This window comes from Oculina patagonica, chromosome 2 (assembly GCF_052425735.1).
Source record: "Oculina patagonica isolate OP01 chromosome 2, crgOcupat, whole genome shotgun sequence".
Classification (NCBI taxonomy): domain Eukaryota; kingdom Metazoa; phylum Cnidaria; class Anthozoa; order Scleractinia; family Oculinidae; genus Oculina; species Oculina patagonica.
Window position 1 is genome coordinate 3,215,190 of NC_135759.1, and position 141,167 is coordinate 3,356,356.

Sequence of the window (141,167 nt, forward strand, 5' to 3'; positions counted from 1 at the left end):
TTCAACAACTATAACGTGACATTCCGTTGCGAATTTTCAGAAGTGGAGAACCCCCTTCCCCCAAAACCAGTGTTGCAAAATAGACGGAAACTGAAGGCTTTGTTTTTTCAAGGTACACAACATTGTAATTGGGCAGGGGGTAATTGTTGATTTTTTTTTTGGCCTGTTTCAACTGTAAAAAACGGCAAGTGTCCCAAGAATTGTGGCGTGGATTGTAGCTCGTTCCAGACGTTCCGGCTGGAGTTAGTTCGGAGTAACGCAAATACGGGATATTAAGTGTGATCACAGGCGACAGGAAAAAGGTGCCAAGGAGTTTGGGGGATGGAGGCACTGCATCTCACGTTTGTCTTTTCTTTTCTTTTTCTTTCTTTTTTTTTTTTTTTTTCAACTCAACGTTCCTCAACTGCCGCCAAGCACTTGGCGGGAACACGACACGCCGTGGTCAAAATGATCGCCGTGTATCCTGGGTAAAGCACGACCGCTATAGCTCAGCGGTTTTTCGCTAAAGATTAGAATATCCATCATGGCGGACAACGAGACGCGCACGATTGAGAACAAAAATCTCATTTCTTGTTGCAAATGTACCCTGGATTACGTTAGCGTTGCGTGCAATAGGACGCCTTTGTGTGTGGACTGGGGAAGGAATGGCTGGGTAGCTTACGGCGCTTGTTATTCTGTTGCTTTGTATCGTCCAAAGGTAGGTTCGAAAGTTGTCAACTCCGATTCGAATTCGAGCTTATTTTTTCCACGTGTAAATCAAAAGATCGGCTAATTCTGTTAGTATTTGAAAACAATTATTTACTTTTTGGTTAAATTGAAGTGTAGCAGCTTACGAATGCTTTCAATCACGGAGTGCGTTGACATTTAAATTGTGCTAAAAAAATCCGCCATTTTGTACATTTGCGTACAAGCTTACTTAAGCTTTAATACTGTATGAAAAAAGCAGTTAAATTTTTTGTAGAATTTGATTTCTAAACAGTTAAAGTCTGTAAAATCGAGCAAATGTGGAAGAAGTTTTTCCCAGGATAATGTTATTTACAATGCATAAGAATAAATTTTTAGCCAGACCGAGTTTCTGTGTTTATTTTTTTTAGAGAACTAAATGTGGCTCATTTGGGAGTGTAGAGCTTATTTTAAATGGACACAAAGATAGAGTGAATTGTGTTAAATGGATTCCTCGGCCAGAGTTTGGTAAGTGTGCACATGGATAAGAATTACTAGAAAACATTAAGGATGTTATTGAACAGAAATTGCTACATGTATACAATCAATCAATCAACCAACCAGTCAATCAATCAATCGATTGATCAATCAATCAATCAATCAAGAATAATAATGCAGTTACAGTTTTTTCTTTATTTCAGAGGAGGAAAATGAATTAGTTTCAGGTTCAACTGATAAATCAGTAATTGTTTGGCAGAAGAAAGCTGGTCAAGAATGTAGAGTAAGCTACACATATTTTACAATAAACTTAATTAACAATTCTTGAACGAGGTTGAGCAAAATATTGTAATTTTATAGGCCGTTATTTGCAGATCATGTGGTGGGCTCTCAGTCTTTGAAAAAGAAGAAAAAATGCATTAAAATATAATGATAATGAGTAATATTTGGTACAGTGATGTACTGGCTATTCCCGATCTAACTGGCTCATCTCACCAACACTACTGCGCCACTCTAGCCAGTTTCTTGAGTGTAAACGATTACATGTAGGGGTGTTGCTTGTCTATCAAATGCTGCTCATTGCAATTAACTTGAGCTTGTACCAATTTTCCCACATGAGTGAAGAGCACCATAATTTGTAAGAGTGATGTGGGTCGCCCTGTAAATATGCAATACAAGGACAAATAAAGAAAAGGCCTACAAATTCAAGTATTTATTTAGCCAATAATTATTGGCAAGACATTGAGCTTACAAGTACCTTATTACATGAAATTTTCGCGACACTTTAATTTCGCGAATTTCGCGATTCCAAAAAAAATCACGAAATTAAAGTGACGCGAATAATAAGTGTCACGAACATAAGATGATGCGAAAATTAAGTGACTCATATAATAAGTTTAGTGCCATTGAAGGAAGAAATTATCAATCTAAATGGATGTTGTCGTCAATTGACTCAAGAACAATAACTCATGCACTTACAAGCATAACCTCCTCGTAAACATTAACTGCTCTGTTGTATCTATTGCGCGCCATAGTTTTTATTTTATAGGTGCCTCGATTTTTAATTCTTTACCTTTGAATTTAAGAAACATTAATTCTAGACTTTTATTTAGGAAAGCGTTGGACGATTTTTACTTGTAATATTTTATTGTTGTTTTTTAAGGTTTTTAACTTAGTGCATGATCCGCTTTTTACACAATTTTCATTGTATATTATATAATTAGTAATTTTAGTAATTTTTAATTTTTAATCAGCAGGACCCCGTTTATAACCGTACGCATGTACTGAAGGGCTATCCTGGATAAACATTCAATTGTTATTATTATTATTATTATTGCTGAGATTTAGTCTCAACCTTGCTTTTTTGTTAATTTTGACGTTATTTTTTCATCAATGAAGTCATTTTTAAAGGGAATGTAAATTGTGTCTTACTCAAAAACGCGAAATTAAAGTGATTCAAAATAAAAATTTTTTCGCAAAATCACGAAATTTAAGTGTCGCGAAATATGCGCACCTCAAAATCGCGAAATTAACGTGTCGCGAAAATTTCATGTAATAAGGTAGTACATGTCTAGATATTTTGTTTCAAAAATCCATGTAGTACTCAGGCACTACATCCAGTAAACCAAGCTTTGTTACATAAAATTTATATGTTTTGCACTTCTAGTGGGAAGTTTCCTCTATCCTTGAGGGTCACCAGGAAGCAGTGAATTCTGTGGCTGCTGTTACCATCCCAGTATCCAATGATGGAAGAACAAGAACAGTCATAGTCTCTGCATCTGCAGATTCAACAGTCAGGATATGGGACCGTAGAGGACCAGAAGGTAAGATCTAACAGATGGCATACATTCATTCATGCTAGGGATTAGGGAGCAGGGGGAGACAGGGGGTAGGAACCTGGGAGAGAAGGGCTAGAACTCTATCGGAGGTTATAGAATTAGTATTATGCGACACTACAGGAAAGTTTTTATTTGATATTTACAACTGCTTTGCGAGCGATTATACGCTTCTATCCTTGATCCGGTTTTGCTCTTTTTCGGCGATCTATTAAATAAACAGTCTGTTCCAGGCATTCGGTTAGCTGGCGAAAAACGGCAAGCGAATAATAAGACTCGGGCGTTTTATAATCGGATCGAGAGGCGCGCGGTATCCCTCGCTTTTTAAAGTCCTTCGAAACCATTGTACCGCTTATGTGCAATTTATGCGCAATAACATATTCTCTCCTGTCTTTTATACGGATGCTTTTACTTTTCAAACTACACTGTTTATTTTACTTGTATTAATTTCTGTAAATAGGGGGCTCATTTACTTAGAGAAGACGCTCTCGAGCCTTACTCACGTACGGTTCGTTTGTTACCCGCGCGTGAGGGAACTTTTATGTGATTAATGGTGGATTTCCACTGACGCGTAATTTTTTACGTGCGTAAAAAAATTAGAGACAATGTATGAACGGCTTGCGTACACGTTTACGCAGGCCGTTCATACATTGTCTCTAATTTTTTTCACGCACGTAAAAATTTACGCGTCAGTGGAAATCCACCATAACTCGTGAAATTATCGTAATATTTCTGTAACCGAGATTTTAAAAATCTAGATGTATATAGAGTAGCTCCGTGTTTTTATTTTGCGAGAGAATGCTGTAAGGAATTAAGCCGCTCTGTATAACTATAATAATGATAAATGGCACTTAAATAGGTGTTGCATGTCAAAAAATTACTTGTCTTTTGTGGATATACATTATTTTGTATTTCAAAACATTGTCATTGCTATATTGCTCACAGCGTGTGGTAAAATTTACTTTTTAAAACTAGAATATAAAAAGGAAGAAAGAAATTTAATTTTCTTCCACGGATACAAGTTCATAATAATTATTTCTTCAGCTCGGCAAGACGGTCCGGCAATATATAGGATTGGAAAGGAAGGCTAAATGAATTGAGTTAACGTGAAATGTGCATGATTAATTAGGCATTTAAGTTGGAACGACGATTAAAAACATAAATCGGACTCAAAATGCGTTCACTTTCTATTTCTGAACGAATAAATGCTTTCCGCATTGTTGTAGTTATTCGAAGACAAGGCCATTATTTAAATCATGGAGACATTTAAAAACATGTGCTCGAAACAATATGGCCGTCATCATATTAACAGGTACAATATTACATAAAATATAATTGTTCTTTTGATTCGTTATTCGCCACATTACGGCCATTTCGTTATGAATTATTTTCTCTCACTTAAATATAGCTAGACGTGTTTGTTTTAACACATTTTTATTGCACTATTAAAGCAATTAGCAAGTAAACATAACGCCAGAAAAAGGTAATTTTCTTTAAAAGCTCATTTATACATCTCACGAAAATTTGCGTTTTTATTATTCTGCGCTGAGGTCACAAGGGTTCCAATTACACGTAAAGGGAATGTTTATAAACAAAAGCGCTCATGTACAAAGTTCTTAACATCGACATGAGAGCTTTAGCTAGTGGGAGAACAAAAAACTTTAATTTTAAAGGTGCATAACTATTGACAATAACGAGAATAAACACTAGGATGTTTCAAATAAAGAGAATATTGTTATTTAATAGTTCCCCCGTGACTATATCCTGAGTTGCTAGACAATGGAAAACTTGCGCGTAAAAATGTGGCATAGAAATGGGGTAAAGAGAGATAATGTGTCTATAGCCTCGTCAACGCCAAACGCGTTTAACTCTTTCACACGCATCGCGCTAAATATCGCACGTCTTTACAAGTTATTACACGGTGAACATGCAACCCGGCGAAAGATCTCCTCCTTTGAAATCAGTCGGCGACAACTTAACAACGTGTCCTTGTAACGCCTGTTTTCAAAGAAAAGATTTAAACAACGAGGCTATGTTAACGCAACATAGAGAGTTTTACAACCAGAACCGCCTTATCGGATTTGGCCCTCAGATGACCATGTTGCCTTTTGCACCGATTCCAAGTTCGCCAGCCGGCCTATATGCGACTCACAGCCTACAAAGACCGAGCTATCCCAGAGAGATGTTCGCCTCAGCCGCAGAAGGCCGATTCAGTTTGGGTCACGGCGTACAAGACATGCCCAAGCGAAGTGCGCTTCATGAGGGACATTTAGTTCAAAGCCAAGTTTTACAGCGGAGCCCTGACCCACCCGGGAGATTCTGGCAACAACAGCCCAGCCGTAAGTAATTAACAGTAACTTATAAATTCGTTTAATTCCTCGCGAGTTAGAGCAGGGAAACCTTTATTCACTCGTTTGGGAGATTTGAAGTGGTTGAAGTGAAAGTTTTGCATTTGCTACCAGCGCGCTCAATAAAAACGTTGGTATTAATAAAAACCTGTTTGCAATAATTTATCTCTAGGTTGTTTTTTGCCTTCCAACTCAAGAGTGTATCTTTTTTCTTAAATGCGCCACAAAAATGGCCATTAAGATACCCATTAAGCTTCTGCAGCCTGTTTAAAGCTATTTAAGATTAAACTCCTGTCGTGTACAAGTAATAATTGGATCTCTTAGACAGAACTTCAGCACCCCTAATTGCCTAATCACCATTCATCATTTTATAGTCACGAGATCTAGAAAAGTTCAAATAGAAAATTTCTAGCGTGCATAAGTTTTCAACATTTGAAAACAATATAAACAATTGAAAACAAGATTTAGCTGTACATTTTTCAATATTTCAAGGCAAATTCTGAAGCCTTGAACACCAAAATGTTTATTTTGATTTTAATTATTTCTGTCAAACGCAGAATTGGCAGTCTAAACGACGTACAAATGAATACCAATTTGTTTTGTCGTTTGTCAATTAGGAACCTAAAATTGTGACGTTTCAAAAGGTTTATGGACATAAGCTCTTTTTGTTAAGCTTTTCCGCTACGGAAGACATAATTTTGTTGTTTCAGAGCTTATGTATTCCCATAAAACTTGTTTTGTTTGTGTTTTTGAAAAGAAGAAGAGTTCAGTCTCATTCCTGCAAGAAATAATGGTTACCGGGGTCTTTGCGCCTAAATTTTCATTATAGCTGATTAAAAGTCTTCGTTCATAAATGATGAAAACACAATTCTAAAAGTAGAGTCTGCGAGGGTATACTTAAAGACATGTATAGCTTAGTAGAAACAAACCTTCGCTTCTATTCTCAATTTTCCCCGTAGGGTTAGTATTAAAATCCATTTACATTATTCTTTCTCCGTTGGAAGAATCGAGTTCAATTGCAGTATATGCTTCTTCAACTGCTGAATTTAGTTTGAATGTTTTAATTTACCTAAATAGGAATTAGTATAGCCTTCTACTTCTTCCTCGATACATATCAATCATCCTGACTCTAATTACTGATTAGTGGGCATCCTTAAAGCGAGAGAACAGGAGATTTCAAGTGTTCAAATTGATGAAACGCGCACTTTCGGTTCACTGTCTGCTCCTATATGCGTTTTCATCGACTCTCGTACACCGTTCATAGAATTTGAACCTGTTCTTTTGTTTTGCGTGTGTACGAGACACTTTATACAAACATTCGCTGGCAATGGTAGGAAACTGAAACCTGATACATGTATACTCTCAGCTTGTTTAACCACAACCTTATAAAACTGAGGAAGTACTCTCTTCTGTTCGCTTCCGCCGCCTTGCTAACGATACAATCATACACGTTCATGTCATGGCGACTTGAGAGCAAAAGCGAGACCAAGCGAAACAGCTTGGACGAGGAGGGCGGAGATGTTTAAGGTGTATGTACCACGGTCTGTTAAAAGAAGACGATTCCAACTCCCAATCGATCCCTGAAAATCATCAAATTGTTAACCGTCCTACAGTTAAGGATAGATATTCAGAGTTTCGTTTTGATCCGTGAAAATCGAAGGTGCAAACTTTTAATATAACTTGCGTGACTCGCATGTATACCATTTCTCTTCTCGTTGGTCATTTATTCATTGGCCCTTCTTGTTACCTTAATAATAATTAAATCATCATTCTCGTGTTTAATTTTTAGGTAGTGAAGTTATGCTTTTTATTTTGAACACATTACATTATTATTAGATCAAACAAAACCTGAATTTTAATCGATTCATTAAGTTGCGGGAAGCCCTGGTTTGGGTTAGTCGAAAATAAACAATCACTCCGAGTCGCAGATCGAGAAATAGGTGGCCAGAATAAATTAACGCTCTCATCGCCAACCAACATCCGTTGCCACCGACTTACTTCGCGCCTTCTCGTCCCTTGTCAGATCTGCTTTAGTTTTCTTGACAGCCGAGTTTTCGCTCGCTTGGAAGGCATAAAAATTCAACTCTTAGCTCGTTTAACGGCACGCAATTTTATGATGAAACATGCGATGGCTTTAATATTATGTCAAAGACAAAGGCATCGGGCGGTCTTCGGAAGGCGTTCGGAGATGATCATTGTTGACGTTGCAACAACACTCGAAAATATCGGAAGTCTTCGGGCGATCTTCGGCAGTCTTCGGATCATCTCCAGAAACCTTGCGTTATAAGTCTTTTGGTTTACTTTAGGATCTTTCGTAGAAATTTAAGTTGCCCTTGACGAACACAAAAAATAAATGAAAGCTGCTCTTTGCCTTACCCAACAGAATAAAATTATTTTGCCTTCTATTGTGATCAGAAATAAATAAAATAATAGCTAATTTAAATTCATTTTAATTTTAGGTGCAGGTCCACACGAAAAACCACGCCGCATGCGCACTGTGTTCTCTCCTCAGCAGCTCGAGAGACTGGAGCGACACTTTAAGAGTCAGCAGTATGTTGGCAGTGCTCAGCGGATTTACATCGCATCACAGCTTGGCCTCTCAGAGACACAAGTCAAAGTTTGGTTTCAGAATCGGAGAATTAGATGGAGAAAGCAAGTACTTGGCAATACAGCGGCGAAACCTCAGGAAGAGTCATAAACTGAATTAAATGAATAACATCTTTTTTGATAGTTAGCAGGCCAAGCAGACTATCAATGGATATGACTTAAACAGTTAAGATATATAAATCAAATGATGAGAGAAAGCAAGCTAACTTATTTTACTAGAGGGAAAGAAAATTGCAAAGCCGTTTTGAACTAGCTAAAAATTAACATAAACCACGGCTTTTTACGGTTATTTCTGAGATGGATACTCTGAAATATGGCTGGACACCTTGTCACTTTTATATGTAAAACATAATGCAATTCTACACTCGGCAGTTATCTAGAATATTTTAAGCTACAGTTAACCAATGATTCAAGAATTTGTAAGCATTCAGTGACTGGTTGGAATACACTATTGGCTATTTACCTCTAAAATTTCCGTTTTAAGCAGCTAGTCCCCTCGATGGTGTAGTTTTTACGCAATTTGCTCATGACGCCTGAGGAATTTATAACTTAGTAGAATTTATTGGAGACAAAAAGTGTTTGATCAAATTGTGGGTACCTATATAGCTATTCTGGTAAAAACCCATTTTTCTCTCTAATATGCCTTGTGAGTGCACTCATCTTCAAGTCAACGATGTGAAAAAAAATTCAAAAGTACGTTTTATTCAGAGATCTTTATTCTAAATATAGTGCTCTATAAGCCTGGGACAAATTGAAGAAAAGTGCAGTGAAAGTATTTTAAGTTGCCGTGAAATTTCAAGGTTAAAACTTTAATGAAACGCACGTTTTTTTATAAAATAGTTTTAAGATAATATGAAGAATTAATTCCTATTTAAGTGAAAGTACTAAAGTACTCTTTTTAAGTGGTGCGAAATATGTTTAGGTAGACTCAAAGAGTCCGAAAGACATAGTTGTTATATTTATTCATCAGCACTCCGTTGAATATTTTTGCATTTTGCTTAGCAATATGAAGTGTATTAAAACTAGACAACCAACGCAGGTTGATTTTAACTTTTGACATTGAAAAGGAGGAAAGGGTTTCGATTAAGTCGTCTTTATGACGTAATATGTACTTAATATAATATATAACATTTTAACTTTTTTTTTCTCTAACGCTTTCTAACATTGTCTATTTTTGACAATTACAGCCGCCAGCTTCTTATGGTAACAGTTGTTGGTGTCACTAAAAACGTTAATTTCTTTTTTCTTAGAGCAGTTTTCAATTGAGTGTCGTAAAACCAAAACCAAAGTAATTACTCTGGCCAATCACAAACGACACAGAAAATCCCAGTGAGCCAATAAAAACTCGAAGAAAATACATGTAACTGGCACGAAGCGCGGGAAAACGTGCGCGAGCGAGTCACGATTGGTTTTGGTTTTAGTTCTGATTGGCTGAGAAAGTGGCGCGAGATTTTTAAGCCAATCACTAAGCGTAGTAATGCAAAACCAAAGCAAACGCAATTTACATTCGACACTCAAGCGAAAACCGCTCTAGATAGCCTGAACTTCATACGTCTTCCTCTAGGCGCGCGATTGCGAGAAGCGACTCTCTCCCTAGAAGTCTCTTCTTGGGAGCATGCAACCAGATCTAGAGGAAGATGTCTGAAATTTAGGGTATTTCTTAGGGTGAAAAGTTTAATTGAAAGATTGAACTTTTATATGCTGAGTTACGACTTTATATCGGCTTTGAATAAACCTCATTCATAAGGGTGCATTTCTAATTTCAGTATACTAGAGTTCACTTAATTTGATTTGAAGCTCTCTTTTGGGAGCTCTCTTAGCTCTGAAACGAGTTTAAAACTCGTAAAAGAGAAATTACCAGCCAAAAATATGCTTTATTCAATCAGTGAAAAGCTGTTGTCTTCCCAGGCAACTTTATTTGGTTCACGCGAATTGGGCCCTTGCTTGTCACTGGTTTGAGTTTTGATGGATTCCGTGTGCTATTTTTTGACGTAGCGAATAGCTTTGAGATAACGTTATTTTAATGACAGTCAGTTGATGACAGTTAAGATATTAAATTGACTGAATAAATAATAAATAAATGAGGTGAAACAGTTTGTTTAAAATAACAAACACTATAAAGTACCTTTGTTATAATTTACTTACAAATGAGCATTAATAAATTGCTTTGTACTTGTAAAACGTCGCACTTCAGATTTGTTCTGGGTGGCTTATAATATATGCGTTTCCTCTATAACTTTTTTCCGTAAGGCTTTTTATTGATACAGCAGGACGCAGTTGGACGACTATGAATAAAGACTCCCTATCTTAGCTCCTCCTGCTCCTTCCCCTTCCTTTTCCCTTACATTTTTTCTTCGCTTACTGGAAGATAGAGATTAGTCGAGCAACGTGGTCAGTGCTGGGAACTAAACAGAGGCACAACAATGGGCGGTGCCCCCAGGCTCAAGCAACGAGAGTTTAAAGTTCAAATATAACAGCATGCCGGACAATGATGGTAAAACGACAAATATATGTCAAGCCTGAGGGAGAATGTGTTTGCAGACGGACTCGACCGCCCACTGTATTTTGTGAATAGCGCGTCTTGGCAACGCAGGCTACGGCGTTAACTTGGGGATGTGTAACTGTGCCTGGAGACGTCGTGTGTCTGTTGCACGTAAAGCAGCAAATTAATAGATGGACAAATCCAGAAGGCGCCTAGCAAAGCAGGTTTCTTACATTCACCATGTCATTTTAATAATTTAAAGGAGAACGCATTAGAAGTGAAAACTCGGGATGTTTTGAAGGCTATAGCTAGCTGAAAGCCTCCACTGTACCATGGCCATGCGACACAATTTAGCTGGCGAGGTCCTAAATGAAGGCGCGTCCCAAGTGCAGGAGATAAATATAGGATTTGACTAGGCTTTTAATAAGAAGGGCTAGCGAGCTAAGGCTGACCTTCAAGATAAAATCCTCTACAACTGACCTTACCCTAGCAATCCGTGCCATAATTCCTTTGGACACTCATTTCAACAACTATAACGTGACATTCCGTTGCGAATTTTCAGAAGTGGAGAACCCCCTTCCCCCAAAACCAGTTTTGCAAAATAGACGGAAACTGAAGGCTTTGTTTTTTCAAGGTACACAACATTGTAATTGGGCAGGGGGTAATTGTTGATTTTTTTTTTTTTGGCCTGTTTCAACTGTAAAAAACGGCAAGTGTCCCAAGAATTGTGGCGTGGATTGTAGCTCGTTCCAGACGTTCCGGCTCACTCGGAGTTAGTTCGGAGTAACGCAAATACGGGATATTAAGTGTGATCACAGGCGACAGGAAAAAGGTGCCAAGGAGTTTGGGGGATGGAGGCACTGCATCTCACGTTTGTCTTTTCTTTTCTTTTTTCTTTCTTTTTTTTTTTTTTTCAACTCAACGTTCCTCAACTGCCGCCAAGCACTTGGCGGGAACACGACACGCCGTGGTCAAAATGATCGCCGTGTATCCTGGGTAAAGCACGACCGCTATAGCTCAGCGGTTTTTCGCTAAAGATTAGAATATCCATCATGGCGGACAACGAGACGCGCACGATTGAGAACAAAAATCTCATTTCTTGTTGCAAATGTACCCTGGATTACGTTAGCGTTGCGTGCAATAGGACGCCTTTGTGTGTGGACTGGGGAAGGAATGGCTGGGTAGCTTACGGCGCTTGTTATTCTGTTGCTTTGTATCGTCCAAAGGTAGGTTCGAAAGTTGTCAACTCCGATTCGAATTCGAGCTTATTTTTTCCACGTGTAAATCAAAAGATCGGCTAATTCTGTTAGTATTTGAAAACAATTATTTACTTGTTGGTTAAATTGAAGTGTAGCAGCTTACGAATGCTTTCAAACACGGAGTGCGTTGACATTTAAATTGTGCTAAAAAAATCCGCCATTTTGTACATTTGCGTACAAGCTTACTTAAGCTTACTGTATGAAAAAAGCAGTTAAATTTTTTGTAGAATTTGATTTCTAAACAGTTAAAGTCTGTAAAATCGAGCAAATGTGGAAGAAGTTTTTCCCAGGATAATGTTATTTACAATGCATAAGAATAAATTTTTAGCCAGACCGAGTTTCTGTGTTTATTTTTTTTAGAGAACTAAATGTGGCTCATTTGGGAGTGTAGAGCTTATTTTAAATGGACACAAAGATAGAGTGAATTGTGTTAAATGGATTCGTCGGCCAGAGTTTGGTAAGTGTGCGCATGGATAAGAATTACTAGAAAACATTAAGGATGTTATTGAACAGAAATTGCTACATGTATACAATCAATCAATCAACCAACCAGTCAATCAATCAATCGATTGATCAATCAATCAATCAATCAAGAATAATAATGCAGTTACAGTTTATTTTTCTTTATTTCAGAGGAGGAAAATGAATTAGTTTCAGGTTCAACTGATAAATCAGTAATTGTTTGGCAGAAGAAAGCTGGTCAAGAATGTAGAGTAAGCTACACATATTTTACAATAAACTTAATTAACAATTCTTGAACGAGGTTGAGCAAAATATTGTAATTTTATAGGCCGTTATTTGCAGATCATGTGGTGGGCTCTCAGTCTTTGAAAAAGAAGAAAAAAATGCATTAAAATATAATGATAATGAGTAATATTTGGTACAGTGATGTACTGGCTATTCCCGATCTAACTGGCTCATCTCACCAACACTACTGCGCCACTCTAGCCAGTTTCTTGAGTGTAAACGATTACATGTAGGGGTGTTGCTTGTCTATCAAATGCTGCTCATTGCAATTAACTTGAGCTTGTACCAATTTTCCCACATGAGTGAAGAGCACCATAATTTGTAAGAGTGATGTGGGTCGCCCTGTAAATATGCAATACAAGGACAAATAAAGAAAAGGCCTACAAATTCAAGTATTTATTTAGCCAATAATTATTGGCAAGACATTGAGCTTACAAGTACCTTATTACATGAAATTTTCGCGACACTTTAATTTCGCGAATTTCGCGATTCCAAAAAAAATCACGAAATTAAAGTGACGCGAATAATAAGTGTCGCGAACATAAGATGACGCGAAAATTAAGTGACTCATATAATAAGTTTAGTGCCACTGAAGGAAGAAATTATCAATCTAAATGGATGTTGTTGTCAATTGACTCAAGAACAATAACTCATGCACTTACAAGCATAACCTCCTCGTAAACATTAACTGCTCTGTTGTATCTATTGCGCGCCATAGTTTTTATTTTATAGGTGCCTCGATTTTTAATTCTTTACCTTTGAATTTAAGAAACATTAATTCTAGACTTTTATTTAGGAAAGCGTTGGACGATTTGTACTTGTAATATTTTATTGTTGTTTTTTAAGGTTTTTAACTTAGTGCATGATCCGCTTTTTACACAATTTTCATTGTATATTATATAATTAGTAATTTTAGTAATTTTTAATTTTTAATCAGCAGGACCCCGTTGATAACCGTACGCATGTACTGAAGGGCTATCCTGGATAAACATTCAATTGTTATTATTATTATTATTATTATTATTATTATTATTATTATTATTATAATTATTATTGCTGAGATTTAGTCTCAACCTTGCTTTTTTGTTAATTTTGACGTTATTTTTTCATCAATGAAGTCGTTTTTAAAGGGAATGTAAATTGTGTCTTACTCAAAAACGCGAAATTAAAGTGATTCAAAATAAAAAATTTTCGCAAAATCGCGAAATTTAAGTGTCGCGAAATATGCGCACCTCAAAATCGCGAAATTAACGTGTCGCGAAAATTTCATGTAATAAGGTAGTACATGTCTAGATATTTTGTTTCAAAAATCCATGTAGTACTCAGGCACTACATCCAGTAAACCAAGCTTTGTTACATAAAATTTATATGTTTTGCACTTCTAGTGGGAAGTTTCCTCTATCCTTGAGGGTCACCAGGAAGCAGTGAATTCTGTGGCTGCTGTTACCATCCCAGTATCCAATGATGGAAGAACAAGAACAGTCATAGTCTCTGCATCTGCAGATTCAACAGTCAGGATATGGGACCGTAGAGGACCTGACGGTAAGATCTAACAGATGGCATACATTCATTCATGCTAGGGATTAGGGAGCAGGGGGAGACAGGGGGGTAGGAACCTGGGAGTGAAGGGCTAGAACTCTATCGGAGGTTATAGAATTACCTTATTATAGGAATATAACGAGGCATTTTAACAACGCGAACAAAATTGACACGTAATAAAATTAACGCGAATTTAAGAGAAGTTCTGGTTAAATCCTTATAGTAAACGTGTTTATATTCTATAAAATTAACGCGAATTTTTGAAATTCACGTTAATAACATGTATCGTTAATTTCCTATAATAAGGTAAGAAGAGAGTGGGGAGGAAGGATTTTTAATGTGTCAGGAACCAGGAGAGTTACATGTATATATGTATATTTTATTTTTACAGGCAAAAAGTTTGCTACCTTGTGTAATAATTTGCAATAAAAAATACTGTAAAGAGGGGTTGAAACTGGAGTAAAATTTGCACAAAGTAGGTCCATTATGTTCCCCGTGGATGTACAGTACTAGCTAGTGAATTGATTTTTGTTTCCATATCTTACAGATACCTTTACCTGTTTACAAACTGTGACATTTGGAAAGGGCTTCATTTTAGCTGTGGCAATCTCTGTTCTTCCTGGAACATCAGGTAATTAGAATAAACAAAATTAAGACTTGCCATGATTGTGTAATACTTTAATGATGTGTAAATTGTACTTCATGACTATTTTGAAGGAGAACATTACAACTCATCTTCTAAACTACTTAAGGACGTTCATGCCAAAATTTTCTACTCGATAAATTTCTTTAATTTTTTTGCTGCGGTTAGATAATGAGGTACCGGGTACTTGTGTCAGAAATGTTAAAAAAGTTGGGGTCACCAACTTCGTTTCAGAGAAAAAGCATGTGGAAAACTACCCTGATTTTGAAAAATTGGTGCACGTAATTCAGCGTGATTTACAGGGTTTATAGTTAAAAATATCGACGATCAGTAAACGGAGGATAACGATCATAGTCTCATTTTGTAGAAGTGCATCTGTTGCGTAAATAATTCCTAGTTTTGCAATCTTTTTTGCAAAACTTAACCCTGGAAAAACGCATTTGAAACTGTCGTAAGGCAAAAAGGAAAGCTCAAAAAGTGGAATTCAAACTGTCAGTGTGACAAAAAAATCAAACTTCCACTCGATAGATTTTTTTTCATTTTCTCACAAAACGTACAGTACCGCTCAAATGTAAGTTGACAGTCTCGACTCGATCCTCGAGACTCGATCCTCGAGACTCGAGACTCGATCCTCGAGACTCGAAACTCGAAATGTTCGAGTTTCGAGTCTCGAGGATCGAGTCTCGAGTCTCGAGGATCGAGTCTCGAGGATCGAGAAACAAGGCGGTCTCGAATATTCATAACTCGAAAGGCTTTCGAGGAAACGATTTATTTCTCGAGGAAAGAATAAAAGCCGCTCGCACCTCATGTACAGTGTTTCGCGTCCACCTTCAGCGCATGAAATATAAACCTTCCCCGACATGTAACATTCGACAGTACGATATATTCGCGCCGATCATAATTCCGTTTACTTACCTAAAAGTACTGACACAAACTCGTCCTTGAAAGCAGTGGTCGCCGAATTAAATTTAGAAAAGGACGTGAAAAGAACCTGTAGTTCAAACTTGTGCTCTCCCTTGTCAACCCGCCGTATTAAAGTGCATGTTTTCAACCACGAAGATATTTCAGTTATTGGTTTACAAGTTCATCCTAAGTTTTCGCAAATAAAACTACAAATTTATTTTCTTTCACAAAATGTTCTGTAATTCAGCAGCATCTAAACCATTCGATGCGAAACGATGTAAATGCCACGAATCTTGTAAGCTGAGCCGTAGAATAGCACCGACAAAATCGCGCAAGCAAGTTTCAGAAGCCTGAATTTCAGACGTCTCTTTCTGGTCGCTACTGAAATTCAGACAAAAGTTTCCGTAAATAAAACCGGTTCTTAAATTTGAGTTGTAAAAATTCTGTAGACGGCAAACGAAACATTCCACGTGAAAAACATCGAAGCCGTGAAGCCTTCCGTAAATAAATGGCAAGACAGACTTATGTCGCGCCATCGCGTCTAGCTTGAAATGAGCGTGTTTTATTTTTTGTGAATTTGGCATAAAATTCTTAAAACCTAAATTCTTCTTGAATGAAACTTGCTTTCATTTATAACACAGATATCGGCGTTAATTATTATTACAGCTTTAGAGAAGTTATACAATTTTTTCTTTTTTAAAGCGGCGCAGTTATAAAAGTTGGCAAAATTTGCATATGTCAAAAGTAATTTGAAACCTTTGGAATAAACTCCAGCGTAAATAAATGTAACACAACCCCGCACGCAAGTATCCGATTTAGATTCTTTCATACACACGTAACTGCGTTTTTCAAAAGAAAACTAAATGACAGAGTGAACTTTAAGGTTTAATATTTGTATCCTAAATCATAACACAAACAATCGTATGCGTGACATTGCACACGTGCTTCATGTTTGTCCTAAGATCGCCTGAACGCAGGTTGTATTTGTCCATGTTGATTCGGCGGGACCGCGCTAACTCCAACTCGGTTACTTCTGGTTCGATTTGCCCTCAATTCATTCACTATCGACGGTTTCGAGCTCCTATTTCGAACTTTTTGGAACGGTTCGAAATATTGAACGACCAAGCGCGCGTTGCTACAGCAGAGATTGTCAGCCGGCACGCTGGCTTCGACCATAGTACAACTTTCGAGAGTGCGGCCCGCTTGAGCAATTTTATTCTCGAGGAATCATTCAAGCGACAAGCTCATTATTTTTCTCGACTCGAGACTCGATCCTCGAGACTCGAGACTCGATCCTCGAGCCTCGAGACTCGAAACTCGAAATTTTCGAGTTTCGAGGATCGAGTCTCGAGGCTCGAGGATCGAGTCTCGAGTCTCGAGGATCGAGGCTCGAGGGACTGTCAACTTACATTTGAGCGGTACTGTAGATATTAGTTAACAAAAGTGATCCGTTAAGAAAAAAGTAGGGGTCACCGACCATTTAAAAGGGCAAATTGCAGGCGAAGCTAGCGGAAAGGCAACTCGCCCTATATGTTCTTAGAAGTTTTACTCAGCGCGCACGCTCAAAGTATGACGTGGCATGGCGTTGCGACATGAATTACGTGCGTAGTAGGGATGCGCATAAACAATAAACGCGGACGTCCTTAACTAAAGGCTATGTTATGTCCAACTTTAGTTCCTGTAATTTCATGTGGAGGAGAAGACAGCAAAGTGCATTTATTCACAGAGAAAGATGATAAGGTGATAATACATACTTAAGCTTTACTGATGTACAGTCTAATAGACATGTCTTTTTGGTCTCATGTTGGAAATTTCCTTCAGTCTATTTGTTGTGAGAAAAATTAACAACACATGCATTGCAGTATAACATTCATTTTTGTGCACTAAAAGAGTAATAATTCTTATTCTTGGACATATGCATGTACATAAATATATGTAAAAAAAAAATGTGTACATTGTACGTATGGTATATAATTAATTAAATTTAAAACTAATGTAAAATGAATATGTTCTATGTTTTTGTAGTTTGTTAAAGTGCAGAATTTATTGGGCCATGAAGACTGGATACGAGGTGTTGAATTTGCATTGGAAGGTTAATTTCTTTGTTTGAATTTGCTTTTATTTTTAAAAAAAATAATGTTCTTTTAATCATTAAAAATCATGTGAACATTATTGCCTATTTATTAAAAGAACAGTGTAGGGAGGTGGTGGTGGGGGCGGAGGGGGGGGAAGGGTTATCCCACAAAACACACCAATATTACATCATTGTATAACCAACTAAAGATTCCTTTGTTTTACACAGATGGTGGTGATCTTCTCCTGGCTAGTTGTTCCCAGGATACCTTCATAAGGATCTGGAGAGTTTCACTTGGAAACAGAATTCAAGAATCCAACACTGTACAAGATGAGTTAGAAGAACTGAAACTTACCTCCAATGTTTTTAGCGTCACTGATAAAGGTACAAATATGTTTGAATTACGTGTAATGAAACAGTGCATTTATCATCATGATAATTTAATAATGCAAAAGTACCAGCCCAAGTTTTATATGAATTTGTATGAATTAAATATAAATATGTTATTTTTGCACAGGTGTAGATAAAGAGTTTTCAGTTGTATTGGAATCAGTGCTGACAGGGCATGAAGGCTGGATTTATGGTGTTCATTGGCATCCTGCCATTAGGAAAGGTAAGTGGATTGGATTTTTTTGGTCTTGGGTGCCCTGTTGGTAGTTAATTAATTAAACAAACAAACAGTTCATATTCAATATTGCAGATAAACATGCATGAATATTAAATATTCGAGTCCTTTTGTGAGACTTTTAATGTGCTACTTCCCTCAAAAGCCATCCTGACCTTCACAAATTCCATCCACTTCCCTGAAAAGTAATCGTCTTCTATACATCCTTAATCTTATAAGCGGCCTCCTACTCTTCCATCCTCGTCCTCCTTATCATTTCCTTGCCTTTTTTTAAAAAAAATATTTGAATCTCTAGCTCATCTCCCCTAGCTCTTAATTGACCTTCCACAATACACTACACAAGTACATGTACATGTCCTTGGTTATGAGAATTAAAAAAATCCTTGTTGTTTATACCACAGGTGATGGAACCTTTACCCAGCCCATGTCACTGCTGTCATCTTCAATGGACAAGACCTTAATGATTTGGACACCAGATCAGGACTCGGGTGTTTGGTTGGAAAAAGTAAGAACTGCAGATATTTTTTCTTGTGACATAAAATACTAGTGGCTCTTTGTTAGGACAATACAATTAGTTTTAGTTGTAAAGTCATTGATTGGAATAATGAATAAACAACAGTTCTTGTTATGGTTGCAGTTTATTGCAGTACATGTACCACTAATTTTGTCAACCCTTTACCCAGGTCCGTGTTGGTGAAGTTGGTGGGACCACTCTTGGTTTTTATGGAGGAGTGTTTAGTCCTGATGGTCAATCTATCCTTGGACATGGATATCAAGGGGCATTTCATCTGTGGAACAACATAGCAGCTGAGGTTTCTCATTAAGTTTTTAGAGTCTTTTTTGACTTATTATAACTTCTACATCTACATCTACATTTAATTAGGTCGATAAAAATCTAAAGATATCACACCAACCGTTAAAAACTAAAATGTTAAAAATGTTAAAAACTAAATATACCTTCTAAGACTGAATTTTATTATGTGTGCCAAAATAATCAAGGTTAGGCATTCAAATGAAAAAAAAAGGTATCTTTCTTTTATTTACAGAACCCATTTAGGAATACTGTAACAGTTTTGAGAGAACATTTTAACAGATGAGTAGCAGAAGATGTGTCGATAACGAAGACCCAAAAACGAAGACCGAAGACCCACTGGTCTAAAACGAAGACCAAGTAGTCTAAAACGAAGACCCAGTAGTCTAAAACGAAGACCCACTGGTCTAAAACGAAGACCCACTGGTCTAAAACGAAGACCCACTAATCTAAAACGAAGACCCACTAGTCTAAAACGAAGACCCACTAGTCTAAAACGAAGACCCACTGGTCTAAAACGAAGACCCACTAGTCTAAAACGAAGACCCACCGGTCTAAAAATCTCGGTTACTTCTGATTAACAGGGTGATGAGAGATGGGAGCCTGGTGTGACAGTCAGTGGACACTTTGGTCCTGTTGAGGTGAGGCCCCACCAATACTCCTAACAATTTGTAGTCATGTTACATGGACTTGGAAGGATTATTTCCCAATTCTGTGGAAAAAATCGAATATTAAAACATCCTCTTCACTTTCAGTCCGAGATGGGTTATACAATTTTTAACTCTTTATTCTGAGATGGGCTAGCAAATTTAATTTTTTTTTTCGGTCTGGGATGGGGAAGGATTCCTATACCCCAGGGAAGCACCCCACCTAAACTTTACTAAGTACATGTATCCCCCACTGGGATTTTCCATAGTACGTACGTTAATTGCTGGCTTTAAATTTGTAAGGACGATTAGTTGCCTGTCTCAAATGGATAATCAACTTCAGTAACAATGTCATTTTTTCTCTTACTGTTGCCTACTACAGGATATTGACTGGGATCCTGTCGATGGACAGTTTCTTATGAGTGTCAGCAGTGATCAAACGACAAGATTACATGCTCCCTGGAAACAAAATGAAGCGCAGGTTAGTACAAAGCATAATAATGTGCGCTGTTTCATAGATACTAATTGAGAGAATTCACGCGTGCTTATTGATCGAACGTTATGGTCGGTTTAGACCGTGGAAATGACGTAACCTGAAATGCAACGTAAAGCAAATTTCGGGAAACTTGGGAAATTTACTTAAGTTGGAACATTTTATGACGTAATTTTTATTGTCTAACTTAGTGTACATGTAAACCATGGAAAATTGTGGTTGTTGTTAAGGGGTTAGACATACACGATGTACCAGACATATAGCAAGAAACTCGTTTCTGGAAAATGTTGAACTGAGAGACAATACCCAAAGCTTCATTTATACATTGATCTCCTTCAAACACTGGAACAGAAGATCTTCCTACAAACATTACAGACAGATAAGTCCAAAAGAACTAAAACAGTCACTAGTCTGGCTACATGTAAAACTGATGACAAAGATGTAACGATTTTGATGAGACGGTGGTTGTGATTCAAATGAAAAATAATTGTTTGATCGACACGCAAACTGTACTAACTATGGTCTGCTGAAAATGCAAAACCAGCACGGGCCTATGAATCCCTTGAAAGTATTATCTTGCTTGTCAGTTTTCCTATTATTTACTCAGATTTTTGTCGTATTTTTCCCAGCAGTCCGTGTGGTGTGAAATAGCTCGTCCCCAGGTTCATGGCTATGACATGCAGTGTTTGAGCATGCTCAGCAGATACAGGCTGGCATCTGGAGCAGACGAAAAGGTAACAGTGCTTTTTATTATTACGCAAACTGCATTTATCCTTGGCAGAGTGAGACATTTTCAAATTTCGAGACGTTTAGTTTAGGTTGATCACGTTGTCAGTAAAGAGAAGTGTTACGGGTTCTTTAATAGGCAAGAGCACTGCTCCATTTGAGTATGATAGTTAAGAATGGGAAGGGAACGATTCTCTCAGCCATTTTAAACAGTTTTGCTATTGATCAAAAGGTACATAAACGGTGAGAAAAAAAGCAATTACATTGCGACAAATCAGAGGTGTCTTTCTTTCTTACTTGAAACTGGCAGTAAATAAAATAAATCAACGTTGTTTTACGAGGGTTGCACGTAACAGTCTTCGACTGACAAACCTGTGGCCCTCGGATTCCCGATCGAATTGGAATTTAGAAGTGTTGGTTTTTGTGGAGGGAGGAAAACCGGAGAACCCGGAGAAAAACCCTCGGAGCAAGGACGAGAACCAACAACAAACTCAACCCACATATGGTACCTGGCCGGAATCGAACCCGGACCACATTGGTGGGAGGCGAGCGCTCTCACCACTGCGCCATAAGTAAACAATGATAAAAAAAACATGTACACGTCATTTCAGGTCTTAAGAATATTCAGTGCTCCTCGTCAGTTCATGGAGACGTTTCAAGGACTATGTAAAGTGGAAGAAAGCGAAAAGGTAAGAACCTGGAGTCTTTGCTTCTGTTTTGAACGCGAACAGCACATGTAGACTGTTAACTACTCAGCTCGTTTTGTTTATTTGTAATCTGGGTAGCTTTTTTGCCTATGATATAAGTGAATTTATTTTATGCTCTTATATTCTATTTGTTTTTGGCAAACGAAAATGGTTGTTGTTGTTGTTGTTGTTGTTGAACCCTTTTTTTACTAATATACACGTGGTCCCTTTTTCGCGACTTAACGCGACGGCTACTTTAGCAGCTTTGCGTTACAACCCAAAGAACGCCTATATTTGTAAACGTGCAACATAAGGACTACCACCGGTACATCTAACTATTTAATGGCTACCCATGAATTGTGTTTAGATGCGTGACAGTTTGCCTGTTGGAGCAAGTGTCCCTGCTCTTGGACTTTCGAATAAAGCTGTTTTTGAAGGTGAGAAGCTAAATGCTAACTTTTTTTTCAAGACTTAACTGTTCCTTTATACAGCCTTGTTCAAAGTCGTGATTGTGAAGTATTGAACACACGCGTCGCAAATGTTAATACACTCAGGAGGTTGCTTTCATTGTTTTTCGTACTTTGAATAATAGCAAGAAATGTTGTACGCGCAATTGAGGTAATAATTAAAACAAATATAATATAGTTACTTATAAAATATTAAAATTCGATGGTATAAATTAAAATATATATCAGGAAACATTCATTATATTAATTAAAATCCCATTATTTAGACCGTGCATTAAGAGCAAATGCAGACTGCAATAAAAGAGAGCTGTTTTCCTTGGCCTAATTAATCTTTCTATTTATCGAATTTAATTTGCTACAAAACCTTAAGTGTTTTTGAGGCCTCATTTGCCACGTAGCACGAGTTTGAGTAACGTAGACTTGTCAGAACCAAGAGAAACGTTTTTTTTTTTCAATGTATTGCAGTTTTTATGTGTTGGACGGTCTCTTGTAGTGTATCTTTGTTTACCTTTTTGACGCTTGTGTTGGCAGGTGACATAGACAGCCTGAGAAGGGACCTGGAAGATCCAGCGAGGCCCATGAAGTCATCAGCTTTTGCTAGCGAGGAGCCGGCGCCATTCACACCAGTTTCATTAAAAGGTTTCTCACTTGCGGTCCTAGTTGTATTCCCTAAAGCTACTTTTGCAGGAATTATGTAGTCACTGAGACAGTCTCTTCGACCGCAATGTATGAATCAATTAAAAATCGAAGCAAACCTAACAAGTGAAAAGCTTAGAATAGCGAGCGCAGTGCAGTGAAGTGCAGTGCAGTGTAGTGTAATTTAGTGTAGTGAAAGACGCATTTCCGCCAATGTGTTTCGGATGGAAAGGCTAAGCTTTACTTCGTACATTTACATTTAAATTACCTATAAAGCAGCTCAGCTCGGGTTCTTCCTTGGTTCTTTTTTTGCTTTTTCAGTCTGTTTCATTATCTGAAGTTTTTGCATTTTAACTACTCTTTATTTAGAGCCTCCAACAGAAGATATCTTACACCAAAACACACTATGGCCTGAAGTACAAAAACTGTGAGTAAAATGTTGTTCACGTCTCATTTCACGTCATACGAATTCGAATCAATTTTAGCTAGCGTCGACCAGTTGAGCACCTATAATCTACATGTATCTCCATTTTTTACTAGCCTGCGTAGCCGGCGTTCAAGGGGAAGGAGAAATGGAGTTCCCCTTCTCCTTCTCCTTTGAACGCCACGCAGGCTATTTTTCTTTTACCAGTAAATTACTCCTTATACCCTAGAATTCTAAAGAATTGTTTGGAAGCGCGATATTCTATTCGCGAAGCGAATACCATCCACGTTCCAGGCACTTACAAGAATTTGGGTAGTCCCTAGAGAGGTTCTTGAGTTCCTAATAGCATTTCATTAACATTTGGACGCCGTTTCGCATTATTCCTGACGAAGGTTATAGTATTTGAACCTCATAATATTTATAGTATTTCACCAAATTATTTTTAATATGACGTTCACTTGTTTTTTTTTTCTTTTTAGATACGGTCATGGTTACGAAATATTCTGTGTGGCTTCAAGTCCTGATGGATCATTGTTGGCCTCGGCGTGTAAGGTTTGTATGTCTTGTTCTGTAACTTACATATGTATTGTACCGGCAAATAGACTGGCACATAGCCTGAGGAATTTTGCTAACAGGCAACCCTTACTACAGTTCCACCATTCAAATGTTTAACTTGGCTGTAACAAGTGCTCTTGTTACCTTTTTAGGCCTCAAAACCAGAACACGCAGCTTTAATATTATGGGATACTGCCACTTGGAGACAGATCTGCTCGCTACCCTCACATGCACTCACGGTGACACAGATGGCCTTCGATCATAGTGGCCAGCGGCTTCTCTCCGTGTCACGTGACCGCTGTTGGTCGGTCTTTAAAAGAAAAATGGAAGGCGAAGAAGGTAGGACTTCTAGAAACAGCTATAAATCCTCGTGAAATAATCTAGCCCTTTAAGGTTAAAGTCCTCCCACCTTCAATACCAACTGAACCAAAAAAAAGGCTTGTTGCAAGTGGGATGATTTTAGAAGAGTATATAACATGTGAAACTGTTTTTGTACTAGGGCCGCTCTTTAGACTTGTAGCACGGAGTGACAAAAAGAATCAACACGCCAGAATTATTTGGTCGTGTGCTTGGACTGAAGATGATAAGTACTTTGCTACAGCCTCGAGAGACAAAAAGGTAAATTCGATTCAATACGGGTGTTGGAACTTTATCCCCCTCCCCCTCCCCCGCCGCGAGCGCTCCGCCTCGTCTTTTCGGTCTTTCTCCCCTTCTAAACCCCCCTCCCCCCCCCCCGCCCCTCAACCCTCAACCCTAACCTCTTCTTTTACAGTGCGTGTTTTGTTGTTGTAGTTGATGATTATAATGACTTTTAATGGCCTACTATTCACTGTAGGTTATTATGTGGGGCAACAAAGATCCTACTAAGGACGACTGGCAAGCGGCTTCCAGTCCATTAGATGTTGGTGAACCGGCGACGGCTGTCGATATTGCGCCAGTTCTGACAAATAATTCCAGGTGAGGATCCAGATTAAGACTTGTACCCTGTTCGTGTAGGTCAAATGGTATTATTGTTTGGATGATAAACAAAGAATGAAAAGTACTTTGCTTTTGGCTTGTCAAAGTTCATAAAGACTGTAGTTCTTCTCAGAAAGATACAGTGAGTCAACTTTCTATGGGACGGAGAGATTAGTTGCAGTAAAATGACTGAAAATCATTAATGACCCCCTTGGGAAACGTCATCGCTTCTGCATGCAATGCGTTCCGTTTAGAGCTCTCTTCGAATCAGATGTTTTGCAAAATATGGTGTTTAATATTAGTTAACGGTAAATGACAAAATAGAGATTGACAGACCTTTGAATACCAGTATAATACATATATGTTTACATGTTTAACACAAAATTTTCACGGCCGATAAAACAAAAACTGCAAAAATACGACATTCTTCATAGTTAAACAATGTAATAAAAGGATTTTTATTACTTAAAATATCTTCAACAAAGAGCACACTTTACTAAGCTGACGATACTCTATGATCAGCTCCCCAGAGACCAAAAGCCTCGAGCTGCTTGATCAAAATAAATGGGTATAAGGATTATAATTGAGAGCTGAGTAATTTGTGTGAAATAAAGAAGGCGCAAGAATGAGTGCTGGTTATATGAAACAAAAATAGAGATGAAGATGAATTTTTTCAACAATGACACGAGCATGCCGGGGAAAAAGAAAAATTATGATTCCCCGACGGGAATCCAAGCCATGGCCTCCCAGATACCGGTTGGGGGCTCTACGAGAGACTCGTGGTGAGCAGTGAATTTTTCTTTGTCCCGTGCTCGTATCATTGTTGAAAAATTCGTCTTCATTATTAATACCGAGCTTAAAAATTACCACTCATCTTTATTATTTACTACACACTTGATGATTTTGACATTACTGATCCTAGCAGTATGCAGGACGCGTGTCACATATCAACCAAGTAAATGGCCCAGCTCATCACGAATCTCTCGTAGCTCAGTTGGTTAGAGCGCCCAACCGGTATCTGGGAGGCTATGGGTTCGATTCCCGTCGGGGGCTCAGAATTTTTTTGGCCCATGCTCGTGTCATTGTTGAAAAAATTCATCTTCATTATTTATCACCGAGCTTAAAATTTACCATCGTAATTATTTACTAAAATAATATTTAATATTTACTCCATATTTACTTGTGGAGGAAACAGGATCATGACCTTTCTTACATGTAATCGGATTTAAACACTAAAACAAACACTACAGCAACTTTTTTTTAATTAGTGCAACGGACAGATCACGTATTTGAGAGTCATTTTCCGATCTTATGAGTCATACATACATTCACAGTACTGTATTATCATAAGATACATAATCGTGTTACAATTTCTGACGAGATAAGTCTAATTTGTATTGTACTGTGTACTGTAGTGTCTGAAGGGTCGAAAAATCAGAAAAACTATCAATATATTAACATGGAATATTCAATCGACCCCGGTAACTCGAACCCCAGCTAACTCGAACTGTTTTTCGTTTCCCTTCAGAGTTCAAGTTACAATACTGAATCGAACTGAACCTAAAATAAAAAAACGCACTTGTATAGCACCAAATTTCTTCTGGCCAGTTTCCCTTTACACGATTTTAGTTAGCGTCCTCATAAAGAGTGATAAAGTCCTTGTTTTACTGAGTGTAAGCAGCCATCAACAAAGGTCACGGTCAATTCTTGAAGCTCTCTTTGTCCCCCTAACGTAAACAACACGCAGGACCGCAGGCTGAAGGAATTGCTCGATAGCTTACTTGGGCAAGACAAACAAATATTGTCGGGAAGAAATAACAGAGTGTCTGCCTTAGCATCAACTTCTTTTGTACCATTGGCCCAAAACTCCTTGTCCCATTTGCAATCGGAGACAACACTTAGCTGAAGATTCTTGTCCAAGGTTTTCTCGACGCCAATAAAATCCTCGTCTGATTTTGAAAGGTGCAGGCCATTTTGCAGTGCTGTACTTGAAGACCACATTTCATCTTGGGTGTTCAACTTTTTCTCTCGGATTGTCCCAAACCGACGAAGTTGTTTCGATTCATCGTAAGCAACAATCACACTACAGCGAAATTCTCCTCGCATCAGGAACATTTCAGCAGCAAATGGACGTACATCCTGGTCTCTTAGGACATGCGTTCTTGTCCAGACACCTCCGCCGTTGGAATGTAAAACAGCCCTTGCATCTCTGTGAGCTGGATGGCAAACTCCTTGATCATCAGTGTCTTGCTTGAGAACTTCCCATGGGCCTTCTTGTCCAGGGCGTGAGATTTCCTCGCCATCTTCGTTTTGAAATCGAATTTGATGTTTGATTATGGTTTTGGCTTCGTCGAGAGCTTCAAACAATCGAGAACCATGAAACTTGTCTCTAACTTGGCGTGTGTCAGCATTCCAGAACGTCCACGAACCGGACCAGTGGTGAACAACGTTGGAACAGAAGAAATCCCATTGAGTGTCAGCGATACTGGCCATGGCGATTGATCAGTGAATACGCCCGAAAAACACAGATTAACCGCACCGTAGACGAAATTGTCACGCAATCGGTCGAAGCCGTCAGGCAAACCCGGGGGCCTGGTAATCGGTATATTGGGTTGAATGATCACACAGACCCTCGGATGCAAAGCTTCGATGATAAGTCCTTATTGTCTGATTGAAATTCTGACCAGAAATATATATTACTCATGTAAAGTACGATTTTTATGCACGAGTTGAGTAGTATCAGAAAACGAATGAGTGGGTTTTCTGATCGCCATGCTGTTTGAAATGAGCCCATCAAAACCGATGCATACCGGTGTTGGTTTCATGCTTGTGGACTGTGATTGGCGGATTTCCATCCGTCTTGTTTTTTTAGCAGTCGAATAATAGATGTCGATAGAAGGCCGCTATGCGCGTAACACTAAAAGCAGGTGTAAGCGAGTTAATGCAGGAGAAAATGTATCAGCTTTTTTTTGGGACAAGCAAAACTGTCCGTAATATTAAAGCGGATGTCCGTATTAAGCGGGGTTCCACTGTAATTAGTCTTTGTCAGTACATTCTAACAGTGTCATGTCTGGCTAATGTTGTCTTCTTTTTACCTGTTCATTAGATACATTCTTGCTGTTGGTACTGAATCAGGTTGCATTTTTCTATATTCCTGGGGTGTAAATGGAAACACGAGTACAAGCAACCAATGGAATCTTCTTCATGCTTTGGACCAATCGTATCCTTTTCGCTTTTTAAAAAATAGTTTAATTGAAATCCACTTGTTTGTTTTTGAAAACTATTCTGCATCCTTAGCCTATGTCTCTTATGTCTCTCCCCCCCCCCCCCCTCATTTAACATACTTAGATTCATCGATTTAGGCTTAAGGCAGAGGCTTGAGGGGAAGATAATATTTAGTTGCACTTTAATATTTTCAAAAACTGCTTTTCCTTCAATGGAGTTTTTCCTTACATCACATGATTTACACGTGCAGGATCTGTCACGTGCTCACCGTGCGACGGTTGCGATGGAGACGGACAAGAGACCCTTACAACAGTACTTGTTTGCAATTAGCAAGCTGTGCATTGGATCATAGCGTTAGAATATTTAACGTGGCTGTTACAACGTGACGAATTGTGCTACTGCCACGCAGTCCTCTACCAGTCTACAATCTGTGCGACAAGGCTGGATCCCAGTCTGCCCGCATTGCTAAGGACGTCACGAAGACGCCGTAGATTTTGTGGAGGAAGACACAGCCCGCATGTACATGTACCACATAACGAAGTGTCTCCTCGTTTTCGCTGGACGAGAGCATGACTTATTTAAACAATAGAACAAAAAACAGAGGACAATGACGATATTTCAAATAATATAAATTGCGACTTCTTTCGTAGAAATAAAGCAATTCAATTTTAATCTGAGTTAGCACGAAGTTTTTTTTATTTTCAAGTTTTCGGTTGCTAACATGATCCCTGTGTCATTGGCGTGACACAGGGACCGAAGACGTATTTCCGGCGGTCGTTCGTAGGCTACACAAAGGTGTTCACTGCCTAATCTCTCCTAACAGTTTTATTGTTCTTTGAAACTGAGAGGTGATGAGAATATGTAGTCAACTGACGAATGGTGTCTTGATGTACGGTATACTGCCATGTATTTCTTTGAAGGCTAGTCTGTGAAAATGGTGGTTCGTCGAGACGCTTGACCGTTTTAATGGTACTGTAAGTAACAAGGATCAGTGAAAGCAAGGATAGCTCAGTCGCCTTCCATTGATGTGGTCCGAACTCGATTCCGGCTGGGAGCCATTTATGTGCTGAGTTTCTCACCTTGCACGCAGGGTTTTTCTACAGGTTCACTTCCCTACCAATCTCAAGAACTAACATTTCTTAATCTAATTCGATCCGTTGGGCTAATTTGTTTAAAATTGACCATTCCTGGATTAATTAAATTGGTTTCGTAAAAAGCGATTGCAGGCTATAGAAACCTGTCTGTGATTTTTCTTGGTTCTTTTTGCAAACCGGTAGCTTCCAAATAAAGGCCGTGTGCGTGATAACTTTCGATACAGTCCCCTTAAAACGGACAGCTTTGGGACATTCCCGTCCGTGTGATAACAGTTTTGTAGGAGGTTATAATGCTCTCATAAATGAATCGTAGAGCTTGCTTTTCCCTCAAAACGCTACTAACACCCCATTCACACAAAAGGAAACCTTTTCGGGTTCGTGACGAATCAAGAATGCTTTGATGGCGGATCAGTTAATTTTGTTGTCTGAGTTCACCCAAATCGAAACATGAATGAGGATTATAAACGTTCGCCTTATGCCATCAATCCGCACATTTTTATAATCGGACTTTAAATTAAAAATTCTGTACAAATACTACGAGGAGGGAACATTTTGATGATAAACGTGGTTTTATTGAATGCGAATATTTCTTCGGTGGAATGACACAGGTCGTGCACAAAATGTTCTGTTAACGTACGCGTTGTGAAAGACACAAAACCAGATTAGACGCTTGGTTCTTTTTATACGAAGTGTATTATACAGAGTCAGCCCCAACTGTTTTTGACTAACCCTTCTGCAGAACCCTCCCTGGTTAAAACGTTACGATAGCTTAAACAACATTGTTACCACAACTTTGTTTCAACGCAACATGAAGTAACTCGGGCGCAACAATGTTCGTTAAAAATCGTCACGTGTGTAGTAGCATAAACTTCAACGTCAGCTTTGGTTGTTGTCCACGTACGGGATAAAAGGGAGGCAGCGAGGAGTCGCGCGCTGATGAACAGATGATTCGCGCGTGGCGAGTTACCTCACGCCCGCTATAGCGGATTTCACTGTCATTTCAAACAGAAAAGTTTGCCATAAGAAGCGGGCAGTCCAACAGAGGGTAATCATAATCATAAAACAAAGTCACTTGCTCAGGGTCGTCTGGAGGCAAAGTGCCAAGAAATCCAAAATCCTTCAATTTCATACTAGACTCCATTTCCTGGTTTTCTCTCTCTTTTGATTGATAAATTCTTATGTTTAAGGTACACGGTCCCAGTTCTCGCTTCACAATCAGCGTTATTCCATATATGGAGATGTTCGAGGGGACCTGGACATCAATGTGTCCAGAAATTGTAGTGACGTCCTGGAAGCAGATACTGCGCAAGCTCAGCAGAATGTACCTGAAAACGAGGCAACGAATCTTGTTAGATCTTAAGGTCGCGGGGGATATATACAGCATGAATAAATTCATGAAGCGAAATTTTGCTTGACCTGCATCTTTTAAAACGCTTATTCCTCGGCTGTTATGAATGCGATTAAGCTCAAATTTTACAGAGACATAAAGAAATGTTAAAAGATTATGTATGTCATCTTTTATTTGGTAGATTGTACCTACGGCGATGTTATAGCCACGATACTGCCAAATTGGGAAGAACTTGATTTCGTGGCAGAGTTTGTAGAACGAGTAGGAGACAGCACACTGTGATCTTGTCAAAAACTAATCAGTCAATATCTCTAGAGTGTCATAACAGAAGCGGATTTTTTAATTTAAAGTTTTCCAGCAAGTTATGGCGGTTTAAATGCGCAAATTTTAATTGAATGCCTTCTACCTCTTTCTAAAAGCGCTCTTTTAAAATTCCGCCTCTGTTATGACACACTACAGTATTCCTAGTTTACCTCTCTGCAGTGGCAGCTCATGAAGTTCTATATCCGCGCTAAATTCTCTGCCACAAAATTGTCGGAAAAGTCCAAACTTTGAGATTTCCGAAGATGTCCCGATCAAAAAACGGTTTCAAAATGGTAATTATGGTAATTATATTCCACGCTTTTATGATGAGAACAATGCGTTTTCAAAGAGACAAACAATTCCAGACGCAAACACATCAAATCACGCGCGCGTGCTCGTATTTTTTATGCAAATATCTCGTCGTAAAGTTCTCGATGTCAGTCGTTGAACTTCGTGCATACGCTTTAAATAAATGCATAATGATGAGCCTAAGGTGTCCCCCGCGACCTTAAGGTCGCGGGGGATACCTACAGCATGAATAAATTCATGAAGGGAAATTTTGCTTGACCTGCATCTTTTAAAACGTTTATTTCTCAGCTGTTATGGGTGCGATTAAGCTCAAATTTTACAGAGACATAAAGAAATGATAAAAGATTGTGAATGTTATCTTTTATTTGGTAGGTTGCATTTAACGGCGATGTTATAGCCTCGTTAGTGCCAAATTGGGAAAAACATGATTTTGTGGCAGAGTTTGCGGAACGATTAGGAGACAGCACATCGTGATCTTGTCAAAAGCTAATCAGTCAATACCTCTAGAGTGTCATAACAGAAGCGGATTTTTTAATTTAAAGTTTGCCAGCAAGTTATGGCGGTTTAAGTGCGCAAATTTGAATTTAATGTCTTCTACCTCTTTCTAAAAGCACTCTTTTAAAATTCCGCTTCTGTTATGACACACTACAGTATTCATAGTTTACCTATATGCAGTGGCAAGCCATGAAGTTCTGTATCCGTGCTGTATTCTCTGCCACAAAATTGTCGGAAAAGTCCAAACTTTGAGATTTCCGAAGGTGTCCCGACCTAAATACGATCATTTTGCCAAGGAGAGATGTAATTATGGTAATTATATTCCACGCTTTTATGGTGAAAACAATGCGTTTTTAAAAAGGACACGATTGTTTATGCCGAATATTTTTGTAATTACTCTGAGTTGGAGAAAAGACTTACTACAATCTATATGAACGTATATCGCCAAGTGTTGTTTTAAATTGGTTAAAATAATTTATTAAAGAAACAGGGATTTTTTTCAAATCACGCGCACGCGCCCATATTTTTGTCCAGTCATAAATATCTCGTAAAGTTGTCGATGTCAGTCGTTGTACTTCGTGCATACACTTTAAATGAATGCATAATGATGAGCCTAAGGTGTCCCCCGCGGCCTTAAGGTCGCGCAGGACCCTTGCTTGTTAATATATTCATTAGCCAAATTTCTCGACGGGTTGCTATCTTGTAAAGCTTTAATTCGCTACATTTTAAACATCGATTTCTCTAAAATTTATCAAAGATATTAGGGTATGATGGAATTACATCATGATTGTCCTTTTACTGAGAGATGACCGTTAACTGTGATGTTACAAGCTCTTAAATGTTTAACTACAGATAATGCGATTTTGTGTCCAAGTTTTCAGCTAGAACAGCGCACCGAATTTAATAATTAGTGATAAATCATAACCTCTTTTGTACGTATGTGCTATGACAAGAACGAAATTTTCGATTTCAAAAACTGCTAGAAGTTAATATAATGGCTAGTAAGAGAATAAAAATGTGAATAAAAATGTCATTTTGAGAAGGACGCTTAAAAATTTCGCTCTTGTCATAGCACAAAAGAGTACACCAAGTTTGTTCCGCGCGAATTATTTCCTGAAATTCTTTATCGGCGGAGAAAACTTGGACACAAAATTGCAGGTTTTGAGGCTTCCGAAGACCTTCCTTCCTTGTTCTCAAGATAAAAAGTACATATCTTAAATTACAAAAAAATATATACATAACGATAAGATGTTTACAACAATGTGTGCTATATTCAAGTTAGTTAGGTTTTGCCAAAGATCTGAGGTTTGTAAAAGTTAAGGAAAGTTCAATTAAGGCTACGAAAATGTGTTATTTTAACTTCTCCCAGGTCTACGCTAAGGTAGAGTTTTAGCCCGGTATGATTTTCTCTCCGCACTGGTAATTGGTAAACCACTTAGTCGTTCCTTTTTGTTCTTCATCGAAAGAAAATAAATTCTACGGACCCCCTCCCCTTACTTAAATTTAACCAGTTGTCTGAACTATATATTCTTACCCCGAAATATCTTCAACGACAGGTTCCCACAGTCCCACGTTGCAGTTGGGGCAGGGCAGCAGTTGAGCAATTGGTTCTTCGTAGTCTACGAGGTCAGCGGCTTTCTTGATGGGCTCCTTCAGTTTATACCGATGGCGAAGTTTTTTAAACTCGCGGTAATCGATTTCTTTGTCTCCGTCTGAGTCTAGGGCCATGGCCATAAGAATAATTTCCACTTGAGTAGCAGGAGCTCCTTCAAAAGGTTATTTAGATACGGTTTAGTACAAGATAGGTCGAATTGGAGGGGCATTAACGGGAGTTCCTGGCTCTTGGCAATCGCGCGCAAACTGGTAACAAGCGCGAGAGTCGCGCGAGACAGGCGCGAAGAGGATGCGCCTGCTACCCAAAGGGTCGCGCTTTCTACTGCGAGCTCGACCTCGTCGCGTCTGCCATCTTGAATTTCAACGCCTGAAAATTCCTAAGCACGAAGTTGCTGCGAGCTCCATAACACGGCTTATCCTTCTCTTGAAGAACATATTGCGCAATCAAAGGAAAATCTTATGTAAATAGGACGAAGACAAATTTGAAGGGAAAAGCGCCCTGGGAACGAGGTTGCGATTTTTTTTCTTAAAACACAAAAGTAAACGTTTATATACGTTTAAAATTCCTGCCTCTATCATAAATTTTGTTATTAGTTGATGTTGAATTAAAATAATTGGGTAAAACTGGGCACGATCACCGGTTGCTTGATTCCAATACATTTCTTTCCTTGATGCCCCTAAAATTCAAGGGTTTTTATTTGCCTTGTAGCCAAGCAACCTTTGTGATACCATCTTCGTCAGAAGAAAATAAATAAATAAAAAATGTGGAACAAAAACTCGCAAACTACTTTGCATTTAAAAAAAAATTAAAGTTTGATCTCAAAGGATCTGGGTGTTTTACTTCCCTTTTGAGGGATTTGATTCCATTTTATCACTCTTGTTTACCATGACTTATGTTAAAAACATTTTCTTATTCATGCACTGTATTTAAAGATCAAATAACGAAGAAATGTAAGAAATGAAAGAGTCTGAAACAATTATGTAAAAACAGAAGAGTAGATTCTTCCGATATATATTCAAAATTTAGTCGGGTTGTATTTATGATAACTCAATAATATTAAAACACAAATAACGACCACAAATAATATCGACAATTTCGTGCTGAAAGAATGATTTGTTTATGTTATTTTCAAAGAGGAACAATCGGAAAATTTTGTTGCTATGCAATTAGTTTTCGATTAGTGTAATGCGTTGATAGGTTGTAGAAATACTTAAAATCCGTTTAAATTCTACAGTTAAGTTTGTTTTTGAATTAACCCATTCAAATTCGATTTTATATCGACAAGTTTATATCGGCATTAAACTGGCTTACCTAAATCTCTCATGCCATCAGCAAACTCTTCGTATGAAAGCTTGCCACTGTTGTCCGAGTCAAATCGCCGAAACAAATCGAGTATTCGCCCATAGTTCTCGTTCATCCAATGGATCATACGCTCTTGAAAGTCGCGATATGTCTTTTTGGAGGAGACCAAACTGCTAACTTCCGATCGGGCAATTTCCTGTTTGTAGACGAGGCAAGAAAAAAGAGATTAAAGGATGAAGCATTTGCATTGGTTGATCACCCAAATCGGCGATAATTACATCCGAAACTCGCTTTCGAAAAAGTGCGAAGTGTAGTTTTCGCGGTTAAGTAGAAATATTTTTACTCTATCTTTACTACTTGAAATATTTTGGATACAGAATAACCCAGATTAAAGATACGTTGCCAGTGAGAGAACTAGAATTCGTTGTAATCTAAAAAGATAAACAATATGGTATTTGACGTATATTTTTTTAAGCTCAATGGTCGTGTTTTTATCTCCGGCGCTAGGATCATTGAGTATGATTTTCAAAACTTTTTAAGACACCTATCGCGGAAAAGTACGGTAGGGCAAGATAAAGCTGTGAAATAACGTTAAAAGATATATATGAAATTTTGATAAAGAATAAAGATAAAATATTCAAGGTGAAAGCTAGGATATTACCTTTTCCGCCATAGTATAATTTAGGCCGAGCAGTTTCGATTTTATCAGCAAAAACGCGTTAATCACTCGCGTTTGAGGTGTTTCTTTGCTTATAACGCAAACAATTACCCTCATTAAATACAATGGCGGGGTTACTACACGAAAAAGAGTTCTAATTATTGTGGTTTTCCTACCCCCTTGCCATATTTTGATGATTAAAAGATAACACTTTTCATCTGCTAATGAACCAAGGAAACCTCTTTGCCGTAATTAGTTTGAAGTGCAAGATTTGAGTGGACGAGTTGTTTTGTGTTATTGAAGTATATTTTCGGAACACCTGCGGGATCTTTTCAGCCCTCCTGAAGAAACATCAAATTTTCTGTTATTATTTGCTGTGGTTTTATTGCTCTAATAGCTTCTAATTTTCATTGGAGCAGCGAACGTCATTCTAATTTACCCTGCTTCTTGCTAATAATCTCACCACAATAACATAAAACATGGAGAAGTATTTAAATGTTTGTGGTTCTTTAGAGGTTTTTGTGTTTTGCTGCAGCCGCAATGGCTGCAAGCAAAACACATTGAGAGCTGAAGTTTGTGCCGTAAGGTACGTAAGGTGTAAGTGCCGTAACAGAGGAGAAATCTGAACTACCGATGTCAATCAAATCCATGAACAAACAAAATCGAAACCAATGAACCGTAGCGCTGATCGCATTCGAAGTTACGGGCCAAAGTATTCGAACGCAAACCACGTTGGACACGTTGGAAAACAGAAAACCGATTTAAAAGTATATCGCATTGGGAAAGAAAACAAACTGTGGCGCGACCACTCCAGTTTTATGAGAAAATTATTCTGCAGTTTTCATCATTTACGAAAAGAGCGAAGACTTGGAACCTCGCCGAAGGTCATAAATATTTTCTCCAAAGGACCGGTTAGTGCACAGTTTGTAAACTTTCGCTTTGAAAATAAACTTACCCTCACCTTGTCTACACTGTCTACAGCATACTAGTACTGTATTAACTCTGAACTTCATATTTTAAAATAAAATGTATGAACGTGTAACTTGTCACGCAAAGACAGCTGGTGGTAGGCTGCACCGCTAATTGTAGCTGTATTCGAGCTATATAAAAGACAGCTAGAAACGAATTAATACTAGTAACATCACAATGGGAAAGAAACTTATTCAGTGGTGCACACCGTCGAAAACAAAGAAATATTAAAGGAAGTTCTCATTCACCAGATTCACTGCATCAGATGCAACATTCGTCAGTTCGTGTTTAAATGCGTGGCGACCAGTTTGTTTACTAGTTATTAAAAAATAATACGGTCTTCATTTAATAAACAGTTCATCCTTAAATTTCAGCTTTTCTACGACTGACAGGTAGGTACTATAGTATAAGCCCCGCTAAAATAGCTGGAAAGGGAAAGTTTTTTGAAAAATGAATTTTTGACTGCCAGACGCGCTGGCGCCACATGTTTATTTTGTCAGTGAAGATTAATTTAACGCCGTGAAAAATAGAATTTGATGTCCAGCGAGCCACTGCATCTTCGGCTACGCAGTCCTCAGTGAATCCTCCAACTTCACAAATTTCTAAAACTTTAAGAAAACGAACTTTCGCAGAATCAAAAATTGGTCCTTATCGATCTTCCGATCTTGTTGTGAAGACACTGAAATTCGACGAGTGTTCATGCGTGAAGGGATGACTGACGAATGATAATAATTATTTGTAAACTTTCGCTTTCAAAATGAACTTTGCGTTACGTTCAACGCCGTCTTTCTGTTGTTGTACGCCGGTGCGCGTGCAATTATTTATAATTTATGAATTTTGCATATTTAACTCAGGGTGACACAACAAGTTTGTTAAGAGTTAGTTGTTCCAGTGTTTAATTTGGGTGAAAGTGGTTAAAGAACCACTGTCTTGTCACTAATAAATATATCACATTGAGTTCTTATAAGGTCAATAGATTCTGTCTTTTTCGTTGTTGTTAAAACGCTACCATTGTGACAATGATTCCAAATACAACTAACGGTAACCAGTGAGATAACGCCACTAAAAGAATCACATTGAGTTCATTGAGATTTTTTTATAATGTTAAGAGTTACTGTTTTTTATCAAAGAGACAATCATGTCAGACATTACGTTAACTTACTAGTAATTAAATTATGTTTGCTGTCTTTGATTTCAACATAACATTGATCAGTAAAATTATCAGGATTGAATTAACACAAAGTGACTACAATATAGTGCAATTATTAACCTGCACACAAGTGACAGACAATAAAAGACGTTGGATTTCAATCTCGACTCACTTGTCTTTCATCAACATGTTCCCTAAGACTTTGCTCTAGCAGCAAAACACATGGACCCATTGGGGCCCTATTTTTTAGTGCTGTTAGTGTTTTCAAAGTTATGCTAGGGACGTTTCAACAGACAACTTCTTTAGTTTATATTTTGATTCAAGAGAGGATATCCTCTCTTGTTTGATTTCACTTTATCACCCGGTACTTCTGCAGCAAAATAGTTACCGGTAACTATTTTTATCAGTAATGACTCGATTTTTTCGTGAATGAGGATATGGCTGTTTTAGAAAGAAGCAGAAATATTAATAAGATACGAGAAAAATAAAACATTATTATTATTTTTTTTTTACTCGTAAATAAAAAAAAAACATTAATAAACGTAAATAAAACATACGGCCTTATGCGGCTACTAGCGCGACGAGATATGATGATGATGATGATGAAAATAAAACATATTTTGTCGGGCTATTTTAGTGTGTCTGCCTCGCTTGTTCTTTTGAACAATTAGACGAATTTATATAGGGTGGCTCAGTGCACAATAACAAATCAAAACAGCAATCATTTCTCAGCCGATTGCCGGTACGATATGACTGCAACCAAACGTAACCTTTTTTTACAAATATTTTAAAATCCTTGTACGGATTAGACTGTGAACAGTTTCTGCGAGAGGACAGAGCTCTCTGTTACTTGACGTTTTGTATTTTGCAAACTTTTTCCGTTCGTTCGTGATTTTTTTCTTCTTCGTTCTTAAGAGAAGGGTTTGATTTTACAACTAAATGTCTAAAATGATTGTGTTTGCTTTCACAGGTGCATTGTTTTATTTGGATTTGTCGTGGTTGTTCAGATGTAATTACGAATCAACAAATGTCATCAACAGAATCTTACATTTTTACTCCACTACAAGAGGGTCTGAATGGGGTTTAGTGTTTAGTGTTATTTGCCCAAAATATTTACTTTTGCTGTTAAATTGGCCAATGTTTTAATGTTTACTGTTTCCGGAGAAAATACTGTTAAGTGTTTTGAGGGTTTTTTCGTGAAAAGTTTTAGCATTGTAAATTCTTTCTGCTCTTGAAAATTGGATAAAATCACTCACGGACTTAGAGAAAATTTTCGGATTTCTCCTCGGAGATATTCTGTAGTCTTCGGACATCTTCGGTAGTCTTCGAAAATCTTCGGGAATATTCGATAGTCTTCGGAATCTTCCGAAATGATCGGAAATCGTCGAAAAAATGGCAGAAAACTTCTTCATATACTAAACAAAATAATATCTGGATAAAATTTACTGTTACAGTGAATTTTTTACTGTTAGTGTTAAATTGCCTAAAATTTAACTGTTTCATGTTACAGACCCAAAAAATTAAGTGTTTAGTGTTATCGAGGTACCCCCATTCAGACCCTCCTGCAACTGGATATTTCGTTTTGTCAGAAACTCAAACTTTACCGCGTTATCCTCCATCTTTCAAAGCTGTATTTAATCACAGAATTGAAAGACGACTTAAGGAGGCTCGATGTAGTTTTTTAGCCGAAGGGTGGTTGTTTTGAAAATTAAAATCATCTAGGAAGCCAATGTTCGATTTTTGCCAAAATACACCATAATGATCAAATATGACCAAATTTTAATTTTTTACCCGTCACTTTGTCACAAAGGTTACCATAGCAACCATTGACGTTTTCTTTTGTTCTCAAACAAGCTTGATTTTCTCGAAATCTAGATTGACTCTTGGTATTCATTTTTTGATATGTTCAAGTATAGTAGATTGACTACCTGTACACAAAATTTTAGGAAAATCTGTAAGAGCGTTTTGGAGTAAATCAAGAATGAAGTTTTGGTATTTTCTTATAATTTCCTACAATCGGCAGTCGATATATTTTAACAAATTAAAGCAAAAAGTCTTTCGCTTTTAGTTAATGGTCTTTGATGGTGTAAGTATTTATATTTCAGTGAGAGTAACTGTGCTCAAATAATACGAAACAATTGATTTACTTGAAAATGCTCTTACAGATTTTTCTAAAATTTCGTCAACAGTTATTCAATCTACTAAACTTATACATATCAAAAAATGAATACCAAGAGTCAATCTAGATTTCGAGAAAATCAAGCTTGTTTGAGAACAAAAGAAAACGTCAATCGTTGCTATGGTAACCTTTGTGACTAAGTGATGGGTAAAAAATTAAAATTTGGTCATATTTGATCATTATAGTGTATTTTGGCAAAAATCGAACATTAAGTTCCTAGATAACTTTAATTTTCAAAACAACCACCCTTCTGCTTAAAAAACTACATCGAGCCCCCTTAAACAAAACTTTAATAACGCTCACTAAACAATTTCTACAAAAGGTGCGGTTCACTTCGCTATAGGCAATTCTTCTTGCAACTTGTCTCGCACTTTTCTTGCGGCAAGAACTGAATGCACGAGAAACTACCTTGTGTAACATGCTTTAAAATGACCAACTGTTTAAGCGGGGGCACCCCGGATGCAAGGGTTACCCTAGCACTTGCACATTCGTTCCCTTTGTTTTTCATCGTGGTTACAAGGCAGATAGGGTTACCCTAGCACGGCTCTGTGCCACGATAACCCTAGCTGCCTTGGGGGGGACAACTTTTCACTAGTTTCCATACCCTTTGAATGTTGTTTACGATGCATAATGTTGCCCCGGTGGTAGGTAGGGCTACCCTACCCGTGAAAAATTGCTTGAAAACCCGACCTATCTTTAACCCTCTGCTTCCCCCGGCCAGCTGCACGAAATATTACCAAGTAAAATAGTGTTGGAATACGACTATTTAAAAAATCATCACAAAACTGTCTGCGCGGAGAAGATGGCTGCATTCTCAAGGAGAAAAATACCAATTAAAGACTGTAAATGTGGAACAGCTAACATCAAACAACAATGACAAGAAGTTGTGATCTCCTTCAGGTGAACGTGACTTTATTTCCAGGTTAATTTTAAATAAACATTATTAAACAAAACTAAATATATGTACTCTTTTTACGTTTCCTGAGATACAACGCTTGTAATTTTGTATTATCTACGTACGTATTTGTTTTTCAGAATATTCCCAACAAATTATTTTCTACCTATAAAAATAGCTTAGCACATTTGGATGAGTAAGCTTGTCTTTTGACAAATTAAGTAAATATTTCAACCTAAACAAATTTAATTATTTTCTATTTTTTTTTTCAAAACCCTTAAAAATTATAGAGCGTTTTTCAAAGAACTGTCGAAAAAGGGGAAAATAAGCAACGTTGCACTAGCCAATAAGAACAAACTTGCTTGTTAACCAATCAGTGCAAAGCTTTTACAACAAGAGCAACTTGACCTGATTATTGTTACTTATTTTCGCGGGTTTTTCGCGTGGCGGTTTTGGGGTTTTTTTTTGGCAAAAATTAAAATTAATATTAAAAATATAAAAAAATTAATGTTTTTTTTTTTAAAAAAAAAAAAACCAAAAAAAAAATACGCGCGTTTTTCCCGCGCTTGGTACACGCGTTTTGTTTCTCCGCGCATTTTGCTTCGTGCTCTGATTGGCTCATTGCTCTATTTGGTTTGCTGTGATTGGTCAGATGGTGTAACGACAGCCACTAAAAAATTCCTCTATCACGGTTGTAAATGTAATTTTTGGGGGACGGATGGCGGGAATTTTCCAAAGAAACTTTCGGCGGGCGAGTTCAAACTTTTAGTTTACTATCAACAGTGGCTCAAATTTGCTCTGACGAAGGGCTTATGTTCGAAACGTCTTTTTATTCTTAAATCGACGAGGAATGGGGGTTTGTAGAAAAGCACTAGAATAACAAAACGTATGAAAAACGGGGCAAGTGATCCTTTACAAAATACTACCTAAATTTACATTGTTTAGCTATTTTCTATAAAAACGTACGCAAAAAAAGTTTGAAAAACGAAACGAAACTTCTAAGGCACGTGAATTCAATTTTATATAATTATTTCCTGAAGTTGTTTTTTAGCAACAGAGCAAATTTAATCCTCAACCCATTTGGATCTCGTGCAAATCCAGTTTACCTTCATAATTAAATTGAACGTTATATTTTCATTGTGCTAAATTAAATATCTTACATGTAGAAGTGTTTTCTTTGATATAAAAGCATACTATGCTAGACCTTAGATTTTTCTTATAAAGCCCTCGTTCATCTCTTAAAATTTCTCATGAACAACTAGTTTCGTTTTCGCCTTTCGAAGAAATAATTTTGCTAGGCAAAGGGCTGTTAAATAGGTACTTCCATTATTTTACCAAAATCCTCGCCTAGCTCACTAGCTTTAAATTATTCGACTGAGCATAACTCTTATTTAAATTTCAAGTTATATTTCTTTCACCAATTTGGTTGTGTCGGTTTTTGATTGATTCGCTCTTTCAGATTTCCTTCTGAAAGACAATCTTGCTGGACTAAGACAGGCCAACAGACCCCTCTGCCGCTTCCTTTTATTTCCTCTTGCGTTCTTCAAATCAGAGTCCTCGGCTGATGACAACAACAAATCGTCCCTAGCTTCCAGGTCATCGCGGTTCTCTTCGGAAACCGCTGGATATCCTTCGCTGGAGGCGCCGTCTGGGTCACGTGACTGTAGCGGTATGCTGTCGTGTGAAGCTCGATCCAGGTTCGAATCGGAGCGGTTCAGCCAAGGTTCTATGTTAGGACTGGATTCAAGTCCTTCCTGAGGTACGGATTGTAACTCACATACTCTGAAGAAAGAAAAAGAAAACAAGATTTTTTACATAGAAATTGACCATGTCGTTCATCCATTCGTTCGTTCGTTCGTTCGTTCGTTCGTTCGTTCGTTCGTTCGTTCGTTCGTTCGTTCGTTCGTTCGTTCGTTCGTTCGTTCGTTCGTTCGTTCGTTCGTTCGTTCGTTCGTTCGTTCGTTGTTCGCTCTTTCGCTCGTACACTCTTTCGTTTGTTCTTTTGTTTTTTCTTACGTTCGTTAGTTCGTTCTTTTTTTGTTCATTCGTTCGTTCGTTCGTTCGTTCGTTCGCTCGTTCGTTCGTTCGTTCGTTCGCTCGCTCGCTCGTTCGTTCGCTCTTTCGCTCGTACACTCTTTCGTTTGTTTTTTTTGTTTGTTCTTACGTTCGTTAGTTCGTTCTTTTTTTGTTCATTCGTTTGTTCGTTCATTCGTTCGTTCGTTCGTTCGTTCGTTCGCTCGTTCGTGCGTGCCTGCGTGCGTGCGTGCGTGCGTGCGTTCGTTCGTGCGCGCGCTCGTTCGTTCGTTTTCCTACTCGCGTGATTTTCTCTCTTCACGCTCGTCGGACCAGGAAGAAGGAGGGTAGCCTGCGAACAGGCTTTCCGGAGATTTCCGCCGGCCGAGCGCTCTCCAGAAAGCCTGTTCGCAGGCTAGAAGGAGGGACAGCAAAAGAGCCGTCGACTCACCTGTCTACGACGTCCCCTTCATTTGTTTGACATTCTTTATCACTGAGCTGTCTCTTGACTGGAGGATCTGTTACTATTCCAACATCTAAAGAAAATGATATAGTGATCAACAAAAAAATTGATTTCTCCAATTACACAAAACGTCGACGCGGGCAGTTTTCTTGTCTTACTGAGCTCTAACAAACTTTCTCGGATGTTCGATAACGTTATGGACGGAAACAGGAAGCAAAGTTTTTCTAGGGCGTATTGTGGTAAAGATTTTTACACCTACAATAAACCCATGTATCGTCACTGGGTATTTGTTACAGACTTTAGGCTTCCTAAATTCTATGACATAACTTAAATTTCTTGTTACAAAAGCAACGCCTTTTGGCAACATTCTGAAACAGGAAACAAGGTTTTTGTGCTCGATTATGTTTTGACACAACTTGTATTGTTGTACATTGCAAACATGACGTATTCTTATATTAACCTTTTCTTATTCTTCTTCTCAGTGTTCTGACTGGCTCAAAATCTGTTTGTGTTTCTTGATGAACCTGATGAAAAAGAGAAAAGTTAAAATGGGAAGATATTTTTTTTATTAAGTCGAAGACAGTAAATGAATACAAATTTTGGCAGAACAAAAATTAATAATAGCTTATTTCCAACGTTCTGTCCAGATCATCTATAAATGCAATCAAACCTCTTTTATACGGATACCAGTTGCAAAGGAGCTGAGCCAAGTGCCCTTATTATGAAGGTGTCGTGTTGAAGAGGTAGATATAATATAACTTTTGATTTCTCTGATCTGGGATCAACTAAACTGTTCGGATACGGTCAGAGGCAGAGGAGCATATGAAACGGGGGGGCCCATCGTACACCAAGCCAAGCCAAGCGCATCCCTCCCCCCCCCCCCCCGTGATATGGTCAGAGGCAGAGGAGCATTATGAAACGTGGGGGGCCCTATCGTACACCAAGCCAAGCCAAGCGCATCCTCCCCCCCCCCCCCGTGATATGGTCAGAGGCAGAGGAGCATAGAAACGGGGGGGCCCTATCGTACACCAAGCCAAGCCAAGCGCATCCTCCCCCCCCCCCCCCCCGAGGCGCGCATCAACCTACTCAAATTTCCCAAAATGTCTAACATTGTCCGGTGTGTCCGTTATCGATTTCTGACAATGCATAACAAGCCAGTTTAGACGATCCTGCTTCATGGTGCTTTTTGGGTTGTTCTTTAGACGTCGTCGGGGGAAGAAAATGCACGCTCTGAAGTCACCGATGGTCAGCCCCGGTTATGTGAAATACAATCTTAACAGATTGCAGACCTCTCCTAGTATAGTATTGGGAAAAGGACGCCAAGCACGATCCTGATAAAACGATATGTTTTGACAAACCAACTCTATGCTGCGCTAACCTTACTTTCGTCACCACTGAAATGTGTGTTGAGGGGAGGGGGGCTGTTAAGGGGGGCTACAACTCCCCCTCCTGCCCCCTTGCTCCGCCACTTATGATTGAGGTGTCCGTTTTATGGAAGTATCCGAAAGAGAGGTTCGACACCACCTCCAACATCAGTATTACTAGTTCTGGAACATGTTACAAGACCGGAACATACCTTCACTGGTACGTGAATAACTGTCGGTAATTCTGCCGTTGTTGATTCTTGGTTCTTTTCCGTGTCTCGTCTGTTTTGTAGAACAAGAATACAGCTCATGACAGTCTTGTTCACCAGTAACAGGTTCACTGCTTCCTCCAGCAGGGGTGGGGTGAGGTCTTCATCATCTTCGTCAGTGGGATTTGCATGACCTATAATTTGTCGAACATTACACTGATCAATCTAGCCAGTTAATTTTAATAAAGTGCAATGGGAAACAGATCAGCTTGTGCATTCTAAGGGTTTTGGTTTTCAGTAAAGAAATGAGTGTCGAAAATTTCAGCCGATTTCAAGCTTTTCACACAAAAAAATTGAGTATATTACATGGGTTTCATTAGCATGGAAGTGAACATTATATAGGTTCTGCGCCAGGCGTCATTGTTAAACAGAGGTAAAATAAAACTCAGACGGGAATAGCTTCTTGAATTTTTATGACTGTAACTTGTATTTAAGAACTGGGAACTGGGCACCTCTAAAGCGCCCAAGCTAAATTAGCTCGAAAGTCAACGAAATTTTTTTGTAGCTTTTAACAATTGTACAGGAGATTTCTTCAAATTCTTCTCAACTCTCCTTCTTATTTGGCCCGACCTTTGGCGGAACTGGCTGCGCCCGACTTTTTTAGTCATGAGTTGCTAAGCAACGCAACGTATGACGTCATACCGACGTGACTAATGTCTGAGTTCGTTGATTGAAAAGGAAAAATTGCATATTGCTACGCATAAAAGAGGTTTACTGCTTCAAGGAATTCACTTTTCGAAGTCGATGAGCCCGTTCTTTTTTCGCAACTTACCGGCGCATATTCTGTTCAGCAGGTTTTCTTTGACGCCTTCAAACAAACGTCTCATGACACGCGGCGACTCTGGAATTATTAAAGGAAGAAATAATTAAACAGAACATTTGCTAAAAAAAAAACAGAACCACGACTTTAAATGATAAATACTAAAGTCGCCGTTGAGAAATAACGGCGGTGAAAGAGTACAGACCATAACAAGGGTCCTGAAAGGGGAGAGGGGTAAAAATCCCATTTCCAAGCCCAAATCTGGCCCAAATCCCATTCACGTACCGTTTTCCAAATTTCCCCATATCTCAGTCCCAGTTGTATTGTTTTTGTGTTTGTGATTCCCAGTCCCAGTGACCCAAATCCTACTTTTCCAGTGAAATTTTTCCCAAATCCCAGTTCCCATTTTACCCCTTCAAGCCCCTCTATAACAAACGCTCTCGTGGGTTGCTTTCTGCTGTTAAAACAAAATGGTGGATTTAAACCGACAAGCAACTAAAAGGGACAGCTACAAAAAATGCCTTGCCTTCCTGGGGACGTTGCCGTCTCACGTCGATTTTGTTAAACACATTTTATTATTTTCTAACCTTCAAAAGTTTTGTTAACTCCTTTTTATTAGTAACAGCACCTCCCCCGTCCCAGCACCCACCCTGATACATTCTCCTTTTGGTCTTTCTGTCAAGTCAGAAGCTTTATGGCTAGAGCTGTCTTTCTACATACCTCCCTCTCGCAGGAATGGCACCTCCACGCGAAACACCTCAGAGAAGAAGTTGATGGTCTCGGTGTCAAGCTCTGTCTTCAACCGGCACAAGTCATTCGCCAAATGCACAACTTTGTTCTTGACCGACTGAATCTCATCTGACACAATCAGATCAAGATCTTCATCTTCTTCTTCGGCTAATGGTACGCATGCGCTCATGTTGGGCGACCGCTTGACGGGGACACTCTGGGCTCGTGCGCGACCTACGATGTCTATTGGCTGGCTCCGTGTATTCGCCCCAGGGGAGTGGTCTGAGTCGCTGTTCTGACTGCTGCAGCCGCTGTCGCTGGGTCGATTTCGGCAACGCGGCGGGCTCAGCGGCTCATCCTCTAGAAACGACTCCATGCTAGAGCTTGACGTACCGTCCTGTCCTCGGGGCCCGTCGGAATCCATCGACGAGAAGCTCTTCTTTGAATCGGAATGAAGCTCTAAAAACGAACTTTTTGAAGCTATCATCGGAACCGAACCAGGCTTCCGCGATTCACGGGAAAGCTTCGGCGAGGGTGGAAACTGAAGCAAGTACAATTCTCGTAAGGAATCGGTACTCGTTAAAGAAAACCGACTTTCGCCTCGCTGCCGGCCTCGTAAATTATTCAATAACAGTCCTCCTTTTTCGAGAACGCTAGAGCTCACGGAGTGTATGACGTCATCCTCGTACTCTGCGCAACCGCTGTCACGTGACCGAAGGTCGTCGGCACCGTTGCAGGCCTGGGAAAGATCCTGCATTTGGTACAGCAACTGTAGCGACATTATCTCGGCGAGCAAAACATTGTACAATGTCTCCGTTTGATTGGTCCCTGGGGGCATGCGAGGAAAATCCGGTTCATCGAACATGGTTATTGTCTGTGTGTATCTCTCGTGGCTCGGAGATTTCACTAAGCGTTCTTCTAACTCGCTGATTCGCTGTTTTTCCTCCTCTAGCGATTTCTCAAGTCTTTCGCGTTCTAGCTGTTTTAACAACTTAGCGCGTCTTTTCTCGTCTTCTAGCGCTCTCTCGAATTCTTCTTTAGTGCGCTGTTCTATAGTCCACGATCGCCTTTTCTCTTCATCAAGCGCGCTCTGTAGCCTCCTTTTCTCTCTCTCCTCGCTGCTAAGAATTCTCTGCCTTTCTATGAGCACTGCTGCCTCTAGAGAAGCATGGTGCATTCCTTCCAGAACATGCCTCTGAGATCGTTCGTCGAAGAGCGTCTTTGCAAGATTCTCGTTCTCTTGTTTAAGATTCTGAATCTAACAAAGCAGACAGAAAAGGACAGTTTTAAAAACTTTGAAGAAAATTAGGCAGCAAGTTTGCTTGTAACTAAAATTTTCCTATGTCCGCTTGCTAAGTGAAAGCTTTCCCATAAAAACGTTTAAATTACTGAACAAACTACAGAGTTTTAGCAGATAAGCTAGTCTGAATTGTCCGCCGTCCCCTCGTCCTAGCCCCCCCGGGGGGGGGGGGGGGCCCCCCGGGGGGGAGGAGGGGGGGGGGGGCGGCCAAAAATTCCAACTAGAAAAAATGCTTGCCTATCGAGTTTTTGTACTTTTTTTATTGGGAAAAAAAGCGCCAGTTTTAAACACTCTCTTAAAATAAAGCGATTTGAAAATGCACTCCTCTCATTTTAATATTTCTGGATTTGATTTTCGAATACGGTGCAAAACTACATCAAAACTACATCTTGCAATAGATTTGCGATCTTGCGCGCAAGAGATTATCACTAAAACTGCTTCAAATTATTCACATTATATTATAGCCTGCAGTCCAAACTGTTTTAATTTCATCTCGAGAATAAAAATTTTAAAACACGCTTTTGCGTGTAATTGGGAAGGCCTTGAAAGGTGATATTACATGTAAAAGCAATATAGCTTTTAAAAGTAACACCCGTAAGCTTTAACTAAAGTGATATCTTCGTTGAAATGGATTAGCAGACAGATAATTTCAAATATTTAGAAACACGTAAAATCGCCAATGTCAAAAAAGCCATTAAACACTTAGCCAAAACAAACTTACTTCAACGCGTTTTAGTGAAATACATGTAAATTTGATGGATAAAAGATTTACGTTAAAGATTTTTATGGTGAGATTGTTTAAGTAGGTTTATATCCTCTGAAGAGCAACTATAAAGTATAAAATATTGTTTTGTAATATTATGTGGCGACGAAAAGGCAAAATTGTGTGACATCGCAGGTGGCATGCAAAAAAATGAGGTAAAAATTAAAATAATAAATTGAAATTTACACTACAACGTCAACTTGTAAGCTTTTCGTTCGGCTTTCAAGATAAAATTTAAATTTAAAAATGTTAGTTAGAAAATGGAAGAAAATTTATCGGAGAAAAGCGTTTTTCTTGCACAATTTTGGGTGCGAAATGGAATTATTTCCCAGCTTGTGATCCAAAAACCATTGCAGACTGTTCAAAGAGCTAATATTTAAAGCCAGTGTTTACAGAATCGCTTTGTAGTAAGATGAATATTGAGAATAGCAATGTTTACAGCGAAAGACGCCTACAAATTTAAATAAAACCATAGATACAATATTATATAGTTTCTGTTTGAATTCAATTCCAACCTTTTGATCTCACTAGCATTATAAACATTCGCAACCTTGTTATCTAAACATTTTCTCGTTGCCAAAATAAACACTTTTTTCTTTTAATTCTGCGAGATACGAAATTTGCCGGACGGATTTTTCAACGTTCCGGAACACGACTTGGCTTCGCTGGCGAAATTACCCAACTTATTCATGCATTCATTTCAGCGCCATCTGCTTTCAAATTCTAGATATAAATAGCAATATATCTGGCTCTAAAAACAAACTATTCAGCGGGAGAAGAACCGATCACACAAAAGAAACACCGGGAGATTTTATAAAGAGTTCATTTTATACAGAAAAAAAGATTAATTTCTTGACGCGAAATTCGCTGAACTGAAATAAAGAAATTCGACTTTTTTAAAGTGATGTAGTTTAAATTAAGATTGGTACCACTGAAATAATGGTTCCACAAAGCAAAGCATGTTTCCAGGCGACAGATTTGGACATATTTAACACTCTTTTTTAATGCAGAAATCAATGAATTTATTTTTCACGTGATTTTCTTTAAGAAGATTGAGAGTGAATGCCCACCGGACGGTCGCGAAGGCCGGCGCTTCAAGTTCCTCGAACTTAACACCTTTTTACTGTTATTATAATTATTATTTTTATTTTTATTTTCTTTCATCTTACAGCGTCTTGCTCTTTTTCGTCTTGGGGCAAATCTCGGGAATTTATATTTCCAAAAGTTCTTTCTTCGGTTTTTATGCCACGTTTCTTAAAACACAGAAGCTCGCGTTACCTCAATCTTGCAGCGATCTCGTTCGGCTTCCAAAAGTGCCTGCACTTCGGCTAATTTTACTTCTGCATCAGACTTGATTGCGTAGCTTTGCTTCTCAAAGTTATCCTTCTGGGCTTTGATCTCCAATTCTGAAACAAGAAAAATAAAAAATATGATCAGCAAAGAAGTCTGAGAAAATACTAAAACCAATATCAGCAACGCACACATGTTAGCTGGTTTAATTAAATATTCACGGCAATTCGACCGTAGAAATTTACCCCTACCTCCGTTTCGCGGAGATTTTCGAAGTAGTTTTTCTATTAAATTCATTTTCCGGCCAGTTGCTTTGGAAAGCGTTTTACGACGGAAGAGCGGTGCTTCTTTTCCAAGCGAGCGGTGATAAAACTCAATATACGTTTACTTTTGGTGAATTCACAGCAAGTCATATATGAATACCACAATATGTCAAATTGCCTGAGACTTATATAAGATTCACTGGCAATCGGCGAGAAAGCCAAAGCGATACACAGCGTAGTTTACGAATGTTCCCTCATCCAAAACTTAATTTACACAGTGTTCACCGTCCGTAGCGCACAAAATAACTGACGGTAACACCTTTTAAAATATGGTGCGAATCCACCGAGGATTTCGTGGCGTTTTGTTGACAAGACAGCGTCGGATCCTGTCATTGGTTCGCGCAAATTCACATCAATTTTGTCGCCTAACCACAGAGGCGAATATTGCTCCGAAATGACCTCATTGTTTATTCTGAAACGATCACCGCTTATCCGACCACCTGCTATACCTAAACCAAAACAACACGACGACCAATCAAAAGGCGCCTTGTTAAAAACCTCATCCAATCAGAAGCCTCGATTTAATAGCGCCAGGTGTATTATGAACTGAACATAAGGCCTACGACATCAAAAACAGAACTTTGCAAGCAACTGGCGATGCATGTGGGCGCGCTATAATATGCGTAAACTGTCTTCCCGCGATTTCTTGGCTGAAAATTTGATTAAAGCGAAAACAAAACCGTCCTGGCTTAGCTTTGTAAATCCGTGATTAGCTTTAGAGACTGTGTAAAGGAAGGAAAAGTTAATTTATATTTATATATTTTTGAACATCGCACGCGCGGGGAGAGCTATTTTTAGCACTACAATAAAGTTTATAAACACGGCTTGAAACTCCTATGAGCATATATTACAGCTCAATATCTGTGCAAGATAGGTTCGAAGGTAAGCGTTTTTTTCAAGCGAGCAATAAAAACCAATCCATGGCAAATTGTAGGCACGCTGTCAAAAATACAGTAAATGTTTCCTCATTTATATGGCGAAAAAAGTTTCTGCAGCACTCTAAACTTTCACGGTAATTGCGACGTAAACCCCATATGTTCAATTAATTGACAAGTTGTCAAAGTAAATGTTCCACAAAATTTACGAGTTTTTTGTTGGGTTTCTTAAAAGATCAATATTTTTTTAAGTTTCTCATATCGCTAACAAAATCAATGATAGAAAACTTGTCTGTTACTCCACATATATAGGGGCTGAACACTTAAAATGGATATAAAAAAATAAAAAATTTTAAAGTGCCACTTTATACAGCAATATGATATTCTTGTATTAAAGATCGACTTTGTTGGTTCTGTTTGATAAGACAGAAATCTCTCCAATTTATCAATCAAGCAACCTGCCGTAAATGGGTAAATGTCCAAAAAGCAATTTGAATAAATTTACTCAGAGTTTATCTACAGAAAACAAACGAAATGTTCATTTTCAAGCTTTCCGCTCGCAAAGAACAAAACAACCCAAAGAAAAATGACACGTTTTTAAAAAAATAAATGTGCAGCGTTCCCTAAGTATTTTTAGTAGAAACTCAGCTGTGTTCTATTGGAAATCCGCGAATCTGATTGGTTCTCCCACTGATTTCTTTTCCCCGATAGAAAAAAGGCGCGCGCGCGGGTGCTTTGGGTAAATTTTTTTTTTTTTTTTTTAAATGCACAATTTTTTTTTTTGTTTTCTTTTTTTTATTTTTTTTTAAAAAAAATTTTCCCCCTTTTTTTTTTTTCCCCCCCCCCCCCTTTTAAAACGCCTATTATAATAGAATACGTTCGACATGTGCATGTTTACAAACTTCTCGCGCACGTAACACATGCATAAGCGATTGTAAACACCCTCCGTCCCTCTTTGATGGAAATTAACGTATTCTTAGTTAAATATAGAAATTAGAACGAAATCGCAAAATACAAAACAGGGAAAATTACTGACATTCACTTCGCACAGTCAGAAACCGATAAACCTTTTCGCTAGAAAAAGTTATAACTTTTAAATCCTGTATTTTTAAGTTCATTTTTTATTTTTTACATTAATATTCAAAATAGATCTTAAGCCAGCTATCTACGACGAGCAAGGAGACGGCAGACGTTCACAGCACACAAATAATTATTTGCAAATTTATTGTTTTATGAATATCGCACAGTTTTAAACAAAACAAAATTTAACCCTATCGTGCCAATAAAGTTTTGAACCGTTCGCTTTATAATAAATCAAACTTTCTGACAAAATTGTAGCCTATTCTTTCTAGAAAAACCGCAGTAAATTTTACATCTTCGGGTTTAAAAATATACAGCGGAAAACACTCAGACCACGCGAAGCAAGTGAAAAATTGAAGTCACAAAAAAGACCTACATGTAGTTTTTAAACGCTTTTGTCGAGTCAAGAAACGAGCACATAGAACATGAAAACTTACCTTGTATTTCGATCCTCTTTCTTAAATCTTCCGAAAGCTTTACGTAGTCGACCTGTCAACGAGAAAACACAGTTAAATGGCTGGCCTTTTCCAATCCCTTTCAACAGTTGAGAGGGCACTTAAATTTTATCTCTATACGTGGGGAAGAGAGCTTCTTTTGACAGGCTAGCCGCACAAAGATAATGTTTTGTAAACACGCGAATTTGACAGGATGTTTGTGACATGTGACAGACACTAATAGCCCTTCGCTTCCGAGCGAATTCAAATGAGAATTAAATCAAGAACTAAATAGAAAGTATTAACGTGAATTATACTTGCAAATTATAAAATTCGCCGAGAGAAGGCCGGCCGGAGTTTTTCTCCCGTGTTCTAAAACAATTTGTAGCGCAAAACTCGTGGAAAAGATATATGTAAACAAAATACTTCGAGTATAATAACTATATATTCTGCGCTTAGTTTCTGTAAATAAAAACAAGTCAAGATAAGCTACATGCACATTTATCCCAAAACTACTTCTTAAGTATACGATAAAACATACTGAAGTACCTAAAATGATAACACAAATTGATAAAAACAAACCAACCGAATTATTGACGACTAGATCTTCACTGCATATCCCTTCAAAGCCCGAACAAGTTAATTAAACCAATCAATTGAAACATGTCTTGAAAGTAAGTTCATAGACTTCACTTGAGGTATAACAGTGCGGTTTTAAAGTATTAAAAATATTCAAATAGCCGCGAAAACCTGTCGCCTCGTGGAAACGGCATGCCAGAGAAAACTGTCAAAGGCAAAGTAGAGTTAAGTGTTCATTGTCGCGTTTACATCCTGCTAAGCAACGCTTTTGGGCAAAATTACTCTAAGAATTCATTGTTATTGAAGGATTTCGTGCTGAGAGAGAGAATTGTAAAATATGATGAGTCTCTTTTCATTTTGGCTGCATAATTGACCACGTGTTTGCTAATGTATAAAAGGGTAATAAATATGTCTAAAGCGAGCCTTTTAAAAGAAGACGTGAAAACAGCAAAGCTAAAGGCAAACGCGAGGAGAACTCTACCAAAAAAACACCATACAAACTTCACGAAAAGAAGCAGTTTTATTGTTTTTAAACAATTTCTAGCCTCCTCACAAGAAAAACTAGGAAAGAAGGGACACATTTTGATTATGGTACTTTTAACCGGCGTAAACTGACATTTATCTTTGCGAGCTCAATTCTTCTCCAACTCAAGAGAAGTCTAAAATCCGACCGACAAATATTGACGTCGCTCCACAGAGCTCCGTCTTTCTCTTTATTTTTCAGATTTGAATTTTGGCGCGCAAACAACAACCAATCAGAGACGCTCAGTGGAGCTACGTCATCGATGTGGAATTTTCAGGTCGAATGAGACGTCTTTTGAAGAGGGGGATAGGGGAGAGGAATGGACGTGAAGAAAGACTGTTTACTTAGACTACAGTACTTGGTGTGCCCAGACAATGCTTATCCTTAACCATAATATAAGAATCCCGCGGGACGGGAATTTCACCAAATCAAGGCGCAACATAAAGCTGCTTCTTCTTACCTCAACATTCACATAAGCCGTGGTGGTTATCTTGTGCGCCCGCAAACCAAAGTCCAGCGTGCAGCGAGTCTCGGTAACGTCTCTTAGCAACGGCGAAATGCACATCTATAAATGGAAACAACTATGTCACTCCATGTAACAAATACCTATATTCTAGTTCTTGAAGATCCCGTCTAAGAGAATTATCTACCCATCCTGCGGTTGCTCGAATTTCATTTAAAATACTTTCGGTGGTCACGAGTGCTTTAAAAATCTGTTCAGGTTGTTTTCTCTATAAATGGCTAAAAATTGCACGCCCTCAAACTCGAGACATTGGCCGTGTGCATTTTAAATCCGATAATGCCCGCGCGTGACGTAGGCTCGTCGTTTATTAAGTAAGAATAAGCCTCAAGCAAACAATGGACGTCATTTCGCCGGAACCCTTGAAGACTAAGCAGTATTGCAGATCGAAACGTCGTGATCAACAGCGAAAAGCGATTCCATTCGTGAGACAAACGGATAAACGTTCATCTTTCGCTATCTTACACCTCGATGAACAAAAAAAACATGTTTAATGAGTATCATAAAGACTCGAAAGAGATATTTGCAGGATCGCCTTCCCCCACCCCCTGCTTGGAGCAAAATAGCTAAGAGGTAGCCAAATACATAAATGTCTTACCACAAAACTTGTTTTACAGTTTCCGCCGAGACTGTCTTGTAACAGTCGAGTCAAGGGCGAGTTTCTGTAAGGAATGTGAGTTCTTTTGCCTTCCGATAGTGCGTGAATTGTGTTACTGTAGAGAAAAAGGAAGAAATTTCATATAAAGCCCATTGCAGTCCTGTTAACAAAGCCACTTGAAGTATTTCTACTCCCCCCTGGATGGGATGTTAGTCCATCACAGGTTAAGTGGCACCTCAGAATTTTGTCGTCAAGTTGCCCTGGCAGTTTGTGGGTATCCTCTTATACACCTCGGTGGAGAGAGGCACTATCAGAGTAAAGTTTCTTGCCAAAAAACAAACACAATAAATCCGACCAGTGTGGGGAAAAAGCTGTATAGGAAGGTCTTTTACTTGCTTCCCAGTATAGAAATACACAAACTTATATAAAACAAACAAAATAACACAAAACGAAGTAAAGCAAAACAAACCTACCCCAGTTCTAAAAGCGACAAGTTAACGTGTTGTAACTCTGATAGTCGCTCTCCCTCAACTCCGGACTTTTTTATTCTTTCGCTTCCAGCAAGATCGCAGCTGTCAAAGATAGAGGCAATTAAACATATCAGTAAGATAAATCAAAAGTTAAGGACGGTGCCTCCTATTGCTACTGCGCACTTGTTCTGCGCATCACGAATGCATCGATCACACTGGGGCGCGCGCTTTAATTAATTTGCTCGCTCAAAATGACGAATTCAACTACGCGAACAAGCGCGCGACTAAAAATCAAGGAAGTTTTCTCTGCGACGAAATCCAGTTTATGGACATATTCTAAGCCAGGAACAGCGGAGCAACAGTAACCATTGACCGCTAACCACTGAAAATGGCTCACATTAACAGTTAAAACAAATCGCTAAGCGCTAAAACGTTACCCGCAAACTGCTAACCGTGACAAATGGCGTAGTGCACGCGCGAGATGCAGTATTGAACTCGCTAGGGAGGGGATAGGAAAAATGTAACAGACCCCAAAAGCGATCTCATAGAACTGAAAACAACTGGTATAACTTTTAAAAACGTGTGGTGACCCCTACTTTTTATTTTATAAAATGTAAGTGGTAAGTCTAAGAGCACATGTTTAATTTTTCATTAAGTGAAAAAAAAAATTTAGGCCGATTTTCTGGCCGTGCAAGTGAGAGGTGAGAAAAAGGCGCAAACGCAATTATTTTGTTAATAAAAACGTGGATCACGCAGTTCCGAAGACATTATTTGTTAGTTATTGTAAAGATTGTTATATTTAATGTTGATTTTGTTCATTAAAAACCAATTTCAAATGGAATTTGCAAGGAAATTGTATTTAGTTCTACTTTATTTTAAAATGCCACGTCAGCACTTTTTTCCAGATTTCAAACCTAATTATCTCGAAAATTTGCGTGGCTACCCCCAATTTTCTTTTTGAATTTTAGTAGCCCTTGGTAACATCTACATTTCTTGTATAGTCATCGGCCGGGCAAAAATACTTTGTTATTAGTAGGCACCGTCCTTAAAATAAACGAGCGCATGATGATATCTTGTGGCGTGAAACCAAAAATCGACATTTCTTTTGCCATGAAGCGTATTTTGGATTACTCCATCCCCAATACCACCCTGTTATGATCAGGTTTGACATAAATCGATCCGTCATGGTTATTAGACCCCTCAACATTCATTTCGAAGTTACATAGCAGGAATGTAACGATATTCAAATACCAAGGCATGATCTTACATGTTAACTGGATAACATACGAAATCGAGATTACTTTTAGAATGAAACATATTTTGGGTCCGTTCATCTCCCTTAACACCCCCTGTGATCAAGAGAGTATTTTTCTGGTTATGTTACGGTACTAGTAAAATGCCAAGGCATGATCTTACATGTTTACTGGATAACATACAAAATCAAGATTCCTTTTCCCATAAAACATATTTTGGGTCCCTTCATCTCCCTTAACCCCCCCCCCCCCCTCCCCTGTGATGGGTTTTATTCTGGTTATGTTACCGTATTCAAATACTAAGATATGATCTTACATGTTGATTCTTCCAGTGTATAACACGTCATCACGGATTCTGATTCCTTCCAAGAATGACTCATCATCATCATCGTCCTGAGTTGATTCAAATAATTTGAATTAATGAGCGTAGAATGTAACAAAGAGAAAAATCCGTCTGCATTAAAGAATAACCTAAAAGTGTCAGCTCAACAAATTAAGACGGAATCCATCAGGGAATCGAGTAATATAAATTTTAGTTGGACAAAAATCGTGTACCAGAATAATTATCCGTGATAACACCAACAACAATTTCTTATCAGAGGCTGAGAAAATGAATCTCAAAGTTCACAAGAACAATGTACACTATAGGTAAAATTTCACGTGTAGCTATTTTGTAAAATCGTCTTTTAATATATGCTATTCAGTGGAATTCAGTGGATTTTCGAGATTTGTTTTTGATGTTTGGTGTTGTTAGAAATGACTTCTTTTGATGAAGATATTTGAAAACAGTGACACCGAAGTTTGCAATGAGATGTAAATAATTTTGTCCAATTTTAATTAATACTCGAGGTCCTGGCGGATTCCGTCTTAATGCGTTACTCTTTTCGTCCATAACTTAACAATACTTACATCTCCAAAACCATATTCAGGAATATCAGGACTGCTGCAAGCACTCTGTAAAAGACAGTACATTGAACATTTTAAAAGGTCTCTGAAAAACATTCATCAAATTATTTTTAAAACTGACGCCGGAAAAGTATTCTACTCTGAGTAAAACTGGACTAATTAGGAAACAGACCAAAATTTAATGTTAGAAAAATGCATTCTGCAAGAGATATCCGACATTGGATGACGCAAACTGTTATTTCTGGCAAAATAGCTATCATTTACTCTCTTTTTTTGTAAGACCCTTTCTTATAAGAACGTCGAGGCTGAACAAAGGCCAAAATTTAAGAACACCCTAAGAGCGTGCCCAAGGCTGAAATTTGGTCCTTCCATTGTGCATTTGAAAAGAGAAATCAAAGTCAGTTATATTCGTACCCATCCTTCGCTCTCTGTTCCACTTTCCAGTTCAGAATCCATACAAAATTGTAGATCACTTCCTTCCGACGCGCTCGGCGTGTTAGGTAAAGACTCGTTTGACTCCATGAAACCAAGACTTCCATCCCCTATAGACCAGCGGTTCGGCCGAGCTGGCGTGACTCTCATTTCCGGAAGTGATGATAAATGAAAGCTGTGTCTGTTTACGTCGTTGCGTGACAGGCCTCGTTTGGAACCTGGGGTCGAGGTCCTGCGCGGTATGAAGCTCTGCGGTCTACTGGGCGAGACCTTCGAAGGCGTGCTCGGCGTTTTAGTTTCGTCACGGAGACGGTCTAAGCTGCCTGTGGATCGAACTGCCTTGCGTGACGAATGTGATATGGTGGAAGATGGCGACAGAAGGTTGCTCTCACTGGAAAAACCTAGCGATAAAAGTAAATGACTGCTAGGCTACCTTACTAAAAACTGATGGTCCAAGCGCATTTTGAGTAGTGCAACGTTTTCAAGCAAAGAGCGCCTCATGTCATGCGCTTTTAACATGAGCCTCTGGTTCGGATATAGAGGGCAACCTCATCCCGCGCCATGACATTAATACATTGATTGATTGATTGATTGATTGATTGATTGATTGATTGATTGATTGATTGATTGATTGATTGGTTGGTTGGTTGATTGATTGATTGATTGATTGATTGATTGATTGATTGATTGATTAATTGATGATCGATCAAGTTTTGAACGCACGCAGATTTCAGTTTCTCAGCGTCTAGGTTCCTGTTGAAATAGGTTTGGCAAGATGCGGAATGGCCCTTAAAATGAAGGCGAGATGCCATACACTAGAAATTTTAAGGCGGGATAAGTAATGAAAAAATCATGGTGGGAAGCGGGATATGCTATATTTGGCACGCGGGATGCGGGAAGCGGGATAAAAAAGAAGCAAATTAAAGCACAGGGTTCTAGTCACATCGTACTTTGCAACAGCGGGATATTATTGGGATGAAAATTTTTAATGGCGAGGAATGTGGGAAGCGGGATAAAAAGCTGCAGCATATCATAGGGTTTTACTCGCCTCATACTATACAACAGCGGGTTATTGTCGGGATGAGAATTTTAAATGGCGCGGGATGGCAAGATGGGAGCAGAAATTCAAGGTGGGATAAGAACAGTCTATCTTGTACCCTTTCTGTTATCGTAGCTTCTGAAAATAGAAGCACGACATTAGTTATTTGCTCTCCTACCCTCTGCTGCAGGTTTGATGCCACCTTTGGAGCGTGTTCTTTCCACAGTTATTGTACACACAGAGTGAGATCTAAAGTAACAAAATACAACTGTCATTACTCCTAGCTGTGATTTGGATTAAAATAATGCGTCCTATAACTGTCGACATCAGAAGTACATACAGTCGAAGCTCTCGTAAGCGGACACCCTCGGGACGCGAAAAAAGTGTCCGTAACTGGAGCTGGCCGCTTACGAGAATGGTTCTCGTAAGCGGCCACTAAAGGTGTAGGGGATAGATGTACGGGAGCTTGCCCAGCTAACAATAACCGGACGGACGTAGATGACGACAAAAGAGGCCCGGTTAGGGGGGTCTTCATGTCCCCCGTCTGAATTTCAAACCTTTTTAAGTCGCAATTTCAAAAGGTTCGCATGTCGCTGTCGGAATTTTGAATTCGTCCATAACCACTGATAATATAAGAAATGTTTGAGTCCGGAGTGCATAACATAAAATAATGCGTTCTCGTAATTCTGTGGACATAATATTCCCTTGATGTTATTTCACGTAAGCATCTCGTCGTTCGTCGTCATTTCAGCTCCTTCATGTCGCCGTTTCAGAGCCGTGTCGCCCGTCGGAGTTTACCCTAACAGGGCCTCACAAAACTAACACTGAAATATGGTATTGCAATTACTGTTAAAACATTGTGACGAACGGCGATGTAAAGTTGATTGATAAAAACAAGATACAGAGGTTTTTTTAGGGATTTTTTTTGGTTTGTCCGCTAACGGGAGCTTAAAAACAAAGAAAAAAGTCTAAGTCGTAATCTGTGAAAGTGTCCGCGGCCGCTTACGAAAATTTCCGCTTACGAGAATGTAAAAATACAGAGTTTGTATGGGAGTTAAAACAGGGTTCAATCAAGGCGGCCGTAAGTAGAGCTGTCCGCTTACGAGAGTGTCCGTTCAGAGAGTTTCGACTGTAATCAGAATCTAGATTATGTACTTCTGTCGACATCCTTTACTGAAGTATTACGTAAAAAACAATGTTCCGTGGACGTGACAGGCCATTTTTCGATCCCTTTGTATTAAGCCTGCCCGGTCTTTACTGGACGTGATTTTCGTTTTGTTGCGCGCAGAACAAAGAGCGGACATAATTATGGCGAAGATGTCACACAAGGCAGAACGTTGAACGTGATGTTTCAAACTCGCACAAGCTACTGAAAAGCGTGAGAAAAAATTTCCCTCTTTCTTTCGTAAAACGTGATATGCCATTATTGCATTTTCCGTGAATTGTGAAAGGACACGGTTTTATTTTCCGCGCAGCGTCATCCCAGAACCCCCCCCCCCCCCTTTTTTTTCCTTAAAGGACCTGTCGATTACAGATTTTTTCAGTGCATAGTAGGTGAGAGCTCGGCCTAAACAGAGCAAAATTATTGGAGATTTCATCTTTTTGCCTGTTGTCAACTACACACAAATCTTGCGTAAGCAGCATGCAGTTCTTTACACTACAGATTCAGTCTGAGAAACTCGAGCTAAGCTTCTACACGAACCGCAAAGAAGGAATTGCTCGCAGTTGGTTGAGACTAAAGGGCATTGTCATTTTTTTAGCGTGAATTTGAGAAGTTCAAAACTGAACACATTCATGCCAAGAACTGAAAACTCGTCAACTATGGTTTTGTTTTGTAGACCAGTGTTCGACAAATGACAGGAATTCATTACGAACTGAGGATGACTGAAGATGGCGATGATGGAAATGGATTACAATGTTTACAAATTTGAAAACCTAAAGTTCACTTTTGTAAAATTTTCACTCCAATTAAAATTACAGAATTCATGTTTTAGCGATTTTACGGCTAACAGTAAAAAACGTTCCCCAGAATTTACGTATCACGTAAAACTCTACCTGCTGGAAACTCGGTTCATTCGCGTTTCAGCAAAAATGAGCTTCTTCTTTCCCTGTTTCAGCAAGGAAAGAACTTCGGCAGTGTCCCGCACAACAAACTCTGATAGATTTTCTACATAAACACCTGTGAAACAAAAGATGTAATATATCAACACTGAAGGTATTAATGTAAATTCTTGGCAAATTCATTAAGGGCATGGGCATAAGGCAAAAGTACTAAAAGAGGTATCATACTTCTCAGGGGAGACTGTATTTATTATATATTCGTACTGAGATTTACTCACTGAAAAGCCGCAAAGTAAATTTTCGTTCGCAAACCGAGGTTAATCAATCAAATGGCGCGTATCGCTTTTTTCACGTGTAAGAAAAATGATACGTCCAATCAGAAACCGCGTATCATGTTTTTTGACGTGTGAGACGTATCAAGTTGAAGTTAACCTGCGATCAGGGGTTCTTTTTTTCGGCGGGAGGAAAAAAGAAGTGCGACACAAACGCAAAGGGAAAATACATGTGAAGTAGCACAACGCAAGCGCAAGGAATGGAGAATTGTCCATTTTCTTGCATCTAACTTGCGCTTGTACTTAAACCTCCTTCAAGTGTGTATGTTGCTGACGCAAAATTATTGCAAGCGCAAACGCAAGCAAGCAAAGACTTGACTTGTCCGCCATCTTGTAAAAAAGTTTTTAACTGCGTCTCTTATGTTCTTTGTGCTTGCGTTCTACATGTGAACGTCCCTTGCATTTGCGCTTGCGTTTGCCTTTGCGTACGCCTATTGTAATTGTAAAATAATGTCATGTCTAAGCTGAACATGTAATAGGTGCCCATCTCTTTGGCCAAAAGTTGTACATTAAAGATGCCATCTTAGGCTTTGCTATATACATGTTACATATATTAGTGGCCATCTCTAATATTACACACTGAAGTATCCATTCTGAGCAAACAGCAGAGCAAAACTATTTCAATGTTAATTTAAGCCACCTCGTGTATGTTCGCTTTGGACACTTTTATTTCTTTTATTTCTGGAATACACACTTGAGACTTAACAAGTAGTGCAGAAAGATTCCTCGCCTCAGAAACGGTTAGTCTTGACCAATATCTTATAAAATGTTAACGAGAACATTTTATGTTTTACTTAGATCTGCACTTGTTGCAATCAATCAGTCAAGATTCATCGAAGTTACCTTTTTTGGGATCCTCTCGCAGCACTAACTCAACTTTGGAATTAGGATTAAGCAAGTCAAATATTTTCTCTTGATAGATCTGAAGGTAGGTCATGCACACCTAGGGTAGAGAAAAAAAACGTTTTTCAATGAAAATTGTAGGCTAACCATCAAAAACTGTGTACAGTAGATAACCTCTATTTCTTGGCTTCAAGAAAGTAGGCAGGTAAATTTTGGCAGATGACATTGAATTGATGCTCCCAGGGGTATTATGGACAGTACAGAATGAATATAATGGGAAGAGGTGAAAGGGTGAAATCCCAAGGATATTACTGGGTATGAAATTTTTGTCACAACATGTTTACTTTTTGGCAGGGGTGGGGTGTGTGTGTGTGTGGGGGGGGGGAGTGTTTATAACAAGCACTTTAGTACATTGGCATGGTGGTCAAGCAAAAAGACGAAACATGTACATGTAGATTTATTTTGAAGTGGGTGGGGGGGGGGGGCACTTCCGGGGTAGAGAAACAATTCATTCGAACCTCCTGCTTTACATTTTCAAGTGACACAGTAGGATTATTAAAGCTAGGTTATAGCTGTAAGAGTCTGTCTAAAAAAATGTCATTCTCATATCAATAGCTAATATTGTTCCAATTTTTATTTACCTTGTAGTCATGATATTTGTCTAGATGAATCCTCTTGAACAGTTTTTCAACCACACGCACACTGATACCATCATTTGACATCAAGGTGTGTGTCTTCCCTAAAAGGAAAGATAGTGGGACATACATGTATTGACATCGCATACACATTGTTAGGGTGTGGAAGTTGTGCATTACTAAATAGTATAGTATATCTTTATTGCGCCTTGCTCTCCAAAGGGAGGTATTGGTCCGCTTACAACAAAGGTTGGTTTTGGGCAGTTTGACTACTGGTTTTATTTTATAGCACTTTTTAAGGGCCAAATCAATATAAAGCCACGCCCATATCGGTGTCCTTAAGGGGTCTAATTCAAATTTCTAAAGACCACCTTGAGTCACTCTTTTTACATGGGACCCCTCTCCCCCCCCTCCCCCCCCCCCACCCCAAGGCTATTAGGCTTCTACTAGTCAGCTGCCATCTGAGTCTCTTCTGATTTACCTGGTACATGTATTAAATTTTTTACTCACCTGTACCAGTCTGGCCATATGCCATGAGAGTTCCATTGAAGCCTGAGAATACTGCATCAACCAATGGCCTGCCAACAGTTTTAAAGACCTGCAAAATGGTCAAAATAATACAAGTGGACTCTGAACATTTGATTCCACGATAAAGAACAAATGTATACAGCATTAAAAGCACTGTGTATTCACAGCACACACTAGACACTTTGATAACTGTTGACCAACTAACATTTGCTTTGCATAAATCAAATTTATGCAAATAATTTAAGATGTAATATAGGTAAAATGCAGATGATTATAAATAGTTGTAAATATACTTTAGATAAGTATAATTACTGCTATAGACAATTATAGATCATTGTAATATATAGATAAATTATTTAGTATATTACTAATACTAAATTATGATAATAATTCATAATTTAGTAATGATACAAATTATTATTATAAATATTTAATATTTTGAATGATACTATTATTTTTTCATAGCATTCAACACCATTTTTATTTAACAACAATTGTTAAAAATGGTGCTGTTGGTCCCTTCCCTCCCAGCCTGAGTTTCCTTCATGAGCAAATAAGTCCATGAGGCAGTGTGCAGGTTCACTATCACTCGATTAAAATAAGGGTGAGTAATCATATGATCAATTATTTATTATAAAAAAAAACAATTGTATGCATTTTAAAGTCAAAAATCAAAAATAATTTTCCCCTAAAATTAAGTGCAATGTGTATGCAATATCATGTTCTATTTAAAAATTAGACGGCAAGCTCGAGGTTTCTACCGGCTGATAGTTGGCGGGGGGCGAAGCCCCGAGCCAACTATCAAAAGCCGGTAGGAACCGATAGCAAGCGAAAACTAAGCACGCGCTCTGAGAGCCTTCTACGGATCATTAGCATAACCACACTGACCTACTATTGGTAATCGCGCAATCTGATTGGCTACACAGGTGCCTACTATTGATCCGTAGAAGGCTCTCGGAGCACGTGCTTAATCTTCGCTGCATTTTATCAATCAAAACATTCATAAATCAACTCTAGCTATATTATGTGTTTAATAGATCGGTCAGTGGGTTATGCTAACACAATTAGACGGCTCGCTCTCGGTTTCTACCGGCTTTTGATAGTTGGCTTGGGGCTTCGCCACTCGCCAACTATCAGCCGGTAGAAACCTCGAGCTTGCCGTCTAATTGTTAAATAGTAGGCACCTGTGTAGCCAATCAGATTGCGCGATTACCAATAGTAGGTCAGTGTGGTTATGCTAACGGCAATTAGTAGAAACTCAGCTGTGTTCTATTGGAAATCCGAGAATCTGATTGGTTCTCTCACTGTTTTCTATTCGCCGATAGAAAACAGTCGCGCGCGCGTAGCTAATTAAGCAGTAAATTTTCTTGCTTTTTGTCTTCAAAGTGCACATGAATATTGTGGGTTTTGGACTGCAATCCTTTAGAGTTTCTACTAAAACAATTAGACTACTCGCCCTCGTTTTCTATGAGCGATAGTCAACTCGGCTGCGCCTCGTTGACTATTTGCTCATAGAAAACTCGGGCTCGAAGTCTAATTGTTAAATAGAAAACAGTCGAAGAACCAATAGCGCCATTATTGGAACATGGCTTAGTGTCTACTATACTTATATAAATTACACACATTCACATTTGAAAATATTAATTAGCAATTATCAAGTGCAAACCTCAGCATTGCTTGCTTGAGAAGAGAAGATGTTATCAAATTTGTATCTTCTTTCCTTGGCATCAAAGAGTGAAACCTATGACAGCATGAACAATATGCATCAAGCCTGCCGTTCATCTACACGTAGTGACTGGGAACTTTTCAGGGGGATCAGTCTTTATTTATTTATTATAACTATTAGTATCCCTACCCCTTCCCATTTAGTCTAATGCTTGGGTAATTAAAACATTGATCAGAAGTTGCATGATTCCGTTGTGGCCCTGATTACACATTAACAGATGGGACACCGACTACTAGTTTCCTGAGAATTGTTTTTTCCTATATAATTACACTGTAGTGTATATGTATACTTGACTTTATTTTGACAAGAATTTATTTTTATATTCCATTTCAAATGGCCATGGCATTAAATTGCTTGTTTTTATTTATTTTCTCCTGCATATATACAATTTCTTCTTTCCACTTTCCCATGTAGGTTTATTATTGGGGGGGAGGGGGGAGGGGTTAGGGGTTGGGGGTGCAAAGTATAGTGCCTTCCATCCCACTCTCTCTCCCAAAAATATAAAATAAAAGGTTTTGTTTACTAGAAGTATAAGAGAGCTTGAAGAAATTTTAATAAATGTATTGAACAATTAGCTTCTTGTGTGGTAAGACCACCATACAGGCTCCACCTGTGTTTATTTCTGTGTGTTCAGTGTGGTATAATTACAAACACTGCATGACTTTTACACTTAATATTAATGGACGTCGTCAATAGGGAGTTTTATAATATTACATGTATAAAGAAAAACAAACACAAAATGTGTTCTTGTGGCTTGTGAATAGCTGTTTGCTTTCATGTTCTGAATTAACTTCTAATTTGAAGTTTCTTTGTAAGATCCTAATAAGAATCAAGCCTTTTGTGCCAACAGCATTTTTTCAAAACAGTTCCTCGTGGTCAAATTATTATATATGAATACAAAAAAAGTACCTAATTTTCACTGCCCCCATTGTTTCTGGTAGGGGGAAATTGGGGGCTTGATCATCATTGTGAATTATTTTCTCTTTTCAAATTAAGAGCTATATAGATATGTTATGGCTACTGTTTTATCAAGTACTAGATTGTCGATAAACAAACCCTGGGAAACATGAAGACTGATTAATGCATTGAGAAGATAGCAAATTACAGTGAGAACATAAAAACCGTGAACACTTATTTCTTATATTTTAAAGAAAGAATAAAGAAATTTTTTTTTTTTTTTTTTTTTTTTTTTTAATAACCAATATAAATCGGTCAAAGCAAACAATCATTTTCATCTTGCTCAAAAAATGCAATTAACTATGCAGATCATTTTTTCCCAACTTGTTTTTAAAATTTTGGTTCATTTTTTTTTTTTTTTTTTTTTTTTGGGGGGGGGAAGGGGGGGGGGGGTCTCTAACATAAAATAATTGCTCAAGATTCCTTAGCTGTACTACAGGGTTTTGGTTGATTTATAATTTGCCATATTTATGAAGCCTCCCAGCTCTTCGTTGTTTAAACATTCTCTCTTGGTGTTTGCATTCTTTGCATTTTTGATGGTTTAATTTATTCACTGTCCACAAGGAGCAAAAACGCAGAATCTGTCATCCAGAAACAGCAATTAATTTATCCACCTTCACTAATCTGTTTCGATTCGACGAGATTGCGAAAGGTAAACATATATTACTTCACAAAAACGACAACTGCAGTAACACATTAATGGGATTTTTAAAGTATATTTATGCAAACAAATTTCTATTGACTTCGACTGACCTTTTGATAAAAAGATAAAATATTTATTTAGTACCAAGTTTTGTTTTGCAATGTAAATCTTTTTGGATCGTTCTGTTCCTTGGACAAACACTTATAATAAAAATCTCATCCATAATGATTTAAATTAATTTATTTTGGCCATAAACTGTCTTTGGAATAATTTTTCGTTCCTAAGAAAACATCTTTCTACTATTTGACCTGTCGGAATTCTTAATCTGTTAATGAGTCGAAAATAATTACCCCTTTCTGTTTGTGATTTTAATCAGAGCTAAATACAAACATTTCCAATTTCTCTTTCCCTACCTAGGCTAATATATTTAGACTCGTAAACATCCTGAAAAACTTGTTATTTGTTTGTGACTCGCGTGCAATATACAATGTTAATTTCATCGTTCGATTATTTCATTCATAAAACGTGCGTTTGTTTTCAATCGACGCGAAAGGGTAACAATAAAAACAAGTCTATAGAGTTTCAAGATGAATGTTCCAGAAAATAACACAAACGCCTTTGGGAAAGTCATCGTGGATATGATAAATCATCACGGAAAAACAATATTTAAAGAAGTAATTTGAGGAGCATAAGAAGACGAGTCGAGATCACGCAATTAATTTCCACTCCAAAAATAATGATTCGAACTCAAGGTTACTAACCTCATATTTATCAGATTCCACACCAAGTTCTTCTTGTCGCTTCGATTCCTCCAAAGTTCTTGGCCGTATGCGAACATACACTCGTATTCTGTCCGACTCTATATTTGGAAGGCAAATATACAAACAGCAAAACTGTCAAGTCACGCGTTTTGCGGAGGTCTCGAATAACAACTTCTCGGACCACCAAAAATATTCACAGCGCGGGAAGCGATTTAGCATCACTTTACTTATGCCCTAAGCTTTGTTAATACATCCGAGAAGAAAATTATTTAGGAGGTGATATCGCTAATTCTTAACTTAAGCCCAGAAAGAATACACTAAATTACCAAACAAATGCACGCACAATAGCATCGTGAAGCGTTCAACAAGCACAGCTCTTAATAACTCACCGCCTTCCCTTGTTCGCAAAGTCTTCTTATCTCGCATCTTGTCTTGTATAAATACACTTGGTATTAACGAGCACAAAAGATCATGCTACTAAACCCCGATTTTAAACACTCCATTTCGAAGCGATGATCAGTTCGCCTCGAAATTTACGGCCAAGCTATGCCTTCCGCTCCGCGCCGCATGTAAATTACAGCGCTAACTTTAGTCACTTATACAAATGACCACTTAGCGCACGTGACAGATTGAACATCACAATAAAACCACCAGACCTAGAAATTTATTCCAATTTATATTTTTTCCCCTTTACAACTTCAGAATTTTGTAAAATGTCGATAAAACAAGGAAGAACAACTTTATTAATACAAGATTCATTTTGCAGGTCAAAACATATTCAGACCGAACTTTCTTTGAAAAAAAAAATAATGGACCGGGATTCAAAAGTCACGATAGTAAGAAACAAGCAAATTTCCTTCATGAAATAAATTTTGTTTTTCAATTTTCTTCATATTTTTTAAGCCACATTTTGCAGTTTTACTTACAGCAAATCCCACTCACCTTGCAACCATCTGAACCTTAATTATACTTGAGGCAAGAAAGTTCCATTGGCAGGTAGAAGTCCAACCAGACTAGTATATTGTATTAAAACTGGATATAAGCGCCCTGTAGCAGACAGATCCTATATCAGTGCGTTTTTTTTTCTTTTTAGGATTTTCCCACCAAGCGTAAATAAGCTAATCCGATTTCGAAGACATTTTTTGCGTCTGAACTTTTAAAAATACCATTGAAGCAAAAGATTTTCGTTTGAGAGTTGCGCAAACGACTATTAAAAGATCTATTAGAACATCCCGACGATGCATGGTTTGCAAAATATAAGCTTTAACTCAGTTGAAATCGTAAAGGAATATTGAATACTGGTTTAAAATCGTATAAGAATATTTCAAGAGCACTTCAATTTTTTAACTAGGAACAAAAAAGCCAAACCTTGCGAAAAAACAAGATAATAAATTGAGCTTTAGTGTCGAGAGTTCAAAAAGATAGGCTCAGACAATTTCGATAAGAAAAAAAGACTCTCTTTCTGATCTGCCGTTTACTGAATGACAACGAGAACTATTTTTACTGTATACTTGCCTTGCTTGAACGGGCGCCACTCCTGGGCGCCATTTTTAATTTATTTTTCAACGAAAGCAGTATAAACCGCTGAAAAACAATTTTGAAGGCGCGTAAACAATTTTGACAATTTTCTTTTCTTTTCTTTTCTACTTATATATTAGTATTCTCGGGATATTTTCCTTTAAGCAGCAAGTATTTTCCCATCAGCTTGCGAGGAAAGGAAACAAAATTGACAAATTTCATGGGCTAGCGACACCGCCTTTCGCAAACAAGGAAGTTAAAATCTTTTTTGGAGTTTTCTGCTTGTTTGCTTAGCTAAGAAACGTGATAGCAAAAAATCTTTTGACAGTAGTTCATCGTTTGTAAGGAACAAAGTGTTTTCTAGCTCAGTAATGCGGAAACACGTTTTCGGAAACAAAACCTACTAACTTCGAAGTTATGAGAAACAAAAGTGCTTTTGTAAAACTTCGACCGGATTTTTTTGTTTCCGAGGAACAGATCAAAGACGTTCGGTCTTAAGCGCCCAAACTGGAAAAAAAATTCTTACCGAAACAGAAAGTTTTCTTGGTTAGTTGGTTTGTCGCTGCCTTTATTTGTGTCGTCACGCAAGAAGAAATGCGTGACACCCAAATTAAGGCTGCAAGGGCGACTAAGTAATATAATTAAATTATTTGTGTTGTTGTTGCTGTTGTTGTTTTTGGTTTTTTAAAGCGCCACACTGTTAGACTACACACTCACGTTTTAGTAGGTAGTGCTGCCTTGTTCGGGGTTCAAAAATAATTAAGAAAACATTTACTTACAAGTTACTTTTACATGTAAAGGACGCGCGCGCCAGAGTTTATCGAGTTTATATGGAACCTCGCTCGCGCAGGAAAACGCGCGCTTTTTTAAAATCAGGCCCGCGCGCGCAATGCATTCGCCGCGTGACTTCGTAATCATTTCATCAGGTTGCTATGGTAAATAACTAACGGTAATAAACAAGACAAAGGATCGCTCCATTGTTAGCTTTGTGCGAACGCTCCATTGTTGCGAAACAAACACATTGTTTCCGGGCACAATGCCAAACTTGACGACATCAAAAAACGAACATAATGGTTCAATTAACAACAAATCTTCACTTAGCGATAGCTCCGCATCGCCGATAAGAGGTGAGGAGAAAAAGACATACGGAGAACTTCAAACACCGAAGAAGTCTACGCTGGTAAAAAATGGATTACCCAATCATTCTACACCGAAAGACAAGACAAAAACGCCTGAATTTTCTACTCCAACGTCGCCAATTCAAAAGGCTGCAGAAATTTCCACCTCGAATTCCGAATCAGCTTCGCCTTGCGATCCGCGCGGTTTTAAAGGATTCACTGTCGACCCTATGAGTCAGACATTTCTACGCATGCCTCATATGTATCACAGTCTCCAAGCGCAAATGCAACAAAGTAACTCTCCGAAAGTCAAACGGCCGATGAACGCGTTTATGATTTGGGCAAGGTTGTATCGATCGACGATCGCCAAGCGATATCCGAACGCGAACAACGCCGAGATTAGCGTCAAGCTAGGCGAGATTTGGAACGATTTGTCCACCGAACAACAACGACCTTACTTCGATGATGCTGCGCGCTTGAAGGAACAACACAGAACAGAACATCCTAACTGGGTTTATCAACCGAGACCGTCGAAAAGGCGCCTTACATACATGACGGCGAATAGTCCTGGTGGAATGCAGTACAACAATGGTTTTTATGGACACCATCATCCCTACACCCCGCCATCTGGCAACAGTAACAATTCGCTGTCGCCTCAGTCTATGCGTGAAAGAACAAGCCCGTCGCCCTGTTATAAACCAAGAAATCTCAAAGAAGCATTTAACATGGCACATTCGCATCGAGGTCATCCTTACATGAACAGATCAAGAGAGAGCGCAAGTGCTGATTTTTCTTCTGGCGTTCACCAGATTTCGTCAGGAGCTTGTTTGCAAGCGAGGAGCGAAACGGCGCGCGTGGCAAAGAAAACGAGGGCGCGCCTTTTGACAGCAAAAAGGAACAGGAGCAGGCTGTTGATTGGCTGAAAGTTGAGGCGGCAAAATTCGAAGAGGAGCAGATAGCAGCGAGGCGTGCGCGGGAAAACTGCATCGTCAATGACGCTATGTTACCCACTGTGAATCACGTGACTGATGAACAGGAGCAAGTGGCCAAGATTAAACAAGAAATGGACAGTGACGGAAACGAGCTTGACCGGTATTTAGCTGGGCTGGACGAGACGATTAAGGAGAGTCTTGAAAAACTGAATGATGTCCCGGATGAGCTGGACTTGCTTGATGACGAAAGCTTGGACATGTTGAGTGACATTGATGACGTCGATAATGATTAACAATATATATGTAGTTTCCAGTTAGGAAAACAACTAATACATTACGCAATAAATCTGAAAATGCTTGATTATTTTAGTTCCTGAATAAAACAAAGATTTATTTAGAAGAGTAGTACCTTTTTCTCCTGGGTGACTTAAAATAAGAATGGGTGAATGTGGGTTCAGATAAAACGATTCGACAAAGAACCTTTCTCAGAATTTGAGAAAGAACTTTTCAGGAATAGCCGGCTAGTTTTGAGTAAGCCAAGACCACTGAGTATAAAGACTAGCTTTTTTTTTTTTTTTTTTTTTTTTTTTTTTTTTCTTTTTTTTAGCCTTATTCACACTTGTGCAATAACCACAAGCTAGCTTGAGCATACGAAACCTCGTGTGTGAACCGGCGGGTGATGGTCACAAACACAAGATGTGGCTGTTGACGTGAAACTGCGCTTGAGTATGCCGTCTTCTATTTGCACTCTGCTAATCTGACTAATCTCAAGTGTGAACATACTTGCAGTTATGCTTAAATTCGCTTATCAATTGTCAACAAGGCTAACAAATTTCACAAATACGGTACCAGCAGAAATAAAGAGAATCATAAAACGAAACATGGATGCACAGTGGCCATGTTGCAAGTAGTCCGGCTAGGTTCTCCAGGGGCAGATCCAGGATTTATTTTTAGGAGAGGTGTGCACCAATAACCACATCATGTTTTTGTTTTTTTGCAGAATACCAAATGTATTCTAAAAGCCGCAGGTCATCTCAGGGAAGGGTAGGTGCGCCCCCCCCCCTGCACACTCCGCCGTAGTTCCGCCCTTTTTATCATGATATTTGTGAATAAGCGGTTGAAAAAAGTCGGAAAAGGTCTGAAAATGGGGACGTCTGCAGTGGATAGACCAAAGTAACCTCATGACCAATTCAAGTCAGTGCTATCCGGCCCATCCGGCAGCCCTACTCAAAGTATTCTGGAACAGGAAATAAAATTAAAGCTAAATGTGAGGGCTCCCACCTTCACAATACGTTGGATTTTGCAAGAGATTTATTCCCAAGAAGCAAAATAAACTGCGTCAGTGCACGTGGTTTTCACACTTAGCCATTTGATTTAATTTTGTTGTCCTTTTTTAAGATACAAATTGCCTTGTGCAAAGTTTTAAGTTAAATGTGACATTATAAGTAAGAACTGATGGACCTTGAAAAAGATCCAAATTTCTTACTGAGTGAAAGTAACAAAATGAGCCACATTCAAATTGACTCAAGATAAACTTAATTATATCTAAGGGCGCTTTCCGTTTGTCAGAACTGGCATGGCAGGTCAAACCGGTATATTCGAGAACAGAATTTCGTTGTTAGTCAGATTTGTCCTGTCAAATCAGTCAATACATAAATATTCAGTTATACATTATTTTAAAATCTCAACCTCGGATATTGCATTTCTAGCTATAGCTTTCTGATTGGTTCACCGAATCCCGGTTATATGAGCTCATATACCTATGTTTGACCTTATATGGAAAATGAGTGCGGCAAGTGCCGCTCAGCGTAAAATTTTTCTGCGGGAAGAGACAGTTCCATCAGAAAAATGGTTGAAAACAGCAAATTTGGCGAGCTTTATGAACTAGAAATAATCAGCGGTGCCTACAAAAACCACAGAAATGCCATAGTATAATTAACTGCGCAAAACAATTTACCACCTCGTATCCAACGCGGGCTCATGTTGTTAATTATTATCGTGGATTTGTGGAAAAATCTCGAGGAAAAGGCCCATTTTCATTCAAAACCAGCGCCAGGTCGGCCAGTTCTGACAAATGGAAAGCGCCCTAAAATAGTGCGGTTAATTATAAGTTTAAAGAATTATTAACTGTAACCGTTCCATGTTATTAGAGAGCCTGCTACAAAAGAAAGGCAACGGTTATTGAGAAAAAAGTGAAAAGTTGCTGCTTATCTACCCACTGACATTAGTTCCGATTTCAAGTGGATATTTTGATCCCCGGCCACTAGATCACATGCAATCCCCGACAATTTTTGGGATTTGAACTGAGATCTCCGAGGGACCTTCATATTGGGGTGCCTGTGCCTGTTGTATCCAATCGACTTGATCGTGAGGTCCCTTGTACCCAACAAGGGCCCACGAAGCGCGATGACCAGGGGGTCTTGGATTCTTGGCTCCAAGATCTAACACCTGTAGATTTGCACCAATCTTGTCCTCTTCAGCTGCATTGTCTCCCCAACTCGCCTCGTCTTTAACAGCCATCAGGACAATGACATTATCCGGAAGGCTCTCAATATAAGCACCCATTTCGTCATCGGCAGTGGGCGAAGCATGTGTGTCAAATGAAACAGAATCAATGAATTTTCCTCCTCTGGTTAGCAACACTATATTGTATCCTCGTCCCTGCAAGAAAAAGGAAAGAAACCTATATCTGTCACGTATCGTAGCCTAGAAGCAGCTGATCCGCCGTTGGATTTTGCTCTCTGCCCTCAGCATGGAGGCGCAAAGCAGCGACAAGCCGGCATTCCTCGCCTGATCACTCATTTCGATTTCGCCGAAACATCAATATTTCAAAGCCGCCGCTAATTTCGATGTCAATAAAAAGAACCAAAGTGTTCAGTCTTCGGTTTATGGCTAAAAACTATTTTCTGAGCTCTAAACGTTTCTAGCGACGGGCTTGTCTTGCCAGTAATTTTGCTACACAATTTTCAACGAACGTCCCTGAAGGTATCACTAAAGTACGTCTACGTTAACTTCATACATTTCGAGCATGCGAGAACTCGTATCCTAACGGACACAACGAGGCGCAGCCGAGTTATTATACCGGGGGGGAAGACCGAAAACCAAAGTCGTACTCGTACTCGTTCTCGTACTCGTAGTCAAATCTGAAGGTCGCTATTATCGCAACTCTACTTCCTTTCCTCCAGGATTTAGAGATTTTTAATTCTAATGCGCGCTTGGAGACTGGTACTAGCTACGTGCGCGCGCAAATGGCGCAATCAGAGATATCACCCTTTTAAACACAAATGCCTTTCCCCCCAAAAATTCACGATTTAGCATTATCCATACCGGCATTTCTCTCGGACGGGCACTATTTAAACAATAGAGGGTTTCTGTCGAGGAACTATCGGCTGGTAGTTAGCACCGCGGAAATTTGATGTTCTTTAAACAAATATTAGCCCGAGAAGTTAAGCGTGGAGGGCTAATATGCTAGTTTTACTGAAGAACATCAATTTTCCAAGGGGTAACTATCAAACCGATAGTTCCGAGACAAAAACACTCTATCGCTTCTATTGTTCACCACTAAATTGTCTTCCGCGCGCCAATTCAAAAATAAGCACCTTGATTTATTTTACGGTGAGGGTAGAAAGCGAAATTAGTTTGCGAAATGGCATGTGGCATGACTTGCGGAATGGCATAATTATGCGGAATGTAATTTTCGCGGAATGACCTAATGACATAAAGTATACTGAAAAGCGCGCCAATTTTTCAAGAGAAGCCGCCTTGTTAAATACTGCGACTCAAACCATCAAAGAGGATCATTTCACCGTTCGAATCACCGATTTACGCCGAATAGAACCAGAGAAAATATTTGCGCTACCGGTAGTTGCCGTGATGCTTCCGAGGACTTGAATTCTGATCGACTAGCTGGACCAGGTGTTGCTAAAATGAGTGGCTGAATCTTGGCTGAGTAGTTCTTTTAACGTGAACGAAACTCTTGTCAATTTGCCTCGAAACACAGAACGATAATTATTTCTGCTATAAACTAAATTAAGTTCTCACTTTGCTAACCTGCAGACAGTGGTACTGGAACCACTTTTTTTAGGCGGCAATAACGTTTGTGGTTTATTTATAGTCATGCCGATCTCGAGCCGGGATTACAAGTAAGGATTTCGAGTGAAAATTTCGTCAATTTACAGAAGAGCGACTGTCCTTGCCGCATGCAGATTGTCTTACCCAAAGTCAACGAAGCCGTTAGAAAGAAAATACAAGTGCCTGAAAATTCGGCGATCGGACAAGAACCGATGGAAAGTAACAGTCCTGTTGTGCGGGGATAGTACTTGGATGGGTGACTAACTGGAATTGCCCGTTGTTGTGGGCTTTCTTTTTTTTTTCGAAATACGTAAATTTTCGAGCCGTTATATTTTCTTTCTTAAACGGCTTCGTTGACTTTGGCTTTGTATGTTTTATTTTCCCAAGTGGGGTGAAAGTGTCTTTATGTTTCAACTACTAGTGGCATGTCGCTTTTCTGTTTAATAATTGACGAAAACCTTACTCGAAATCCTAAACTCGTAATCCGGGTTCGTGATCGACCTCGACGGATCGATAAAGAAGATGTAAGAACCCTTAATTTTATGGGATATATTTGCGGTTCAGCAAAGTGAGAATTTGAATTAGTTTAGCAGAGATAGATTAATCCTTAAAAAAAAAAAAAAAAAAAAAAAAAAAAACAGAAAAAACAGAAAAAAAATCAGAAAAAATCTCGTAACACGGATTCTCGTTACGCCGTTACGCCGATTACAAACAACCTTTGCGAATAGTGTCAAGGATTTTTTATTCACGTTGACAGAACTACTGAGCCAAGATTCAGCCGCTCATTTTAGGAACGCCAGCTAATCGATAATTCAAGTCCTCGGAACCATCACGGCAAGTAGCGAAAATATTTTCTCTAGTTCCATTCGGCGTAAATCGGTGATTTGAACAGTGAAATGATCTGTATCGGGTATGGGCAAGACACTTAGTTACCATTTACATGAAGATTGGAGGCAAAGTTTGCAAGACTCCGACGACCATCCCAGCCAATCTCCGACGACCATCCCCGCCAATCTCCGACGACCATCCCCGCTCTTTTTATAAGGACGTCCCCCCACCCCAAGCTCCAACCCCTTCCAGGAGAAATTAAGGTGCTGAGCTTGTGTTATACTAACATTCAAAGCTCTCTCCACTCCGTCGACTTTGATAGAAGCATCGTTTCCCAAGCAATTTTCCGTTGAAGGGTCTGTATTACCCCCAGAGCAGATGTGAATGTCAATATAACCTGTTTAAATACAAGAGGTGCCGGGTTAAATTTATCAAATTAGCACCAGGTTGAATTGATACTCCAAGAATGTGATTCTTCAATATTAATCTTATAGCACCGTGTTGTTACATGAAATATACAGTGCTTATTCGGCGAATAGTCGTTTAATATAGTCAGATATTTTTCGTGGTCGGTTTTTAGTTCTCCGTGCTCAATTTCACCGAACTCAAAAATGGTTGAAAGAACATTGAACCAGTCTCGTACCCAGTCGTTACCCGTTTTTTCGCTACGCTCGAAGAGGTTATGAGAAGGAGACGCGCTTTAAGTTCACCCTTCCCTTGATGCATTGCGCGCCGCTAATATTGCGAGAGAAGCGACTGGGTACGAGTCTGACATTGAACATTTCAAAAGTTGATCAGGGCCGGGTTGTTCGAAAGCCGATTAACACTAACCCAGGATTAAAAGTTAATCGAGGGTTCAATTTTTCTTGCATACAAGTGTTTTTATCGCTTACGTTTTGTGGAGTTTGAGATTTGTCGATGGCAAGGCTGAACAACGGAACATATAAACAGAAAATCTCACTGAAAAGTTGAAAAGCTGATATCAAAATTTGCGCTAATCCTGGATTAGCTTAATCGTGCTTTGAACAACCCGGCCCAGATGAATAAACAATGATTAACATGCAAGAATCTAAGTGCGACCCATCACCGTAGCATTAAAATAATAAAAAAAATTACTCAAATGAGGCAATAGATAATTTATTTTTATCAAAGAAAATTATACAATGAACATGAAAGCTGCTTTTGACAATCGTCTCTAATGTAAGTAAATTTTAGTACAAGTTATTGACAGAAGTTGATTTTTACATGTTATACCTACAGTCAGAAATCAACAGGCATGCTGAATGTTTTTGATACTTCTTTTGCCTCTTTTGTTAAAATATGATTAAACCCTTAACAAATGCAACTGACTAAGAACTATTTAACATTTTTTACGTCACTAAGTTAACTGTTCGTTTGGCCGATAAAAGAATATCTAAATAACAATAAGCACGTATTACTCAGTACAAAATGAGGATATTTACTTAATGCAATAACATCGACTGATAACACTACAAATTACTGATAATTTCAATATCTTTAAAAACTCAGTTAAGAACATGTGTAAAGCCGAAGTCTATATTATGACTGAAAAGTCAACTCTCTCAGCTCTAAGACGGACACTATCGGGCCGGCACTAACTCGGGTTTACAAAAAAGTCAGGTCAAGGGCTACCACCAGTGATTACTAAATAGTTATATTGAGGGCTTTTGTTATCAATCGCACTGTGATTTTACTCACGATAGTTTCAGATCACATCAGAAATGGAATACGAAGCCAGGAATCGACTGTAATACATTTGCATTTATGAAAAGAAATCTTTTACTAAGTTTTTTTTTAATATTTTTCTTGTTTGTGGGCTTTCTGGAATGTAGGTTTTAGCTAAGCGGAGTTCTATGTTAAATAAAGTATCTTATCTTATCTTTATTTGTTTTCTGTACGTTTTTAATAAGTCCACTGCATTACCACATGCTAAACGTTAACGGGTTTCAGAGACCAAGTGAGTCTAGATACGAGTATGCTATAGTTTTACTGTAATGCAGAATTATTTGCTAAATTATTTTTATCCAATGAAAAACACTTCCCAAGTGTCCCGAAGTTGTTTAGTTTAAAGCGTCCGTTGTCCATTTCAAATAGGTATCCGTCTTTAAAAGAGGGTGTCTTTTAATCTTATTCAGACCTGGGGGTAGGGGGGGGGGGGGGGGGGGTTCTTTAGAGGCCCGATCTGTTTTTGAAGATGTGTAATATCAAAGAGATTGAAGCTACAACTACTCTTACAAATCGACGTCTGTAATCGTCTGTCGGTTTTTATAGTAAATCTAAAAACAGTGCAGTGAGGTGCGCTGCTTTCCTTGCCATTTGAAAAGGTTTTTTTATTACTAATTTTTGACAACTCTTGGTTTTTCCCATTCAAGGAAAGTCAGAAACTACGTTAGTGCGGGTGGCGAAGCCAGACCCAAAAGTGGCCACGTTCCGAAAGCAGATGTCAAAAACTCGCTTGAATTGTCAAAAATTAAAACTTTAGCGACTGGCAACAGTCTTGAGCTTTATATCATAGTTGTGATCATTATTTAAAAAACTGGGAAACAGTCCATTCTGCGTAATTGGAAATCAGAAGTCTTTCCCAAGTAAACGCTCAAGAAACGTCACTTCTAATGACGTAGCTCTACATTGATTCGTGTGTTGCCTCTCATTGGTTGTTTCTCGATTTTGAATTTTCACGTGCAAATAACAACCAATCAGAGACCCAACGCGGATCTCTGTTGAACTACGTCACCAGTTTGGAATTTTTCAGGACGAGTTTCATAAGTCTCTCAGCGCGCGAAGAAATGAAGGCGCAAAGAGAGACTGTTAACTACTGTTAACTTGTGCTAGGTTTTTCCACTACCGAGAAGGCGAGAACACACTAGAAGATTGATACAATCAATATTCCTCAAGTTATCTGTTGAGTGGAGTGAATTTTTCAAAATCAACTTCTGCTTCGTGCTCCTAAGACCTAACGATTACCGCAAAATGGACTGTTTTTGTCGTTGTTGTTTTCTACAAAACGTTTACAAACCAATGTTCAGTGCTCTGCCCAGGGCATTTCACTGAAATTATACTGACCACACATGCATCGAAGAGCGACTGCTCACTTACCAAAGTCTGAAATGAGAAAATAAAAACTCGAGTAAACTGGCTAGCTAAAAAGGTCAGTTCTATTATTGAGATAAGTATTACTACAACAGTAATTTTCTTCAGCTTACTCCACAAACTAAACTAAAAATAAAAAAAGTACAGCGTGTAAATGCATGTTATACAAAGCCTGCGTTTGAAGCTCAAATCCGACTATTAAAATGAACTCGATCAGTTAACAATTATGTATGACAGTTAACATTCAGCTCACAAGGTGAACGAAAAAGTTTCAGTGTTTTTGTTTTCTCTTAGGTAAAGACAGTCTTGTGGATTTGTTTACACACCAGCACACATCCAAATCGCCTTCAGTTCCCACTCTGATTGCGGCTTCACATGAATACCGTTAGCAGAAGCTGCAAACAGAAAAGAAAAGCAATAAGACAAATGAAGTACTCCAAGTAGAAGGGTAGTGGAATGAGGTAGGTAGTTAGGTCGGTAGGTAGATAGGTAGGTTGGTAGGTCGGTAGGTAGGTAGGTAGGTAGGTAGGTAGGTAGGTAGGTAGGTAGGAGGGGTAGGGAAGGTAGGTTGGTAGGTAGGTAGGTAGGTAGGTAGGTAGGTAGGTAGGTAGGTTGGTAGGTAGATAGGTAGGTAGTTAGGTCGGTAGGTAGATAGGTAGGTTGGTAGGTTGGTAGGTAGGTAGGTAGGTAGGTAGGTAGGTAGGTAGGTAGGTAGGTAGGTAGGTAGTTAGGTCGGTAGGTAGATAGGTAGGTTGGTAGGTAGGTAGGTAGGTAGGTAGGTAGGTAGGTAGGTAGGTAGGAGGAGAAGAAATGTAGTAGAAGTAGGTGTAGGTAGGTAGGTAGGTAGGTAGGTAGGTAGGTAGGTAGGTAGGTAGGTAGGTAGATAGGTAGGTAGTTAGGTCGGTAGGTAGGTAGATAGGTAGGTTGGTAGGTTGGTAGGTTGGTAGGTAGGTAGGTAGGTAGTTAGGTCGGTAGGTTGGTAGGTAAGTGGGTAGGTAAGGCAGGTCGGTAGAAGAAGAAGAAGAAGAAGATGAAGAAGAAGAAGAACTTCTCAAGAGTCTCAACTCTTACCTCCCCACATGGTACCGCTGGTGGAGGTGACTGTGTGCCCAGCCTGTGGTGTAATGGTAGTATTGGTTATGGCTAAGTCACTCTCAAGCCACTTGGTGTGTGTTGTGGTGGATTTTTCTTTAGCCCCCAACCACTCGTTCTGAGCAACAGCATTAAACCTTGCTGAATGGTCTTCAGTGCTTTTCAAAATCGCTTTTCCATTCTTGCTCACCCCGAAAATTGCATTTTCGGTCTTGTCATGTCCCAGGATGACGAGGAGTCGATTGTCCATGTCTGCAAATAAAACATTAAAAGCAAATGAGCAAACAAGCAAGGTGTTAGCGAGGTAACTGAGATGAATGTAGTCCAGCCTCTCATTTGAGATCATCTTAGAGGTCAATCCTAACCTTATTCAACTCTAGCCTTTAATTCGTTCGTGAGCCTTAAAGGATGGGACCACCGCCCGACATATTAAAGGCGATAGACTGATGTCATCGCCTAAAAAGGTACCACTTTCAAGTGGGGCCTCCCCGTATAGTCCATTAGAGGGAGGGGGCAGCCAGTCGATAGTTCACTCGACATCTTACCTGTCCAGGTACTCCCTTGGTCGCTGCTGAAGAAGCAGTTGGATTTACTCTTTTTGCTGTAAAATAAAAACCCTTTCATTTACCATTTTGAATTCAATGCGTTTTACAGTTCTGGTAGCAGAGTACCTTCTCAACAGATCAATTAATCCCTTCCTTGCCCCACATCTATTTCTTAAAAGACAATAGTCTCGTGGGGGTGGGGGAGGTGGGGGAAACGGCAATTAAGTTCCGTTTGTTGTTGTGTTAGGGCAGAAGTAACCGAACCCATGCATTTTTCGATAGTTTTCGCCCAACTAGAAAGGGCCAGGAAAGGCATGTAAGCTGCTTAGTTGTCGCACCCATTGTCACGTCCCCTTTTCTGAACTTCCTGGACCGCATCCTGTCCCACTCGAACATAAACCGCTTGCTCTGTAGTCAAGCTCACTTAGCATGAGGCCACAGCGTCTCCGAGAGCATTAGGGACGGACCATTATTTTCTTGGAGGGGGGGGGGGGATGAAAAATTTTCCTCTGCAAACTTTTTTTTTAGTTTATGCACCTCTGCAAACATTTTTTTTCGAAATTCTTACTATTTTTTGTTAGACATATCGTGTTTGCAAACAATTTATTTTGTCTTGCCAGGCCCTGCAAACAATTTTTTTCAATATTTTTCATACCCCCCCCCCCCCCCCTCCAAAAAATAATGGTCCGTCCCTTAGTGCATTAATTAGCACTTTGTAGTAGTACGGGTCTTACTTTTTCATTGGCACGCTGCAGACATACATAATGCCAGAATCTTTGTCCAACAAATATCCACGGCTCGTGAACTTCAAGGCACCTAACCAAAATAATGACAGGTTGGTGTTACAGCTGATATGGGAAACCATGGGAATTTGGCAGATGTTGACAATAAAGCTCAAAAGCGGCTTTGTCACGGTTTTTACCAGATTTTTGAACAGCCAAAATTTATTTGAGTCGTAGGAAACCTAAAAATAATGGTTCACTTTTATTACCAATTGCTATACTAGAGCACTGAAACTTTTTACAAGCGTCTTTGGCTGCAGATGGCTCGGATGGAAATGGATTGCAACTTGGAAAATCAAGGCTAAACTTTTCAAGTTGTTTTCGCGCGTCTTCAAAAAAAAAAAAGAATCTATATTTTAATTTTTATAGCCAATGTTTGATTTCTATCCGCAAATTATGGTTATTTATACCATGCATAGAAAATACATGCCAATCAGAATACAGGAAAGCCGTTGTATATTCGACGGTATTCAACCCAACCTTCCGATCTCGCTGCGATTGTATTCTCGATGAAATTTAGTGAGCGTATTTTCTATGGCCTGGTATAAAATAGTTACACAACACTTTCTCAAGGTATACTATGGAATATCTTACTTGTCACTTGTATTTTCTTGGTATACACACTCGCCTAAAGGCTCGTGTGTATACCGAGAAAATGCAAGTGACTCGTGGGATATTCCAGGGTTAGTATAGCCAACTCGAAATCTTTCCGCATAATTAGGTTATATCTTACTTTAGATGTTCATAGATAATGTTTTTCATGGGTTAAGTTGCCCACTAATTTCAGAATAGTTAACACCAAAAATCCGCGAAATACCCGTGACGTAGCTCCTTTAAAATGAAAGGTTAAACGCCGACGTACCCGAAGCTAAGGGCTGCTGGCCCAGTACACAGCCATAGAACTCAACTCTGAGAGCGATGCCTGTGTGCCAGCCAGTGGGATTGACGCGGATAAACACAGCTTCGATTGGAACAGGAAGCGCGATCATCTGTGCAGAGTCAGCATTCGTGTTGGCTGCGAACTCCTATGAAAAACAAATGGAATTGTCAATTCGCTTTTTTAAAACTGCAATGCTAAAACGCGGCATCTGATTGGTTAGGTTTCAAAATTTGGTGTTGGTTTCAAAATGACGATAAGCGGGAGCTTGCTCTATAAGTGATAAATAAATGTACCCAGAATACGTCTGGAAAATCGCAAAATTAAATACAAATTCATTTTTTACCAGACGTTGTCGAACTTTGACAACCAGTGCCGTCAATGGAATCAGTCTGCGGTCTTCTTCAAAAACACCAATTATGACGTCACAAACTCGTTCCATTCCTTCCATTTCAGTGCGCGGTCGTTCAAAAACGTTTTCGTAAAGCCGTCGGAAATCTTCATATTTTTGCTGTAATTGGCGCTTTAAGGCTCGGGAAGCAAAATTTCTCTTTAATTTCACTCAATGATGGATAGGTTTAGTGTTTGGTTGGTCAAAATGCATTTTGAATTTTCTGTTCATTTGACCTTTAAGTGAGATGTTTGTTTTCATAAAGAATTTCTTTCAAAAACGCAATTATCTTTTTTGCGCGCATTCTTATAAATATTTTTTTAACTTTGAGATCTCAGTGAGACATGTATCAAGACCTTTTCTGTGTTGTCATAAAGCTAGTTCAGTTGCAGCTCGGGTTTTTAGCTAGCATTGTGCAGAAGCAGTGTTTTAGACGGACTGCTTGCCGTTAGATAGACTATCATCGTTTTAACTTTCCTTATCTTACCTTGATTTTGCCTCCCTCTTTATAAGGTTTCCAAATGACACCATCATCGCTGAAAAACAGAGAGATCCTGGTGACGAAGAAGTTGCGTTTACCTTGAATGCTGAGTCGACGAACTTTGACCTTACTGGTAAAGTTGACTTGGAGAAACTGCGATTTCTCCTTCCTGAAACACAAATCATTGAAACAGCGTTAGGTTTTACGTGTAAAAATTGTAAACCAGCGTCCCCAAAACCATATAAACTCTTAAAAATTTTTATCCATTTTGTGATAGCTGTAAAATCCTGCCAAAGACCCATTATTTGAGAGAAACTAAGAATATGTTTGCCCATTTTAAAGAGTGTCACAAAAATCATAAAAAAATGTAAGAGTTTATATGGTTTTGGGGAACGCTGTCTCAAAATAATAGACGTTTGTATGGATTTTGAACCATGTTTCAAGGTCCATATCATAACTTATTATAACTTATTATTCTTACTGTTCATCCTGAAAGCATGAAACTTGGTCAAATGGCTAATTTCAATTGGCTATGTCAGATTATCGATTACTTGAAATTTGAAACTCGCCCCAGTTCCCTGCGCAGTTTCGGAACGGCCAATTCGGCAACAGAATCGTTACACAACTTACATTAAAGGTCCATTTGGTAACCAAGCCTCGGCACCATTCAATCTGCCCTTATGTGGCTGCTCGCTAAGGGAATAGGACGAGGCCGTGATCTGGCCGTCAGCAATTGAACCATCTTCCAATCCAAGAGGTTCGTCACATGAAACTTCTAAATATGAAATAAAATAGATTTAGTAAGGCGAGTCTATCTGGACCAAATACAAAAAGTTTCGGACGATTTTAATTTCGGACAAAAAATTGTCCGAAAATAAAACCGTCCGAAATTCTTAGGCGTCTGAAATTTTAAGAGTTCGATTTTTTTTACAGTACAATTTAACGGTTTTAGGAACACAGCCAGCTGGCAAACAAACCCGATGATGCAAGAAAGGGTTATGAAATGGCAGAAATAGTGGACACTTCGAGCTCCAAACCTGTTAGTTTCCTTTATGGAGCGATCTACAATTGAGACAAAAAGCCTGAGATATCTAACGGCTAGATGGTATATGTGTTATTTTCGTGACGAAGTATCTTTAAACCTTAAGGGTGCAATAAAACTAATTCGTGTTTTGTAGGCATAAATGTACTTAACCTATGTTTCAGCAGTGTTTTTTGTCCGAAATTTGTCCGACTGAATGAGATAAAAAGTGTCCGAAAATGAAACGTCCGAAATGAAACGTCAACATCCGATCTGGCTTTTGATTGATTGCTAGAAATGATTACATGACAAGCGATGGAGTTATTTGGAGGAGGGGCACAATAAATAAATATGGGCGAACAAAACGCTTAGAGGAAAGCTGAATGCGATGGCGATTTTGAGGATAATTGTACATCGAGAGCAGATAACAGACACCGAACATTCCGTGAACAAGATGATGAAACAAATCAAGATGATGTTTAGTAATACTTTCTTGGCTTCGACGAGCAAAATCTCTCAAAAATTCCGTGAACATTTTTCCCTAAAAGAACCCGTAATTTGCGCTGTAAGACAACTGCAAGATGACTTCTGTCCTTATTCTTGTGCTAAGGTCTTTTCGCGTGATACTGTCTTACTCCCTCCCCTACCCATCCTCCCCCAGCCCCTCCCGACCCAAATAGGCCCATGCTAACTTGCGCGAATACTTTCAGCACCAGCCTATAACACTTCTTTTCTAGGTGGCTTATAAACTTACGTTTCACGTAATACTTGAAAGAGGTGGTCGCTGGTCCTTCGTGAGCAAACTCTCGGGAGCCTGAGGAAGAGGTGCAGGTATCCGCTGTCCCGTTGTACTTGAGATTCACGTGCGCTGTACAGTCGTGGATTTTCCCATCGGCCCTTGTTTTATCCGGATCAAGGTCTAATGTTATCTTCAGGTCGACCTTTTGGGGAAACTCAAGCGTTCCAAACTGAAAATGAAGGAATACGGAGCAAGCAAATTAATGATAGTTCAAACCAAGAATCGAACTCTGGTTGCAAAGGAACAACTATGAAAAAAGGTGAACTTAAGATTTTGCATAGATTAAAGAATAACTAAACTGATAAACTATAGTACGGTGCTATTCAAATTGCAAACATCACTAGGTGATCATTAGCATACAAATACTTTTTCATAGGAGGGAGTGAAGGGAAAGAGCTGTATAATTAAAATTAAGAAGTATAAAAAGGGAAATAAATTTTTACCTTGATAGAAACTGTTGAACCTGTGCCGGAAACAACCACGCTGACCGAATCGGAAAGTGTGGTGTGACTGTTGTACGTTAGGAACGACGGTAAAGGTAGTTGTACTGTGCCACTGTCCACTAGGTCTGTGGTAAGACGTGAATGAGACACCACCAAACGCAGACTGATTTGGTCCCTAATACAATAAAAAAAAAAATACCAAAAATTGTTAAAATCTCATAACTGACACATAGTCACATGTGTATCTGTATTGGCCCCTTATTTTTTTACCTGTTTCGATTCGGTCCCTTAATAGTGTACCTGTAGGGACCCTTCTGAGGACATCTGTTGGGCCCTTTATTGTGTCCTTCTGTATAGGCCTCTTAACTATGTACCTCTACGTAACCACTAATTGTGTATGAGTACTGGACCCTTAATTCTGTGCTTGTTTTGGCCCCGTTAACTGTTCACCTCAGTTGTTCCCTAAATTGTGTGCTTCTATCGATCCCTAAATTATGTACGTGTATTGTCTTCTTAATTGTGAATCTTAAATTGCCCCCTTAATATTTTATTTCTTTGATCGCAATATGCGACGCCATTTTGTTTTGCTTGAGATCGAGACCATCTTTGCCAGCCAGCATTAGTCCAAAATGGCGTCCAAACCATGAAATCATATGGCATCGTGATTAATAACCATGGGACTGACTTCGGAAAATCGACACAATTAGTATACGTTCTCCTTCGTTAAACGCAATTATTATAAAGGCGGGAGCAGCTTTAGTGGGAACTATTACTATTTGTGTACGCATATTGCTCTTTATTCGCGTTCCTTTATAGATCTTTAAATTGTGTACTACTAAATGTACTAATTCAGTTCCCTTCATTGTGACTACTATTGCATTAATATTGGGACTTGTTAATGAAGTGTCACATACCCAAAGAGTACAGAGTGACCAACAGGCCGCACTCCCCACAAGTCAACTTTCAAAACTGGCCGTTTGCAAGCCGTCTGAACAGTCTTCACCGCCAGCATGGCGGCCCACACGGACTGGTTCGTGCCGTACTGGGTACCAACGCTGACCCACTGCAGGCCCCCATTGACGATGTGGTCATGGTTCATCACCTGGACCTCAAACTCAATCTTGATCTTAGTGTCGTTTTCAAACGCGGCTCGCGTGACGGTACCGAAGTCAAAGAACGCGATGTCAATCAAACCATCGTCAGCCGATGACGTCATGTTGGTTGCGTTGTTGGCGAAGGTCAGTTGCTTGCTCACATCAGTGACTTTTGCCTCTGTTAGTCGTAGAATGGCTGTGCCGTTGAAAGGGAGCTTGATTTTGGTTTTCAGCTCCGTAGACTCAGGAATGGTCATGGTGAGGGTGTACTTGACACGACGGCCTATAAACTGCCAATCTGCAGTTCTTGTGAGGCTAAACTTGTATTCGGAGGCCTGTTAATAGAATACGGGCAAATAAAATTAACAATTTTAGGCAAAAAAGAAGTACTCTGTAGTTCTTGCATTGCGAGGTTAACCTTAGTTCGGAGGCCTGTTAAAAAAACACGGCAAAATAAACAATTTAGGCAAAAATAATTACAACAAGGAGCCCAAAGTGGGGACACTTTTAATTCATGTTCTTTCATGTAGATTAATTAAATGCCATCAGAAGTCAGCATGAAATATTTGTCAGGTTTTCATTGGCTATTCATTATCCAACTGCGCGCATATTTATCCACCCGTGCAAAGGACAATTAAAAGCCCTGGGTTTGGACACTTCGCCTTCTTTTAGGAAAAGTGAAGGCAACGAGACTACTCGGTTCAGTCTAATAAAAAATATTTCTGTAGAATTCTAAAGCGATTTGTCAGCGTCACGAATATACTAGCATTTCCAATCGAAAAGCCTGAAAAGCCTCTGCCTAGTAAGTCTAGGAAAATAACTGCTCGTAAAAGATGAAAAATGAAAAGTCGGGATGTAAAAAGCGCTTCATGCTATAAGTCTGCCATGGCCATATCAATGACGGACTCACAGTTACTCAAACTACCGGTAAAATGCGAGTACAAGCTCGGAGAAATACTTACAGAATTCTTACTACATTGTACGTGCGCTAGTCTCCGCTGGCTAAGGGAGACAGGCGGCTACTGGGGACGAGAATGTAACTTCCGCTCGACAAGGAGCCTGGTGTTGAATCTGTAAATAGTTTTCTAGACTGTCCCCAGCCTCTTCCGTTTGGCGCTGGCGTCCTTTCTTTTCCTTTCTCCCCCCCCTCTCTTTCGAAAAAACAAAGGTTGAAATAGTTTTCTTGCTTCGATGACATGTTAAAGAGCACGATCAATTGAATGATACCTTCGCACGCAAAGCTGGATGCCGGCGTTTTGCACTTTCTTTATTGATTGGGTAAATTGAGGAAAAAAAATTGAGGCAAATAAATTTGAAACTTCAATCCATTATACGTTCTAATGCCTTCAGGTTTTATTTTCGCGAAAATCTTTATTTTCGTTAATTTTTCAATTCATTAATGCTCATGAAAAAAATGAGCGGAAATTTTAGCTAGTTAGGTAAGAACATCACCTGCGTGCTAATCGATCAGCACATTACGAAAATATTCCTTCAAAATTTAATTTTGCTGACTAATAATTTTGCAGGGTGATTCTCATTGGCAAATTCTGATAAAACCGTTTGGATATAGAACTCTTTAGGGTATCTCAAAAGAAAATCTGGGACATATTGTTTGAGAAAGAGTTTATTAAAGTACTTCAGCTTTGAGTTTCGAAAATTCAGTTATGAATAAATTAAAAGTTTGTTCACGAATCTTTGTTTGCCTGAATTGCAGACCTTTGACGGGAGGAAGACGTCTGAAATTCTGAAAATCAGGATAAGGAGCCTTCCCTTCTGCATTTTGTCATTAGTCAGAAGAAAAAAAAATCGAGCCTTTTGCAAATGTTTCCATTAACAGAAGAACATCGCTAAAGGGAAAAACGTTGACTTTAATAATTACTTTCGCACATGAAACTTCAGAAAAACTTTCAAGCCTTTTTTCAGGGACTCTTCGGACGTGAAACGGGACTATCACTAGTAAATTTAGAAGCGATGTATTACTGCATTCGCAAATAGGTGCCAAACACCCCACTTAAAAAAAATGTTTTTAATCTTGGAGCAGTAATGAATAATTCCTTCAGATATCGACAGCGTAGAAGATGTTGTTATTAGCATTTGGAATACTTTCAAACTTCTCTGTTAAAAAACCTTGGAATTTTTTTTTCGAAAGCATCACTTTGTTTAAAGCGAACGTTGAAATTCCCGTTCTTTTAGAGTTTTGACGTCCAAAATTTGAAAATCGGAAAATTCTCGAAGTAAATTTGGAATAAAGAGTTCCTCTTTCGCAACGTTAATGCTTCCTGTCAAGTTAACCCGTATACCGTATACGGTATGGAAATAACTTGCAAGTTTAAATAATTGATAATCCGAAAAAGGTAAATTTAAAACCGAAACTTCTTGTTCGGCTCTAAGAGGAGCCTTTGAGGACAACTCTGTTTTGGTCATGAAATTGCTAGCATTGTTTCTCGTTATTTTTAGTCGTTATTTTCATTGAATAAACTCCGTTGGAAGTTGCTATTTGGGCAGGTTAATTATCTGTTTCGCGAAGCAAACTCAAACAGAATAAAACTGATCAAGGAACAGTTTGTGACAAGACTGAATTAATCGAAAAAATTGTTAAAATGTTCAGAAATACGTGCGAATATATAATTGTTACGAATGGATCGAAAAATAAAGTTGGTAAAACTGATATTGAAAAAAAACCGACGTTTACTCGCACGCCTGCAATAACGGATAATTTATATTCCAAGATGAGGAATTAACAAAATAAATAATTAACGCCGGTTTACACAGCGGAAAAGAAAATTGATCAAAAACCGTACAATTTTCCCCTCTCTTTTTTGTTCACAATTTCTTTTTGCGACATAGACTATTTCAACAAAAACACAAGAGTTTGCTAGACTTGAAGTAGAATCCGGGTTGACTTGAAAATCTGTAATCAATATATAAATTGACGTCGCAAGTTTATATACACCAGCTTTAAGTTTACAAAGCCGTTTTTTTCGGAGAATTGATAATTGCTTTCAAGTTCAATTTGGCTGATAACAACAGCAATGTTGCTCAAGTAAATCCCAGAGAAATTTACAAACTTTAAAGATTCTTTTGATCGAACGCGATAAAATGGTTTAACGCAACATGATTTTAACATTAATTTTTTAGGTGGTTAGGCCTTCGTCGGACATGATTAACCTAATTTTTACAAGACAATTTTACACGACAAACTTTTCTCTCCTAGGAGCGAGCTTTCTAAGCGATGAAAACTTATAATTAAAATTTTCTTCGCCATCGTAAAAGCGTAGCTTCAAAATTCGTTGTCGTACGAACAAATTTTCCGCGTTGTATACCGAACGAGTTCCATAACAAAATAATTTTCCCAACACGGTTCTCAAAGATCATTGAAATACAAAAATTTATCTGCAAAAAGACAAAATGCTTCTTACCTCACAAACGGAAAAAGCTGTGGCGAGGTACAATAGTAAAAGCATGTTTTCAAGATAGAGCCTTAACATGTTCCTGTATTATCTGGGTTCATAACACCTTCCCTTCCACTGAGGCAGGTGAATGCAGACTGGAAATGGCCCAAAAATGCTGAATTATTAACGATATTTACGAACCCCGTTAGTTACCATGACGACAGAATGACGCTAGAGAAAGGATAAAGTTACAATTTAAAATGTTAAGTTGCCGAACCATTATGCCTGTTAATTAATTTTTGTTTCGTTGCCAAGTTGTATTGAATTCGTTTTACGGTCTATCTGCAGGTTCTTTTCAGTTTTATTAAGCATAACTTTAAATTTGTTTTTTTTTTCGTATAATTTGTTCACAGCCTTTATACACAAGCAAACTGAAGGTTAACCGGTAAAGTTTATGGAAATATGGGGAGATAATCTAACCCACGCCGGATATATAACTAACGTCGGAATTTTCGCTACATCAAATGTTTACGTTGAAAAAATAAAAATAAAATACGAATTTGATGGCGCGATGGAAATAGCTTATATATTTACTAAAAGAAGCGTTAAATTAACTCTCAAAATTCGCGAAAATAAAATGTCGCCAACTATCGTTCAGTTCCAAAAATGGCGAAATTAAGTTGCCTCTTAAATTTCGCGTAATAAGGTATTTCCGAATGTTCTGGTCGGCATCAAGCAGGGAACCTTGTGGATTGTTTAGACCTGTTTATCTGTTTGGAAGAGTCTTATTTGCCTTGGGTATTTGGATTACATGAATTGTGATGAGGTCTGTATTTTTATTAACTCAATGTTATCTGTAACTTTTTGTGGCGCGATTCTGAAGGTGCCGTGCGCATGTAATGAAGACACCAACTAAATAACAGCCTCCTACACAGACGTTCTTTCCCGGGGGGGGGGGGGCACTCCCTTATTGGGGCTTAATGGGGACGTGCGGCCCGATAGGGTATGGTTTTCAGGCTTTTCTGTCTTGAACGGTGTATATATTTCACCTCTTTTTGTCTTAAACGGGATATCTTTGCATGGACCAATGTCAAACAGGATAGGCTTATATGCCTGCAGAGGTGCAACAAGCCAAAGTTTCACAAATTCTTTCGTATTGCTGACTTACATTGATTTCGGCATTGATACTTAGCTTAATTCATGATCACAATAAAGCCAGTGCGGTACTTGTTTATGTCTTAGACGGGGTATCAAAAATTGGCATTCTGTCTTAAACAGGGTAGGGAAATCAGAAGTTCGTGTCTTAAACAGGGTCAGGGTTTAAGAGGCCGCACTTCCCTACCCGAAATTATGTCGAGTACCCCCCCCCCCCCGGGCGTTTTTTGTGCTCGTCAAGCGTTTCTTCTCCAAAAAACGTCTGCGTAGGAGGCTAGCTAAATGAAAGTTACACAGTAAAGAGCTTTCTTTAAAACGCCTGGAGCAATGAGTGAGTTTTCACCGCGCTAGGTGGTATTGAGTCTGATAGCTCAGGTAAGGCTGTCACTATCAAAAACCAAAACTCCAAATTCCAATTCGACCTTGGATGCACGTACACGTCTTTACGAGCTCCTGAGCTCTTCCGTGTCACGTGGGTAAATAAATTACATTTTTTTAATCGCTATTTCGTGAATACAACAACTGCTCAATGTCATAACACAATACTTTAATGGTCTTCATTTTCTTTCCTACATTCAATTTACTCAAACGTTTGCAAGTCTCACTTGCTATCTGTGAGGAGAAGCAATATAAAGTTACTGGCATGAGTTCAAAATAATCTGCTGATTGGTCCGTCCAATATCAAGGGCCCGCATTGCGTACAAAGAGATGGAGCAACATACCTTATTATAGGAAATTAACGCTCTACATTCAATGTTGAAATAAAATGTGTTCTTGTTGTCGGCACAAACTGTGCTTTCTTGTGTTAATCGCGTTTATTTCCTTCATTTTAAAAAATTACCTCCTCTTCCACGTTAATTTCCTTTATTCAGGAGTAACTTTTCCTCCATTTCGCGTTGATTTTAAAGCACATTAATTTCAAATTTTTGAGTAAATCTAAATGCTTTGGTGTGTCAGCATTTATCTTGGATTATAACAATAATTATTGTATAACACTACATGTACTTTTTATTAATAGAATTGCAAATGCCTTTGATGGCACCTCAAATGAACAACAACAAAAAATCCAACATGGCTTCTGATTGGACGAACTTGGCAAGATCCCCAGTCTCTAAAAATGTCTTACAGGGTTCATACTCAGTTTTGATCTTTTGAAACTCCATGACTTTCCATGACTTTTTAATGTTTTCCATGACCTTAATTTGAACATTTTTCTTGAAACTTTTTAAAAATTATGTTGATTTCGGGTACTTTTTTTTACCCTTTTCTTTACAAAAAAACCTGCCTAATTTATTTTGTACAATCAATATCATTTTTCATGACTTTGCAAGACCCACACTTAAATTTTATGGAAAATGAAATTTTAAAAAAATCATAACTTTTCAGGTTTTCCATGTCCTGTACGAGCCCTGGTCTCAAGTGGAAATTGGTGACCTAGCAGTTTGTACAGTTCATACTGGAGAATATGCTGAGAGAAATAGAGCGGGGGAGGGGGAGGGGTAAGGGCTGAGATATCGCATAGCACAAAATAGGCTTTTTTGTCCTTCTTTGTGTTAATTATCCACATTCTAGCATGTAACTTTTTTCTGGCTATTACTTAAGGATATTTTTTAACATTTCAAAAGCCATTTCGGGAGTGTCTATAGGTACCATGTGGCCAGCATTGAGAATGTAATAAAGCTCAAAGTTTTTGTAGCTTTTAAGAAATGCACCAGTTTCTTTTGTTGCCAGCTTTGATGGCGTATACAAGGGCTTTCTGGATGAATTCAAGAACTGCGGCAAACCATCCCAGTCCAGTTTTTTAATCCAGTACTCTGCACCAAGTGTGCCGCAAATCATGTCGAGTTGGCCTTGGTACACGACCACTTTTACCCCTCCCCTGATAAGCTTGCCAACATCTGCTAAGACTGAGGATGGGATATCATCACGTTGACTTTCTGCAACCATATTAGACTGACCACCCCATGTGACATTATCTGGTATTATTCCAAGCTTGTTTCTGATTGGTCCATTCATGAGATCTGAGAGCGGATCACTGTGGCTTCTTATCAAATACTGAGCAAACATTTGATTACGAGACAACCTAGAAGTATTCTTGTAGTTTTGCGGCACTGAATGCATCAAGGCAGTGTCCGGTAGGTTATGGCGCAACACATAATAAACATCAACATTGTCAGTCAAGTGTGCAATGAGAATGTTTCCCTCTTGAGTTAAATGCATGGCTGTCTTATAATCTCCTTTCTCAGTAGCTTTTGCAGTTTCCTGGCCTAACTGTTGAACTTTTTGAAGGCCATTTTCGTCCAAGAGTGAAAGAGAAAATAGATATGGCCCATAGGAAAGAACTGTGTCTTGAAAAGAGATCAAGGAATCTCCTAAAGCTACTCCAGTCAGCTTACACTGAATTTTACCATCATGTATTAAGTCATGTAATGCGCTACCAAAAGCAGCAATCATTTTGCCTCCATAAGATTCACCAGCGATAAAAAATGGTATCTTCTTGAAAACTGGAAACTTTTCCAGAAAGGCTCTGAAGAAGACAATCAAGTCATCTGTGATTTCTGAAAGGAGAAATAAAAATGACATGTTAAGTAATATCAATATAATGAAATATTTAACATAGAATAATACAGATAAATAATGATGAGCTCAACAGGGGATGGATAATGCAGCTGTCAAGCCAGAGGGGCAAGGGGTGGGTAGAGGACCATTTGCGTATGATCAAGAGTTACTTTTAAATGTCATTAAAATATTTGTGTTAATAGACCCTGTTATTGCCAGATAACTGCTGTCAATTCTACCGCCTATGCTCGGCTAGCCTGTTATGCAGGTGTTTTTGATGAGCCAGTGTTGGATAATTTTGTTTGCATGCAGTTGCTGAATGTGGGCTCGGAGTTGTAAACCTAGGGGGTGGGGACAAGAAAACATGGTCAGGGAGGGGGCCGCTGCTTACTATTCATTGAGCCTCATTCCTACGGTATTCACTTGGATGTGTTGTGGTTTAAGTTTATCTTTGGTTTCAAATTTTTTAAACTGGTTTGATTTTGGTTTGGTTTGGTTTGATTGTCTCCTATTCATTACTGATAATTTGAAACAAAAGGAAATAAAAATCAAACTGGTTTGAAAAAAATTAAATCCAAGATAAATTTAAACTACAACAGATGCTTTTAAATTCTCTCCTTACTCTCTCCTCCTCAGAGGCTCCTCAGAGAGGTTTTCGGTGGGGAGAGTCCGCTATACGAGAAGAGTGCAGGTGAAATAAAACGGCGAGAGCTAAACTGCAACATGTAGGAAATTAAACAGGAAAAGCACGAAATACAAGAAATCCAAGAAGTATATCTACCATCAACAGATCTCTCCTCGAGTCACTGGGAAGTCAAGCTATTTGAAGTTTTTCCCAACTCACGCTTGACCTCCATAGAACAACAAACTTCCCACAGGACTCCCCACAAGTTTCAGGGGGGACTTCGGATACAAAGATTTTTGCTTTTCTTCAGAAAAAATGAAAACTTTTCGGAGAAATAACGGTCCCTACTTGAAGTAACAAACTTTCCGCTGATTTTTGCCAAGTTTCAAGCTGCGAAAGTTGGCGAGGATTTAGAAATTCATCAATGTACCAGAAAACGACAAGGATGTTTGAGAAAATGACAAGCTTATGGCAAAGGTTCCCTGCAAAGTGGATCTCGATCTTTTGCGCTGCACTCACCTTGCTCAGCGGATTTTTACAACGAACGCCCCATCGGGAACCTCTGCGGAGTAGAGAGCTCTCCTTAAGCCTCTCCTGAGTTCGCATCCAAGAGGGCGTTTGCCCACTAAAATATGCTTGACCACCCCCCCCCCCCCCCCTGACTCGTCCCCAGTCGTCTTTTGAGTCCGTCTTGAGTCGACTGCTGAACACGGAGGGAATCATGGGAAGGAAGAGAAGAAGCGAAGGAGACGACTGGCAGATCGTGAGTCGAAAAGTGTGTTGAAAAGTCGAAAAGTGTGCACTGGCCGTTTTTCGGATATATTTTTAGCTAGATACATTGAGGGTCCCTAATTGTCGTACCAGGCGAAATTTCAGAGGTATTTGGCGGCTAGAATGCTAGTTTTAACGGCGTTTCTTTATCGCACTGAGATCGCGTCAAGCGTCCGTCACAACAAAGGCCAAGGAGTTTTCAGGACGGTAGAAGGCGGCTTCAATTGATTTACGAGAAGAAATATATTGTATGGCTCAAACATCACTCAGTTTTTTTCAACAGTTGTAGCTTTTTGTGCTTATCGGCTTGTATGCGTTTGCCGCTGTCGCTGATTTGAACCGCTCTAATTGTCGCTATGTTGACATCTACTGGATCAAGATATCCTCTCTTGACTGGATGGTAGACCAGCAGAATATTCAAAGACAGAAAAAATCACAAGTATCATTTTGTAATCATTGCAAGGTATGAATCCCTATAATTCTGGATTACAATGTGTTATCGTTTGTGAGTCAATAAAATTCTCTCTGCATGAGTTTAAAAAAATACAACATAACTGAACATAATCATGCTGCGAATGCCGTGACCATTTATTCCCGTGTTTTATTCCATGAAAAGAGTAAATTAATAATAAAGCTTTAAACGATATGTTGCAACATGATTGTAGGGATATGAAAAGAGCCAGAAGTGCGTCTTTGATCAGTTCAAGCTTTATAAATGAATAATCTGACGGCGGCACTTGAATTGTTTAGCCGTGACCCCTTGACCCAAATTATAACACTTTCAGCAGGAAACCGTCAGACATTAATATTTTTCAGTTTGAGTTTGACTTTCTCACCATAAAAAGAAATGTAGGCAAGTCTGTTGACTCTTACCAGTATTTCAATTAGACTGAAAGCGTTTTATTGAGGTCTCTATATTTCCCCGGCGGGAAAGATTAATTACACTGTAGTGATCTGTAGTTGGGCAATCGTACGGGTCGAGTTGTGTGATGGGCGAATACTAGCCGTGTGATATGGATAAAAAATATTCGATTGTTAGATATATCGTGGAAGAGCAGTTTGTGGCGTTTTAAAGCGCCCGAAAGCATTCAAATTAATAGTGCCTATTTTTATCTCAACACCGCCATTAATCCATCCGCCATCTTGGAAACAGGATCTGCCAGTCGTCTCTCGCCTTTCTTCCTTCCCATCATCCTTTGCTTCTTGCAATTTTCGCATAAAAGACGACTGGGGACGAGTCAGCCCCCCCCCCCCCCCCCTTTTCTCTAGCTTTATAATAATGGGTAAAGAGCATATCAGTCAAAACCAAAAATGCACCTCCCCCACCCAATCCAGGCATTTGATGTGGTAAAGATTCTTCTTGTCTTATACAATCGTTTATAACAGTCAATTAGCCGAACAAAACATTGCTCAGTTTAACATCAAAGGATTTTCTTCACTATAAGCTTAACTTCATGTAAGTACATGTATACCTGAGATATTAGTGGTGAGAGCTTTTGGGTCATCCACATAGCTGTACCCACATCCCACTGGATTATCCACAAACAGGACATTAGCCTCTTTGATCCATGTTGTGTTTCGTGGCTCTAGATTTACGTCAAGTGGACCAATCTCTTCGAAATTTCCGAATCCCGTCGAGGAAGCACCCGGGCCTCCCTGCAACCACATCACCAAGGGTTTATTAACACGTTCCGTGGGATCACTCATCTGAGCACCGTAGAGCCACCAAAACATGAATGCACCTTGTCTGACTTCCACATAATCCCAGGTTTCATCTGGTATCGGCGGTTCTGATTCTGCAGTTGGAAACAAAAGCTGAAAAATCAGGAAAGCAAAGACGGAAGCCAAAGCGGCCATTTTCATTTTTGTTCACAGCGAAAGAGTGTCGACTGGAAACGATCCGTTCAAGAAAGAGATCTAGGTACGAGAGTTTCCTTCTAAGTAGGGAGAGGTGAGTTAAATTGTGTCAAGAGTGTTTAAACATAAACGTTAGCTGTACTTCCGTTAAAAACATCGTAATCATGCTTTTTTGTTGCTTTCTAATTTTCAAAACCTCAATAAAAAGACTTTTTTGGGGGTAAAATACCCATCGAACAATGTGGGTCAACTTTGTAACCCACACCCTCCCCTAGTGTGTAAAATTTGTTCACACACGTGTGACAGAGCACATTTCAAGATGGCGGAGACGATGGCGGAGACGATGGCGGGGACGATGGAAACTCCACAACAACCTTTGCCAAAGAGGCACGATTTACAGACGTCTGCAGATCTCGAAAGAGTGACTGATTATGCAGAAGAGACAGAAATAAGCACAACAGATATAGAAAATGTAAGTTATGTGCTCTTTTGCGTTGATTTTGAAGATGGAATCACTAAATTCGATGGTTTAATTCTGTTTGATTTGAAATGATTTTTTTTTTCAGAACTTTACGTTCCACTGACTATCAACTTAATTACTTTAACAGGCCATTAGTTTAGTGGAGGGAAGATATTCTGAAGAGAAAGCTGCCAAGCTACAAAGGTATGCGATACTGCAAAACATCCCAGATGTAATTCACACTGTCACAAGCACTCAGGCAAAAGAATTGCATAGATATTTTATCCCAGGCCTATTTAATTATTTCTCCAGTTGTTTTTATCAGTATTTTTTCTCCATCAGAGTAGCTGGAAGGGGGGCAAATGTATGACATAAGGTTCTTCTTATCTCGAAGAAATAATTACAACACTATTAGGACACTAGTTTCAATACTATCACAATTTAGTATTGCAACTGAAGGCACAGCAGAAAGAATGCCACTTGGTTTTTAGACCATTTTTGAAAGTGCTCAACAATAGCTGAATTTTTGCATGTGAACTTCCTTTTACATGAGAAACATTGTTTTGAAGTTTTTTTCACTGGTTTGCGCTTCGTTTTGGAGAAATAAAATTATGCAAAATTAATAATTCAGAATTTAGAAGCTGTTTTATTTTAAGTGTTTTGTCTTCAACAAAAGAAAGCGGCACATCTAAATGCTGAGTTTTTTGCATGCTTTATTTCTCAAAAATGAAGCACAAACCAACGAAAAAATTTTCAGAACAATGTTTCTCATGTAAAAGGAAGTTCCTATGCCAATATTCCGCTATTTTTGAGCACTTTCAAAAATGGCCAAAACACCAGTGTCGTTCCTGTCGCCGTGCCTTCAATTATAGTAATCCAACTATGGCAGTATACTGAAGGCAAAAGAATCTCAACAGTCAGCCCTAGCCATGCTGGACTTGGAGCCATCAGTTCATCCCATGTGACCTTGAGAAAAATGAACCTTGAAAAGCCCTTGAATGGTCTGTTAAAAAAAGTTCTAAAGTCTGTGTCAACTGCACCTTGTGTTTTCTTTTGCTGTTTCTAGAGAAAAAGAGCTTGCAAAGGTTGTCATAAAAAAGGAAGATGTTGATCTAATAGTAAGTGTGGCTTCCATAAAATAGAGCTTTTAGTACTAATAGTGGACGTGATTCATGTTTTTATGTCGCATGCTAGGAAGAGACTGTTTGCAGTCTACTATAATACTGAATAAAAATTGAACATTTGGTTTAGTTAGGGAGCTGATTCAGTAGGACCACTACACCCTTAAAAGGATGGATACCACTACAGGGCTGCAAATAACAGTCAGTCATCAGACATTGGCTGACCAAAATTTGCTCATGTGCGAGGAAATCCCAAGTGTGGTCAGACATTATGCTGGACAATTTTACGGCAATGATGAATAAAAATCTGTCCGACCACAATAATATTTTGTTCTGTCCGACCAAGATGGTGTCTTAGTAGGATGTATGTCCTTTCAAGTGAAACAAATTATTTGCAGCTCTGCAAATTAGTACTATCCACCAGGTAAATCATGATCAAGTGGATAGATAGCCTCATACACAGAAATTCTTTTGGCTTGTCACACAATCTCTCCTCTTCCCTGGTGAAAAAAGTTTGCTTGATGAACCACAAAAACTTCGCTCAAAGGCTAGTGGATAGCATGGATGATTTTTTGTTTTAATTTTAAAAAATTGGATAGTGATTTTTGTGGCGATTAAAACTGCAGTATTATCCAACCACTTTACTTACTCTGACTCTGTGTAAAATAAATCAAGGAGCACCAAAGCTGAAAGAGGCAATACAAAGTTTGGCAAAAACAAAATTAAAAGATCTACAATTTTACAAGTTTATTTTATTTTAATTTTTGTGTCCACCAGGTTGAAGAGATGGAAATCCCGAGGGCTGCTGCAGAAAGAAGTTTACGAGAACACAAAGGAGATGTAGTGGAAGCTTTGGTGTCCCTGACAAATTGACAAAAGTTAATGAAATCAAACAACAATTCCAAAGATGTAAATACAGGGCACGGAACCAAGTTTTATCAACTGTAGCACATTTTGCAGTTTCCATATCTGCTTTCTAGCTTGGATTTGGAACAAGAGACACTATGGCTGGCTTTTAAATTCTGTAAAGATGTATGCATGTTGTATTCAAAATGACACAAAAAAAGCTGAAACTATTCTTTGTGCACTCAGGCTAGCATGCTTACTATTTGCAGTGTGTTGTCTCTGTCTTCTTTGGATGAACAATGTTTTATTTCTCTTTTTTGTTTCTTAATTAGTTAAAATAAATTTTGTTTTCTTACTTGCAATGAGCAAGCTTGAAAAAACAAAACATTCTAAACCCATGTAAATATTCTTTTTGAGGAAAGGAGGTACAGTGATTTATTAATGGTTCATGATGGCTTGTAAGTTTTCTGAACGCTATATTTATTGTCCGTTCAAGACGCATGCGTTTTGCAAAATTGATGAAAAAGGCTGATTCAAATAACTCACCCACAAGTGAGAAAACGTACGCCTAGAACAACATAAATACTTTTTTCGTCAGTAGAGCTAAAGTGAGGTCCGGATTGGAAGGGTTACCTGTTGGCTTTCTGCGGGTTCGATTCCTGCACTCCCTCCCTGCTTACTAGACCTCATCTTTTTCCGCTTAATATATGTAGTTTTATTTTTTCCCTTCTTTATGTAAATCAAATAAGAGAAAGAACCTGACTTTTCCGCTCTTTTGGACAGTCGCTAGAGCCGGCAGTTTTCTGTCGATCTCTCGAGATCGAGTGCGTTCGGGAAAAGAATGCGTGCTTATTTTCCGAACATTCTCTGGTTCCAAAGATAAATTCCAACTTTCATCGCAGCTTTAAGTTAGGCTTTTACCAAAAAGAAGTAAGACCAGGGTAGCCAGATTATCAAAATTTTATTTTTTTCGAAAAACTTGCTAGGTGGTCCGCGTTTTGCTTGCAATGCAAATTTTTCCACTTGACTAAAGCGTGGGGCATGGTAACAAGTCACAAGATTATTTTGCGATCGCAAACATGGCGGACGGTCGTATTCTTCACGCAGTTCTTTTTGTTTCGCTGTTTTTCGCTCTAAGCGCGCTTTCTTCTGCTAAGCCGTCGTTTCCACAAATACCATCCGAAGATTGGAATTACGTGAAAGTGCGAGAAAATGCGTTCATGTTTTGGTGGCTTTATGGAGCAAAGACGAGCGATCCCTCAGAGCGCGTAAACAAGCCCTTGGTCATGTGGCTACAAGGAGGTCCGGGCGGTTCTTCTACGGGTTTCGGAAATTTTGAAGAGCTTGGTCCTCTCACAGTGGAGCTCAAGCCTCGTAACACGACCTGGCTACAAGCTGCTAATGTTCTATTCGTCGATAACCCCGTAGGTGCTGGCTACAGTTATGTAACAGACAAGAGTGCCTTTACTTCAAATGTAACCGGTAAGACGCATTATTTATACATTTATATTTTTTGTTTACAATTTAGTAGCTGTATTATCTTCCTTTCATTGATTTTCTTATGAAGCCATATAATATTTGGGCAATAACGAGTTTATTAATGGGATTTTCTTTGAGCGCAGGCGGTGGGGCTTGGAAGAAAATGTTTCGAACTAAAAAAAAATGTTCGTTTCAGTGTTTGATCGCGTGACTTTCACCAGACTATGTATCTATTTTTGTCACGTGGGGAATAAAACCATTTATCGCTCCTTTTGGGGTTTTGCCATACTAAACTAAACGAGTTGAATTTTTTTTTTTCTTTGATTGCAGTGCTGGGGCTAGGAAAAAAAAATGTTTCGAACCAAAAATGTTTGTTTCAGTTTTTTGATCGCGTGAATGGTTTCAGCCCCGAGGGGGCTGAAACCATTAGTTCCTTTCGAGCCTTGGTTTCATGCCGCATTTGCTTTTATAAGGGGGACCCAGAATAGAAGGAGCAAGTTTGTCCTTTAGTAATAGAAACCTGATTCAATAAAAAAAAATGTTACAAAAATAACTGAGACTGAACAATTTTTGTACGATAGACATTAGCTTCCCCTCCCCCCCCCCCAAAGAAAAAATGTTGCTGTAGTTGTTTGTAAAATCAGTCGAGTTGTTACCCTGCTTTGAGTTCTTCCAAACCTTTACAAGTTATCCAACGTTATCCACAACCTTTCATTTCTTTCATACTGGAAATACTGTATTTTTAGTTTCTATAAATACAGTAAAATTAATACTTAACATTTAATAACCAAACGCATCATACATACTGCTGCAGCTTGTTTTAACTGAAATATTTTAAGATGGGGGGGGGGGGGGGGGGGGGCCCGCCCCCGGAAATGTTTAGATTAAAAATCTCATCTGGTGATCGTGATTATTTTTTACAGGCATAGCAGATGATCTTGTTACTCTTTTCAAAGCTTTTCTGGACAAGCAGCCAGTTTTTCAACAGATTCCATTTTACATCTTCTGCGAGTCCTATGGCGGCAAAATGACATCAGCCTTTGGAGTGGCTCTGTATCAAGCGATTCAAAGTGGAAGTATCAAATGCAATTTCAGAGGAGTGGCCCTGGGTGATTCATGGATTTCACCAGTGGATTCCGTGTTGACCTGGGGACCATATCTTTATGCTGTATCACAGCTAGATGGAAAAGATCTAGAACTGGTCAATCAAGCCGCTCAAGCTACTGCTGACGCTGTTGCTAAGGGACAATACAACAAGGCCACTGAACTCTGGGACGAAACTGAGGCAGTTATCGCAAAGACAACAGACAATGTTGATGTTTATAACATACTCTTACACAATGCTCCACCATTTCCTAAGTTACAAACATCACTAGGGAGCGACATTCTGGATCGGTTGTACGCTCGTCATGTGGGTCGCCTGTATACTGATCCTCTGACAAAGCTCATGAATGGGCCAATCAGAGAGAAGCTGGGTATTATACCGCCAAACGTCACTTGGGGTGGGCAGTCGGGAGATGTGTTCACATACCAGTCAGTAGATTTCATGAAGCCAGTAATAGATGATGTCAGCAAGCTTTTGAAATACGGCTTGAAAGTTGTCGTTTATCAAGGCCAGTTGGACATGATTTGCGACACTCTCGGGGCAGAGAAATGGATCGCAAAGCTTGATTGGGATGGATTACCAGATTTTAAGAACACCAACCGTGTTCCACTGTATGCACCTTCAGGTCTGAAGGACAGAAACACAGCGGCATTTTACAAGGCTTATAAGAATTTGGAGCTTTATTATATCATGAAGGCAGGCCATATGGTGCCCTCTGATAATGGGGAAATGGCTTTAGAGATGGTGAAAAGAGTTATTAATCAAGACATTTAAAAAATGCAACTTTCACAAAAAAGCTAATTAAAATGTAATAATTGATAGCTTGAAGTTTCACCTCAAAATTGATTGTGTTGTGTGCCAAAAGAATTTTCACTGCATTTGTCTTAGTAATAATTTACAAAAATATACACCATTTTTTTTAAATTATTTATTAATATTTTGTTTGGTAAATTAAAAAAATGCAATGTTAATGTAAATGTATGCAGGAACAGAACAAATGTCATTGTTTATTTGCTCAAAAGTGTTGTTAATGAAAGTTACAGGTATAAAGAAAAATAACGTTCCAGTAAAACTTTTGGAATAAAAACCTTTTTTATCATTAAATTGTACTTTATCTTTGAACTCTATGTTTCATAGAGTATAAATTATGTCCAAAAAACTAAGAGTTATTTTCCAAAAGGAGTTTGTTTCAGTTAATGAGTACTTTCCATCACTGCCTTATAAATGTTCCATAACATTACATGTGTAATTCATTTCAAAACAAAATGTTTCATGTAGCGAGGACTGTAATTTTATTAGAAATTCACAATCAATTGTTTATGTTTGTAGGGAATAGTCAATGAAGACTTCCATGTACTGTATGCTCATAGAAAACAATGAAGGGGGTTAGTTCAATTGTTTTAGAAGACACTCTAAAAAGATAGCATTCTAAAACCTATACTTATGTAAGTACTATTAAGCCAACTGTCTTCTAAAACAAAGACTACTTCCCTCGGTTATTTTTCTGTTTAGTCAGGCTCACAGTCCATTTTTGAGTTTATTAATAGCATATTATCAATTATTAATTTAACTTGATATTTTTAAAAAAATAAATTTCACAATAAATTATTCTCCCTAATACAGCAACTGATAAGTAAAATTCTTATCAGCATATTATTTTGATCATTAAAAAACTATTAATATCACCATTTTATCAACCTTTATAGTGTGCTAAATATCATTTTACGGACTTTGGTGGACAGATGCGTATTATTATATCAGTGTAATTTATAAATGACCTACAATGGAATACCACTATCTTAAACATTATAAAATATAAATACTGTACAGTTGAGCCCGCCATTTCAAACCGTCAAGGAAAACAAAAAAATAGTTAGAAATAGAGGAGTTCAAAATAGCAGAATGACTGAAGGGTAAATCCAAGGGAAATGGGTTTTACAGCTCAAAATAACGGAATATTCTAAATAAGTTTGAATAAGTGGGGTATGTCTAACTGTACCTATCATTCCAGAAAGCAAGAATTCAATTAAACAGCCTAAATAAGTTATTGTAAATTACTAACTGCATAACCCAATTCCAGAGAAATGGGTTTTAGTTTGAACTGGGTTCAAGATTTTAACCTGACTGAAGTTCAACCCACCAATAGTTAATTTATAAATTTTACTGTGGACTGTATTATGTATGGTCTTACTGTGTAGTATGAACGGTATTCAAAAATTAATTTCTGCCCTTAAAAAGTCCTCACATGCTTTTTGGTTTTAATCTGCGTGACCCTAATGATGCACGGCATTTTGAAAGTTTCCAGTACATTTAGTTTTAACGCCTTCAACATGCTACTCCACCAGACTTGTAAAATCCTCAAATTCCACACGTGAAAATATTACAGGGCATACATCTGATATTGTCATTCCCAGGGGGGGGGGGTACTCCGGGATCAAAGTGACGGGGATGATCGAATGGAGGCAAAACTCAGGACCCCAAAAAATCCCTAAGTCTCCCGACATTACCCAAAAAAATCCCTAGTCAAATTACCCCTAAATTGCCAAGGCCACGCCAAGGCACTTTAGTTTGATTTTAATACCCAAAAAAATTCCCTATTTAAATCAAGTCACCCAAAAAAATACCTGCCAAATTCTCCTACCCAAAAAATCCCGGAATCGAACATTTCAACCCCCAAAAAATTCTTCACACATCCCCGTCACTTGGATCCCGGAGTACCCCCCTGGGTTTTCATTATTCCAGTACTACTGATAGCTGTACTTGGAATAATAACCAAACCAGACATTATGCAATTGGGGAGAAATTCAAATAATGAGCTATGAACCCTTGACAGGGGCTTTGACTTGTGTTTCTTATAATTTAAGGATGTTTGACAACAATCATTAATTTCTGAATGCTTGGCTTAGGTAAGTTTGAGTATCGATAGCTGATCTTGACACATGAACCATGGCAAATGAAATGTTGAGAAAACTACATGACTTGTATACTAAAGATAGTAGAAATTCACCTTCAGGTAAAATTGCTGAGCAATACTCTTTAGTATCTAAATATAATATAATATTAATAATACATTAATATGTAAACCTAAAAGAGCTTCAGTACATCATATAGGCAAACGTTATTTCATTTGATATAATTATTTTCATATAAAAATATTAATACTTACGCTGATTTATAAAGTACATTAGAATAAATAAGTCTAGCTGCCACAGTCAAACAAAGGAAATTGATTTTCTTTCCCTATAATTATTACAATGCAACTACTCTGGGCAAGGCCAGGAGGTCCCAAGCAAGTTCTACAAATTTTGGCCAGTTAGTAGCATTTGAATGTCAAAACAACAATGTTGTTAACTTGGTAGTACAGTAGCTCCTTGTATTGTGTAATTTCACACAACATGTAACTTCCTATATGTGGATTTTTTCTTTTTGGGTGGAGGAGGCCACGTGAGTCCATCTCCATAAGGGGGGTGCACTGAAGGGAAAAGAATGCGTAACCACGACCTGAAGAAAAAAAATTCAACAGAGTCTGTAAGTACTGTTGTTGGGTGACTACAAGTGGTATACCGTAGAATTCCGGTTATAAGCCCTGGGCTTATACAACTTCGTAAGGGGTTTTGGGTGGGCCTATAAGCGGAGGGGCTTATAAGCGGAATGAAAAAATCGTTTCGAAAAGTGTCACGGGAGTGTTGACTGAAATACGTTTTTAAGTTAAAAACGCATAATAAAGCAACATTTAGTCCTGTTCAGTACTGTCATCCGGTAGAGGGGGGCTTATATCCGGGGGGGGGGGGGGCTTATAATCGGATGTATTTTTTTTGTTTCCAGGTAAATGGGCCTATAACCGGGGGGGAGGGGGGGGGGGGGGGGGGGCTTATAACCAGAAGTTTACGGTATTGTATACAAGAGAACAGACATGCCTAAAAACCCTGATTAACATCCTCAAATGGGCAGATTACATGGTGATTTTCAGCCTGCTGTCTGATAACTTTCAGCCCAAGCTGACAATTGCCCATGCACTGCCCAAGTTCACTTTTCAGCCCAATTTGAAATTCCATTCCATTTACATGATTGAGCTTTTCCACCCCTTTTCAGCCTGTTTGACTGGGCTGAATATCCTAGTTGGCTGGTTTCTAAAACCGGGAGCCCTGGGATTTTTAGCCCAGGCAGTGCTTTCTCCATGTAATACCCAATTTCATATCAAGAGGATTCATTTCAGATGTTGGGTTGAAATCACAGTCCAGTTACACAGGCTGAAATTCACCATGTACAGGTGATTGACCTTTAATACTGAATTCTAAGCTTCTGAGTGTAAAAAAAAAAAATAATTAATGTCTGTGATAAAAATTATAATGAACAGCACAATTATCTTGCTTCTTGCAAGGCACGAAGCACTGAATGTTTGGGATCCCCTCATGCAAAGCGCAGGAGCCTCACACCCCCATGGAGAGTGAGAGGTGAGAAACAACCTTTTTTAGCACCTCTCCACAGTCTTACTATCCATTATGACACTTGCTCCTGACCTAGCTGATTTGTCAGCTTACCTTCCTTCAGCCAGTCCAAGAATTATTCTCCAGTTATTCCAAATGCCAAAGTTATAAGGATTTCTAAAAACCTGAAATAAAAATTACAAATTTAATAAAATGTTTCTGAATAATTCTCATTTTCACAAATTATTTTAATTTCACTGGCAGCAGATTGCCAGGCTTGACATCAGAGCAATCTATGTGGTGCAACCTAGGCCTGCCAATGGTTTGTCTGATCAGGGCTGGGTAAACCACTTGTAAAGGTGGACAGCATGGATTTTATGTTATGCGATGTGCCCAAGCTAAAAACCAAGTTGAAATTATACACATTCAAAGTGACATAAAAAGGATCAGTTAAAGGTTAGAGCTATCAATCCCAAACTGTTTACCAGACAGCTTTAATTTACACAATCATGTAAAACTCTCTTCTTCTTACCAAACCTTGTTTCTTAAATTTCTTAGCATCTTCCTTGTTAACATGCCATTCAATTGACGTCTCTCCACTGCTAATCAATTTACAGTGCCAGCCAGTCAGTACCCCTAAAGCCAGCGTAACAGCAGAGCACAACATGACAACATAGATAACACTATTGTGTTCGGACTCTGAAGCACTGTCTTCTCTATGGTGGGAATTTCTCACATGTAGCTGAAACAAATTATTATAAAAATTAATGTTGTTAGTAATAAAATTTATGCTGGAATGCAACAGATGGAAGTACAAGATAGTAGGGCTGTAGGGAGAAGGATGAAGGGTGCATTGTACAAATGTATCTACTACCCCACCTCCCAGGGGCCACTTAATCCGGGAGTGAGGGTTAAAATGACTCTTGGAATGCAGGTAATGTGGGGAGGATACCCCAGAAACCCCTCTTGATGCTTTAATATGCCTCTGGCCCTCACACCCACCCATGCAAAATCCTGCCTACAGCTAGGGAAGTTTGCAATTGACAAGCAGCGTGAACCAGGATTGTCTGATCTGCAGTCCTGCAAATGAAGGTAACTAGCATTGTGATACTAGTACATAATGCATCCAACAGTCCCTAATTCAAACTGATTGTCATACTATGTGCCCTGTTAGAACTGTAATTCATTGTGTTTGATCACTCAGAAAAGAATATTACTCAGGGTTGTCAAAATGATTTGAAGTAGCAGGAGATAGTTTGATAGTAGACGGCACCAGGGGGCCAGAGGCCCCCCATCATGCGGGGGGTCTGGGCATTTTTTTTGGGACTGAACAAGCCCCACAGCGAGGTACAGGGGCAGTGCGCCTGTTGAGGGTCCAGGACGCAAAGCCAAAGCAATTCTATCAATTATAAGTCCCACTTTCTCCAATATCATGTTTACAACTGACCTACTAGCATTCGAAGTAGCCGGCACAATATTCAGAATAGCTGGTGAAATGCGCCGGTTGCCGGCTTATTTTGACAACCCTGATTACTCACATAAAATAAACCATTCTTGAACTCAAGGTATGTGTTTTCATTTTATTAAAGGAATGTACAGTGTACATGTAGCTTACCTGCCATCCACTCACTTTTAATTTTGAGGCTAATAGCGAAGCATTTTGTCCATTGGTACTATTAGAGCTTGGCTGCGATGGATAATTCTAATTGAAGAAAAATAATTAAAAAAAGAAATGAAATAATGAAACATTTCTGAGAAGTCTGATAGAATTGTACACTCAGTCAATTACTGCAGCTGTCACTGTCATTATAATGGTTAAAATACCGACATGTACTGGTTCACCCGCACATTCCCGACATTCCTGCACATTTTACAAATCGCTAGTGTGACATTTAAAGTCTCGTGCAGCGATCGCATGCTTTCGTCATGTCACGCGTGTTCTGTGAGACACTCTCACATGCGCATAATGTAATCGTTGTAAGCCGTTGGCTTTTTTCAAAACCGAGGAAGGCCAAAGAATCTGGGCCGAAACGTCTTTATAAGATTTTCAAACAAACGTTGTTTATAACGTTTGATAATAGTCAGTGACTGACAAATATTTGTGTTAGAACATTAATGTTCTTCCCGAGATAGCACAAGACAAATTAAAAAAAAAACTTGAATGAAGATTTTTGTGATCTTACCCAGTCATGAAGAAAGTGTTTAATGAAGATGTCTCTGGAGCTAACAGTGACGTAAATTGTACCAAGACACATAAATATACAGAATGATATAAAATATCTGTGATTGAAATGACCAACGCAGTTATTTATCCATGCTATCAAATACGGTCAAGGAAACTATAATATTCATTTGACAACATATTAAAAATAAAAAAAAATTAACAAAAAATAAATATAATGGTTAATTTTAGCATGATATGATAGGCAGTAGGAAGAATAGTGTCATAAAAAGTGATCAAACTCTTTTCATCGCTAAAAACATTCAAATTGGTACATACATGTATGTACTTTCTAATTTATTAACTGCGCTGCGCAGTTCTTGCTCTGCACGGGGTTTATTATTATTTTTCGTTTTGTCGGTGACCTGTACCAAACCTCCACTCGGTCAGGCTCATGTCACGCGATGTTTAGAAGCTACAAATCAGTAACAAATGGAAACATTTTCTTATTTTTTGTCTTTACAAAGAATGTTTAGTGTGAAATATTCGATTTTGAAGCGTTTTATTCAAAGGAAATTCTAAATTTTCATGCGTCGAAAGAAAAATATATTTCAGCGGGCCAGAATCTGTGAATAAATACCATTACGTTGGTGTAAAAGAATGTGCTGACATGACAAGTTTTACTTTCGATCGGCTAGACCTCGAGTCACGTAGTTTTTCAAAGCTATTATCAGCTACCTTTCAAATCTTTGCGAATCCCATTAATCTTTACTTACAAAATTCAGTGTGAAGTATTTTGAGGCGTTTGAATCAAAGAAAATACTAAAATTTCACGCTTTAAATAAATACGCTTTAGCGGGCAAGAATTTACATTTATTTACATTACGTTTGTGTCCTGGAATGTGCTGGCGTTAACAAATTTTTACTTTCACAAGGCACTGATCGGCAAGAATCACGCAATGCTCTGAAATGGTTTAAATCTGCTACAAACGGAAACTAACCAAATCCTCTGGTCTAAACTTAGCATGTTAAGTGTGAATTATTCGACTTTTTAGCGTTATTTATTTTTGGAACTGTGTCATCTATAGGATTTCTGAAATCTGATGGAAAACCACTGAGACAAGCATGCCCTGACTTGCAAGGGTTACGTCATTGATAAATTAATTCCCCAGGGAATTTCCATTCAGCAAAACACAGGTCTAGTGTTCTTCTCAAATTTGATTTTCTTATTTACTCCAATATTCCATTTTCGGAGCTGGTTATTCAATCTTTAAACGGTAATTCAAGACAACACTGGATGCTGATTTAAAAGATTTTTTTGTTTCACGGATCAGGATCGTGGGAATTAAATTTGGCCACCATTAGCATATAAGAAAAATGTTTAATTTCGGATGGAACTAGTCAACCATGAAATGTCACGCAAAGTGTTTTCCTACCATCTTGTTTGTCAGTCGCAACAGTGTTCGACGCATGTAAAGGGGATAAGGGGAGGGGGGGGGGGTGCATTTTTGTTCACCCCACATGGCTCCCCTAAAGTGCTCACGAGACCAGCGCAGTTGTAAGCTCTAAGAGCTCTTGTTATTACAGTGCGGCTACTGTAACCGGGGTCACCCAGACAAAGTTAGCTTCAGCCAATGAAATGTCGAGTACAGAACAAAGAAATTTCAACTTCTTCGTTCATCACGAAAACTGATCGATACAAACTTTGGCTGTATGGCGGCGCTGAATTTTCAATTAATTTCAATTGCATCCGTTTTGAACTTGAGTGGTTGTGACAGCAACATTTGGAAGGTAAATATTAGCGATGTTTATGTAAGAGAAGTTTGAAACTGTGTAAAAACGGGGAAAGAAACGACCGTATCGTCTGTGTCAATGGTGCGTGGCGGAGTTCGCTGGTGACAATTTCAAGTTTTCTCTACGGCATCAACTGGAGTTTTGGTAGCTGTACCATTTGGAAAATAAATACACGTGATGCTAGCAAAGGAAGACATTCTGCGCTGTATAACGTACCAGTGAAAGTTGCGATGCCAACATTTTTTTGTCGTTTGAGTAAATAAAAATAAAATTTCAATTTGTTCACTGGTGAAGCTTATGTTTTTGCGTGTTTATTCAAGCTAGCTAAATTGCCTTCGGATGTATACGGCCGATACGCTTTCGGTGGAACTCAACGATCGGACATCGCAGAAAACTAAAATTAATCACGCTGGTAATACATGTACGTGCTTCGTTGTTTGCAGTTGATGCCGTAGAGAAAACTCGAAATTGTCACGAGCGATCTCCGCCACGCACCATTGACACAGACGATACGGTCGTTTCTTTCCCCGTTTTTACACAGTTTCGAACTTCTCTTACATAAACATCGCTAATATTTACCTTCCAAATGTTGCTGTCACAACCACTCAAGTTCAAAACGGATGCAATTGAAATTAATTGAAAATTCAGCGCCGCCATACGGCCAAAGTTTGTATCGATCTGTTTTCGTGACGAACGAAGAAGTTGAAATTTCTTTGTTCTGTACTCGACATTTCATTGGCTGAAGCTAAAAATGTAGAAATCTTTTGTTTCAGTTCTGCTTTGTGATTGGATAACTTTGTCTGGGTGACCCCGGTTACAGTAGCCGCACTGTAAATATTAAGATTTTGTTCATGCTAATTAATAATGGCATGAGAATTGAAAAATTATTTATAAATTATAAGACCTTGCTCACTACAGTATGTACAAAATATTAATAAAATAATAACAAATGATTGATCCATGTAACTATCTCTTTCTCATAGCCTAGTACACATGTCTACTAGTCTGTCTTTCACTGGTTACAAAAATCAAAAACATTGACACATACATTGTATGTACATGTACGGTACATGTTCTTTAATCATAGGCTCAGTATTTTTAAAATACTGAGCCTACATGTATGGTGTACAAACTTTTTACAGTCAAGACTAAAATTTAATTTTTTATGTAAGATTATTTTTAAAGGATACGACAGTGATGATCCATCTTTAAAACACACCTTTAAAATGAAAGTACAATATAATTATTATAATACAAATATTTTAAAAGCAAATGTGTCCTTGGAAGCAAGTCTTTAATTTACGTATATTTTGAAAATGCAGTACTTTTGTGAACAGAGTTATGCCTCACCTTTTACATATTGAGCAATGGTGAGCTCTTGGAGGTTTAATTTGAATGCCTGAAATCAATTGAAAGAGTCAGAAGATTAAAATTAATTTTGCACACTTCCTGATTCCTGATGGGATGATGTCTATCCATGGGTAAATTTGGGAAAACAAAATTGTATTGCAGAGCAAAGAAAGCTCACACTTACATTTCTTACAAAGGTGATATTTCCCACTTTTCAAGTCATCTAAATTTGTATCCTGCTGCAAGTAAAAATTTTTTTTTCAGATTATTAAATTTAAAGTTGATTTAATAAAAATTATGTTAAATAGGCATCTTATACTCATGTTATATGTATGGTACTTGCTTTACAGTAGATTATTAAATATTGTACTAGGCCAAAAATTTGATTTAGACAGATAGTTTTATACTTGTAATGACGTGGTGGCCTAACAGTTAGTGTGCTGAACTCCAGATTAAGCCCTGGCAGTAACCCTACAATAGACTAACATCTCATCCAGGGGGGAGAAGAAATACTTCTAGTCGCTTAATGCTAAAGAAACCAGCTATGGCTATGGCAGTTCCAGCAAGATGGGGCACTAGGCCCAATGAAGACTTAAGACTAAAGATACCTCTTGACTAACATACAGTGGAGCCTTGTTAATCTGATCACAGATCCAGAGCTCAAAATAAATTTTCCCACTCAATAATTCAATCATTATAGTCAGTGCAGAGCCTAAGGTGGGAGCCCTAGCCCTGACTTATTTGGGGTCGAGGGAGGGGGGCATCATCCACCATCTAAAAATCTATTAAAGTCAAATGTAGTTGAGTTCGCACATTATCTAATATCATTTTGGTGCCTTCTGTAGAATTAAGGCCTGGCATATCAAATTGAACAAAATCGAACCAAAAATCAATCGAACCCAATCGACCACCAATCAATCAATTGGGTTCGGTAATCACACAAAATCCAACATCTATTCTGGTGTGAGTTCAATTTTTGAATCAATCGAACACAATCAACGCAATCAAACTCAATCTGATTTTATTTTATTTGGAATCCGTCTGAGTTGATAATTAAATCACATGGGACTAACTAGGGGGGACAGTGCACCCTACAAAATGTCTGCATTATAGACAAACAGGAGTTCGGTAATCGAACCTTCGATTGAGTTCGATTGTGGAATGTTCGGTTATCGAACATTCGATTTTGGTTGTTTGTCGACTGTTCGTTAATTAAACGTTCGATTTTGTTCAATTGACCAAATTTTATTGCGAATTCGATTATGTTCGATTACCAAACCCAATCGAACGATTGGTGTTTGATTGGATTTGATTGCCGAATGTTCGATTGGATAATAATTATTATTTACAGTGTAGCAATGCAGAGATCCAATATCTGGGGCTTTGGAGATGATATATATTTTTTTAAATCTAAATTACCTGAGGAGCTCTTCCTGGAGATGTAAAGACAACTTTGAAATAATGGAAGATGATATTGATCAGAAGCCAATGAGCTGTTACAAGATGAAACACAATCCATGGCGTACTGTACTCCAGTATAACAGGCAACAGAAAAGAATAATAAATCACCACCACAGAAGTTGTCAGGCCAATCACCAGAAGAACAAAAGCCTGAAACATACAAATGAACACTGAGAGACAGCACTTAAATTGGAGCACATGAAAAAAAGGTAAAGTGCCGGGTGAGTGTGGTGGGAGGGGACTACAGTCAACTCTCGCCTTGCGGACCCCCCTTGCGGGCCCTTGGACCCGACCCCGCCCCCCCCCCCTACTTGGGATTTTATGTGACAGGGATGATTAAAGGATTTTTTGAGTTTGAAATTTTCCTTCCAAGAATTTTTATGGGTAGGAAAATTTGGCAACTATTTTTTGTTTGAAGTGGAGGGATGTTTTTGGGTATGTTGGAAGCCCAAGGTATTTTTGGGGGGTCTTGATTTTTGCCCCTTCTGCGATCACTTGAGATCCTGAGTACCCCCCTGGGGGTGTAGACTCTCGATCTCATATGAAAGAGATGAGGATGCTCATCTGCTTGCTTAAATTTATGGTGTAAATTACAGATTTTGGTCTCAGTTTAAGGTTTTTAGGAAAGGATACCAATATTTGTCGCCATCAAGGTCTCATACGGCCATTATACTGTGTTGGCAGTCCAGAGACTGCCAACACAGACCCCTACCACCCCCAGGAATTTTTAATCCCTTCTTTGGGGGGAGGGGGTATAGACACTTTCTGGAACCACACAAAACATTGCCAAGCAGATAAGTGATGATGAGAATAAAAAACAATCAAACTAGCATTGAAAGCCACCTCCCCCCCCCCCCCCCCCCCCCCCCACCCTCTCCCCCATCTTCTTCCCATATGTAGGCTGTGCACGGTCAAATTATTTCGTTTCAAATGTCGATCTGTAGGTAACTTTTGTCAGAATATGACTTACTCACCGGTCCAAGGATTCTAACAAAGTGATCAACTATCCAGAATACAGGTTCAAATATGGTGTCAACTACAGCAGCCCGTGAAGTTACAGAGTTGAAAGTCAAGGAGCGTAAAGTGAACAGTAGCACTTTCAAACGTTCCATTTAGATATTGATCGCCGCTTCTTCTAGAAAAAGATAAGATTCCTCCAGTGAAACCACCTGAGTGATTTGAAATCACAACCATTTTTCTTTCATGACTTGGATGCTGGCAAAAAGGATGTAAAATAACGTTAAGTAAAGAGGTCATGTATCTCCGGAAAACATTTCCCGTTTCGTCGCCATTTTTGATCTCAAGAGAGCTCTAGGAGACTGGAAAAGAGTAAGTCATTGCCTCGTTACCAGACCTCTATCCATTCCGGCGAAAAGGCGCAAACGTGCGTGAAAAATTTAAAAGAAAGAAAAAATGTACGTTGTGTTCAGTTCTAAGTCCATAGGTTCCAGTTAAGTTTTCAGGAGATTAACCTGAACAGAATAAAAAACTAAATTTTAAACACTCTATCCGGCTTATTATTTACCTACTAGAAGATGGTTTTCCATGTTCTATAAGAAAATAATGCACGCTTGATCTGAGGTCTAGAAAAGCTGCTAGTGGATGCCAGAGCCGTTAGGCGAGGGCATTCAGCTGCTTTTCTAGACCTCAAAAGTGCATTATTTTCTTATAGGAACAGGAAAACGATCTTCTAGTGGGTTTAGAATATAGCATTAAAAAGAGCACAGAACTTACAAGACTCAGGGCCGCTCGCGAACGGCATTTACAAACGCACGCAACATCGGTAAAGGTGAAAGTTTAGTTTATTCTTTTCTTTGGCGGCTTTTTTTTATAAATAAACCAAGATACCATTTCATTCATATTTCCTATTTATAGTCCTTTCTCCGACTACCAAAAGATTCTCACAAAGCCGACAAATCTTGTTGAAATATTTGCCTACTTCAATTTCATTCAAATGAAAAATTTTCATGCGTTCGTTTCGCAGCAAGTTTTTCAAATTCGCCTCTAATTTCGATTTAAAAAGAACAAAAGTGGAGTGTTCTGTCTTTAAAAATTCTGGCTAAAAAAAGGTTTTATACCTCAAAGCGTTTCTGGAGTCCGGCTTGTTTTGCTAAATAATTTCCAATCAATTTCGGGCAGGTCACGGCAAAATAGTGGCGTACACAACTCCAAAGAAAAACAACAAATTTCAACGATTATTTCTTCATCTGTCGCTTCCTTTGGCACTGTCTTACTTCCATTAAAGCAAGTAAAACGTTTCTGATTAAAACTTGCTGCTTTAAAGCATCATTTAAACAGCAAAACAAGAGAATAGAGGCGAAGTCGTTCAGCGAAATTCGACAAACATTTCGCACATCCGGGGTACCGGGCTTCTATAGTTTTCAGCTATGTTCTATAAAAAATAATGCCCGCTAGAATTCCATCGTGCGTATACAGCGGCTATATTCTAATATGCTGTACTTGGAGGTCCACTGAATCCTATTGTGTGACCATTCATATAAATAAACCACTGAATGCATGCAATGGTCACACGACACACCCACGGCCCGGCCAAAACCACGCAGCGCACACCTATTACCCGTGGAGTGGCAGCCTGGACAGCTGTTCGCCTGTAGGACTCATCAGCATGGCATAGCCAGGAAGGGTCTCACATAAGATCATAGACCCCGCCGTTTACTCCGAGGCGAACCCGAAGGCGAACCCCGAACGGCGGGGCAGATCATGTGAGACCCTCCGCATGCCTGCTGATGAGTCCACAAGGAGGCTGTCTGCGCCCCCCGGGGCCCGGTGGCCGGGGAGCGGTGACTGCATCAGTGGTTTATTCATATAAAGGCTATTGAGCAGTACTTTCATGTGGTACTGTTTATTATGCTATACAAGGTGGTTCTTACTTGAGGCATCAAACCCTTGTGTGCCGCCGACCATTCAAATTAAAGCAATTGAGCAGTACCTTCATGTGGTACTGTTAATTATGCTGAACAAGGTGTTTCTAACTTTTAAATTTGTGGATGAAACACTATTGTCTGACCATTCAAATCAGCAGTACTCTCATATTGTATTGTTCGTCGTGCTCTACATGGTGGTTCTATCTTTTAAGTCTCTGGATCAAACCCTAGTGTGTGACAATTCAAATAAAAGCTGTTGAGTGTGTGACCATTCACATGAGCAGTACGTTCATGTTGTATTGTTTATTATGCTGTGCAGGGTGGTTCTAACTTTAGGGATGGAACCCTACTGTGTAACCAATCAAATAAAAGCAACTAAGCAGTACTTTCATGTTTTATTGTTTATTATGCTGTACAAGGTGATTCGAACTTCTTAATCCTACTCGTCTAGCTGCCTTACACAATGTAATAACCCTTAACGTTTTGTAAAGTTACCGATACACCTTAGCATGCCTTAGCTCGCTGATTTATCACTATCAAAAAAGCCGTCACAAATGGGCCGTTTTATTTAATGCAAAATGTTCCCGAACAGATTCTCGTCCGTTTATAAATCAAGCTGACTTCCTGCTTTCTTGGAACCTAATATCCATGAAAAAGCTGCCTTTCAATCATCTCTTTGCGCCATTTTATTCTCCTGTTCTGAAACCAAACTCGAACTTGCGTCTCGCTAAGCTGAAGTTCCGCAGCCAAATTCAGTCGCTGACTACCAGTGATGTACTGACGGCGCACAAATTCTCGCTCCATTCTCTGCAGTTGAATTAAGGTGAACATGGTGCGGGGTCGCTTATGCTTGAAATGATTGCACACAAAGCCAGCGTCTTCCTTTGGAGTGTGATTCACGGGCTTATCATCTAGAAAATAAATTAGAAAGAGTGAATTTAGGGCTGTAGAATGTTCATAATATCAAGAGGGTATGGATGGTTTTTAACTGATAGCTGAAGGAATTGGTCATAATTATAATTGCCAGCTAAGAAATGAAGAAAAAGAGAAAGGAAAGTGCGGAAGAAAATTTCTACTTTCAACCTCAGAGTTAAATGGTAGTTATTGTTTTTTGTACAACGCGTCCATAGGCCATCTTCGCTCGTCGACTCAGCGGCTCGCGTCGCTCTGCTCGCCGAAACTCGCGCACTGCTCCTAAAGAGAGCCTGCTCAAAGGCAACTTGTGCCGGTGTTAAATTTATCAGTTGACAAACTTAATACGTCTGAACAGTATTATTATTCGTTTCGCGATATTTACGGCCATTTTCTGCTATTTGACCTTAACGAAAAGCGGGCAAAAAAGTTGGCGTTGTTTAAATCACTTCAAAAAAAATCTACACTTTAATTTCGATCTAAGCATGCAAAGAATTTAGTACGTTGTTTTTCTGAATAGCGCAGCTTAAAAAAACAAAAAAAAAACAATAAGCTAACCAGTCATATAGGGGATTGATAAAAAGACCTTTCTATAAAATAATCCTACAAAATGATGACTTTTTTGTCAAAATTAATGTGTCACATTTAGTATGAGAGAACGAAAAAAAAAATTGCACAAAAATATCAATAGACAATGAAGATAATTCAGGATAATTTTCTCAGTCTAGACATTGTTGATTTCAGCGCCCGGGTAAGAACAACAGGTGAGATAACGAAATTTAATTTTAAAACACTGGTTTAACAAAACCACAAACAAACAAACTGCTGATTATTTGATCTTGTGTTACAATTACGCCAATATTTACACTAACTAAAGCCTGCCGCACACTAGAGCAACTAGCTGAGCTTTTCGCCTCACGTGCCCGTTTGCTCAGCCTTTTTATTCCCTGCACATTTCACCGCAGACAGTGAGGAAAGTGCTTAGCAAGTTTGATTCGGAAGCCGCCATGTTGTTTCACGTAAGCATTCTGCGTGTGTTTATCGGTCAGTTGATATATCTGGCTGAGCAAGTAGCTCACGACGCCCGCACACGTTGAGGATTTTGCCTCTCGAGGCAAAAAATATAAAACACGATAGATATTTTCCTCAAGGCCTCGCGAGGCAAAATTCTCACGAAAAATGTCCGCACACGAAAGAAATCTGCTGAGCAAACGGGCACGCGAGGCGGTTAGCTCAGCTAGTTGCTCTAGTGTGCGGCAGGCTTAAAATTATCGTGAGTGAAAGTGCTATGGACGCGTTGTACAGAACACGCTAACTATCATTTAACTCTGATGTTGAAAGTAGAAATTTTTTCTGCACATAAATCGCACTTTTTTACTTAAAATATTTTAAAACACAATCATTTAACAAATACATGGGATTAAGTAAGATTATCCCATTATCGCTAAATGTACGCGGTAAGCACGTTTTTCTTCGCCAGGAAAACTTTATCGGTTGTCGTGGGAGGAACAAATGAACATTTGGAATTTCAATTTTTTTGTTGCTCACGGCTGCTAAGACTCATAAATAAGTTTTTACTTGCAAGTAGCCAATCAGGAGCTGATCGCGAAGTCCGTGAAAAGAAACGTCATTTTTATTAAACAATTAAAAAATACTCCCACAGCGATGCATTTTTGTATTGACCTACATTATTTTGATAAATACTCATTTTTGGTGCGTTTCATTGCTAACTACGGCTAAAAAATGTGCGTCTTTTCATTTTTAAGTTATTTATTCTTCGCACGAAAATGCTGACAAATTTCAAACACTGTCCACCCATTTTTTTCTTCAAGAAGCGGCGCTTCTCAAAAAAATAACACCGCCTTAAATTAGTTTGTCTCAATAGAAATTTGCCTTTGAAAGGACATTGTTATTTTCGAGAGCTAAATTATGTGGTAATCAAATTTGTTTGAATAAAAACAATCCACCACCAGACATAACTATTTTGCTTATTCTGTGTGAAGTTAAACCGTTTTTATGGTAGCTAGGCTGAGTTTAAATAAAATCAGTTTTAAAACCACATGTAGGTATGCGTTCATGATATGCAATGTATTTTCTCTTTGTGTTATATATTTAAGCGAGAATATTTAGCGTGATTGTAAAACACATCAGTGTCACCTGTTTCTCAGCGACACAACCCAATGTTATTTGTTTACTATTTTGTATCAGTTCTCGAGTTGAAAACATTTTGGAATCCAGAACAAAACAATTTTTTCCTACCAAGTTACCTATAAACAACGTAACCATTTTATTGCGTTAAATGTGATCATTGGAGGGAATTACAACGGAAGCTGGGAAAGACTTACGTAACAAGCTTTTGCAAAATAAATATCCCTTTTATTTACAGAGACCGTGTATATGCACTAGATCGTTTATCGAGATCAGCTCTGGGCTGTGATCATTAAATACCGCGAGGAAAAGACCCTCATGTCTCTATTGTCTTGTTTCATGTCTCCCTTAAAGAACCATACAAACACAGTTTCGCTTTTTCCCTGCACAATAATTGTGTGCGAATTCCGTGTCTATTGGATTAACAGCTGTAGATTTTCAGTCATACCGATTTCAACGCGCGTTGTACCGGTTTTTCGTCAAACATGAGCACAAATTCACTTTAATTGCAAGTTATTTTTTTATTTTTGTTTATGATTAGTTTATCGGAAATGTAGCGTATGAAAAGACTCGTTGAATTCGAGTTTCATTTTCCTAGGCAACCCCAAGATAAGAAAATGTATGCAAGATAGAAAAACGCTTGAACAGGTGAAACTCAATTACAAAACATTTGTTTTTTGTATAACTTATTCTTTGTTCAAATTATACTGGCGGCAAGCTTACATTATGCTTAGCACTTAGAAATATTTAAAGATGTTTCCGCGATTTGTAGCGCGAAGAACATCATATAAGTGAAATTCTCGACGTTTATAAGACTTTTTCCAAAAAGATACATTGCGCATTGTCGAAAACTTAACAATACGTTCTTTTTATTTTTTAATAGTTTTGTAATCATGGGTGCTTTGTTTTATCCATTCACAGCATATAGCATATAGCAAGTCCTAAGAGATAACAGCGGGCGTCATATAATTTTAACAATTCAAGTTTATCAAACGTCGAAAAAAGAGAGAGTTGGCCTTTTTCTGCAAGTAATCTACAACGTTTAACTTTCTTAAAGGGTTATTAACAAGATCATGGTCCGTTTGTTTTGTTATTTTTCAAAAACTTTATTCATTTTCTGAAGAACATTTGGCTCTCTATTCTCTACATGGATTTAATCCACGGAGACCCCCCAAAAATCATTACCTGCTATCTTGAATAGACACGTGCACAATTTTCTTTCTTTGTTTGTTTCTTTCAGACAGCGTAAAAGCACAGACTAGACAATCCCCCTGGCGCGTTTTCGAGTTGAAAACATTTTGGAACCCAGAACAAAACAATTTTTTCCCTACCAAGTTATCTATAAACAGCGTAACCATTTTATTGCGTTAAATGTCTTGCCTTTTAGCGCGTTGTGAATCATTTAAAAAAATAGCAATTCCTTGGATAAGTGAACTAAGTCGTTTTGTTTTAAGCCTCCTAACGACAATTGGTGTATATCTTTTTTTCTTTTAGCGTCGTCCAACAATTCTCTGTAAAAAAGGTGAGCTCTTTGGCCTTTGTTTTTTTTTTTTTTTTCTACGTCACTTTTGCAGTTGAATATATTCTATGATTTAGCAAACTAGACCAAATTGGTTGTAAAAAGTCACTGCCTGATCCCATTTGATCCACACCACTTTCGGAGAGTGATCATAACTAGATAATTCCTTGGAAATCGATTCTATTGTTTCTGATCTCATATTTTCAGTTGAGAAAAAAATGAAAATCCTCTATCCCGCAAACTTTGTTTAATTTCTGACATCGTGAAAAAAAAATTTGATGTGCGAAAATAATAATGAGCTAATATAAAATCGTATGCGCCAAAAATTACAGCGATGATAAGAGATACTCTGGGCTAAATGTTTTTGAAGAGCGTGGCTAACAAGTTTAAAATAACTTATTATTAAACTTATTTTTAAGGATAAAAAAGCCTTAAACTTTTTTGTGTTATTTATAGTGCTGGAATTTTGAATGTATATTCTATCCTTGTGCGCATGTAGGGGTAAAAAGCATCAAGGAGGACATGCACTAAAAACTGAAAATGCCAAAATCCTTTACATAAACAGTTGCAGGATTAAGTAAAAAAATTAGAGGCAGTTTTTTCCCGGCCAGATAGGTAACTCAAATATTTCCGTGCGCACAAAAGTTTTTTTTGGTCTGTAGAAGTATAAGAAAGCGACCTAAAAAGAAGGTAACGAAGCGATCTGCGACTCACCGTGATGTGATGTCTGCTGTTCTGTAGCAGTACTCGCCGTTGATTTTTCTTGCGAGCTGTATGGTACAAATGTGTTGTTGCTTCGTCTTCGACTTACTAGATCTTTCAGTTTAGCAGCAACGGGACTAGGGCTGTCCTTCTTGACAGGAACGCTGCTAAACGTGACCAACTCATGGCTTGGCTCGCCTCCGAGGAGTGACTCGATTGAGAAGGGCGATTTAAATGGCTTGTTGATCGGCAGTTGTGTTTGGAACTGAGCCGGTTCGTACGTCTGTGGATAACTGGGTTGCGTAGGTCTGGAGTGACAGCAACACTGAAAGTAGCTGAAATGGTGATCTGCATTGTATGGCTGCATGTTTGCTTCTCTTGCTCGAAACGCTCACAAACGTGTGTTCAAGAAAAATGTGACGAGTTGAGTTGCTCAGCTAGCTTTTTTTTTATTTATGACGTGGAATAAATTATTTTAAATTATTTGCCATTTAGATAAATCACCTGGTGTTTTAAACAAGGAGGGGGCATGCTAATTTAAAGCACGTAGGTAACACCGATAAAGAAAATGGTAAACTGCGGAGACTTCGGAATTAAAAAGGTGTAGAACTTCGCGACGTTTTATAAGCCAGGATATATTTTTTTCTTTCCCATGCACGTTTTATATGTTTTCAAAAAGAAATTTCAAAATCTGTCGTTACGGCCAGGCACGTCTAATTTGGCAACTGTCCCAAAGAAATCATTGTGTCCACAACATTGATTTAAACTTCCCAGAGTTACGCAGTCACGACAAAAACGCCAAGGAAAGTCGTCAGAAAAAAAAAAAAAAAAAACTCGGACATAATCACAAGGGCGGGATAGTCTTATACCTTCAAATTCTTCGTTCACAAATTCTACAGCAAATGTGAAAAAGCTTTAACAAAATTTCTATATAGACACCTGTTGAATAAAGGTTGTCGAGAAATGTGCACAACCATAAACGATACGAACCCAGTGGTTTCCTTTTGCTAGGATATGTGTTAGATATTTACTAGCCTGCGAACAGGCTCCCGAGTAGGGTGCCTGTTCACAGGCTAGATATATAAATATTTTTATTCACAGAGACCGTCTACTTGCACTACAGCGTTTATCGAGATCAGCTCTGAGCTTTGATCATTAAATACCGCGAGGAAAAGACCCTCATGTCTCTATTGTCTTGTTTCATGTCTCGCTTCAAGAACTGAATACAAACATCTGATCGCCGTGTCTATTGAATTAACACCAGCATATTTTATCATACCGATTCTAAGACGCGGTTTTTTGTGAGTTTTCCTCAAACTTGATCACAAATTCACTTTAATTGCGAGTATTTTTTTATCGTTGTTTATGATTAGTTAATTGAAAATGTATCGTATAAAAAGACTCGTTGAAGTTCGAGTTTCATTTTCCTAGGCAACCCCAAGAGAAGATTAAAATGTATGCAAGATAGAAAAACGCCTTGAACAGGTGAAACTCAAATCGAAAACAATTTTTTTGTAATTCTTATTCTTTGTTCAATTTGAGTGTAGCTAACTCTCGTGGGTGGTGGGTGGAAGTCGTGGGTGAAGATAAGTAGAAGATTTTTGTTCTTTGTTTACTAGCGATACGGTGACTGTTTAGGAAGACTTATAAGCAGTCTGCATGATCGTGTATGTTTTGATAACTCCCATCATACAAGAAGAGTGTAAGACGTGTTCGTCCTCATTCTTCTTAACCTTCAAAGAGTACACATCAGAACATTTTCCCGCCTCCATCCCCAGTCATTCGGCCTTCATCAGTCACTGGCCTTAATTTGCTTACGGCTGGGTCTGTTTTCACGCCCACCTGCGCTAACCATCCGTCGTGTTTTTAAGGGTAATTAAGCTGTCAATCAAGTTATTTTAGTCAATAAATCGCCATCCTCGTGGCCAAATTATTCTATCTTGGTTATCTCACTTTTAATCTGGGTTGTCTTCCGATAAACAACTGGCGGCTAAAAATTAAAAGTTCTCGTAAAAATCTACATAAAAACTTTTTTAAAACTGTGTTTACGCATGTAAACATTTTCGGTGTTCCAGGGTTTTGTGTCGTGTTTCCGGTATTTAAACAGACACTCCAACAAGTTTGCTAAGCAGAAAGGCCTCTGAAGGGTCCCTTGGAAGGGTCGAAACTAGCCATACACGAACTTTTTCCTCACAAATGTTTGTTCAGTATTTTTATGACTTTTTTTGTTACCCAACGACCCACGACTTCCACCCACGACCCACGACAGTTAGCTACACTAGTTCAATTTATAATGGCGGCAAGCTTACATTATGCTTAGCACTTAGAAATGTTTAAAGATGTTCCCGCCGTTTTTAGCGCGAAGAGCATCATGTTAGTGAAATTATCGCACCGTTAAAAGACGTTTTCCAAAATTGTACGTTGCGCATTGCCGAAAACTTAACAATATGTTCTTTTTATTTCTTTCTTATTGTTTATTATTCATGGGTGCTTTGTTTTTTTTTTTTTTTTTTTTTTTTTTTATTCATTCCCAAGTGTGTATAGCAAGTCCTAAGAGATAACAGCGGGTATCATATAATTTATAACCAATTCAGGTTTTTAAACTTCGAGAAAGAGTTGCATTTCATTGGCGTTTTCCTGTAAGTTATTTGTTCACTGATAAATCACCTGTAAGTTATCTGTTCAGAAGCAATTATAGTGGGTTTGTTTTGTTAATTTTTTCAACAACTTACAAGTCACAGAGTTCAAAGACAAACAACGCAAAGTGAACAGTAGAACTTTCAAACGTTGCATTGTGATTTTGATAGTTGATAGTTTTCGATAGTTGCTTTTTATATTAAAAGATAAGATAATTCCAAAGAGGATGTTAAGAGCTTTTTATCTACCGACAGGGGTTCCCGTTTCTTTGCCTTTTTGTTTCCTAAGAGGGCTCTCAAAAACTGATAAATCACCGACCTTGTTATCTTACCTACATAAAAACTGAATGTTAACATTCAAACGAGGGAAATGGCGCAAATTCGCGCGCGGAACACAATACATTGTATGTGGGAAGAGCCTTTATCTGAGATCAAAGAAAAGCAAGGCCTTTTTTGTGTTTTAAATAGACTTTCTCAAAGTCGTTCGCTTGGTAGCTCGCTTTCGCGCTTTGCGTTCTGTGAGCGCGGCTTTTAGAGAAGTGTATGTTTAAGCGCGTGACTATTTGCGGGGACCATTCAACGCTCTTTAGATCGTCAGATCCAAAAAACTTGCGACCATCCATTCTTCTTTAATTTTGCTCTTCGGCTTTATATTGCTCTGTACAAGGCGGTCCCAGCAACTTTTAATTGTGGATACGGAACTCTTTTGTGTGACCATTTAAATGAAAGCTGGATAATGTGTTCATTATGCTGTACAAGGTGGTTCTAATTTTAAAGCATGTGGATCAAATCCTATAGTGTGTGACAATTCAAATGAAAGCCATTAAAGAGCACTTCCATATTATGCTGTACAAGAAGGTTTTAACTCTAAAATCTGTTGATCAAACCCTAGTGTGTGGCCATTTAGATGAAAGCTTATTGAGCAATACTTTTATATTGTGTTGCACATTGTGCTGTAAAGTACAGAGGGAATTTCAACGTCTAAGTCCGATCTGTCCATCTGCTTTACACAGTGCTAATACGCTTTACATCTTAGTCACCCTTGTATGCCTTAGCTGAATGATTATTACTATGAAAACAGCCATCACGGGCCGTTTTCTTTTACATGCGAAATGTTCCATCAAATTCCTGTCCGTTTTAAAGCAAGCTTGCATCTCTCTTTCTTGTAACCTAATATCCATGAAAAAACTGCCTTTTAATCATCTCTTTGCGCCATTTTATTCTCCTGTTCTGAAACCAAACTCGAACTTGCGTCTCGCTAAGCTGAAGTTCCTCAGCCAACTTTAGTCGCTGACTACCCGTGATGTACTGGCGGCGCACAAATTCTCGCTCCATTCTCTGCAGTTGAGTCAAGGTGAACATGGTGCGGGGTCGCTTATGCTTAAAATGATTGCACACAAAACCAGCGTCTTCCTTTGGAGTGTAATCCACGGGCTTATCATCTAGAAAATAAATTAGAAAGAGTGAATTCAGATTCTGTAGAATGGTCATAATGTAAAAAGGGCCTTGGAAAGGGCTTAAGTTATAGCTGAGGGAATTGGTCATAATTTAGCTGTTAGCTGAGACTGATGTGGTTTCTTTTTTAACTGATAGACGGGATCTGCAAAATTTACTGGTAGATGAAATATAGATTAAAATTTTAGCTGATAGCCTGGAAGAGGGGGGCAAAGGATTTATGCGCGACACGTGAAAAAGGCAAAAATAAGACCGTGACGCGTGAAAATAGTTAGAAAAGACGCGTGATCGGTTAATTCTGATGTTTCAAGCATACGTGACACGTGACTTTGGTTAAAACTTGTGCGTGAAACGGGATCACAATCCCCGCTTTGCTACCCTCCTGGAAGAAACCGGAACTGATTTAACGGATAACTTAACTGAAATTTCGCGCACCCCCATTAAGACCCTCTTTATATGAGTGAGAAATTAATACTGATTAGTATCAGAAACTAAGAAACTTTTCAGCCATTTGCAAAACGCATTTTCCTAGAACGTTTTATGAGTATAGACAAACTAAACTTAAGAAAAACTATGAGTCTGGATAGGCTTAAAATTTTACATTATTTGTCCGAATAATGCTTCAAGATAAACATTGCTCGTTCATGTCAAGCTAAACGAAATTCTTGTTCTTGTTCAATAACTGATCATTTTGTCAAGAAGGCAAAAGAATTCCCGAGAAATGAAGGCTCTCTTGATTGATAATTTTGAAGGTTTAGTGGAAAAAACCGCCAGTGTTGAATTCATCAGTTGACGCGCTTAATGCGTCTGAGGTGCGCATATTATTCGTTTTCATATTATTTGACATATACGGCAGGTTTGTGCTATTTGATCTTGACGAACTCTTTTTGGCGAGTACCATAAAGCAAAAAAGTGCGTAAAAACCAGCGAAGGTTTGATCACTAACACTTTCGGTCTCAGCATACCATGCTTAGTAGCTGAGGTTGCAAAGAATTTAATATACATTGTTCAGTTTCTGAATAAAATTTCAAAGAATAAACTAATGGTTCTGTAATAGTTAATCTTCTGTTAGTCGTGCTTAATATAAAACGCGGGCCGGCCATAATTATGGAGGATAGATCAACAGAATCCTTTATGGAAATTTGCACAACAAAGTGACAATAGACAATGAAGATAATCTTCTTCTAGACTTTGTTGAATTTAGCGGGTAAGAACAACAGGCGAGAAAAAGCAAAAGAAATTTAAATTTAAAAACACTGTTTTAACAAAACTACAAACAAACAAACTCCGTATTATTTGATCCAGTCTTACAAATACGCCAATATTTACACTAAGTAATATTATCGTGAGCGAATGTGCTATGGACGCGCTATACGAAACACGATAACTATCACAATCCCACGCATTTCTCACAAAAAATATTTTAAAACACAAATACATGGGATTAAGTAAGATTATCCCATTATCACTACATACACGAGGTTAGCCATTTTTCTTCGCCAGGAAAACTTTATCGGTTGTCATGGGAGGAACAAATAAACATTTGGAATTTCAATTTTTATCTTGCTCGCGGCCGCTAAGACTCATAAATAAGTTTTTACTTGCAAGTAGCTAATCGGGCCGATCGCGAAGTCCGCAAAAAGAAACGTCATCTTTAATAACGTTAAACAATTAAAAAATACACCCAATATATAATTTAAACAGCGATACATTTTTGTATTGACCTATATTATTTTGATAAATACTCATTTTTGGTGCGTTTCATTGCTTACCACGGCTAAAAATGTGCGTCTTTTCTTTTTGAAGTTATTTATTTTTCTCACGAAAATGCTGACAAATTTCAGACACTGTCTACCCATGTTTTTCTTCAAGAAGCGGCGCTTCTCAATAAAATAACACTGCTTTTGAAAGGATATTGTTATTTTCGAGAGCTAAATTATGTGGTAATCAAATTTGTTTAAATAAAAACAATCCACCAACAGACATTACTATTTTGCTTATTCTGTGCGAAGTTAAACCTTTTCTTTGGTGGGGGGGGGGAGTTAGGCTGAGTTTGAATGAAAAAAGTTGTTAAGCCACATGTACGTGGGCGTTCGTGATATGCAATGTACTTTCTATTTTTGTCGTATCTTTAAGCGAGAATATTTAGTGTGATTGTATAACACATGTCACCTGTTTCTACACAACCTGATGTTATTTGTTTACAACTTTGTATCAGTTCCTCGAGTTGAAAACATTTTGGAATCCAGAAGAAAACAATTTTTTCCTACCAAGTTACCTATAAACAACGTAACCATTTTATTTTGTTAAATGTCTCGCCTTTTACCGCGTTGTGAATCATTTAAATAAACAGCAATTTCTTGGATAAGTGACTAAATCGTTTTGTTTTAAGCCTCCTAACGACAATTGGTATATTTTTTTCTTTTAGCGTCGCCCAACAATTCTCTATAAGAAATACGTCACCTTTACAGTTGAATATATTCTATGATTTAGCTAACTAGTTCAAATTGGTTGTAACAAGTCACTGCCTGATCCCATTTGATCCGCACCACTTTCGGAAAGTGATCATAACTAGGTAGTTCCTTGAAGATCGATTCTATTGTTTCTGATCTCATGTTTTCAGTTGAGGCAAATGTAAGCCCTCTATCACCACAAACTTTGTTTAATTTCTGACATTGCTGAAAAATTTGATGTGCGAAAGTCATTGCCAAACATAAAATGATATGTGCCTTAATTACTAACAGTGATGATAAGATACTCTGGGCTATATGGCGTACAGAGCGCGACTAACAAGTTTTTTATATGTCAATTTCTAAGGATATATATCATCTTCTTTGTGCTGTGTATAGTGCTGGAATTTTGAAAGTAAATTCTATTTTTGCGCAGGTGTAGTTGTATAAACTATCAAGGAGAACATGCACACAAAACTGAAAATGCCAAAATCCGTTACATGAACAGTTGCCGGATAAATTAAGAAATTGGATCCTTTTTTACCAAATACGTAACTTTAACATGTTCAATATTCCCGCACACATAAAAGTTTTTTTGGTTTGTTCTATAAACGTGTAAGAAAGCCACTTTAAAATAAAGTAACGAGGTAATCAGTCAATGTGACTCACCGTGATGCGATGTCTGCTGTTCTGTAGCAGTACTCGCCGTTGATTTTTCTTGCGAGCTGTATGGCACAAATATGTTGTTGCTTCGTCTTCGCTCTTCTAGATCTTTCAGTTTAGCAGCAACATAAGTAGGACTGTCCTTCTTGGCTGGAACGCTGCTAAACGTGACCAACTCTTGGCTTGGCTCGCCTCGGAGGAGTGACTCGATGGAGAAGGGCGATTTAAATGGCTTGTTGATCGGCAGTTGTGTTTGGAACTGAGCCGGTTCGTACGTCTGTGGATAACTGGGTTGCGTAGGTCTGGAGTGACAGCAACAATGAAAGTAGCTGAAATGGTGATCTGCATTGTATGGCTGCATGTTTGCTTCTCTTGATCAAAACGCTCACAAACGTGTGTTCCAATAAATGTGACGACTTAAAGATGCTGAACTAGTATTTATTAACGACGTCGAATTAATTATTTGGAATTATTTTCCATTTAGATTAATTCACAGTACCTGGTGTTTTTAACAAGGAGGGGGCATGCTATTTAAAGCACTTAGGTAACACCGATAAAGAAAATGGGAAACTGACACTTTGGAATTAAAAAGGTGTAGAACTTCGCGACGTTTTTTAAGCCAGGATATACTTTTTCTGTGCCCATTTCCTTTTTATATGTTTTCAAAAGAGAGATTTTAAAATTTGTCGAAAAGGCCAAGCACGTCTAAATTGATAACTGTCCCAAAGAAATCATTGTGTCCACAACATTGATTTAAACTTCCCAGAGTTACGCAGTCATGACAGAAACGCAATAGAAAGTCGTCAGAAAAAAAAAAAGAAACTCGCGGACATAATCACAAGGGCGGGATGGTCTTATGCATTCAAATTCTCCGTTCACAAATTCTACAGCAAATGTGAACATGCCTTAGCAGAATTTCTATATAAACACCTGTTAAATCAAGGTTGTCGAGAAATATGCCCAAACCATAAACGATACGAACCCAGTGGCTTCCTAGGATATGTGTGAGATATTTACTTATTTTTATTCTAAAAGATTGTGTACATGCATAAAGCGGTTATCAAGATCAGTTCTGAGCTGTTATCATTAAATAGCGCGAGGAAAAGACCCTCATGTCTCTATTGTCTTGTCTCATGTCTCCCTTCATACAACATCTCGCCATTTCCCTGCACAATGATTGCGTGCGAATTCCGTGTTAGCCTGCGAGTACAGCCGCCTCTCATTCGCGTCCCGCAACGAAGAGCGAAGTTTCGCTCTTCGTTGCGGGAAGCGAATGAGAGGCGGCTGTATTCGCAGGCTAATTCCGTGTCTATTGAATTAACAGCTGTAAATTTTATCATACCGATTTTAACGCGCATTGTACCGGTTTTTCGTCAAACATAAGCACAAATTCACTTTATTTTGCGAGTTGTTTTTCCGATTTTGCTTTCATAAGTTCAGCGAAAATGTATCGTATATACATAAAAAAAACACGTTGAAATTCGAGTTTCATTTTCCTAGGCAACCCCAAGAGAAGGAAATGCATGCAAGTTCGAGAAAAGCCCTTTACGGGTGAAATTCAATTACAAAACCTTTTTTTTTTGTATAACTTATTCTTTGTTCAATTTATATTGGCGGCAAGCTTACATTATGCTTAGCACTTAGAAATATTTAAAGATGTTTCCGCGGTTTGTAGCGCGAAGAACATCATATATTAAGTGAAATTATCGCACCTTTAGAAGACTTTTTCCAAAAGTGTACGTTGCGCATTGCAGAAAACTTAATAATACGTTATTTTTATTTTGTTAATAGTTTTGTAATCATGGGTGCTTTGTTTTATTCATTCACAGGTATGTATAGCAAGCCCTAAGAGATAACAGCGGGCGTCATATAATTTTACCAATTCAGGTTTATCAACCGTCAAAAAAAGAGAGAGTTGGCCTTTTTCTGCAAGTAATCTACAACGTTTAACTTTCTTAAAGGGTTATTAGCAAAGATCATGGTCCGTTTGTTTTGTTATTTTTCAAAAACTTTATTCATTTTCTGAAGAACATTTGGCTCTCTATTCTCTACATGGATTTAATCCACGGAGACCCCCACAAAAAATCATTACCTGCTATCTTGAATAGACACGTGCACTATTTTCTTTCTTTGTTTGTTTCTTTCAGACAGTTAAAAACAACAGACTAGACAATAGTTTTCAGTTGCGGTCTGTCTTGGCGCTCCTGGCGCGCTAAATATTCCATTTTCCGGTTAAGGTGAAATGCAATGGAAATTTTTCTATTGATCAAAATCCCTTCCTTTATGACAACTCTTATAATCAATTGAAAATTGTTTTTTTTTAATGCGGTTTGTGGTGCTTCGGAGAAGAAAATGATTGACTACGTTTATTTATCCGTGGAAAAACTTCAGTTGTAAAAAGATTTAAAGAGCTACAATCTTTGACAAAATTAGTTGACACATTGACTTCGCTCTGCGGTTTTTATGACAACTTTACCACTAGTTTTTAAATTTCATGACTGTCTCTGCTAAAATACCCCCTCCCCCCTTCATCCAATGTTGTAAAATGGTAGCAAAGGACTCCTAGAAACAAAGTACAACATTGATTGGGGGAAGGGGGGTTGGAAAGGTGGGGCAAAAGGATGAAATTGGTCCATATAACAATAAACAAGGGCGTTAATTGACAATGGGTCAACACTTTTGTCAATGATTGTAGTCCTCGGCTGCTACATATCTCAGTGCAAAAAAAAAAAATCGGATGGTTCTGATTTCAAAACACTATATTTGTTTTACTGGAGTGATCTTATCTTTAATTTTGAAGAAGCAACAATCAAATTCTCAATAGAACGTTTGAAAGTCCTCTTGTTCACTTTGCATTCTTTGAATGGCCTCGCCATGGGTATTTTGGCTCGACCACGTCTCGCCAAAATACAAGCCATGGCTCGTCCAAACTCGCCTGATATGCCGCCGAAGCGTACCAAAAAGGTACGATTAGGTATAAGTGTAAGGCGGTTAAGAGGACTAAGAAGTTAGAATCACCTTCTGCAGCATAATAAACAATACAACATGAAAGTACTGCTCAATGGTCCTCAATAGCTCTCACACAATAGGGTTTCATCCACCTATTTAAAATATAGTACCCGGCCCCTTGTACAACATAATAACGAGTGGCACATCAAAGTGGACGTACTGCTCAATAATAGCTTTCATTTGAATGGTCACACAATAATGTTCAGTATCCCTACTTTAAAGATAGTGGGACCTAGCTTGTACAGCACAATAAAGCCGGTGAACAAGATGAAAGAAGTGTTCAATATTTAGCTATTTATTCTGTTTGAATGGTCACTGCACAAAATTTTTGATTACGACAAAAAAGTATTGAATGATCCCCGTAAATGATCACACGCTTAAGGGTTACCCCGCTCTCGCGTGTGTCCATGTCTTCGAGTAAATTCCGAACTGGAAAACAAGATAATAGAAATGGTGAAGTGTAGGGGCTGGGAGGGAAGCGGAGAGGAGGGGAAAAAGTACTTATTGGTCAACACCGCGGGGAAAATCTTCGTTTTTACTTGATTATCTAAGGAAAAAATTGCTTCCCACTCTTTGGCTTCACGCGATGAAACCAATTTTAAGTTGCACATATTTCTATCATAAAAAAATGATGAACAAAAGACGGTTTGTAGCTTAAATCTGAAAAATAACGAATACGGGTTCAAGTTCTTGTTGTCAGCCTAGAAAACACTTGTATAGGGTTACTTGATTGGTTGTTGAACAAAAATTTCTTAGCGGCCGACATTTCACTTGCATGTGCGGTTTTATGAACTCTAATGAGAGAAAGAACTCCACAAGTTTGTTCGGATCAGGAGCCCATTAACTTGATGGGCTCCTGGTTCGGATCCGATGTTTATCAATGGGAGAATTTTCTTATTACAAATTTCTCAAGTAACCTCCGTGGTTTAAAATTTAAATTTCCTCGAGTTGGATGTTTGCGTAGGATCTGGTAACCAGATAATGACTTATGGCTCAAGAAATCAACAGGTGCATGTGATTTCATGGCCCTGAGTGAAGGTAGAGAATCGTGTCTCTTCAAGAACAATACAAACATCTCGCCTTTCCCGAGTATAGCTAACTGTCGTGGGTCGTGGGTCGTGGGTGTGGGTAAAGTCGTGGGTGTGGGTAAAAGTCGTGGGTAACAAAAAAACATAAAAAAAATCAAGAGAGGGTAACAAACATTTGTAGGAAAATAGTTCGTGCATGGCTAGTCTGAGGAAGAGATTCGACCCGGTCAAGGGACCCTCTAGAAGCTTTTCTGTTCAACAAACTTGTTGGGGTGTCTGAACCAGGCCAGGAACACCACGAAACACCCCTGGAACACCGAAAATGTTTAAACACATATCAACAAAACAGTTCAATTAAATTTAAAAATTTATCGGAATTTTTATTTTATATTCTGCGTTGCGATTAGGATTTCGTCCTCGCAAACCCTCCCCCCCCCCCCACAAGAACGGTGACTTAAAAATATTGCGTGACATTGTGCATTACAGACTGAACGACATTTTTACCGTGGGAAATTTTAATGGTCGCGTTTGCGGTTACAAAAAGACGCTTTAATATTTAATAGTAGATACAATGGCTTCGCCTGTTGGCCAATGCGACAAAATGTTTGATTCGGACGCGGAAATGTTGCAGCCAACATTTTTACTACAAACTATAACACACTTGGAATTGTGAGGGTTGAGTGAGAGATTTTGTGAGAGCTTTCTTTTTAAATCGACACCCGACGAATTGCATAGAATTCTGTGCCTACTTCTTCCAAATTATTGTGCTTATTTTTATAACGAGCATGTATATTGTAGCCTGTATACAACCGTCCCCCTCCCCTAAAAAAATCGGGAACAAGGAGGGGGACGGCTGTACACAGGCTAGTATATTGCTACTATTTGAATTGAGTGTTAAGTTTGTTTGGTTTTTTTTTTTCACCTCACGGACTTAGGAGTGAAACGCGGGCTACGGGCTGAGGACTAGGTTTAAAATATGTACTGCGTTCTGAGTGACGCATTACGAAAGGTAACTCATCTAGACGGCTAACGAATCCTGTACCCGTCTTTATGATAGAGACATTTGTATCCAGACAAAATACAAAATGTTGCCCATGTTCTTCCCGTCTCTGGAATGAAAACCGACGAGCGTCACGGGACTTCGGAAATGTTCGGCAGCTTTCTCAAAATGTTGGGTTGTGTTCGGGTACTAAGTCTTGGAAGTTTTCGGACGACTACAGAATTTTTCGTTGATATCATCCAAAGTCTTTAGTTTTAATCCAGTTTAACGTTAATTTTAATTTATTCAAAATTCATTTTCATTTTCAAAATTCATTTTCGGTGTTCCAGTGTGTTCCTGGTATTACAGACACCCCAACAGAAAGAAACCCTAAGCAGAAAGACCTCTGAGCCGGGTCGAAACTCTGCGCCAGACTAGCCGTACACGAACTATTTCCTCACAAATGTTTGTTCAGTATTTGGTATGACTTTTTTGTTACCCACGACTTTTACCCACACCCACGACTTTACCCACACCCACGACCCACGACTTCCACCCACGACCCACGACCCACGACAGTTAGCTATACTCGCCTTTCCCCTGCACATTAATTACGTGCGAATTACGTGTCTATCGAATTGATAGCAGCAGATTTTATCATATACCGATTCTTATGCGCGGTTGTTTGTGGGGTTTTCCTAAAACTTGAGCACAAATTCACTTTAACTGCGAGTTATTATTTTTTTTTTGCTTATAATTAGTTTATCGGAAATGTATCGTATGAAAAGACTCGTTGAAGTTCGAGATTCATTTTCCTAGGCTACCCCAAGAGAAGAAAATGTCTGCAAGATAGAAAAACGCTTGAACCGGTGGAACTCAATTACAAAACAATTTTATTGTATTACTTATTCTTTGTTCAATTTATACTGGCGGCAAGCTTACATTATGCTTAGCACTTAGAAATATTTAAAGATGTTTCCGCGGTTTGTAGCGCGAACAACATCATATATTAAGAGTGTATCCATAAGAGGACCAGGCAACAGGTGATACAGCTCATATCACCGATTTCGCCCAAACTTAGCATAAATGTTGGGTATGGTGAGCTATTTACTGTGACAAAACATCAGCTCAAAATATTTTATTCCCTTCAAGTTATGGCACCTTTTGCAAAAATGGCCATTTTTTCACTAATTTATGCATATTTAATTAGCTGACTTTGATTGACCAGTACCACAAGAAAAAAAGACTTCTGAAAATAAATTTCACTGCATTATATTCTGTGGTTATTAGGCTTTAAGTACAATAATTCACTTCAACCGTCTGATTTGATTTCTTCTCCTCAAACGGTCTTTTGGAAGGTACACATTTCGTACTGTTGGAAATAGCCTTTAACTAGTGCCCATTATCTCCCATGAGCAACAACTTATATACATTATTCTTACATGGGTAATGAAATCCATCATTAAACTTCACAAAAATGCAACAAAATGTCTGGGGACTTCAATATTCTATTAGTATTGAGGAACTAAACACACGTGACTTAACGATTTCTTGCTATTTCATCAAAATTCACCGAAACACAGAAGCCATTTATTTGCCTCAATTTGGCACAAAATCGGTACGAAATAGCTAATCAAGCATAAATTTATAGATAACAATCAAAATATTGGCGAAGATTGGCAGTTAGGGCATTTTTCGGAGCGTTTTCAGAGCCATATAATTCGGCAATGTTGTGATAGTAAATGTAAAAATAGCAGCGAAAGATTTTCTTCAAAAGCTCGCTCAATTCAACATTTAGGCACATCAAAGTTAAGAAACAAGAAAGTAATACTACATACATGCCACTTATCGACACACAGATGCTTTCTTTTGAAGAATTTGTTCTTCCTCGCTGCACTTCGATCCTTCGATCGATCTCAATTGACATGTACTGTTGCTTTGAGGCGCGATGAACTTAGCCAATACATCGTGGTTCATCCTTCGTGAAAGGTGTAAACAGGTTGTCAATAAAGTCATTCAAAGAGCTGTTTAAAGTTCACGGAAGGGCACTTGTCTCAGCCAGTTTGCATGAAATAAATTTAACTGGAAAATAAACAGCCGCCATGTTGTATTTGTACCTTTGAGCCTGCCGTTTCAGTCAGCGGTAAAGCCGTACACTTGGGCAAGTACGTAGTGTAGTCATCATATAGTTGTTTGACTAAATCCCATATAGGGATGTTCATAGAGGGGATACATAGCCTAGCCCTACACAGCTATACACGCCTATACATAGCCCAACACAGCTATACACAGCTATACACACGCGTGTTCATTTGCTTTTCCTTCGCAAATGTTTGTTTTCGTCGGAATAAGTAGCGGATGGTGTTATCTACCCTCTGAACAACCGGGGCTTGATCTTAGCCTTATAAGTAGTGTGCGTTTCTTGTAAAAGTGAGAATTTTTTTCAACTTCTCCATTGAATTTTTGGATCAATTTAGGTTTCTGGGAAACTGCTCACCTACCCCTCCCCAAACCTAACATTAACCCTTACTTATCGCTTTGGGCAAAATGTTAGGTTTGGGGAGGGGTAGGTGAGAAGTTTCCCAGAAACCTAAATTGATCCGAATTTTTTTGATAAATAGTTGAAGAGAAATACACTGGATGCAGTGTAATGTATGCGATGCAATCGGTTTTGATGCTCTGAAATTGAGCTCTGAAATGTCGGAAACCATTAAATAATCAGAGCAAGTTTTTCCATCTTATATCAGGTTAAAACTAGTATGTTTATTGTTTTTTTTTTGTTGTTTCTGTCTTTTTTGGGAGGTGGGGGAGGGGGTGAATATGGACATTCGAAGAAATGGCGGTCAGGTTGTCAGCCTGGCCTGTGTACATCTATTCCTTCTGTTCAAATCGTCTCTATTATATTACACTTTGGCAGCTAGGATACTGAATTTGTACTCACTCCCTTTTTCGGGATCCCACAAAGTTCTCCATCTGTCCATTTACCGATAAACGTCATTACTGCAGTTTTATTAATTTGTTTTAGAAAAGGGCTTTTATGGGGACAAATTTTTCCTCCTGAATGCCCACATTGCAAGTGACGAATTGCGGCTTCAAATGATAATTTTCTTCATCACCGACTCAATTTAAGTGGCTATGTGAGTTACAAAGACGCGGATGCAGACTTTTGTAGAGAGCTTAAACCCCGCATTAAAACTAAACAAATTTATTGTAAGACTAGGACTACGCAAGACGACAAAACTTATTAGCTAATGTTTCAACCAGCACAGGTAGCCTTCTCCAAACTTGCTCGGGACCGTACTGGGCGAATATTGGCCCTCGGTCTTTTTTGTACGGACCTCGCTGCGCTCGATCCGTACTGTTAAGACCTCGGGCCAATATTCGCCCAGTACGGCCCTCGCGCGTGGTTAATAAGAGATTTATTTCACGACTGGAAACTTTGTGTATTAAGAATTGCTACCCGGTAGATGTCGTGGAAAACAATATGCGGCAAAACTTTTACGCGCGCCAAAGGAGTTAAAATTATTTCTGTGTTGAAGGTCATTTCATTTTCAAAGCAATAAAAACTCCGAAAAATTTTTACAAAAAAAAAAATCTTGCAAAAAATCTTGCGCTAAATCGCGCGGGAATTAGTGCGGGATCATCTGGGACAAAACCCGGTCCGATACTTGGAAAATATCGGCCCTCGCGGGACCGGAAATAAAGTAATCTGATTGGCTGATTTAGTTATTGGCCCTCGGACCGCCTTAGTCGTGTAATAAATGTATATATTTGCTGCGCCATATAGACTGCGTCACTAAAGGCATTTCGTACGTGAATTCTTTGTTCAGTTCAGCACAGACGCCCCCCAACTAAAGCACTTGCGCAAGAAACGATTACAAAACCTACCTCGCTATCCACCGTATAGTGATTTATCCCGTGGTAAACGTTATTCTCCAATTTTGCTGAGTTATTCATTTTTTCCCATTTATGCCCCGGGGTAGGGGAATTTGGTCAAAAAATGTAATCGTTATGCGCGGTATTAATCACTATTCCCGCCAGGGGAGGGGAATTTGAACAAGCAATAAAAAAATACAAATGTCTGGAAAGTAACTGGGAGACGTTGAAATTTTGATCTATTTAACTGTGTAGCGTCTTTTATGCTAAAAATAATTGTTTATGTTCCAAAATGACGCTAAATGGCGGTATAAAACTGCTCCGACGTTTCGGCAATACTGCCTTCTTCAGGGTGCCACCCCCAAAAAGGCAGTATTGCCGAGACGTCGGAGCAGTTTTATACCGCCATTTAGCGTCATTTTGGAACATAAACAATTATTTTGATTTGGTTGCCGTGCGTGCCGACCGTTAGCCTGCGTAGCAGGCGTCTGTGTAGTTTTTAGCGCGCGTAAAAGAGTGCGCGATCGCGAGAAGGCCACGCAGGTAAAAATCGAGGAGACGCCGTCTTCTCGATTTTTTCCTCGCGTGGCGCTCTCGCGCCTTTCGCGTTTCTCCCATGCGCGCGCTAGAAACTAACGACGCCTGCCACGCAGGCTAGCCGACCGTTGAACAGAAAAATCAAGAACTCTGTCTCGGTGAAAGTCAAATGGAACAGTATTTTTTCTGGAAAATCTCTTCGGAGATTGACGGAACGTCAGAAATTTTCTTACCATTTGTAAGGTTTCCCAGTTCTAGTTTCCCATGCATCAGGTCTCCCATCAACGGAAAGAAATAACAGGAAACTGAGCTACAAATGGTAAGCGACATCTATTTCGGTTAGTTTGCTAATTTTGGAAAGAAGCCTTTCCATTTTTCAGTGGTCATTCCAACCGGTTCTCTCCAACAAATGGTAAGCACCCTAGAGTTCGTTCAGCATCACATTGCGGTAAACACGTCAAGCTGTAGCGGAGGAAATTGTTTTCCCTACGACAATTTGAAAATATTCTCATTTTCATCACAAACGCATCCAACGAACACTCGGGGAGGAAAAGCAAATGATCGCGCGTGTGGTGTGGTCACGCGTGATGGACGCGTGATGCCCAGTGAACAGCCGTACCGCTGACTGAAACGGCAGGCTCAAAGGTAGAAATTCAACATGGCGGCTGTTTATTTTCCAGTTAAATTTATTTCATGCAAACTGGCTGAGACAAGTGTCCTTCCGTAAACTTTGAACAGCTCTTTGAATGACTTTATTGACAACCTGCTTACACCTTTCACGAAGGATGAACCACGATGTATTGGCTAAGTTCATCGCGCCTCAAAGCAACAGTACATGTCAATTGAGATCGATCGAAGGATCGAAGTGCAGCGAGGAAGAACAAATTCTTCAAAAGAAAGCATCTGTGTGTCGATAAGTGGCATGTATGTAGTATAACTTTCTTGTTTCTTTACTCTGATGTGCCTAAATGTTGAATTGAGCGAGCTTGTAAAGAAAATCTTTCGCTGCTGTTTTTACATTTGCTATATCACAACATTGCCGAATTATATGGCTCTGAAAACGCTCCGAAAAATGCCCTAACTGCCTTTTCTTCGCCAATATTTTGATTGTTATCTATAGATTAATGCTTGATTAGCTATTTCGTACCGATTTTATGCCAAATTGAGGCAAATAAATGGCTTCTGTGTTTCGGTGAATTTTGATGAAATAGCAAGAAATCGTTAAGTCACGTGTGTTTAGTTCCTCAATACTAATAAAATATTGTAGTCCCCAGACATTTTGTTGCATTTTTGTAAAGTTTAATAATGGACTTCATTACCCATGTAAGAATAATGTATATAAGTTGTTGCTCATGGGAGATATTGGGCACTAGTTAAAGGCTATTTCCAACAGTACGAAATGTGTACCTTCCAAAAGACCGTTTGAGGAGAAGAAATCAAATTTGACGGTTGAAGTGAATTATTGTACTTAAAGCCTAATAACCACAGAATATAGTGCAGTGAATTTTATTTTCAGAAGTCTTTTTTTCTTGTGGAACTGGTCAATCAAAGTCAGCTAATTAAATATGCATAAATTAGTGAAAAATGGCCATTTTTGCAAAAGGTGCCATAACTTGAAGGGAATAAAATATTTTGAGTTGATGTTTTGCCACAGTAAATAGCTCACCATACCCAACATTTGTGCTAAGTTTAGGCGAAATCGGTGATATGAGCTGTATCACCTGTTGCATGGTTCTGCCCTGTTCTCTCACGGGCACACTCTTAAGTGAAATTATCACACCTTTAGAAGACTTTTTCCAAAAGTGTACGTTGCGCATTGCAGAAAACTTAATAATACGTTCTTTTTATTTTTTTAATGGTTTTGTAATCATGTGTGCTTTGTTTTATTCATTCACAGGTGTGTATAGCAAGTCCTAAGAGATAACAGCGGGCGTCATATAAATTTACCAATTCAGGTTGAAGAGGGAGTTGAATTGCATAGGCTTTTTATTGCAAGTAATGTACAACCACGTTTAAATTTCTTAAAGGTTTGTTTGCAATTATGATGGTCCGTTTGTTTTGTTACTTTTCAACAACTAGTTTCATTTTCTGAAGAACATTTGGCTGTCTATTATCTACATGGATTTAATCTACGGAAACCTTAAGAAATCATTACCTGCTATTTTAAATAGAAACGTGCACCATTTTTCTTTCTTTGTTTCTTTCAGACAGCGTAAAACAGCAGACTAGACAATAGTTTTCAGTTGCGGTCTGTCTTAGCGCTCCAATCCCCTGGCGCGCTCAATATAATCCCTTTTCCCGGTTTAGGTCAAATGCAATGAAATTGAGAATTTTTTCTTTTGACAAAAACCTGACCTTTATATTTATGGCAATACTTATAATCAACTGAATATTGATTTTTGCAGATGAGAATTGTGGTGCGTAGGAAAAAAATCCGAAGATTTAAAACAATTCTGATAGTTACGTTGATTTATCCGTGGTAAAACTTGTAAAGAGATTTTTTAAATGAGTCCTCGGCTGCTACATTACTTGCAAAAACAAATTCGGATGGTTCTGATTTCAAAACACTATATTTGTTTTACTGGAGTTATCGTATTTTTAATTTTGAAGAAGCAACAATCATAATCTCAATGGAACGTTTGAAAGTCTTCTTGTTCACTTTGCGTTATTTGACTTTCAATTCTGTAACTTGCTAGTTGTTGAAAAAATAAACAAAACAAACCCACCATAATTGCTAACAAACCAACTACATTACCTTGAAGGAAAAAGCAATCAATGCAAATCTTTCTCGAAGTTTGAAAAAACCCCTGAATTATTAAAATTATATGGCGATACACACTTGTGAATGAATAAAACAAAGCACCCATGAAAAATAACTACTTTTTTTTATAAAGAAACTGACATATTAAGGGGTCATGAATGAATGGTCCATCAAAAGTCTGCAGTGCTCGCAAAATTACGCTTCTGCTCGGAATGCTCGCAAAATTTTAATGGGTGCTAGTTTGCTCGTGCGCGCTTGCATATTTTTACAATTGCTCACATGCTCGAATTTTTATTGGAGGTAGCTTTTTGAAAAGTGTTCGTTGCTCTCAAGACTAACTTTTGTCAATGCTTGTGCTCGCAAAGAAAGACACTCTGCTCGCATGCTCGCAAATACCATTTGATACCCCCATATTAAGTATTCGACAATGCGGAAGGTACATTAATGGAAAAAAAATGTTCTAAAAGTACGATTATTTCACTTACAAAAGAGGGGGCTCTTCGCGCTAAAAACCATGGAAACATCTTTAATTTGCTAAGCATAATATAAGCTTGCTACCATTAAAAACTTTAACAAAGAATAGTAATTCCAAAGTACATGTACTTCTGATAATTCCAAAAAAATTCTTTGTTAGCGAGTTTCACCTATTAAAAGCGTTTTCATTCTTGCATACATTTTCTTCTCCAGTGAGGTTGCCTAGGAAAAATGAAACTCGTACTTTAACGGGGCTTTTTAAACGGCACATCAGTTTCCACTGAACCAATAGCCGTTTTTATACTAGAGGCGAGTTACCCTTCTAGACGAGCTTCGACAACAATTTTTTTGCTCGTCTGGTTATGCGTCTCTATTATAAAGACGGGCACAAAACGCATTTCAAGACGCATAACGAAAAGTAGCTCGTCTAGACGGGTAACTCATCTTGTGCCCGTCTTTATACTAGAGACGCATAACCAAACGAGCAACAAAATTTTTGCCGAAGCTCGTGTAGACGGGTAACTCGTCTCCAGTATAAAAACGGCCAATCAGAATCAAAAATCAGAAAAAAAAACTCGCAAAATTAAGGTGAATTTCTGCTCATGCATGAGAAAAAACCCATAAAAACCCACGCGTTATAATCGGTAAAATAAAATGTACAGCTGCTAATTCAATAGACACAGAATTCGCACGCAATTTATATTGTGTAGGGGAAAGGCGAGATGTTTGTATTGTTCTTGAAGGGAGACATGTTACAAGACAATAGAGACATAGGGTCTCTTCCTTGCGGTATTAAATGATCACAGCTTTATTCAACAGGTGTATATATAG

The 141,167-nt window shown here is 38.6% G+C and overlaps 11 protein-coding genes and 1 pseudogene across 19 annotated transcripts; 5 read left to right on the plus strand and 7 right to left on the minus strand.

Annotated features, from left to right (window-relative positions):
- Window positions 1-515: 515 nt before the first annotated feature.
- LOC144642646 (elongator complex protein 2-like) lies at window positions 516-28,527 on the plus strand. 6 transcript variants are annotated; one of them, XM_078501666.1, is made up of 24 exons: window positions 516-697; window positions 1,095-1,191; window positions 1,365-1,444; window positions 2,828-2,984; window positions 14,526-14,609; window positions 17,200-17,264; window positions 17,550-17,616; window positions 17,827-17,982; window positions 18,116-18,211; window positions 18,625-18,728; window positions 18,907-19,035; window positions 19,619-19,675; window positions 20,064-20,162; window positions 20,804-20,908; window positions 21,512-21,589; window positions 21,954-22,023; window positions 22,585-22,692; window positions 23,059-23,116; window positions 23,593-23,665; window positions 23,821-24,007; window positions 24,168-24,286; window positions 24,504-24,625; window positions 27,732-27,845; window positions 28,101-28,527. In XM_078501666.1, exons 1-24 carry the CDS (start codon window positions 524-526, stop codon window positions 28,234-28,236), a joined length of 2,535 nt encoding a protein of 844 aa, XP_078357792.1. In that variant the 5' UTR covers window positions 516-523; the 3' UTR covers window positions 28,237-28,527. The 6 variants fall into 6 exon arrangements, with proteins under 6 accessions (XP_078357792.1, XP_078357794.1, XP_078357795.1 ...); XM_078501668.1 differs by having other exon boundaries at window positions 20,807-20,908; XM_078501667.1 differs by lacking the exons at window positions 516-697; window positions 1,095-1,191; window positions 1,365-1,444; window positions 2,828-2,984 and adding exons at window positions 11,478-11,659; window positions 12,053-12,149; window positions 12,326-12,405; window positions 13,825-13,981.
- On the plus strand, window positions 4,837-10,132 carry LOC144642647 (uncharacterized). The gene is made up of 2 exons (XM_078501672.1): window positions 4,837-5,335; window positions 7,804-10,132. Exons 1-2 carry the CDS (start codon window positions 4,924-4,926, stop codon window positions 8,040-8,042), a joined length of 651 nt encoding a protein of 216 aa, XP_078357798.1. The 5' UTR covers window positions 4,837-4,923; the 3' UTR covers window positions 8,043-10,132.
- A 1,091-nt stretch (window positions 28,528-29,618) lies between the features above and the next one.
- Window positions 29,619-35,049, minus strand: LOC144641708 (uncharacterized). Its single transcript, XM_078500741.1, has 4 exons — window positions 34,978-35,049; window positions 34,326-34,512; window positions 32,934-33,165; window positions 29,619-30,269 (listed from the first exon to the last, which is right to left on the minus strand). Exons 1-4 carry the CDS (start codon window positions 34,987-34,989, stop codon window positions 29,945-29,947), a joined length of 756 nt encoding a protein of 251 aa, XP_078356867.1. The 5' UTR covers window positions 34,990-35,049; the 3' UTR covers window positions 29,619-29,944.
- Window positions 35,050-40,719: 5,670 nt separating this feature from the next.
- LOC144642669 (uncharacterized) lies at window positions 40,720-67,259 on the minus strand. Its single transcript, XM_078501690.1, has 22 exons — window positions 67,026-67,259; window positions 66,637-66,734; window positions 64,216-64,290; window positions 62,532-62,619; window positions 62,028-62,125; window positions 61,387-61,486; window positions 60,206-60,329; window positions 58,329-58,399; window positions 57,094-57,512; window positions 56,683-56,727; window positions 56,090-56,166; window positions 54,524-54,622; window positions 54,051-54,165; window positions 53,393-53,497; window positions 51,834-51,885; window positions 49,107-49,234; window positions 45,757-47,023; window positions 45,049-45,117; window positions 44,220-44,410; window positions 43,104-43,167; window positions 42,632-42,716; window positions 40,720-41,949 (listed from the first exon to the last, which is right to left on the minus strand). The coding sequence occupies exons 1-22, from the start codon at window positions 67,060-67,062 to the stop codon at window positions 41,571-41,573; spliced, it is 3,786 nt and encodes a 1,261-aa protein (XP_078357816.1). The 5' UTR covers window positions 67,063-67,259; the 3' UTR covers window positions 40,720-41,570.
- Window positions 67,260-69,099: 1,840 nt separating this feature from the next.
- LOC144641709 (uncharacterized) lies at window positions 69,100-70,601 on the plus strand (annotated as a pseudogene).
- Window positions 70,602-71,556: 955 nt separating this feature from the next.
- Window positions 71,557-89,277, minus strand: LOC144642648 (uncharacterized). Its single transcript, XM_078501673.1, has 14 exons — window positions 89,159-89,277; window positions 85,560-86,074; window positions 84,646-84,820; window positions 84,158-84,371; window positions 83,013-83,157; window positions 82,389-82,551; window positions 81,496-81,658; window positions 80,586-80,667; window positions 79,852-79,907; window positions 79,286-79,558; window positions 78,541-78,609; window positions 78,221-78,226; window positions 75,391-75,500; window positions 71,557-72,865 (listed from the first exon to the last, which is right to left on the minus strand). The coding sequence occupies exons 1-14, from the start codon at window positions 89,225-89,227 to the stop codon at window positions 72,473-72,475; spliced, it is 2,433 nt and encodes an 810-aa protein (XP_078357799.1). The 5' UTR covers window positions 89,228-89,277; the 3' UTR covers window positions 71,557-72,472.
- A 1,535-nt stretch (window positions 89,278-90,812) lies between these two features.
- Window positions 90,813-96,132, minus strand: LOC144642650 (retinoid-inducible serine carboxypeptidase-like). The gene is made up of 2 exons (XM_078501674.1): window positions 95,714-96,132; window positions 90,813-92,844 (listed from the first exon to the last, which is right to left on the minus strand). The coding sequence occupies exons 1-2, from the start codon at window positions 96,102-96,104 to the stop codon at window positions 91,880-91,882; spliced, it is 1,356 nt and encodes a 451-aa protein (XP_078357800.1). The 5' UTR covers window positions 96,105-96,132; the 3' UTR covers window positions 90,813-91,879.
- Window positions 96,133-96,402: 270 nt separating this feature from the next.
- On the plus strand, window positions 96,403-98,910 carry LOC144642651 (huntingtin-interacting protein K-like). The gene is made up of 4 exons (XM_078501675.1): window positions 96,403-96,570; window positions 96,707-96,762; window positions 97,625-97,676; window positions 98,457-98,910. The coding sequence occupies exons 1-4, from the start codon at window positions 96,418-96,420 to the stop codon at window positions 98,550-98,552; spliced, it is 357 nt and encodes a 118-aa protein (XP_078357801.1). The 5' UTR covers window positions 96,403-96,417; the 3' UTR covers window positions 98,553-98,910.
- Window positions 98,911-99,081: 171 nt separating this feature from the next.
- On the plus strand, window positions 99,082-102,213 carry LOC144642683 (retinoid-inducible serine carboxypeptidase-like). Its single transcript, XM_078501710.1, has 2 exons — window positions 99,082-100,007; window positions 100,928-102,213. The coding sequence occupies exons 1-2, from the start codon at window positions 99,605-99,607 to the stop codon at window positions 101,881-101,883; spliced, it is 1,359 nt and encodes a 452-aa protein (XP_078357836.1). The 5' UTR covers window positions 99,082-99,604; the 3' UTR covers window positions 101,884-102,213.
- A 1,311-nt stretch (window positions 102,214-103,524) lies between these two features.
- LOC144642696 (palmitoyltransferase ZDHHC16B-like) lies at window positions 103,525-113,758 on the minus strand. Of its 4 annotated transcripts, none has more exons than XM_078501730.1 (10): window positions 113,277-113,758; window positions 112,261-112,452; window positions 111,026-111,077; window positions 110,842-110,890; window positions 110,682-110,710; window positions 107,720-107,853; window positions 107,167-107,238; window positions 106,069-106,278; window positions 105,651-105,721; window positions 103,525-104,610 (listed from the first exon to the last, which is right to left on the minus strand). In XM_078501730.1, the coding sequence occupies exons 1-10, from the start codon at window positions 113,412-113,414 to the stop codon at window positions 104,496-104,498; spliced, it is 1,062 nt and encodes a 353-aa protein (XP_078357856.1). In that variant the 5' UTR covers window positions 113,415-113,758; the 3' UTR covers window positions 103,525-104,495. The 4 variants fall into 4 exon arrangements, with proteins under 4 accessions (XP_078357856.1, XP_078357853.1, XP_078357855.1 ...); XM_078501727.1 differs by having other exon boundaries at window positions 107,152-107,238; window positions 113,277-113,756; XM_078501729.1 differs by having other exon boundaries at window positions 111,026-111,080; window positions 113,277-113,755.
- Window positions 113,759-115,568: 1,810 nt separating this feature from the next.
- On the minus strand, window positions 115,569-120,927 carry LOC144642653 (uncharacterized). The gene is made up of 2 exons (XM_078501678.1): window positions 120,481-120,927; window positions 115,569-116,098 (listed from the first exon to the last, which is right to left on the minus strand). Exons 1-2 carry the CDS (start codon window positions 120,833-120,835, stop codon window positions 115,827-115,829), a joined length of 627 nt encoding a protein of 208 aa, XP_078357804.1. The 5' UTR covers window positions 120,836-120,927; the 3' UTR covers window positions 115,569-115,826.
- A 2,799-nt stretch (window positions 120,928-123,726) lies between these two features.
- LOC144642652 (homeobox protein vent1-like) lies at window positions 123,727-128,089 on the minus strand. The gene is made up of 2 exons (XM_078501676.1): window positions 127,679-128,089; window positions 123,727-124,546 (listed from the first exon to the last, which is right to left on the minus strand). Exons 1-2 carry the CDS (start codon window positions 128,031-128,033, stop codon window positions 124,275-124,277), a joined length of 627 nt encoding a protein of 208 aa, XP_078357802.1. The 5' UTR covers window positions 128,034-128,089; the 3' UTR covers window positions 123,727-124,274.
- Between the last annotated feature and the right edge of the window lie 13,078 nt (window positions 128,090-141,167).

What these genes read in the sequence shown, in the direction of transcription:
- LOC144642651 (XM_078501675.1), top strand. Translation starts at nt 96,418, where the DNA reads ATGGCGGAGACGATGGCGGAGACGATGGCGGGGACGATGGAAACTCCA. An exon ending in GCACAACAGATATAGAAAAT is followed by an intron (nt 96,571 to 96,706) that starts GTAAGTTATGTG and finishes TTACTTTAACAG; the next exon opens with GCCATTAGTTTAGTGGAGGG. An exon ending in AGGAAGATGTTGATCTAATA is followed by an intron (nt 97,677 to 98,456) that starts GTAAGTGTGGCT and finishes TGTGTCCACCAG; the next exon opens with GTTGAAGAGATGGAAATCCC.
- LOC144642648 (XM_078501673.1), bottom strand. Translation starts at nt 89,227, where the DNA reads ATGTTAAGGCTCTATCTTGAAAACATGCTTTTACTATTGTACCTCGCC. An exon ending in GTTCAACAGTTTCTATCAAG is followed by an intron (nt 84,372 to 84,645) that starts GTAAAAATTTAT and finishes CTTCATTTTCAG; the next exon opens with TTTGGAACGCTTGAGTTTCC. An exon ending in CCAAGGGAGTACCTGGACAG is followed by an intron (nt 79,559 to 79,851) that starts GTAAGATGTCGA and finishes TTTTATTTGCAG; the next exon opens with ACATGGACAATCGACTCCTC.
- LOC144642653 (XM_078501678.1), bottom strand. Translation starts at nt 120,835, where the DNA reads ATGCAGCCATACAATGCAGATCACCATTTCAGCTACTTTCAGTGTTGC. An exon ending in ACAGCAGACATCACATCACG is followed by an intron (nt 116,099 to 120,480) that starts GTGAGTCGCAGA and finishes TTTATTTTCTAG; the next exon opens with ATGATAAGCCCGTGAATCAC.
- LOC144642683 (XM_078501710.1), top strand. Translation starts at nt 99,605, where the DNA reads ATGGCGGACGGTCGTATTCTTCACGCAGTTCTTTTTGTTTCGCTGTTT. An exon ending in CTTTACTTCAAATGTAACCG is followed by an intron (nt 100,008 to 100,927) that starts GTAAGACGCATT and finishes TATTTTTTACAG; the next exon opens with GCATAGCAGATGATCTTGTT.
- LOC144642696 (XM_078501726.1), bottom strand. Translation starts at nt 113,414, where the DNA reads ATGGAACGTTTGAAAGTGCTACTGTTCACTTTACGCTCCTTGACTTTC. An exon ending in AAAGATGGATCATCACTGTC is followed by an intron (nt 107,854 to 110,681) that starts GTATCCTTTAAA and finishes CGTATTTGATAG; the next exon opens with CATGGATAAATAACTGCGTT. An exon ending in AACACTTTCTTCATGACTGG is followed by an intron (nt 107,239 to 107,719) that starts GTAAGATCACAA and finishes TTCTTCAATTAG; the next exon opens with AATTATCCATCGCAGCCAAG.
- LOC144642647 (XM_078501672.1), top strand. Translation starts at nt 4,924, where the DNA reads ATGCAACCCGGCGAAAGATCTCCTCCTTTGAAATCAGTCGGCGACAAC. An exon ending in CTGGCAACAACAGCCCAGCC is followed by an intron (nt 5,336 to 7,803) that starts GTAAGTAATTAA and finishes TTTTAATTTTAG; the next exon opens with GTGCAGGTCCACACGAAAAA.
- LOC144641708 (XM_078500741.1), bottom strand. An exon ending in TGATGGCATGAGAGATTTAG is followed by an intron (nt 33,166 to 34,325) that starts GTAAGCCAGTTT and finishes AACCTTTTGAAG; the next exon opens with GAGCTCCTGCTACTCAAGTG. An exon ending in GTCGTTGAAGATATTTCGGG is followed by an intron (nt 30,270 to 32,933) that starts GTAAGAATATAT and finishes CCTCGTTTTCAG; the next exon opens with GTACATTCTGCTGAGCTTGC.
- LOC144642652 (XM_078501676.1), bottom strand. Translation starts at nt 128,033, where the DNA reads ATGCAGCCATACAATGCAGATCACCATTTCAGCTACTTTCATTGTTGC. An exon ending in ACAGCAGACATCGCATCACG is followed by an intron (nt 124,547 to 127,678) that starts GTGAGTCACATT and finishes TTTATTTTCTAG; the next exon opens with ATGATAAGCCCGTGGATTAC.
- LOC144642669 (XM_078501690.1), bottom strand. Translation starts at nt 67,062, where the DNA reads ATGCGAGATAAGAAGACTTTGCGAACAAGGGAAGGCG. An exon ending in TGGAATCTGATAAATATGAG is followed by an intron (nt 64,291 to 66,636) that starts GTTAGTAACCTT and finishes ATGCTGTCATAG; the next exon opens with GTTTCACTCTTTGATGCCAA. An exon ending in TTATTCACGTACCAGTGAAG is followed by an intron (nt 43,168 to 44,219) that starts GTATGTTCCGGT and finishes CTTTTTCATCAG; the next exon opens with GTTCATCAAGAAACACAAAC.
- LOC144642650 (XM_078501674.1), bottom strand. Translation starts at nt 96,104, where the DNA reads ATGAAAATGGCCGCTTTGGCTTCCGTCTTTGCTTTCCTGATTTTTCAG. An exon ending in TCTCACCACTAATATCTCAG is followed by an intron (nt 92,845 to 95,713) that starts GTATACATGTAC and finishes TTCTCCTTTCAG; the next exon opens with AAATCACAGATGACTTGATT.
- LOC144642646 (XM_078501666.1), top strand. Translation starts at nt 524, where the DNA reads ATGGCGGACAACGAGACGCGCACGATTGAGAACAAAAATCTCATTTCT. An exon ending in GAATAAAGCTGTTTTTGAAG is followed by an intron (nt 22,024 to 22,584) that starts GTGAGAAGCTAA and finishes TTGTGTTGGCAG; the next exon opens with GTGACATAGACAGCCTGAGA. An exon ending in GTTCTGACAAATAATTCCAG is followed by an intron (nt 24,626 to 27,731) that starts GTGAGGATCCAG and finishes CCTGTTCATTAG; the next exon opens with ATACATTCTTGCTGTTGGTA.